Here is a 144,179-nt window from a genome sequence, read left to right on the forward strand (position 1 = left end):
GGGGGTATGTGACCCATAAAAAAATAAGAAAATGTAATCTCAAACGTCTTTCCAGTTATCGCATTAACGGCTAAAATCTGCGGACGCGGACGCGCGAGACTGATTCCATAATATCCGTGTGCGTTTCTCGCGGATATAATAAGTCAACAATAAACACCTGTTGGCCTCAAGAACAGCTTTTGAATTTGAAAAGGTAGTTAGCTCTACTTGCACGCAAGTACTCTTGTAATAATAAACATGTTCTGAAAATGTGTGCAGCCCACCTATTGAAAAAATAAAATAGGAAATTATATTTCATAAGAATTTATACAGAAAAGGAATGCTGTCAACTCCATAACTATCCAAATTATCACTATGAGTAGTGCAGAATTGATATGCTGTGGATGGGGGGGAAAAATTGTATTTCTTACCTTTAAATATTACTATAAGTGTTGGTGACAAAGTGTGATTGATCTGAAACAAACACAAAAATAAATTGTTTGCTCCATAAAATGACAGAAAACCTGATCAGTGTTTGTCAAACCTGGAAATGACGATGCTCTAAAATGTCTTGTTTTTTTCCACAAACCTAAACAATTCAGTTTTAATGATTTATTTGTTATGTGGAGCAAAGAAACAAAGCAAATCAACATTTAAGAAGCTAAAACAATCAGAAATCTTGTTTTAATAATGAAAAAAGCTTCAAACCGATTCATCGATTATCAAAATAGTTGATGATTAATTTAGCAATAGATTGTTACAGCTCTATATTAACTATTCAGATATCACCATGCCAAAAGCAATGCATTCAAGCAGCAGAATGTAATCCAATGTGAAGATAACAAGCTTGTTTGTGGGTGAAAGAAACCAATCCTCCCTCTCGCCCTATACATATGTATATACATATATATATATATATATATATATATATATATATCTATCAATTATGATAGATATATATATATGTGTGTGTGTGTGTGTGTATATATACACATATATAGTATATATATGTATGTAATATACACATAAATACATAATATACAGCCTGCCCAGCACTGCACTGAGCAATGTACGTTTGGTTGTAATAAACCAGCGCGTGTTCGACTCAAGATGGCGCCTGTGAGACCTTTCATTCATGAATGAAAGAGAGAGAGAGAGTGAATGAGCAAGAGAGAAAGCAGGACTACACGATTGATTTGCGTGCAGACAGAGAGAGAATGAGTGTTTTCAACCCAGCGTGTTCTATGAATGAAAAACGTGTAACGTAAGTTGATGGCAGTGTAAAACACACAGACTTGACGCAGGCGAAGCCAGGCCAGTTGGTGAGTCGTGACGTTTAACCATAGACATATAAAGAGTAGACGGCGCATTGGCTGCTGGGGCGCAAGAAATGCGGCCGCCATCTTAGACCGGTCATTCTACTATTAGTTGAGCAGCAGAAACAATACGATGCCAGAACATTGTGCAGCATATTCCTGCGTTAATAGACGGATGTTTGAAAACAGGGCTCGAGGGATTGCTTTTCACAAGTAGGATTGAACATTACCCAGAACAGGTGATTAATTGAACCTAAAACTGATTTTGTCATTGTTTATTATGTTCCATCCAGTGTCCCTGGTGTGGGCTGCAGTTAACGATTCAGCCTCCAGAGGCATCTGTTCTGCTTGTTAATAAATTGTGTTCTCTCTCTGTCTCCCTCTCTTTCTCTTTCTTCCTCTCTCTTTCTCTGTCTTTTTCAATATGCTTTATTGCCATGAATGTAACAAAGACTGTGTTGCCAAAGTGTTAAGAAATATTGAGATTCCATAAAATTTAAGGAAAAGGGAAAGATATCATTTGTAAAATCAAGAAAATAGTGGAAAAACGATAAATACTTGATCTGTGTTGATGTTGGTGGTGGGAGTGTGTGTGTTTGTGAAAGATTGTAGAAATTTGTGTTGAAGTGTGTGTGTGTGTGTGTGTGTGTGTGTGTGTGTGTGTGTGTGTGTGTGTGTGTGTGTGTGTGTGTGTGTGTGTGTGTGTGTGTGTGTGTGTGTGTGTGTGTTGATGTTGATGTTGATGTTGATACGATAAATAAATAAATATTAAAAACAAAGTCGTGTTTCTCCGGTTCCGATTTAGTTTCAGTGCTCCCACATTTAGGCATATCCCCAAGTAAATATGAGAGTTTCATTGTGTCTGTAGTGTGTTCAAATTCACCGTGTATTTTTATTATTTTGGGAAAGTGTTCATTTCTCATATATATATATATATATATACAACCATGTGTTCTGTATCATAGCTACATGTTAAAAAAAAAACCTGTGAAAATAAGTTTTGAATTCAGAGTTACAATTTATAAAGTGCGCATTGAGCTGTCAAACAGATAGACAGAGTGGAGCGGGTGACCGGTCCAACATGGCGGCCCCACGGCTCGTCAGCGCCAATAGGCAGTAGCGGTCGTGCGGCGTCTACTGTTATATGTCTATGGTTTAAACAGCCATTATCTCACCACGTGATCTGCCTGCTCCCTCACAGCGGGGGAAGATACCTGTGGAGCGCGGTGCTGCAGCAGCAGTCTGCAGCGGAGGCTCCGCATTCAACAGTAAAACCACAATAACGAACACCAAACGTAAACAAAGAAACATATGGTTATGAAGATAACACAAATGCGAGCGTGTGGGTGCGCAATCCAACACGTTCAACACAAAGAAAAGTTAACAAACACAGAAACATAACCTAACTCTGCCCAGAACACGTTGCCTCTTACTGTTTTATATGGCTGACCAGTCGTGGGCCATAAAGACGGCCAATGAGACTGAAAAGAGCCTTCCCCCCCACGGAGACTCTCCAGTCACAAAATGTGGGTTGCTAGGTTAAACTCGAATCAGGCTTTGAATCCTGCATAGTCCTTAGTCATAGAACAATGGATTACAGTCACACGCTTTAGGTCCCAACACTTTATTTCTATGTTTCTGTGCGCATTACAGTGAGTTAATCTGATTTTCAGATTTTCCCTTTTTTTCTCCTGTCAGATGATATAAACCTCAAAAATGAATGTAACATCTATTTAAACTTATTTGTTGACACTCAATGTAAGATTTTCCAATGATTTCATTCTTTGGATTTTCACTTTTCTTCTCCTGCCACATGATATAAATCTTAAAAAGTGAACATAACATCTATTTAAACTTATTTGTTGACACTCAATGTAAGATTTTCCAATGATTTCATTCTTTGGATTTGTTTACTGTATTTCTATGTTTATGTGCGAATTAGAGTGAGTTAAGCTCATTTTCAGATTTTCCATTTTTTTCTCCTGCCACATGATATAAACTTAAAAAAGTGAACATAACATCTTTACCCCATCCCATGAGATTATGCCGAGGTCTTACCTGTTTGAACAATGTTTTTATGTTTCATCTTAATCTGCGGCCAAGTGGCTTCTCCCCCGTGGGATTACACCTAAATTAAATACATTAATAGTCTACAACTCAAGCAGTTTCCCCCTGTAATATTATTGTGATTGTGCAAAGGACGACATTTAAACTTCCGCATCAGCAGCAATGTTCTCCGATGCTGTCTCCCTCTCTTTTGCTTCTGCAGTGGTGTTACACTTCCTTCTAAAAACTTTCTCAAACTCACCGTATGAGCGCATTAATATTTTCAACTCCAGTGGGTGAAGAACGTAGCCCTCCACTTCCCCGTTGCCATGGTGACTCGTCGAAACGGGGCTCCATTCATGCTGTCTTTTTATACTTGTGGTGCACGCACTTAACTCGAGGTGAAACTACTCTGAGTTGAACAAACTAACTCAAATCAGCTGTTGTGGAACCGAAAGCTCAGAATTTCCTATCTCAGAGTTGATCAACTCAGAGTTCAGGGTTAGACTCAGAGTTTGTTGAACCTGCTTTGTGAAACGGACCCGAGGTCATTTTCAGATTTTCACTTTTTTACTCCTGCCACATGATATAAACCTTAAAAAGTGAACATAACATCTTCACAATGTTACTTCTGGACACTCAGTGTAAAATTTTGCAATTATTTCATTGTTTGGACTTGTTTTCTGTTTTTCTATGTTTATGTGTACATTAGAGTGAGTTAAGCTCATTTGGAGATTTTCCATTTTTTTTCTTCTGCCACATGATATAAACCTCAAAAATGAACGTAATATCTATTTAAACTTACTTCTGGACACTCAGTGTTAGATTTTGCAATGATTTCATTGTTTGGATCTGTTTGCTGTATTTCTATGTTTATGTGTACATTTCAATGAGATAAGGTCATTTTCAGATTTTCACTTTTTTACTCCTGCCAAATGATATAAACCTTAAAAATGAACATAACATCTATACAATGTTACTTCTGGACACTCAGTGTAAAATATTGCAACTATTTCATTGTTTGGATCTTTTTTCTGTTTTTCTATGTTTATGTGTACATTAGAGTGAGTTAAGCTCATTTGGAGATTTTCCATTTTTTTCTCCTGCCACATGATATAAACCCTAAAAATGAACATAACATCTATTCAAACTTACTTCTGGACACCCAGTGTTAGATTTTGCAATGATTTCAATGTTTGGATCCGTTTCCTTTATTTCTATGTTTATGTGTACATTAGAGTGAGTTAAGCTCATTTTCAGATTTTAAATTTTTTTCTCCTGCCACATGATATAAACCTTAAAAATGAACATATTATCTATTTAAACTTACTTCTGGCCACTCAGTGTTAGATTTTCAAAGGATTTCATTGTTTGGATCTGTTTGCTGTATTTCTATGTTCATGTGTACATTTCAATGAGATAAGGTCATTTTCAGATTTTCACTTTTTTTTCTTCTGCCACATGATATAAACTTTAAAAAGTGAACATAAAATCTTTAAATTTGTTACTTCTGGACACTCAGTATAACATTTTGCAATTATTTCATTGTTTGGACTTGTTTTCTGTTTTTCTATGTTTATGTGTACACTGTAAGAAAAGATACACCATATCTACTCAATAAAAATGAGGCAACAGATTACAAGCAATATTATTAATTAAATTTCACAATGTTTGGTATTGAGTAAATTTTAATTAAATGAGACCCTTAATAGTTACCCATTTAATATGAGTAGATCTGAATAGAAAACGGTAGAGAATTAATTAAAACCTAAACAAACCTATTGAGTTTATTTGAAAAAGATGTGTAAATTGTACTAATAAAAAAATATTAAATTCTACATATCAATGATATATAATTGATTAATAATCAACTACATTTATCTGTGCATTAATTTGAATGTATTCAATGCAATTAATTAAATATAAAAAAAGATATTTCTTAGGAATAACTAGTCTATAGCCCAGAAAATACAGAACTAAACAAATACTCAAATAACATGTTTATTAACAATTAACAGCTGTCCTATTCTGTCCTATTCCAAACCAGAAATTTGAATAGGACAGAATACTGACTCCAAACTTTTTTGTAAAAACAAAAATAAATTCCATTTTACACAGTGATGATGTATTTCCATGCTTGCGCACCTCACAAAGCTCCTAAATTGGATTAATAATGATCTTAAAGAAAGATTCTCCAGAAGTGCATGTACCAAAACTATTTGTATGGAGTAAAACACATTTAGAACTAACCACAATAGAAACGGCATTGACATTAGTGGGATAAGTGTCCAAATCAGTGCTAAATTACAAACATAGCTGTCACGATTCCACCTGCACCTTCTCCTCAATTTTATTGTTAGTGTTGTTTTTTGTGGCTGCTGCTCTTTCCCCTCTCCTCTGACTCTGCAGGGGGCGTGGCTGACCCAGTTCCCAGACACCGGTGATCACTTGCACCTGCGCGGCTCCTCCTCACCTGCACCAGATGTGTAATCAGCGGGGCTTAAAGGCGGAGCCATTTCTCCTCACCGGTGTCAGATCGTTTTCGAACTTACATGGGTAAAGACATGCTGCTAGCTCTCTCGCTGTACTTACCTCACAAAGTTACTTACCCGTTCGTCTCCGCTCCAGGTCGTCACGTCTCCTGCTGTCTTCAACTCCTTGGCTGTTCCGGTCTCCCTATTCTCCTGGGATCTCCTGTGCCACGTTCGTGAGTTGTTTCCACTCTGGATTTCCGTCGACCTGCCGAGTCACCCCTGCAGTAGCTGCAAGGACAATTTTCCTCCTATTCCTCCATCTATCCCCTATCGCTTCCCACGTTTGGGAAGTCGTTTTTTGTTATACATTTTTGTAAATAAATTTATATTGTTTTGAAATAGCCACCTCCGTCTCCGTCTGCTTTCGGGTCCACGCCACTAATCATTACATAACGATCTGACCAACATGGACCCGGCGGACTTTGACGCGTTTAAGCAGGCTATTTCCGCCCAGGGCGTACTCATCGGGCGCCATAGTCAGATGCTGTCTAAGGTCTCTCTTTCACTCCGCGAACTCATGGCTAATGCTGCTAGGTCGGCTAACCCTCCCGTAGCCTCCGCCACTTCCGTTTCCGCTAGCGCGGAGCGGGTAGTTGCGGCTAGTAGCGCTAGCTTAGCCACTTCCACTAGTTCGCCGCGGGAACCTTTTGTCCCCATCCCCGAACGATTCTCCGGGGAGATTGGTAAATGCACAAGCTTCCTTTTTCAATGTTCGCTAGTTTTTAGCTTACAACCACGCACCTACCCCGATGACAACGCCAGAATTGCCTTCGTGGTAAACTTATTGTCGGGGCGAGCCGCTCAGTGGGCAACGGCCACGCTATCCAACGCAGCCCCCGCTTCAGTTAGCTACTCGTCGTTCACCAGCCAGTTGCGCAAAGTTTTCGATCACTCTCCTCAGGAGTCCGACATTTCCTCCAAATTAATCAACACCGAACAGGGTAATTCGTCGGTGGCTGATTTTTCCATTCAGTTCCGCATTCACGCTGCGGAGAGTACGTGGAACGACGCGGCGCTGCGCGCTATGTTCGTTAGGAATCTGAAAAGAGAAATACGCGATGAACTAGCGACACGGAACGACGCCCACGATTTAGATTCACTCATTGCCTTATGTATCATGCTTGATAATCGAATCCAGGAGAGAGATCGAGAACGAACGGCGAGTAGCCGGCGTGTTTCTAGCCACTCACGTCCTCTCAATCCGGCTCCCATTTCTCTGCCTCCTTTTCCTACCTTTCCTGGTTCACCTGAACCGATGCAGCTGGGGCGTACTCGACTCACCTCCGCGGAGCGGATGGTGAGGGTGAGAAGCGGGACCTGTCTCTACTGCGGCGAACTGGGCCATCAACGGGCAAACTGTCCAGTACGCCCAAAAGGACTAAGCCCTCCAACACACGCAGGAGTGTTGGCAGGCGGTGCCGTTTCCCGTGCCACAAAGAGACGTGTGATCCTCCCAGGTCAACTCCGGTGGGACCAGAAGTCGATCACGCTCCCCTGTCTGGTCGATTCTGGCGCAGACGACTGTTTCCTGGACTTGGACACTGCCCTCCAGGCCGGGATCCCCACGATCCCGCTCGAGACTCCGAAGGAGATCCACGACCTCGACGGCAAGATCCTGGCCACAGTCACTCATCGCACCAGACCCATCGCCCTGGTCCTGTCCGGCAACCACCACGAGCTGCTTCAATTGTTCCTGATTCCGTCGTCTTCCTCCCCGATCGTGCTGGGCCTGCCCTGGTTGGCGCTCCACAATCCCCGGTTCGACTGGTCGTCTGGGCAACTCTCCAGCTGGAGCGTCCATGCCACTCCCGCTGCCTCCGCTCAGCGCTGCCCGCTCCTTCGACCACTCCGGTTCCGGTTCCCAAGCCACCAGATCTTTCCACGATTCCGGCGGCGTACCACGACCTCGGGGAGGTGTTCTCCAAGGACTTGGCTCTCTCTCTTCCTCCCCATCGACTATACGACTGCGGCATTGACCTGCTTCCGGGGGCCACATTACCTTCCCGACGGCTGTATAATCTCTCCCAGACCGAACGCTCATGCATGGAAGAATACGTCAACCAGTCTCTGGCCGCTGGTCTCATTCGTCCCTCTTCATCCCCTGTCGGAGCCGGTTTCTTCTTTGTTCAGAAGAAGGATGGTACCCTGCGCCCTTGTATCGACTATCGTGGTCTCAATGAGATCACGGTCCACAACAAATACGCGCTGCCGCTTATGGACGCTGCCTTCAGCCCTCTGTGCAAGGCTAAAGTATTCTCCAAACTCGACCTTCGCAACGCGTACCATCTGGTTCGCATCAGAGAGGGCGATGAATGGAAGACCGCCTTCAACACGCCAATGGGACATTTTGAATACCTTGTCATGCCTTTTGGATTAACGAACGCTCCAGCAGTCTTTCAGCACCTAGTCAACGACATTCTGCGTGACATGCTGGACAAATTCCTGTTCGTGTATTTGGATGACATCCTCATCTTCTCGGAGTCCGAGCAGGAACACGTCCAGCATGTCCGCATGGTGCTGCAAAGACTGCTGGAGAACAAACTGTATGCCAAGGCAGAGAAGTGCGTCTTCCACGCTTCATCAGTTCCTTTCCTTGGCTTCATTATCGACCAGGGTAAGCTGTCTCCAGATCCGGCCAAGATCAGCGCGGTGAGGGACTGGCCGACCCCCTCCAACCGGAAGCAGCTGCAGCGATTCCTTGGTTTCGCGAACTTCTACCGGCGATTCATCCGGGACTACAGCAAGGTGGCTGGACCCCTCACTCGACTCACCTCTCCGCTGCAACCATTCTGCTGGTCCGATGACGCCGAGAACTCCTTCCAGAGACTCAAGGTACTGTTCACATCTGCACCTATCCTCTCCCACCCTGACTCTTCCCTACAGTTTGTTGTCGAGGTCGACGCCTCCGACACTGGAGTTGGAGCCGTTCTCTCACAACGCTCGCCTGCCGACCAAAAGCTGCACCCATGCGCTTTCTTCAGCCGACGCCTTTCCCCGGCCGAGGCGAACTATGACGTGGGGAACAGGGAGCTGTTGGCGGTCGTGCTGGCACTCCAAGAGTGGCGGCACTGGTTGGAAGGTGCGTCTTTTCCTTTTATCGTTTGGACAGACCATAAAAACTTATCTTATTTACGAGACGCTAAACGTCTCAACTCCAGGCAGGCACGTTGGGCCCTGTTCCTGGGGAGATTTGTGTTTACCCTTACCTTCCGACCTGGGTCAAGGAACGTTAAACCGGACGCACTATCTCGACTATTCTCACCTGATCCACCTTCTCTGTCTCCCGAGCCGATCATTCCCCCAGCTTGCATCGTGGGAGCCGCTGCCTGGCCGGTGGAGGAGAGGGTTCGTCTGGCCCAAGGAGCGGAACCAGACCCAGGAGACGGCCCTCCCAATCGGCTCTTCGTCCCGGGCGCGGCACGATCGGAGGTGTTACAGTGGGCACATGGCTCTAAGCTCACGTCATCCCGGCCTCAATCGCACTCTCCGGTTCCTCCGCCAGCGATTCTGGTGGTCCTCTATGCCTCAGGACACTGCCGAGTTCGTCCGAGCCTGTCCCGTCTGTGCCCGAGGGAAGACCTCGAACCGCCCTCCAGCTGGTCTCCTGCAGCCGCTCTCCATCCCACGTCGTCCCTGGTCCCACATTGCGGTGGACTTCGTTACCGGTCTACCACCGTCTCGCCTAAACACCACGGTCCTGACGGTGGTGGACCGGTTTTCGAAGTCCGTCCACTACATACCGCTCACCAAGCTCCCTACTGCCATCGAGACGGGGGACCTTCTAGTCGAACACGTCTTCCGACTCCACGGGTTCCCGCAGGACATCGTCTCAGACAGAGGGCCTCAGTTCACTTCCCAGGTCTGGAAGGCGTTCTGCTCAACGTTGGGGGCGTCCACCAGCCTCACGTCCGGGTATCACCCCCAGTCTAACGGCCAAACAGAGCGGGCCAACCAAAGCATGGAGAGTGCCCTCCGTTGTGTCGCCGCCCGCCACCCCGCCTCCTGGAGTTCCATGCTTCCATGGGTGGAATACGCGCACAATTCCCTGGTCTCCGCATCTACCGGCATCTCCCCATTCATGGCGACCCTGGGCTACCAACCACCCCTCTTCGACTTCCAGGAGGAGGAGGTCGCCGTCCCTTCTGTCCAGAGCTACCTTCGCCGGTGCCACGCGGTGTGGAGACAGGTCCGGTCATCCCTGCAACGATCTTCCATCCAGAGCCAGAGGCAGGCCAATCGCCACCGCATCCCGGCTCCAGACTATCGACCGGGACAGAAGGTATGGCTGTCGTCTAAAGACCTTCCCCTGCAGGTCGAGTCCCGGAAGTTGGCGCCTCGTTTCATTGGGCCGTTCGTCATCGAGCGGATGGTCAACAGGTCCGCCGCCCGCCTGAAGCTTCCTAGAGCTCTACGAGTCCACCCGACCTTCCACGTCTCACTCCTAAAACCAGTGGAGGAGTCGGACCTGGTCCCACCCTCCAACCCTCCTCCTCCACCCAGGTTTATCGACGGGGGGGAGGCCTACACAGCCAGGCGTATCCTGGACAGCCGACGCAGGGGCCGGGGTCACCAGTACCTCGTCGACTGGAAGGGGTACGGCCCGGAGGAGAGATCTTGGGTTCCACGCCATTTCATCCTGGACAAAGACTTGCTGAGGGACTTCCATCGGACCCACCCGGATAAGCCTGGCCTAGCGCCAGGAGGCGCTCTTTGAGGGGGAGGTACTGTCACGATTCCACCTGCACCTTCTCCTCAATTTTATTATTAGTGTTGTTTTTTGTGGCTGCTGCTCTTTCCCCTCTCCTCTGACTCTGCAGGGGGTGTGGCTGACCCAGTTCCCAGACACCGGTGATCACTTGCACCTGCGCGGCTCCTCCTCACCTGCACCAGATGTGTAATCAGCGGGGCTTAAAGGCGGAGCCATTTCTCCTCACCGGTGTCAGATCGTTTTCGAACTTACATGGGTAAAGACATGCTGCTAGCTCTCTCGCTGTACTTACCTCACAAAGTTACTTACCCGTTCGTCTCCGCTCCAGGTCGTCACGTCTCCTGCTGTCTTCAACTACTTGGCTGTTCCGGTCTCCCTATTCTCCTGGGATCTCCTGTGCCACGTTCGTGAGTTGTTTCCACTCTGGATTTCCGTCGACCTGCCGAGTCACCCCCGCAGTAGCTGCAAGGACAATTTTCCTCCTATTCCTCCATCTATCCCCTATCGCTTCCCACGTTTGGGAAGTCGTTTTTTGTTATACATTTTTGTAAATAAATTTATATTGTTTTGAAATAGCCACCTCCGTCTCCGTCTGCTTTCGGGTCCACGCCACTAATCATTACAATAGCAGCACTTTCAAATGTGCAAATCGCTAGCTCTGTAGAAGCTGAACATAGCACAACATGTAAACTGCAACTACAGTTTCATTTTCAAGCCAGAAGTTTGCGCACACATTTCAAACCAGATCTTTGAAAAGGATAAAAAATGCTATTGCAATTAAAAAGAAAAAAAGGTAACGCTTTCTTTTACAGTCCCCTAATTACCTGGTATTTAGCTGGTAAATTCATGGTAACACTAAAGTGTTGCTAGGTAATTACCAAGGGTAATAAGATAAGTAAATACAGTGAAACCGTTGCCAAAATACTGGGTAATGCACGGTAATGTACTCGGTAAGTAAAGTAAAACTGTACTGTAAAAGAAAGCCAAGCTTGTTTCCATGTAATTACACACATTTTTAGGGTTAGGTTTGTTAGATTACCCCTTGGGTAAATAGCTAGTAATTAGGGGACTGTAGGTACCTGCTTATTACCAGTTTATAACCCAATAATACACTTACATTTACCATAGTTTTGCCATAGTTTAGCTGTACATACCTTATTAACAGCAGTAATAACACGCTATAATTAACTATATAGTTACCAGGTAAATGCCCAGTATTTTGGCAACAGTTTCACTGTATTTACTTTCTTATTACCATTGGTAATTACCTAGTAACACTTTGGTGTTACCATGAATTTACCAGGTAAATACCTGGTAATTAGGGGACTGTAAAAGAAAGCGTTACCGAAAAAAAAAAGAAATGCCATATTACAGAATGGTCGATATGTCCATAAGCCATGGACAATCGTAATCGAGACAAGGTACCGAATTTCCAAAACGTCCTGTGCTGTAGTCTGTAATGCTGCAGAAGATCAACCCTTGTTGTCGCTCTGAATCCACAGACTTTACACTGCCATCTCATTTGGCTGCACCTAAGGAAAACACAGTTTTAGATATGAGAAGTGCTTTTCAGCTTCAAATTTCTGCAGATGATAATCAACCCCATGTGAAAACTGAAAGCATTTTAATGATATAATTGAAATTTCCCCAACACCAATATAAACACCAATGTCAACATAACATGATTTTAATCTATAATTTTTATATTTTTATTTGCCAGTCTAAAACGTTCATGGACTGATTTTACAGGTTATTGTCGGTCTGTCTGTCTGTATGACTGTAAAGCAATATATATAGCAATAATATGATCTGAGTTATCAAACCACAGAAAATGTGCACCCAGCAAACTTATTGAAATAAGCCTTCAGGATGAGCAACATGTTATATATATATATATATTAAAAAAGTAAAGGTAGGAGCCACTGTTTTATTCTGCAACTATTTTGTGGGTAAATGTAGACTTATTTCGGTAAAAACATTACTTAAATGACTACCTTTTTTTCCAGAAACTTTTTTAGTGTACTGTTAAGCTGTAAATTTAAAAAATCTGTGCCGTGTTAGGCTCCTCCCCCCTGCTAACGTTTAGTGCTGTGGACCGGACATTACCACACTAAAATTAACAGATTTAAGCATGAAAATAAATAAAATTGCGGCTCTAAAACGTAACACTGTTAATAAACTTACTTCACGTGTGTTTAGGTAAGTTGCCTTCACATTTGCAAGTTGCAACACAACAGCGAAACAACAGAGAGTACTTACGTTAGCTGCCCGGGAAAACGAGCCCCACACAGGAAGTAAAGCTAACGGAAGTGCTTCAAGTGCCGTCCGAAATATAAGATGCTCTTCTAGCGATAACTCCCAATATATCTCTTTATGTTAATGTGTCTAACCTTAACATTAAACTCAATGTACTTATTTACGTCATTCTATAAAAAACATACTGAGGATATATCAACACGCAAGTGACGTAGGAAGCACGATTGCATCCATGATAGCGGAATGCTAAGCCGCATCCTTCAAAATAAAGTTTGACTTCAATACATGAATTCTTCCTAAATGTATAATGCCGTGTTCATATTATAGCGCAACAAAATCACACTAGGCCTACTGATGTACATTAACATAAAGCCTTGGCAACAGAAGCCAAACAAGTCTCTTTTTCTGTGATAGCTAATATAGCCTTCATGCGTTCTTCTTACAAGCCAGGTGATAATAAAACAAGTTTTCTTACCTTTGAGCAATGTCGAAGAAGATGAACATTCACTGTCTATGCTCCGCAAATGTCTTGTGGCTAAATGATAGCCTGCTGCATAAAAGGCACACTTTGACAGGAAGTGCTTCTCAATTAAAATTTGCCTGATTACATTAATTTGAATTCACTCAATATCCGGTCTTTTTGGGATTAAGCAAACACAATGCTTATATTTTATTCAATTACAATGGGTGGATTTTATTCCAAATATTTTTATTTGAAATGTAATTAAATATTTGCCTCAAAACCAAAAACATAATTATATTGAATATATTTTACCTGATACATTGATTCAAATCTACATCACCACAGAATCCTTTCTTACAGTGTACATTAGAGTGATTTAAGCTCATTTGGAGATTTTTTTCTCCTGCCACATGATATAATCCTTAAACATGAACATAATATCTATTTAAACTTACTTCTGGCCACTCAGTGTAAGATTTTCAAATTATTTCATTGTTTGGATCTGTTTGCTGTTGTCACGATCCACACTCTCACTCACATCCATTTACATCCTTGCAAGTTTCCTGTATTTTCCCTGCTCCTCCGTGTCTTTGCTCTCTCTCTGCAGGAGGCGTGGTTGACCTACTTTCCGAATGACACTGGTGATCACTCCACCTGCGCGGCTCCACCCAGCTGCTCCGGATCTGCAATCAGGAGTGCTCTTAAGCCGGAGCCGCCCGCCTCACCAGCGTCAGATTGTAGATTCGCTACCGCCGGTAAACATCGTATTACTAGCTACTAGAAACCTTGACTTCTCCAGGATACTTACATCGTTTACTCTCTAGGTCACCACGTCTCCTGCTGGCCAAGAAGACACGGAGGTTCCAGACGATCTCAAACGCTCCTGAGATCACTTCCGCCTTCCGCCTCTTCTTCTCGTCGCCTCCTCGCCACACAGCAGCCGCTGTTCTCCATGGACCTTCCCGTCCTCCGAGATCTTCAGCCACTCGCCCTCGTCTCTACTGAGGCGCTGCCTCTCCTACGTATCCACTCTGGCCGCCGAAGACACGCTCCACTCGTCATCTCCTCCAGCGGAAGTGTCGCAACGTGTGCAAACTGGATTGCACACGCAGATTTGCGTTGATGCTGATCTACTAACGGGGCACAATGAGGCAAAATAGCACTTGCAACCCATTTAGCGTTCTTGCCTTAATGCATATGCAATATGGGGCGTTTACACGCTATTTTGCGTGTGATGGGAGGAGAAAATGTAAATATGTTATTTTAGCACGTGCAAAGTGATTTATCAAACCTGAAACTGATTGCGGTGTTTATTTTTGCGTCTATATTTAGCACGTTTGAAAGGCAGGTCTTAACTGGCACAGCGGTGCGCACACATGGCTGCGGTTACGCACATTATCCTCTGATAAATACATAAACAAAAATACTTTTTGTAAATCAGGAATATACACTTTTCTACAGCATGTTCAACTACGTGTAACAGCAGCAAAAGAGAGGGAGACGGCGTCTGAGAACACTGCTGCTGATGAGGAAGTTTAAATGTTGTCCTTTGCACAATCACAATAATATTACAGCGGGAAACTGCTTGAGTTGTAGTTTTACATTGTAAAGTAAATATGAAGTGGTTGTTTGATTGTACAGTTGTTTTATCCCCAACATAATGATGTTTTCACACATAAATGACTTCTCATTATTTATATCACGTTCAAGTGCTCTGCATCTATGACGTTGTATAAAAGAAAAATGTGTAAATTTGTAAGTAATTTAAAAAAAATAAAAAAATTTAAACCGCAGCGCAACACACAATATCTGCTGGGATGTGAGAGCGTGACTCTGGTTGTTAATGTTGAAATGTAAGGACTGATTAGGTTGTGTGTGTAAATGATGAACTGTGACGTGAAACAGTTCCGCTCAAAAAGAAAAGTGTGTGGAAATTTAAGGACATCTATGAGGTCTGATAATCATCTCCCCACGAATATTTAATTCTCTGCACAGTAATGCTGCACCTTCATCCACAGGATCACTGTCAAAAGGACATGGTAGTGAAAATAGTCTCCACCTAATATAACTTCTAATGTAGACGCAGAACAGACGCAGAACTATACTACGCCAAAACTCTGCTGACTGAATGAATGAGGAAATCAAATACCTTGTGTGTCTGAAAGAGGGCGGAGACAGAGAGAAACTCAACGTTTGCGGAGAAAAACCTGCTCCCGACCAGGTTAGTTTCAAAGAGCATGTTACCATGGTAACTGACCGAGAGCTTAAGTTACCTCTCTCTGTGAAACAGGCTAGAGTTACTCCTCTTTCTCTGGTTTGACTTACCTCCCTTTGTGAAACGGAAAACTCAGTTTCCCTCATTTCAGGGTTAACAGACTCAGAGTTTTCAATAAACCTGCTTTGTGAAACGGACCCCAGGGCGCCACTTGTGCACCACAAGTATAAAAAGACAGCATGAATGGAGCCCTGTTTGACGAGTCACCATGACAACGGGGAAGCGGAGGGCGACGTTCTTCACCCCAGTGGAGTTGGAAAATATTAATGCGTGAGTTTGAGCATGTTTTAGAAGGAAGTGTAACAGCAGCAAAAGAGAGGGAGACGGCGTCGGAGAGAACACTGCTGCTGATGAGGAAGTTTAAATGTCGTCCTTTGCACAATCACAATAATATTACAGAGTTGTAGATTATTAATTTATTTATTTAGGTGTAATCCCGCGGGGGAGAAGCGCACTTGGCAGCAGTTTAATATGAAACATAAAAACATTGTTCAAACAGGTAAGACCTCGGTATAATCTCATGGGATTAACCTCATTTTGATCATGTTTGACATAAAGTAAATATGAAGTGGCTGTTTGACTGTACAGTTGTTTTATCCCCAACATAATGATGTTTTCACACATAAATGACTTCTCATTCTTTATATCACGTTCAAGTGCTCTGCATCTATGACGTTGTATAAAAGAAAAATTGTAAATTTGTAAGTAAAAAAAATAATTAAAAAAAACCGCAGCGCAACACACACTTTCTGCTGTGATGTGAGAGCATGACTCCGGTTGTTAATGTTGAAATGTAAGGACAGATTAGGTTGTGAATGTAAATGATGAACTGTGACGTGAAACTGTTCCGCTCAAAAAGAAAAGTGTCTGGAAATGTAAGAACATCTATGAGTGTTGCAGGGATTTGATTATTAAGTGAGTCGACGAAAGATGGAGTTTCCTGGAGTCAGAGATGAGTTAAGTTGAAAAGCTTTATTGGAAGCAGCTCAGATCTGAGGAGAACTGAGACAATGCCGAACATAAAACAAGTATGTTAACAGTTGGGCATCCTCTGTCAGTCTGCCTGTGAGTCCCAGAGTTAGGATACTTAAAGGTGCTTCCTCTGCTGATACATGGAGCTGACCTTGGGGAGGACTGCGCAGTAGCGTCATTTGCCCGATTCCGGTCAGGCTCAGCGAAAACATGAAGAGACGAATTCTGTAGACAACAGTGCTATACCGAGGTCGATGTGACAACAACAGTTTCAGCAGGCGCCGTCCTGAATTGTTTAGGCTTGTGCTTAGGAATGGGAGCTGATAACTTTAGAGAAGGCCGAATAATATTTTTCCCTTACAATGCCCCCTTTTATTGATTTGTACAATCAATAAACTAGAAAGCACAGAGCCTCAATAACCCAATCAATTACATCTAACCATTAAATCACCATAAAATACATGTATCAAATACCCTTAACCCAGGGACTTCACCTGGCATCAGTTGAGAAAATGCCCTTCTAACAAAAAAAACACAATCAATCATTAACATAGTCATGACTGATACAAGAACTTAAACATTGTAATCAAGACATCAAGAAATCAGAACATCACCCCTCTTTAGCCATCTCTTCTCTACCATATGACTCATGAATTCCGCCTTCCAGGTCAACAAGGACACATTTTAGACAAAATTGTCTCCTCATGGAAAGAAGAACCCCTATGACACCAGAGCATCACAGGCGCTCACAGCGGAGGTCACAGATCACATGACACAGGAGCCAAAAACCTTCCTCAGAATGCAGAAGAAGGGTTAAAAAGACACCTGCGATGACTATTCTGATCTATAATGGTCAAACCTCGATGTTATTGAGGAAAAAGACCTACAGAAAACTTCTCTATCTGTCAGATGTTGTACACTGTGGTGGGTGATGTAGAAATACAATGATCGTCATACATTACATTTCAGATAACTGAAGAAATATAAACACCAATAATCATAAATCAGCATGAAAATGTGATGCAGGAAATGGAAAACACATACACAAAATCATACTAATCACACAAACACATTACTGTAAATGTATTTCACATAATCGTATTCACTTCAACTCATGCTGTCAGGGTTTGTTTACAGTTGGACCCGGAAGCAGACGGAGACGAAGGTATAATTCAAAACAAAAGAGTATTTATTTACAGAAACGATTAACATAAAGCGACTCCCAAAAACTAAGGGAGCGATAGGGGATAGAATTAGAGACAGGGGGAAAAAGGTCCTTGCAGCTACTGCGGGGTGGCTCGGCAGGATGGCGGTGTTCCAGCGAGGAACAAACTCACAGGTTTGAAGACGAGGATCCCAGGAGCATAGGGAAACAGGAACACAACCAGTGAGTTTGTGGAGCGGCAGGAGACGTGGCAACCTGGAGCGAAGACAGGCAGGTGAGTATCCAAAGCAGGTAAGTTCAACGAGCAAACGATTAGCATGACTATACCATGTACGTGAGAAAACGATCTGACACCGGTGACGAGGAAGGGCTCCGCTTTTAAGCCCAGTTGATTGCTCATCTGGAGCAGGTGAGGCGGAGCAGCGCAGGTGTAGACAATCACCGGCGTCATGGAGGAAGTAGGTTTACCACGCCCCCTGCAGAGTCAGAGTGGGGAGAAACAGCAGCAGCCACACAATAACACAAATAATAATAAAAATAGTGAGGAAGGTGCAGGTGAGATCGTGACAGTACCTCCCCCTCAATGAGCACCTCCTGGCGCTAGACCAGGCGGTTCTGGGTGGTCCCGATGGAAGTCACGAAGCAGGCTCTTGTCCAGGATGAAGTGGCGTGGAACCCATGACCTCTCCCCGGACCGTACCCTTCCCAGTCGACCAGGTACTGATGTTCTCGACCCCTGCGTCGACTGTCCAGGATCCTCCTGGCAGTGTAGGCCTCGCCCCCGTCGATGAACCTGGGTGGAGGAGGAGGGTTGGAGGGTGGGACCAGGTCCGATTCCACCACAGGTTTCAGCAACGAGACGTGGAAGGTGGGATGGATCTTAAGCGACCTTCCGGGATTCGACCTGCAGGGGGAGATCCTTCGAGGATAGCCAGACCTTCTGACCGGGTTGGTAATCTGGCGCTGGGGTGCGATGACGGTTGGCCTGCTTTTGGCTTTCTAAGGAAGATCGTTGTAGGGAGGACCGCACCTGTCTCCACACCGCATGGCACCGGCGTAGGTTGGCCTGAACCGAAGGGACGCCGATCTCCTCCTCCTGGAAGTCGAAAATGGGAGGTTGGTATCCCAGAGACGCCATGAATGGATAGATGCCAGTCGACGCGGAGATGAGGGAATTATGCGCGTATTCCACCCAGGAGAGCATGGAGCTCCAGGAAGCAGGGTGACGTGCTGCCACGCAGCGGAGAGCGCTCTCCATGCTCTGGTTGGCTCTCTCAGTCTGGCCGTTGGATTGGGGATGGTATCCTGAGGTAAGACTGACAGAAGCGCCCAGAGCCGAGCAGAACGCCCTCCAGACTTGGGAGGTGAATTGAGGCCCCCTGTCCGAGACGATGTCCTGGGGGAAACCATGGAGCCGGAAAACGTGGTCGACCAGAAGATCCCCAGTCTCGGTGGCAGTAGGTAGCTTAGGTAGCGGGATATAGTGGACCGACTTGGAAAACCGGTCAACCACCGTCAGGACCGTGGTGTTCAGGCGTGATGGTGGAAGACCACCGCTATGTGGGACCAAGGATGGTGAGGAATGGCGAGAGGCTTCAGGAGACCAGCTGGAGGGCGGTTGGAGGTCTTACCCCGAGCGCAGATGGGACAGGCCTGGATGAACGCTGACGTGTCCTCCGACATGGAAGGCCACCAGAACCGTTGGCGAAGGAACCAGAGGGTACGATTGTTGCCGGGATGACAGGTAAGTTTTGACCCGTGCGCCCACTGCAGAACCTCCGAACGTGCCGCACCGGGCACGAAGAGACGATTGGGTGGCCCGTTCCCAGGATCCGGTTCCTCCAGCTGGGCCCGACAAACAGTCGCCTCCACAGGCCAGGAAGCAGCCCCCACGATGCAGGATGGAGTCACGATCGGGTCAGGAGATGAGGAAGGTGGATCAGGTGAGAACTGTCTAGATAGGGCATCAGGTTTAACATTACGGGAGCCTGGTCTGAAGGTGAGGGTGAAGGCGGAGCGACCCAGGAAGAGGGCCCAATGTGCTTGCCTGGAATTGAGTCTCTTTGCGTCCCATAGGTAAGAGAGATTCTTACGATCAGTCCATACTATAAAAGGAAGTGACGCACCTTCAAGCCAGTGTCTCCACTCTTGCAACGCCAAGATGACAGCCAGCAGTTCCCTGTTCCCCACGTCATAGTTAGCCTCCGCTGGGGAAAGGCGGCCGCTAAAAAAGGCGCAGGGATGCAGCTTCTGGTCAGCAGACGATCGTTGGGACAGCACCGCACCCACTCCCGTGTCGGAGGCGTCGACCTCCACGATGAACTGTAGGGAGGGATCAGGGTGGGAGAGAATAGGTGCAGAGGTGAAAAGTACCTTAAGGTGTTTGAAGGCGGCGTCGGCGTCGTCGGACCAGGAGAAGGGCTGTTGTGGAGAAGTCAGTCGCGTCAGAGGTCCCGCCACCTTGCTATAGTCTCTGATGAACCGCCTATAGAAATTGGCGAACCCCAGGAACCGTTGCAACTGCTTTCGAGTGGAGGGGGTGGGCCAGTCCTCGACTGCGCTGATCTTTGCCGGATCTGGCGACAGCTTCCCCTGGTCCACGATGAACCCCAGAAACGGGACGGAAGAAGCGTGGAAGGTGCACTTTTCGGCCTTGGCATACAGTTTGTTCTCCAGCAGTTTTTGCAGCACCATACGGACATGCTGGACGTGTTCCTCCTCGGTCTCGGAGAAGATGAGAATGTCGTCCAGGTAAACGAACAGGAACTTGTCCAGCATGTCGCGTAGGACGTCGTTCACTAGGTGCTGAAAGACTGTTGGAGCGTTGGTCAGGCCGAAGGGCATGACTAGATACTCGAAGTGTCCAACCGGAGTATTAAATGCAGTTTTCCACTCGTCGCCCTCCCGAATGCGCACCAGATGGTAGGCGTTGCGCAGGTCTAGCTTGGAAAACAGCTTGGCCTTGCAGAGAGGGCTGAAAGCTGCATCCATAAGAGGGAGGGCGTACTTATTGTGGACGGTGATATCATTGAGGCCGCGGTTGTCGATGCTCAGTGTTCCGTCCTTCTTTTCAACGAGGAAGAACCCTGCACCGACTGGGGAAGACGAGGGACGAATGAGTCCAGCGACGAACAAACTCACGGGTTTGAAGACGAGGATCCCAGGAGCATAGGGAAACAGGAACACAACCAGTGAGTTTGTGGAGTGGCAGGAGACGTGGCAACCTGGAGCGAAGGCAGGCAGGTGAGTATCCAAAGCAGGTAAGTTCAACAAGCAAACGATTAGCATGACTATACCATGTACGTGAGAAAACGATCTGACACCGGTGACGAGGAAGGGCTCCGCTTTTAAGCCCAGTTGATTGCTCATCTGGAGCAGGTGAGGCGGAGCCGCGCAGGTGTAGACAATCACCGGCGTCATGGAGGAAGTAGGTTAACCACACCCCCTGCAGAGTCAGAGTGGGGAGAAACAGCAGCAGCCACACAATAACACAAATAATAATAAAAATAGTGAGGAAGGTGCAGGTGAGATCGTGACACATGTACTGTCCGTGCAGTAGAGAGTCACCAGCCATTGAGAGGTTACTAGCACATACGATGCATGGCGGCATGGAATCCAACAATGTCGTCATCTTCTTTATGAAACATTTTACAGAGTAGTGTTCAACCAATTTAAAATCATAAATCTTTTTTTTTACATTTTGTTGCTTTATAAAAACATGTATTTCCCCATTGCATAATGGGAGGAAGGTGGAAACATAAACTGAACTGTTAAAAAACCAATAAACTAAATTAACCTTGGCAATGGAAAATTATCAAAACCGTATTGTATTGATCTGATCATTACTCTGAAATGATTGAAAGCACAATATGAAAGCATAAGGTTAAAGAGCTAAAGATTAGTGACCTAATCAAAACACATTGTTAATTGTCTAGGAATGTAAATAACATTTCTTAATCATTAGCACAACAAGAAATATAACCTCAAAATTAGGGTATTGGTACATTTTCTGAACTTCATGGTAACCTACTGACCACTTCAATACAAAAAACATCTATCACTCTAATTGGCATTCATAGTGAACCACTATGAACTGGCAATTTATAGTTTTTTACAGAGGCAAGGAAATACATCGGAAATCCAAACCAAATCAATTAAAAGAAGTTATAGAAATTCAAACAATTCAAAACAAACAATTTAAAATCAAGCAGACAATTTCATCTGTCCTGTGTTTGCGCTCCGTTATTAGTCTGGGATGTGAAAATGAAATAAGTCACAGGGCTTACACTCCAACTCAGCTCAGTCTCCAAGACTCTGGAGCTGGTCCCATGGGTCTCCAAGACTCGACAAGTGCTTTTTTACCTGTTCTTCCCATCCATCTAATCAGTCCCCCTTTAACTCAGAGAAACACCAAACAGATGTAGCATCCGTCAACTTAAAATTAATATAACTTTGGAATGTAATTTAAAATCATTAACCCAGCAAATATGCAAGTTAAAGTTTAGTGAATTAATCCTATGAGAAAGAGGATCTGATTCAAAATATTCATTAACTTCAGTCTAAGTCAAAATTCAAAATACACATTTCAGTTAGTTTACATCTCTTTTAATATTCCTAAGATAAGATAAACATTATTTATCCCCAAAAGGGGAAACTCACTTGTCATAGCTGCTAAAAAGCAGTTAAGACAAATGTGTGCAGACAGCAAAAGTACAAAACACAATAACAAGCAAGTGGTTAAAGAAAGGTAAAACAGATGCATTTTTATACGAAAATAAATAAATAATATATATTTATATGGACACTGAATACAGTGAAATATGTATAGAGATATTGCATGTTGCCAGTAAATGCATAACTAAATGTTGACAGACTCAGTAAGACATACTTTTGGCTATTGCACGAGATAAAGCACTGATGTACACATAGGCACAGATGATGGAGGTAGTAGTGTTGGAGTAGTGCAAGTGGAGGTGGCCACAGGCGGTCAAGACCCCCACAGTCTCATGTATGGGGACCCTCCTCAATATCCCTATGTCAACCCTCTTTGGCAAACTGAACTGATTATAACAATGTTATAACACAAATAGTTTTCCCAACTAACCTAAGCAAATCTTATCAAATTAAAGAAACTTCATCTATGTACTTGTCAATAAACATGGTCACAGTTTAAATTTCAAAATGACAAACTACTAAAACCTTGAATAGTTATGTTACTTTAGATACTATTTTGGACGGTTAATTTACCCATGGAACCCTGAAACCTGAATAAAGGACAAGAGATCTCTGTTAACTCATTACATTACTCGTCACAGTTTCTACTCAAACACAGTAGAATTCGCAGGCCCACGACAAGTGGCCTCTATTAACAATCCTTCAGTTTACCATTGTCAACAAAGTGACTTCATCTTTCAATCGTTTCAGGAACAGGGAGCCTAGATTTAGTTACTACATGTCATGTCAGGTAAGGTATGGACAAATATGACTTATGGGAAAATAGATAAATGCAAAATGGAGTAAGGACAATGGGAGATAGATTTGTAGATTACGATCTGTTAACCATGACACAGAGTGCATTTAATAGTTCTAGACATATCTTTTGAACTATCTAGCAACTCCATCCCAAACAAATACTAACCATTGTATTACATTAGAAATCAGAATATTTCAATTCTTATATCTTCTAGAACACTAGCTCTTGTAAAAATAAAATAAACCTGAAATGTCCAATTATACATTATTCTTGTTATCATTAATAACGTATTTACTTATTTCTGTTCTTCTTTTCGTGGAAGGTCTGAGATTAAGTGCTTTCACCTTCTCAACATTCACAAGTATTGTGATAATTTTTTATATCTTCTTTCAGCACAAATATATTCAGAATTTGGAATATTTTAATTCTAAATATACTTTGCATATAGGTAGATAGGCTTCTGTTCACAACTCTAATAATATGTCTACATTCTCAGAGACACATTATTTTGAAACTTACAAGAGAGACATTATGAAAAACATGGTGACAAGTCTTATTGATGATTCTAGGGTTAGGGTTAGGGTTATCTATAAGGTAATCTGTATCTAGAATCAGAATACTTATTGATCCCACTGGGGAAATTCATGAAAGGATATACATACAATGTATAGGAATAATAATACAAACGAAATAGAATGAGATTGAAAGTAAAGATAAGTAAACGTATACATTCCTATGTAACATGTCAACATGTCAAATTTATACGAGAGATGTAAATACAGTAATGACTGAATAATCTAGAGATGGTTGTAATTTGAGTGATGGCACATAAATATGTTATTGTACCGATAATTTAAATAATATGCACAGATCCCAACATAGATGTCAAACATCAAGAGAGGGAGGAGTTGTTGAGTCCAATGACCAGTTAGGAATGCCTTCCTGTGATGCTCTGTGCTCGATTTGTGCTGTAGGTATTTCCCACAAACAATATGACATTTATGACAGTACATGTGAACAGTTCAGTACATGCAAACATTATCTTGTTTTAAACAGATCACATGTTTTGTACCAAATCACAATGCTTTTGGATATTTACCTACATGGAGGGATTTTAATGTTATTACACTTTTACATATTGTAACCTAAACTTTAAGTAGCTTCTTAACCAATGATTTATCACATGAGTAATGAATGATCAACTGTGTTAAATCATGTCTTCCATACAATAAATCAATATATATCTGTATTAATTAGACTTTTTTAGATGCTGTGATCTTGATTCAGAATTCATCCCCAAGAGAACGGCTAAAAGAAACTTGGGCAAGGAAAGGACTTATAACCTGTCTTTCTCTCATCCACACACAACAGTAAGATACAGAGTTTTCAGTCTTTGCAGGACAAACATGGCCTAGTACAAAGTGACTATTTCAGATAACTCCAGGTACGACATTATCTTAAAACTAAGTCCATTTCTAAATTGTATAATGCCTTATTTTCTGCTAAAAACTGAAAACACCTTATATATTAAAGACAAGTGGGAAACAAGAAGCAGGAATAAGGCTTTCTGATGAAACTTGGGGGGGAGGTTGCATCTTCCAGTGGTCCTCAACTAATTACATGAATTGGAGAGAACATTGCTTGAAAAATGTTTAAAGGTCACATAGAGTGGTCCTGTTGCACATAAATGTTAGTTATGTAGGTCTACTTACATATATTAACTTGTTTTTATGGTTAAAAACCTCCTAGTTGCTGTGAACTAGCCGATAGAAATCCTCTTTTCTGACAGTTTTCGGTTGTTCAGGAGAACCGCTGCTTACGTAACTATTACGGGACTTTCAGTGATCTCGTTGAGCCCCGAGATTACAATAAAACACAATGTTCTCAGCAATGGCTGAACTGTTTGTTTCGAACCGTCAAGGCTTCATAAACAAGGTAATGACGCAGATACACACCAAAAAACAGCGATAATACAAACTTCCGGTCTAGTTCCGCTTTAAGATATTTTAAGACTACAAGAATAGGAGTTGGACATGCTGGAGACAATGTGGTTCAATGGATGCAAATCATTTTCATTAACTCTTAAGAGGCTTTCATGTTACCATGTGAAAATATCCAAAAGGAAATATCTTTACATATAATAAGTAAACTACACAATCAATGACATTTACCCTTTTATCAGTGACATGTCAATAGAATTACCATTGGTATTTTGTATTTACTCTTAAACTTGTAACCAGATTATGACAATAAGATATTATTCTCACAATCTCCTCAAAGAAACATGAAATTCCTATTATTAAAAGCAACACAAAAAATGATCATCTTCATCACAAGGGACTTTGAGTTTTAACTTGGCAAAGAAAATGATTAAACCCACTTTTCTACTTACTGACTTCCTTATATGTTCAATAACTGAATTGTTGAATTGTGCATTTTTTACAAAGTGTAAAATAAATATTAAAATGTATAAAATATACATTTTACTATTTACTTATTTTTTTTAACTCTTTTTAGTCAAGAGATTTTGCACACTCAAAATGTTTTTTTTTATAATTTTGCAACAATCGAACAAAATCTCTTCTTTTGAAAACTTTTCAAAAGGAAATGAAAAACCAACCTAATCCTGTGCAGTCGATGGAGTACAATTTTGGAAACATAAAATCTTTTGTCTAAAAAATTTAACTGCACCGACTTATATCAAAATAATCAAACAAACCCAGTTACTTTAATGCCATGCTCATCATAGCATATAAATACCAAAACATGGGATGAATTTTAACTGATTATTTGGACCAGAACTAAATATTGTCATCTCCTTCCCCACTGAACATGAACTATTATCAGTTCTGCAGTGACTTATGTTAAGATTTATGACAATAATCACTTAGTAATTTAACAGTTCGAGTTGTAACAACCATAACATGAATCAGTGTAGATTTGTACACTGTTTAACTAGTTTAACCAGCTGCTAATCTAAAGGCTTCATAAAGAGCCACAAGCTCAGTGTCTAGAACTGAGTAGTGGACAGGAGCAGAACCTGAGGACAGAACAGCATGATTAAGAACAAACAGCATAGATACAACATAACCACAGACTGTGTTAGTAACAAAACAGAAACATCAACAAACAAAAATGCATCAGCATTTAACAGAGGTCCAGTCTGGGAGTGCACACCTGTTGGAGAAATCAAACCAGATTAATGATGTGTTCTCTGTCACGTGCAAGCTTGCATGTGTCTTTCAACAAAAAGACCTATGCATCATCACAATGTTTTTTTTTTTTGTTTATCTAGTGAGGCACTGATGACATCATAAAGTTCAAACTGTGCAGAAATAAGTGATATAGCCAATGCACACCCATGTCATCTATGTGCTGACCAGAACATGTGTGTATGTATCATTATTATTATTTTTAAACCAACTGTTGGCTTCATCAGGACAGACAGACACAAGTTCAGTGCAGTGCAACTCATCAATTGACATAAAATCAGTCTATTACAGAGAAACATCAGATTGTGCTTCTATCAAAATGTTAACAGAAACAGTGGAAACTGAAACTTCCATTCACTTGCATGTTACAACTGTGTGGCACTGACATGAACATGCGTGTGTGTGTTAAGCTTAGAATGCATGCATTTTCTGACAACGCCACCATCAGGTGTGGAAACAGAAAGACATTCCTAGTCTGACCATCAAGGTCGTTCCCTAACAAATCTACATGTGACAAAACAGAAAAGCATGTTTAAAAGTCTTCGCCTTTGAGTTACAGTTACTCATTCATTGATCTTTTTGACCAGAGGAACCTTTGTAGTGCACATAATGTCCACTCAGTTTGGGGTTTCAGTAAATTCTGCTTTAATTCTACTGTCTACAAGAAATGTATGTAGACAAAATGTACTCAGCATGTACGCTGATCATGTATGTGTGCATGGGGGTGTATTTTCTGAGTAATGCACATACTGGATTGTGCAATAAGATTGTGTGAATCTGTATTATTTTCTGCATTAGCAAGCATTTCTTCTTTGCAGTGGTGTGTGTGTGTGTGTGTGTGTGTGTGTTACCTCCCTCCTGTTGTATCACAGTCAGACACGTTCACTGAGTCACCTCTCCTTCCTCCTGCCCCCTTCTCGAGCTTGTTGACTGGTTTGTAGCTTGTCATGTCAAAGAATGTTCATCATTATTGGCACCATGTAAAGTTCTTTTACATCTTTTCATTTTAGTCTTTCTTCTTCCATTCAAGTTGACCTTGGGTGTGGTTAGCATGTCTGCATAGTTCTTGCAGAGTATCAGAGCAGAAAATCATCATTTGCTCACCAAACTTGAGGTCACACTCAAAAGTTTGACAGATGTTTAAGTAGCTGCAGTGATGTCAGCAGCAGTCAAGGCCTGAACACCAGTGTTGAGTGCTCAAGAATGGCCACTTTGACCATAGGCAAGGTGTGTTCTGCACCATGGTCACCTTAATTATCATCATCATCATCATCATCATCATCATCAACATCATCATCATCATCATCACCATCATCATCATCACCATCATATGACACAGTGGATTTGTTGTAGAGGCTTTGAAGTGTTATCACAGTCTCACCCTCTCCTCCTGTCTGGCCTTACACACCATTTCTTCTTCAGCATGTGTGTAGTCGTTGCCCGTCCCCTGCGACGCCCATTTCTCGTGATGATGTAGACGTTGGGCCTATGAGGGGTTAAAGGAGGAGTCAGGGGAGGAGGAATCTGACACTTCAATCTCCCTTCTGGGTGGAGCTGTCTGAACGGTGGGAGGGTCTTTGAGTCCTGGTGGTTGGTGTCTCGATGGCGGGCAGGAGTGGAGGTCAGGTCAGTTTCAGTGCAGTGATCTGTGAACAGAGAGAGGAACTGTGCGAGTATGGTGGTCGCAAATTATGAACTTTTTCTTTTTCTTCTGTAATATGTGTATGTCCTCGACAAATGTTTATGCAATCATTCTTCACTTTGCCTACTTTTCTATACTTTTGTTATTTAATTTTTTCTCCTTATCTACACCACTCAGGAAATGTTTGGATGTTAAGATGAACTGAGTTTGTTAAGATTCAGTGGTGACGATCTGAGACCTCACATCAGCCCTCCCATCTCTACACAAATGGAGGATGGAGGCTGGAGACATTTTGTCTCCAGGTTGGCCATTCGCTGTCCATGGAGCCTCAGACCACCACTCTACTCGATCCCCCTTCTGACAACAAATTGTCATGGCAAATTCTTAATAAGACCATCATGAGTGTACAGACATTAGTGAGTGGATAGATAAGGTAATAAAAACAGTAGCTGTTTTGTGAATTTTAGTATCTTTCTGCAAGAGGAGCAGACAGAACAGTGTATCAAGCTTGTCTGTGCATTCGTTCTCTGGAATAGAGTCACAGTTTAGATTGTTATTTTATTATCCTATTTATTCTTCACTCTAAACTGACCAATTCCTATATAGACACTTAAAAAACAATGCGTCAGCTTTTCAACAGCATCAGAAACTCCTCACTCCTTTAATTTTCTTTTGTTTCTGGGACCTGTGTGGGTTATGAGTGATTATTTCTACACCATGTGCACATGGAATTTGGGCGTACCCCGTTTCCCCCAGGACACAGGGCAGATTTTTGGTCTTGACACCAAACGAGGCGGCTTTTTTCATCCCCCCGAAAACTTATTCCTCCGATGATTTGGTTCTCACAAGGCCCCCTGTGCCAGACACAGCTTGATGCTGAACTGGAAACCAAAACGTCACTCATATAATGTGACAATAATCTTATACTACATACCCCCACACTCCTCCCCAAAGAAACACTTTTGTTCTACTTTTGAACAAAATAACTCTATTATTATTTGAATATTTACAAGAATTGTTCACACTTATTAATTGTAAATCAGTCGATAATCAATCCCCTTAATCTACACAGTTCTTTGGATTTCGTCAAACTCAGACATGGTAAGGCAAACTAAGAATGTTGCACTTACCAGTCTGTAGTTCTGTTGAAATCCTGTTCGTGACGCCAATTTGTTGCGGAGATTTGATTATTAAGTGAGTCGACCAAAGATGGAGTTTCCTGGAGTCAGTGATGAGTTAAGTTGAAAAGCTTTATTGGAAGCAGCTCAGATCTGAGGAGAACTGAGACAATGCCGAACATAAAACAAGTATGTTAACAGTTGGGCATCCTCTGTCAGTCTGCCTGTGAGTCCCAGAGTTAGGATACTTAAAGGTGCTTCCTCTGCTGATACATGGAGCTGACCTTGGAGAGGACTGCGCAGTAGCGTCAGTCCTCTGCCCCAATCCGGTCAGGCTCAGCGAAAACATGAAGAGACAAATTCTGTAGACAACAGTGCTATACCGAGGTCGATGTGACACAACAGTTTCGGCAGGCGCTGTCCTGAATTGTTTAGGCTTGTGCTTAGAGTGGGAACTGATAACTTTAGAGAAGGCCGAATAATATTTTTCCCTCACAATGAGGTCTGATAATCATCTCCCGACAAATATTTAATTCTCTGCGCAGTAATGCTGCACCTTCATCCACAGGATCACTGTCAAAAGTACATGGTTGTGAAAATAGTCTCCACCTAATATAACTTCTAATGTAGACGCAGAACAGACGCAGAACTATACTACGCCAAAACTCTGCTGACTGAATGAATGAGGAAATCAAATACCGTGTGTGTCTGAAAGAGGGCGGAGACAGAGAGAAACTCAAGGTTTGCGGAGAAAAACCTGGTCCAGACCAGGTTAGTTTCAAAGAGCATGTTACCATGGTAACTGACCGAGAGCTTAAGTTACCTCTCTCTGTGAAACAGGCTAGAGTTACTCCTCTTTCTCTGGTTTGACTTACCTCCCTTTGTGAAACGGAAAACTCAGAGTTTCCCTCATTTCAGGGTTAACAGACTCAGAGATTTCACTAAACCTGCTTTGTGAAACGGACCCTGGTCTACTCTCGAAGCACGGCGAAGCGCAGGCGGCAGAGTGCGCGAATGTCACCAAAACCTCACAGGCAGGTTTCCACAGTTCCAGGCACATTTAAATGCAATAAATAATCACAACAATCACTATTTAATGTATCTGAATCAGCTATAGATATATCATCTATATCGATTGTCCCGTCGCCTCTGACGAAAAGCTGCTGTCTGTCAACAAGTGGACAAAGAAAACTTGTTGACATCTGTCAACAAGTTTTCTAGAGTTTTATCCTGTTTATTTATTTATTTTTAATAAATGCTTTCATAAAAATATGACTAATGTGTGATTATTTTTAAATGTTATATACATTTATGGAGCTAAGTAAGAAATCAACCCTGCAAATAAACCCTTAGTTGTTCTGAATTGTTGTTCAGACAAAGTGAGTACAAATACAGAAATTCTGCTACCACCAAAGCCCAAAGTTGCAAAATTACGTTTCTCTAAAAATGTACACAAACATTTTTTTTCACAAAAACTCTTTGATTTCTGCATCAAAGGCCTCCTACAACAACATCTGAATGGTCAAATCATTTTTTTTTAGGTTTTTCTTAATTTGGGTCTTACAGGGTTAAAGCATAGACTCAGGCCTTCAAGCATTGACCTATTTTAACACATTGTTAAGACCAATTAATCACTTGTTGTGCAAATGTTGATAGTGATGTGAGAAAAGCACCAAAGCAACTGAGAAAAACTGTAATAATGACTGTAATAATGATGACATATTGAGATACTATCTCATTATTTTGAGTTACTAAGTCAATATATTGAGATACTATCTCATTATTTTGAGATACTATGCCAATATATTGAGATACTATCTCATTATTTTGAGATACTATGCCAATATATTGAGATACTATCTCATTATTTTGAGATACTATGATTTACACTTTTAATTTTGTTTATATTGAATGCATGTTTTATCCTGCTTTCATTGTTTCACTACATGTCCGTATACTATTCTCATAAATTTTTACACTTGCTTTGACGATGTAAACCTTTTTCCCATGACAAGAAAGCCCTTTTGATTAGGAATTGGTGGAGAAAGCCCTTTTGATTAGAGAGAGAGAGAGAGAGAGAGAGAGAGAGCAAGCTCCTCCTCCTGCTCCTCCAGCAGTCAACTGTCAGACCGAGAGAATAGTCTCTGCTGTTGTCGTGTTCTGCGGTCCATGCTCAGACCCTGCAACCATCATCGGTAAGTGTGCAGGCCATCACATATACACACGTACACGAACAGCGCAGCACTGACACTCTGATCACACACGCGCACACAGCGCAGCACTGACACTCTGATCACACACGCGCACACAGCGCAGCACTGACACTCTGATCACACACGCGCACGCACGCACAGCTATCGTTCTTGTGTTGTTATTGTTGTGATTTTTGTCAATAACAACACAAGAACGGCAGCTCTGTGTGTGTGTGTGTGTGTGTGTGTTCGTGTGTGTGTGTGTGTGTGTGTGTGTGTGTGTGTGTGAAGCAGCTTCATGCTGGAGCTCATAGGAACAGCCAGTCTGATCCAGTGGGAACCAGATTTTTCACCGCGTACACGGTCAACAACATCCGTTTATGCAGGTTTCTCAAAGCCTGTGGTCATTTACATGCAAACCGTGAATGTGTGTGTGTGTATGTGTGCGCGTGTGTGACTGTGCGTGTGAGAGAGCGCGAGCCGATCCCCCTCTGCTCTACAGCCACACACATATATGCAGTCAGTCAGTGAATCAGTCAGTTAAACACAGACATTATTTGTAACATACAGACATAATATTATACAAAGAGCATTGCACAAAAACATAACCCATAAATGCAGTGCCAAGTTTGACTTTGTTGTTTTGATAAGTAATGCAAAATATATTTTATATATATATTAGAGCTGTAACGATATGCGTATCGAAATCGAAATCACGATACTCAGAGCCACGAACCTGTCTCGTGGCGTGAGAAAACAGAATTGCGAAATGCCCTTTCTAATTCCTAGTTATTTTTCCCGTCAGCCACATGATATGAGCTGTTAGTTCTACCAAACTTATTTTTATTAGGGGTGTCAAATTATCACGTTAATTGTGATTAATTAATTACGGTCATCATTAACGCGTTATGTTAATCTCTTCTTTACCGATGTCCCTGCTACCGGGGGCAGCATCAGACGCAGCGACAAAAGCGTCATAAAACCGTGTCTAACTTTAACAAACACAGACATGCTGCATACCCACAGAAAGGTCAGAAACTCAGCTAAAAGCTCATATAAACCATTCTTATGTTCACCAAACACAGTTAAACACAGATGGATCGAACCCGCAGGAGCAGAAACAACCCGTTAGAGCGCACACATTGAAAAGCGGCACCGGAGCATCAGCGTGATTATGTAAACAGCGGAGAATTCACAGATTTTTATCACTCTACGAACAAGATTCACAGATCCAGCCCCAAAATAAGAGCAAAACAACAACTGACTTTCAAGAAATATAAGCAGAAATGTTGTCTTTCCTTTGCTGTTTATCAAAACAAATATTTTCCACTGGAACAAAACTGCTTTTAATGAAGAACTACACTTCCCAGCATGCTTTGGGGACAAATCCCAGTCTGATTGATCATTTACGTTGTATTTTGCAACAGTATTATTTTGTTACAGAAAAGGGAGAAATCTTTGGTTATCTATTTATGTTCAAATCTGTTCACAGTGTTCCAAAATATTGTTATTAAATGTTACATTAAGTTGCTATATAAGTAAATGTTGTTTAATTAAAAAAAAAAATTGTGGAATGTATCGAATCGTGAGACAAAAATCGTGATACAAATCGAATCGTGAGTTTGTGTATCGTTACAGCCCGTATGTTGTGATCCAGCCTTATTATTGGTGAGAAAATATTAAAACGAATGATTAATTATTTTTAAAAATTAATTTTGTTATTTATTTTCTTAAAACCCTTGCATGGGGCACCATTATGTTGTGGTTCAACAATAATGGAAATAATTTGATTGATAAAAATAAAGTAATAAACATTAATTAATTAGTTTTAATAATTAATTAACTTTAGATCGGGGCACCACCCTGAAATCAGGGAAAAGACAATCAATCTATGCCTTTCAAAATCAGTCTAAATAATCACTGTAACTGACTATATCAAAGATATCCCAATTGAACAGTAGTGAAGGTATGAATCCGAGCACTGACTCTCTCAACCACCGTTTGTCACAACATTCATGTACAAAAGACACAGAGCGTTCCTTTAAGTGAACAAAAGTAACAATTTATTAAATCAAATAACAAGAATCAATTAAACAATTTGATTCACCAACATTAAATATCCAAGGTTAATGGAATGATCTAAGTCAATGAACATTAAAGCATAAATGATAATTTGGTACTTTGAATCAATAAATACTTACTTGCTAAAGCTAAAATCACACAAACTATATACAACATAAACACCAGTGTGTGTGTGTGTGTGTTAGTGAACAGGAAGAGATAAGATAAGAGAAGGGATTGCCCCGGTTGATGGTCACCCTGCTGAAAAAACCAGCTTAGACCAGCTTAGGATGGTTGATGGTTTTAGCTGGTCTTAGCTGGTCTTAGCTGGTCTTAGCTGGTTTAGTTGGTTTACCAAGCTGGACAAGCTGGCCAGGCTGGTGTGTCAGTCGCTGGCCAGCTTGTATGGCTGGTCACCCAGTCAGGCTAAGCTGGTGTCAACCAGGGGTCTGTTTCACAAAGCAGGTTCAACAAACTCTGAGTCTAACCCTGAACTCTGAGTTGATCTACTCTGAGATAGGAAACTCTGAGTTTTCGGTTTCAAAACAGCTGATTTGAGTTAGTTTGTTCAACTCGGAGTAGTTTCACCTCGAGTTAAGCGCGTGCACCACAAGTATAAAAAGACAGCATGAATGGAGCCCCGTTTCAACGAGTCACCATGACAACGAGGAAGCGGAGGGTGATGTTATTCACCCACTGGAGTTGATAAACATTAATGCGTGAATTTGAGCAAGTTTTTAGAAGGAAGTGTAACAGCAGCAAAAGAGAGGGAGACGACGTCAGAGAGAGAGAGAGAACACTGCTGCTGATGAGGAAGTTTAAATGTCGTCCTTTGCACAATCACAATAATATTACAGGGGGAAACTGCTTGAGTTGTAGATTATTAATTTATTTATTTAGGTGTAATCCCGCGGGGAAGAAGCGCAGTTGGCAGCAGTTTAATATGAAACATAAAAACATTGTTCAAACAGGTAAGACCTCGGTATAATCTCATGAGATTAACCTCATTTTGATCATGTTTTACATAAAGTAAATATGAAGTGTCTGTTTGACTGTACAGTTGTTTTATCCCCAACATAATGATGTTTTCACACATAAATGACTTCTCATTCTTTATATCACGTTCAAGTGCTCTGCATCTATGACGTTCTATAAAAGAAAAATTTGTAAATTTGTAAATTTGTAAGTACATTTTTTTTTTTTTTTTAAACCGCAGCGCAACACACAATAACTGCTGTGATGTGAGAGCGTGACTCCGGTTGTTGATGTTGAAATGTAAGGACTGATTAGGTTGTGAATGTAAATGATGAACTGTGACGTGAAACTGTTCCGCTCAAAAAGAAAAAGTAGCGCAGTAATGCTGCACCTTCATCCACGGGATCACTGTCAAAAGCACATGGTTGTGAAAATAGTCTCCACCTAATATAACTTGTAATGTAGACACAGAACAGACTTCAACACTCCCCAGGACTCATTCACTCAAACACACACACACATGCAATCCTGGGTTTTTTTTTTTTTATATATATTTTTCTATGATTTGGACCCCCAGAAAGCATCTCCCCCAGAAAGCATCCCCTATTGGACCCACAGAAGTCATCTCGCGCCTCACAACATCATGACTTCTGGGGGGTCGCCAAATCATTGGAAAAAAATTAAAAAATTAAAAAATTATTATTATTATTATTTTTTTCTTCTATGATTTCTGGGGGTCGTCAAAAATTTTTGGAACAATATATTAAAAAAAAAAGTCCTTCTTTTTTTTATATATATATTTTTTCCAAAATGATTTGGCGACCCCCAGAAAGCATCTCGCGACCCAATTTGGGGACGGGACCCCAAGGAAACAGTTCCGCTCAAAAAGAAAAGTGTCTGGAAATGTAAGCACATATATGAGGTCTGATAATCATCTCCAGACGAATATTTAATTCTCTGCGCAGTAATGCTGCACCTTCATCCACGGACATGGTAGTGAAAATAGTCTCCACCTAATATAACTTCTAATGTAAACGCAGAACAGACGCAGAACTATACTACGCTAAAACTCTGCTGACTGAATGAATGAGGAAATCAAATACCGTGTGTGTCTGAAAGAGGGCGGAGACAGAGAGAAACTCAAGGTTTGCGGAGAAAAACCTGCTCCCGACCAGGTTAGTTTCAAAGAGCATGTTACCATGGTAACTGACCGAGAGCTTAAGTTACCTCTCTCTGTGAAACAGGCTAGAGTTACTCCTCTTTCTCTGGTTTGACTTACCTCCCTTTGTGAAACGGAAACTCAGAGTTTCCCTCATTTCAGGGTTAACAGACTCAGAGTTTTCACTAAACCTGCTTTTTGAAACGGACCCCTGCCTGACCAGCAAAACCCAGCTGGTAGGTTGGAGTCAGCTGGTCTGTCCAGCTGACAAGCTAGACAGAACAGCAAAACCCGGATGGTAAGCTGGGCAAGCTGGTTGCATGTAGGGCTGGGTGATTAATCGAATTTTAATTGTGATTTCGATTCTAGCTTCTCACGATCATAAAAACATTATAATCGAAGAAAATCGATTAATGCGTGTATGTAAATTCCTATGCTATAAAAACACCTTGAATGCACCAGTGTTAAGTGCAGCTGCAGCAAGCGTGTGAATTGTGTATATCAATAATATGAGGAGCGAGCGATTGAAAACATGGCAGAAAGGTAACAAAGGTAGGAAAATATGAGTTATCTGGAAACATTTTGGCTATGATGTGACGAACATTGAGCAGCAAAATTGTTTGCAAAGTTTCTCGCGCTGTCATGTCTGCTCATGACGGCAACACGACCAACTTCATTTCAATCCCTTAAAGTTCAGCCATGAAGTGGTCTATGACCACGCGATAAAGCTCGTCAGCCAGCGCCACCGCAACATACTCCTCTATTAAGGACACTCTTTATAATGTGTCCCATAATATCCCACCACATCCCACAGACATCAAGAGATAATGGAGGCTGTGACTTTAATTAAAAAAATATGGTAGCAAAGGACATGTAAGCATCAGTACCGTAAGCTAACCCAGGATTCAAGACGCATGTTAAGACATTGGACAAGCGTCACATGTTGCTGTCATGTAAACATTTCAGCAGTTGCTCTGCCAGCCTTGTATGATAAATGTTGTGCTGAAGAAGCAAAGGATGTGCTGAGGGACTATAGCATTGTTTTGTTTTTTGAAAAAGAAGAGCATTTTGTTTTGATTTGATCCTGTGTTATTAGTGATGTATTGTTTTTATTACTATCATTATTTTGATTTACTATTATTATTTTACTTGTTTACATGTCACTAAATTATTTCTGACTGTTCTTTTAAGTTATATTTAAATTTGTGTTTTGATGGTTCAATAAATACTCAAGTTTTGAAATCAATGAATAATCGTGTTTATTAATCGTGATTTCAATATCAATCAAAATAATCGTGATTATTATTTTTGCAATAATCGCATAATTTGCTGTAGCACTGCTGCGGCGCTGCTGTCTGCTTTGTGAGTGAGCGTGTGCTCTGCATGTAAACGTTTCATTAATGTCTATTTTTTTCAAACACTGAACGAAACCTGTCTGATTTGGGACAAGAGTCAGGACCTTAAATCACTTGCACAAAACTACTGATCAGCACTCAGCATTTGTTTGTTTGTCATTTAAACCTGTGTGCGCAGAGAGCGCAAGGCATTTTTGGCACGGCGCTGGAGAGAGAGGGAGAAATCGAGCGAGTGCGAGAGAGAGTGAGATCAGCGCTCTTGGTCATTACTTCATTTACTTATATGTTGTAAAATATGTTTAAACTTAAATAAACGACATCCACAGGTAGTTATGTGTTGTTGTATTAGTTTGTCCTGTTATTGACGTCATGCTGTCATCACCTGACAGTCTGGCTGATTGAAAGCTCTCAGATGCAGCGGATGCAACACACCCCAGATGCGTGATGCAAATACTATGAGAATATATTTTAATGTCTGTGTTTTTTTATAGGGAATATTCGAATATCATTTTTGAGCAATTTTGACAGCCCTAGTAAGCATGTCAATGTCTTGGAATATCAAGAATGCATGAAGTTAAGGTCAGCACCCTTCACAGCAGCAGATAACACAGGGAATGTTTATAAAAGATGTTGATTTACACAGTCAAAGTTCTGTAAATTGTCTTTGCATTCTGATTCCTCACTTCATTAGAATCATGAGTAGCTCTTCTTTGTAAACAGCATCATTTTCAGGGGCCATGCAAACCTGTACTAGTGTGGAGTTATTCTACATTATTTATGTCAGTAAAATAGACCATCTTAAGTTAATCTACTGCAGTAATTCTGTTCTCTACCAGTAGAAAATGCTGTGAACACCTGATTATGCATGAAAAAAAAAAATACCGTCAGATACCGTGAAACCATTCGAATTTTGAAAAATTCCGTGATATATATATTTGTCATACTGCCCAGCCCTAATATATATATATACAGGTCCATAAATATTTGGACATCGACACAGTTCTCTTTATTTTTGCTCTATACACCACTACAATGGATTTGAAATGAAACGAACAAGATGTGCTTTAACTGCAGACTTTTAGCTTTAATTTGAGGGCATTTACATCCAAATCAAGTGAACAGTGTAGGAATTACAACACTTTCTATATGTGCCTCCCACTTTTTAGGGGACCAAAAGTAATTGGACAAACTAAACAATCATAAATCAACCTTTCATTGTTTAAAACTTGGTTACAAATCCTATGCAGTCAATTCCAGCCTGAAGTCTGGAAGACATAGACATCACCAGACACTGGGTTTCATCCCTGGTGATGCTCTGTCAGGCCTCTACTGACACGGTCTTCAGTTCCTGCTTGTTCTTGGGCCATTTTCCCTTCAGTTTGGTCTCCAGCAAGTGAAATGCATGCTCAATCAGATTCAGGTCAGGTGATTGACTGATAACATTCCATATTTGCCTTAAAAAACTATTTGGTTGCTTTTGCAGTACTTCAGTACTTCAGTACATCTGCATTATGAAGCGCCGTCCAATGAGTTCTGAAGCATTTGGCTGAATATGAGCAGATAATATTGCTGGAAACACTTCAGAATTCATCCTGCTGCTTTTGTCAGCAGTTACATCATCAATAAACACAAGGGAACCAGTTCCATTAGCAGCCATACATGTCCACACCATGACACTACCACCACCATGCTTCACTGATGAAGTGGTATGTTGTGGATCATGAGCAGTTCCTTTCCTTCTCCACACTCTTCTCTTCCCATCACTGTGGTACAAGTTGATCTTGGTCTCATCTGTACAGAGGATGTTCTTCCAGAATTATAACAGCTTTTTTAGGTGTTGTTTGGCAAATTCTAATCTTGTCTTCCTGTTTTTGAGGCTCACTAATGGTTTGCATCTTGTGGTGAACCCTCTGTATTCACTCTGGTGAAGTCTTCTTTTGATTGTTGACTTTGAAACAAACACCTACCTCCTGGAGAGTGTTTTTGATCTGGCCAACTGTTGTGAAGGGCTTTTTCTAGGGCTGTAAATTCAAAGTCGACTGGTCACCAAAATTGTGATTGGTCGACTAAATTTTTTTTTAGTTTAGATATATTGTTTAGATATTGCGCAGATGAACGTAATGCAAAGCGCTGTCAGAGCCGTCAGACTCTGTTGAACTCCAGCCGTGGCTGCGGGTCTTTTCAAAATAAGAGCCGCAGGCGCACAGGTACTTTGCGGGTGTGGGTCTTTTCAAAATAAAAGAGCCGCAGCCGCAAAGTACCCCCCGTCGATTAGTCGATTTTTGGTCGAAATTTTAGGGCTTTAGTCGACCAAGAGTTTCTTTGGTTGATTACTTTTTCTTCACCGGGGAAAGAATTCTTCTGTCGTCCACCACAGTGGTTTTCTGTGGTCTTCCAGGTCCTTTGGTGTTGCTGAGCTCACCGTTGCATTCTTTCTTTTTTAAGAATGTTCCAAACAGTTGATTTGGCCACACCTAATGTTTTTGCTATTTCTCTGATGTGTTTGTTTAGATTTTTCAGCCTAATGATGGCTTCTTCACTGACAGTGACAGCTCCTTGGATCTCATATAGAAAGTTAACAGCAACAGATTCAAAATGCAAATGTCACTCCTGGAATCAACTCCAGAACTTATACCTGTGTCATTGAAGATGAAATAATGAGGGAATAGCCCACAATTGTCCATGAAATAGCTTTTCAGTCAATTGTCCAATTACTTTTGGTCCCCTAAAAAGTGGGAGGCACATATAGAAAGTGTTGTAATTCCTACACTGTTCACTTGATTTGGATGTAAATACCCTCAAATTAAAGCTGAAAGTGTGCAGTTAAAGCACATCTTGTTCGTTTCATTTCAAATCCATTGTAGTGGTGTATAGAGCCAAAATAAAGAGAACTGTGTCGATGTCCAAATATTTATGGACCTAACTGTATATGTATATGTATATATATATATATATATATATATATGTATATGTATATGTGTGCGTGTGTGTGTGTGTGTTTGTGTAATAGGGAAGCCACAAGGCAGTGCTGGTTAGTAGATTAAAAGTTATGGCTAAAACCTACAACAGGTCTATCGTGTTTGCTCTACAAAAATATATCAAAACAATAATAGTCCCTCTTTCCCATGAAGAGGCAAAGGCAGGTTGAGAAAATGAATTCATGAACTATTGTTTTTAGAGGATTTACATGGACTGTCCTAATACCTGTGATCCATTCAAACCATGAAGAGCAATGAAAAATATTTCCTCATATTTTGTTTCACAGTTTATATATTAATGACACACCAATACTCCAAAAAGTGATCGGTGTGGTCAAAGAGAAAAAAATATCATTATTTTGGCACATGTACTTTATGTGCCAAAAAACTTCAAAACTTGATTGGGTCGAAATCCATCAACGTTGTTTGTGCGTCGACAGAAGATGACGCGCACACACCTCGCCATGTTCTGAAAACCGCGTGGAAACCTGACCGGCGAAGGAAAATGGGAACAAAAGGTCTGTGCACACTACATACGGTATCTAATTCACACTTTGTGTTGCGTTTTCTATTAAAGTAGTATATTTATATTGTCGAAGCTGGTGGGTTGGTTTGGATAACATCGTAGCTATCCATTTAGCCGCTTTAGCCTTGATGTAGGGTGGTGTGTTTTGGCGTTGGTGGCAGACTTTTCAGGATATAAAATTAAAAAAATATATATTACAACCAAACATGTACTGTATTGCTAAGCGCAGTGTTGGGGAGGCTGTATATATATATATATATGTATGTATGTGTATATTACATACATTTTTTATATATATAAATATATATATATATATTTAGGGCAAGACGGAGGATTGGTTTCTTTCACCCACAAACAAGCTTGTTATCTTCACATTGGATTACATTGTGCTGCTTGAATGCATTGCTTTTGGCATGGTGATATCTGAATAGTTAATATAGAGCTGAAACAATCGATTTCTAAATTAATCGTCAACTATTTTGATAATCGATCGGAAGCCGCGGGGGAGGGCGGTGTGGAGCGCTATGGTGTTAGCGTCCTCCGTGGATCGGTTTGCCCTATAGGCAAACTGGTGTGGGTCCAGTGTGGGAGACAGACAGGTCCTGATGTGCTGGGAGACCAGTCTCTCAAAGCACTTCATGACTACAGGTGTAAGTGCAACAGGTCTGTAGTCGTTGAGGCTGTCCACTGCTGTCTTTTTGGGAACGGGAATTAAGGTGGAGGTTTTGAGGCAGGGTGGGATGATGGCCTGCGCCAGGGACAGGTTGAATATTCTTGTGAAGACTTCAGTCAGTTGGTCAGCGCAAGCTCTGAGTACCTTACCGGGTACTCCATCAGGACCAGCCGCCTTCCTGGGGTTCACTGTCCTCAGCACACGTCTCACTTCATGCTCCTGAAGTGTCATTGTGCCAGTGCTGGGGAGGTGTGGGAGTGCTGTGGCTGCTGAGGGCCTGTCTGTCTCAAAGCGGGTCAAAGAAGCTGTTTAGTTCCTCTGCCAGCGAGGCATCAGTCCTAGCAGTCACCTGGTTACTGCTTCTATAGTTGGTTATGTGATTTATTCCCTGCCACATTCTTCTGGGATCATTTACAGCAAAGTGGTGATCGATTTTCCTCTTATAGGCCGCCTTGGCCTCCCTGATTCCTCTTTTCAGGTCTGACCTGGCCATGCTGTACAGGGCCCTGTCCCCTGACTTGAAGGCGACGTTTCGGCTTTTTAAGAGGGACTGTACTTTGCTGTTCATCCAGGGTTTTTGATTAGGAAAAACCCTGACCCTTTTAAGATTAAGATTAAGATTAAGATTAAGAACCCTTTAAGTCCCGCAAGGGGAAATTCAATTCTGCAGTGAGTTAGTGAACACACACAGCACACAGTGAGGTGTAGAACATGTAACCCAACAGCACTTCAGCTGCGGACTGGTCGGGATTGAACCGGCTACCTTCCGGTCTCGAGCTCGAAGCCCTAACCAGTCTGTCTGTGTACTCCTGGAGGTTGTGGCTGGAGAATAAATCCCATAGAGTGGTGGAGAAGCAGTCTTGTAGCTGAGAGAGGGCTCCCTCAGGCCAAGTTTTTATTGTCTTTGTTTGAGGCTTTGTCTTCCTCAGCAGGGGGGTGTAGGTAAGGGTGAGGGACATGCAGAGGTGTTCAGATCCAGCCAGGTGGGGGAGTGGAGTAGTTTTGTATGCATGTTTTATGTTGGAGTAACATGGTCCAGCTTACTATCCCCTCTGGTGGCAAACTTCACAAACTGGACGAATTTGGGTAGCACAGTCATTAAACACGCTTTGTTGAAATCACCGGCAACAACAAAGACTCCATCAGGGTGGGCAAGCTGCTGTTTGTTGATGATAGCAAGCAGTAGGCTGAGGGCTGAGCTAACGTTAGCATCCGGTGGGATGTAAACAGCTACCACAATGACCACTGTGAACTCCCTTGGGAGATAAAAAGGTCTGCACGAGACTGCCAGAACCTCTATATCAGGAGAACAGTGTGTGTCAATGATCCTACTGCTACAACACTACTCGTTATGCACATAAACACAAAGCCCCCCTCCTCTGCTCTTACCCGAGTCTTCGCTCCTGTCCTGCCAATGTAACGTGCGGCCTGCTAGCTGGACTGCAGCATCGGGGATCAGCGGGTGAAGCCACGTCTCCGTGATGAAAATAACACTGCAGTTCCGTACAAAGCTCGTCATGGCTGTCTGTAGCTCCAACTCGTCCATTTTGTGGGTGATGGATCTGGCGTTTGAGAGGAAAAGGCTCGGTAATGCTGGCCTGTGCGGTTGGTTGCGTAGCTTAGCATCCAAGCCCGACCAGCATCCCCGCTTCTGTTTCCTCTCTCTCCGCCGCCTCCTCCGCTTGCTAGGCGGGCTGACCATCCACGGAGATCCCGGCAATCTCGCTATGTCCTCCGGGATATTTAGTGTCTGCTGATAGTCGCCGGTAACAGCCAAATTATACCGCAGGCCGAGATCAATTAGGTTCTGGCGACTAAATGTGATGTTTGCACAACAAAATTCCAAAAACACACATAAAAAAAGTAGTAAAAAGACGCACCAAGTCGGAGAGCTAAGAGCCGCTGCACCAGTGCGCGCCGCCATCTTATGTATGTATTGGTGTGCCATTAATATATAAACTGTGAAACAAAATATGAGGAAATATTTTTCATTGCTCTTCATGGTTTGAATGGATCACAGGAATTAGGACAGTAAATGTAAATCCTCTAAAAACAATAGTTCATGAATTAATTTTCTCAACCTGCCTTTGCCTCCTTATGGGAATGAGGGACTATTATTGTTTTGATATATTTTTGTAGAGCAAACAGGATAGACCTGTTGTAGGTTTTAGCCATAACTTTTCTATTAACCAGCACTGCCTTGTGGCTTCCCTATTACACACACATACACACATATATATATATATATTTATATTTATATATCAGGATGTATTATTTATACATATCATGACAATTATGAGCCATGCTTGCCAAGTCCAGCCTGGTCAGTCTAAGAGGCTGGCCATCCAACCAGCTTGCCCAGCTTACCATCCGGGTTTTGCTGGTCTGTCTAGCTTGTCAGCTGGACAGACCAGCTGACTCCAGCCTACCAGCCGGGTTTTGCTGGTCAGGCAGGTTGACACCAGCTTAGCCTGACTGGGTGACCAGTCATACCAGCTGGCCAGCGACTGACACACCAGCCTGGCCAGCTTGTTCAGCTTGTTAAACCAACTAAACCAGCCTAAGACCAGCTAAGACCAGCTAAAACCAGCTAAAACCATCAACCATCCTAAGCTGGTCTAAGATCCTTGTCATAAATATTATTATTGGATGTAAAGATAAAACTGCGTGTAGAGAAATAATCCAGTCTGTGCTGATACGGAAAGATCGCTTTGAGGAAAAGCGCACCAGCGACGCACAACGCAGCAGAGAAAGTTAGAGAAACCACAGTGCAGGTGCGGTGCGCAGAAAAAAACAAACCTGCCATAACAAAATTAGAAAAAAAAAAACAATGGTACAGAATTAGCACAATAACTCATTTCGGTTTTCCGGTTTCGGCCAACTGTTTCCTGATTTTCGGTGCATCCCTAGTTATATTGCTCTTGCCAATAAAGACATTTCATGTTCATGTGTTCCCCCGGCTGCTTCCCAAAGTAGATGTTTTCTGTAATACAGAGTTCTGTAATATTTTGAGTTACTTGGCCTTACTTCATGAGTCACCATAATGGTCCTTCAAAAAGCCTCAGAATGCCCCATTTTTACCTCAAATTTTCAAATGCTCCACACCAACCCTCCTCCGCTCGGTCGCTCCGCTCCCTCGCCTCTATCTTCTTATGGGGTGAGTTTTCATTAATGTTGTTAATCTACATAGCACTAGTGTTCAGTCACATACAGGGAGCAAAAGACATTTTGTCTTTTAATAATCCACTGCGCGTTTCAGAACGTTATGTGGCTGCATTGTTATTCACTAGCTTCAGGGCTGGCACAAACATGTGCTGATGTGCTTGAATCATGTGTGAATGATACAGCTTTGTGTATGAAGTATTGACTGTGATCCTAATGATTTAGTAACTAGCTGAGAATTCGCACATCATCAGCTCATTCAGTAACAGACTGATCCAACCACACTACATCACAGAGCCACTTCAATGTATTCCATTAGTGCCTGAAATATATTATAAATATGTCTAACCTCGATCTTTCTCTCTTAAGTATATACAGTATATTTGGTTTTTCAGTTTTATGAAACAACAAAAACAGATGATGGAAATATGACTAGAAATAGTGATATTAAGGACAAGAAATTATAACAGAATAAGCCACCCTTCTCCTCTTCCTATATATTTTTTAAGTCATCTTATTTCAAATCTTCAGAGGTTATTGTGTCCAGTTTTTTTTTTATGTATTGTAAATGTATTGTTTTGTGTAGCAGTGCAGCTACACAGAACAATAGTATGTAGTGTAACAATAGTATCTGTGCTCATACAGAGAGGTATGGTTTCACTGACAGTTTAGACCAGGAGGGGGTTGTGCTATGTAAATGTGATGATTCTGTCTCTTGGCTCTCAGAAGGTGTACATCTTTGAAGCTAAAATTCTCCATAATTCTCCCGAGGTGGAACCTTTATAAAAAGGTTTTCCTATGAGGACAAGCCGAAGAACCTTATATGGTTCTACATAGCACTTAGTGTAGAATTATCACATCGGTGATGATTTCTGGTCGTTACTGGATATTTTCTGCATGGGCAGCATGGGATTTATTTATCATTTTAATTTGACAGCATATTATATTGATTTGAGAGTGATATTGTCTTTCAAAATTCCAATCCAATCCAATTTCTCCTGCTTCGTTGTGGGTGCGTTCGCTGAACTTCAAGGAGCGTCACATATGAGTAGGCACTCGTACAACCGGGTTTATGCCACTCCTGCTAGGAGTGGGCTGTATTAAATGTAGTTCCCATTATTTTTTGTGTGATAGAAAATGCGCTACACATAGATGCACTGTATGAAATGTGAATGAATGGGTGTGAATGGCAAAGCTAGTAGTGTAAAGCAGCTTGAGTCTTAAAGGTCCCATATTATGCCCTATTAACCCAAGTTAAACTAGGTCCTGATGCCCTAATGAACATGTCTGTGTCATGCTTTAGTCAAAATATCATACGGATGAAGCACAATAGCAGTTCAATAACTCTGCCAAAACAGCCTTTTTCAAAACGCTTGGTTTTGTGCCGGGTCATTTACATGTGAATGAGACCCAGGTAAATACACATCCACTGCTTCCAGGGGAGTGTCGATCTAACTGTCGCCACTTATCACCTATTGTCATGCAGTGTCGTCACAACCCCCGCTCCATATACCCCATAGTAATGTCTATTTACCCGTTGTTACTGAGTTTCACCGTAATGCATAGAGTGACCACACTTTTGGCTTCTCGCGATCATAAAAAAATCGAAGAAAACGATTAATGCGGTGTGTATGTAAATTCCCATGCTAGAAAAAGACCCTGAACGCACCAGTGTAACTGCGGCTGCAACTGGTGTGTGGATCAATAATGAGGAGAGAACTGGAAACACGACAGAAAGGCAGCCTTTGGTTGAGAAGAAATGTAGGACAACATCTACATCTTTCTGCAGTGCTTTCAAACGCGTGCTCCTCATATCACCGATCCACACACTCCACTCGCTAACTGCAGGCACGTAACTGGTGCGTTCAAGGTGTCCCTCCAGCATAGGAATTTACATACGCGATCAACAACAAAGGGCTTGTGAAGCTTGTGAACATTTTTTTCATGAATAAAATATATCCACTGGACACAAAAATCTTCTGAGGCTGGAAGTTTGTGTAAAACACTGTGCTCCGCTCTTCCTACCTCGCCTGCAGTCTCAATTTCACAGGGACAAGGAGGAGCTATGGTGGCGCTGTGAAGTACTCTGTGAAGTACTCTGCCTGGCGGGGTGCCAACATTCACGGTCAAATGTACGCACTGTCGTCACTTGGTCGGGAGGTGTAAACATCGCATGTTTTATCGCCTATACTTACACAAAGTGGAACCACTAAAACATGACTGAGTCTTGTTTTTTCACATTTTGGGGACTGGTATGGCCCCCTGAGTCCCAAATATCAGTACAATCAAAAAAGTTCAAAAAGTTGATTTTTCACAATAGTGGACCTACCTAAGACTACAAAAGCATTAACCATTTAATGCAGTACTGTTATTTTTGGAAATAGATTTTTTGTGCATAGACTTTTGGTATTTTTCACATTTACTTCACGACTGCACTTTGGGATTGAGCACAATAAGAACCACAGTCTTGGGCTACGCCTTCCTTTTGTTGTTGGAGGTTGGAGAAGAACCCTGCCACATTCAGTTTGAATTATTTCTTGGAGCAAAAAGTGAAATATTCACATTTAACTAATTCGCTGCCATTGGCATTTATAGACGTCAATTCGCTCCCGAACGTTCACTGCCATTGATGTCAATTGCTTTTTCCGCCAGGCCAGGGCGCGAGACACTCTGGCAGAGCTTGTCCTTCAATATCAAACCTGTAAACTAAGCGTAATTACGAATTGATCCTGTAGATGGCAGCACTGCTCTTTTTGGATAAGCGATCAGTATAGATCATGAGAAGAAGACCAGAGATGAGGGGGATCATGGGGGACATGAAAGGAGGGAGTTTACAGAGTTGTGCGCTTCAAGAAGGAACCGGAGCGAAGTGGTGAGAAGCCGAATTTCTTGCGTTTTCTCAGTTTTCTGGTCACAAACTGTTTCTAGTGAAATCAGCCTCTTTTTTTAACGCTGATTACTAAAGAATGGAAAAAGGTAGAAACTTTTTTTCCAGATGTAAGAAGAAAGTATATTCTTTCTTTTGGTAGTTTCAGTGTTTACATAGTCATAGAACACAATATTCTGTGGGTCTCGAAAGATGGGTCAAAATGCCCGAAAATGGCTGGCAGTATGGGACTCTGCTCAGAAAATGGCTGGCAGTGAATGATTTAAGAAGCAGAAAATACTTCAAATTATAAAAAATATACCCCCTCTTACACTGGAAAAACATACATATTTTTCACATTCAAGGTTCAGAGTTAAATGTTGAAAGACTTGAACTCTCACTTTCACTTTCACTTTTTTATGAATGTAGGCACTCCTCAAACTGCTTTAGGGAGAATTTTAGCCTCAAAGATTTACACCTTCTGAGAGCCAAGAGACAGAATCATCACATTTACATAGAACAACCCCCTCTCGGTCTAAAGGCCACATTATACTTCTCCGACTGCGTAATGCGTTATCCGTCTGCGTCACCACGTAGACCACTCAAGCCTTTATACTTCTGCGTCGTGGTGACGGATAGGCGCTGCAATTTCCCACCCGATCAGTAGGGGTCGCTGCGCAAGGTTGTTGTGCTTTTGGCTACAGTGAGCAATGGCGTCCGAGGGAGAAAGACTGTTGTTGTTGAAACAGTGGCTGTTTCTCACTTTACTGTGTCCCGGAACGCAGTTTTAAGATAATTTGAGGCGAGAAATTGGCCATTTAGAGTCTAAACATGTGCTGTGTGTGTTAAGATATGACGTATTTATAGTTCGGCAGCGACGAAGTCGGCGGTGATCAGCTCCGCCTCTGTGGACGCTCGGTGCGACTGTGAGCCGGCACAGAGCAGCCTCGGACGGCCTGTCCTGAGGACCAATCGCAGCTCTTGCCGTCTCTGTTGTCCCTTGACAGAGTGACGGACACTTAAAAAATATTCCGTGCAGCCGGAGACGACGCAGAGACTCTACAACGGGTTCTGCGTCAACGCAGAGGACTCTGCGAAGCCTACGCAGTGCACTTTACGCAGGAGGATAAATTGGGCTTAAGCTGTCAGTGAAACCACGCCCTGCTCTGCTCTGCATGAGCACATATACTATTGTTGTGAGCTACACTGCTACACAGAACAATACATGAAAAAAAACTGGACATACTATCCTCTTAAGATTTGAAATGAAATAACCTAAAATAAAACACTTGTGTAGTTAAAAGTTTGGGCACCCCTGTAAATGTTCATGATTTTCCTTTATAAATCATTGGTTGAACAAGACACATCATATAGGAGACAATCACAGTGATAATTGAGAAGTGAAATAAAGTTTATATGATTTACAGAAAGTCTGCAAGAATTATTCAAACAAAATTTCACTTCTCGAATATCACTGTGTTTGTCTCTTATATGATATATTTAACTGACATTTCTTATCCAAATAACCAATGATTTATTAAGGAAAATCATGAAAATTTACAGGGGTGCCCAAACTTTTACATACCACTGTATTTCCAACATCTGTTTTTGTTGTTTCATGAAAACAAAATATACAAGATATACTTAAAAGAGAAGGATCAAAGATAGACACATATTTGTAATATCAAATCAAACACTAATGAAATACATTGAAGTGGCTCTGTGGTGTAGTGTAGGGTTGGGAAGATTCACCAATTTGCATCGGTATATCGATATGAACATATACGATGCGGTTGCATCGATAGCAAACGTCTGCATCGGTATAAACAGAATAATATCTATTATTATAAACATATATAAACCATAAAAACTGGTCTATTTCTGGTTTGAGTTCTCTCTGCAGCCCGAGGCGGCGAGTCAGGTCAGAGATGGTAGAGACATGGAGGAACAACCTGAAGTGATAAACTCGCTGGTTGGCGTCAAGTGTGTGGAAAAGTTTTGGCTTTTACAAGTGTGGTGGAGAGCTGGATAAATCAAATGCCATATGTAAATTGTGCCGTGTCGCTGTTAAATACACCGGCAGCACAACAAACAACTCCTCACCTGAAGCGGCGACATGACTTGAATGTTTCTCAAACCCTGTCGAGACAGAGTTGTTGTTATTTTGCTCCCATTTACGTCAATATGTAAACACTTTTACACACAGAGCTACGCAGACACATTCACTCACTTCTTCAGTACTTCTTTTATTGCAAACAAGAATGTATGCACCAGTTGATTAGTGCCATCTTCTGGTAGCAAACGGAATAACACATTTCAGCTCATACATAACAGTTATCTTTTCAGATTTTTGTTAAAGGTTATACTGAACAATCCATTGTCTCTGCTTCAAAGCAGTGTGTCTCAGCACATTCAAGCTCTCTCTGATCTCTGTTGTATTTCCTATGTTTCAATGTAATATAATGTTTCAATAATGGCAAAGCTGCGTCCAGTCTGTCAACTCCAAAAAAGAAGAATGCATTTACATCACAATTATTTATTACGATCTGTTTGTCGGTCAAGTTATCAGGTTGTCAGTTAGTTATAAGATGATACTCATACAAATACCACAACCATGGTATTAGGGCGATACAGCCCTTAAACTTGCCCCTCAACTTAATTTTTCTGAGAATCGGGACAGCACTTGCATTTTTGAGATTGAGGGTTAAGATTTGAATTTTGGAATTGGAATTGGAATTCACCCTTAACCACCATCAGTGTACCTCAACAGTCTAAGTTTAAATTATCATATTTAGTCAAATAATTCAGACACCTGGCCTGTGATTTTTTTCAATAGTTTTAACAGGGTAATAATGAATAGTTAAACAATCATTTATAATTAAAACTGTACTATGTAATTGTATAAGTATATAATTAAATATAGGCAAATCTATGTTACATTATAGTAGACCTTATTAATAACCAAATTATAAACAATGTATGAAGCCAGTGTAAGGTATATTTATTGTAGAATGATACTTGTTTTGACTTCAAAAGAGATGAAAATCATCCTATGTATGATTGTAAAACTATGCAATTTCCATTATGGCATTCTGTTACATTTACTCCACATCCAGTATTGTGTACAGTTTCCCATTGCATTGTGCTGTTTTGTGTTTGAATATTTCTCTGAATTCGTTCAGTTTCAGGTTGTGGTTTGGCCAGAAATAACGGTTGTAACTTTACATAATTATACTGTAAAATAGATGGTTGGTGTTGTGATTCCAGTTTATCCCAGTTCAGTGTTGCTGTGTCCCCTCACACTGCTCACCCCACCCCTCATGGGCATATGAGGATGCAGTCTTGTGTAACTCCAATACACTAAACCAGATTCATCCAGTTCATTCTGTGTTGCTTAGATATGCTGCGTGTGCTCATGTGGGGCACTTGCTGTGTGAAAGCAGATAGCTGGAATTGTCCTGATCCTGTCGTCTGTATTATATAAGACCTGAGAAGGTGGTGGTAGAGGAGACTCAACAAAAAACTGACATTTTTCAAACCCAGTTACACGGTACTGACATTTTAATTAATTCTTCTAACACTGTCACAGCCTAATGAATTAAGAATAAGAAGAATTAGAACTGTGTGCAGATAAGTGCTGCACTGACCCTCTTTTTGGGGTCCCTGCTCGAAAATGACATGCCCAAACTAAATAGAGCCCGAACACACCCGATTCAAATCTTCAGCTTATCAACAAGCTCTGCACAAGCCTGATAATTTGAACCAGGTGTGTGTTAGGGCAAGGAAACTTCTAAAACATGCAGGGCAGTGGGTCACCAGGACCAGGATTGAAGCACCCTGACACAGTACATCTCTGCAATTACAAGATCTATGTGAATTATCTAACTATGACAAGTATAATTGCCTCCATACGTTGCCTTAAACTGTTTGATTCATCTCATGAAGTTATGGTGTTGGAAAATGCATTGGAGAATGCACAAAGATTTTAGTTGTTTTTTTCCTTGATTGATGTGTTTTTTTTATATAGATATACATGATTGAATACCTATGTTAAAAGACTTGATTCCACCGATAAATTAAGGATGTTTTCCCTCGCCCTACGAAAAAAAAAATATAATTAAAGTAAATATCCGATATCATATGGCATTTTAAAGTAAAAATATGCAGTAGTGGATTAAAAACTCAAGGAAGGAGCATGTGAGCTGTGCAAAGTCTGGTGCTGCTGAAGTGAATCAGAGTAAAAGAGGTTACAGAGGTTTTAGTAAAGAGGTTTTAGTTCTCTAATTTGGCACAGTTTGGCACCTTCTGTGCCATTTGAGATTTCTAAGGTAGCAAATTATTAAACCCATTTAATTTTGTTTACATGTCACTATTGATCAAAAAATCAATCACTTTATTAGTATGTCAAAAGGACACAAATGTGTATTACGCAATTTGACAGACATTTGCCCTCGATTCAGAACGTTCTAACGTCATTTTGGAATAGAATCAGGCCGGGAATATTCCCCAAAGAATACATTGTGTACACTACATTATAACCACCTGTAGATGAGTTGGCACAATGCTGATTAGTCCTGACAGCTCCACATGACTCTCTCTGTGGTTCTCAATATAGCAGTGTTTGATTTTTGTGTCTGTGGTAGACAAAGAATGATGCATTTTACATCATGACAGAGAAGGAAACATAACAGCTTCACTAACAGAATTTCGACCACGTTCCGATGGAGGTGTGAGACATTGAGTCCGAATGGGCCATGTCTCGCGCCTCCATTGTCGTTGCGGCAACCCCCGAACCCGTTGGTGGACACCGACGGTAAGGGATGCCATCAAGTTGAAGAAGGAGTCCTACCGGGCCTTTTTGGCTTTTAGGACTCCAGAGGCAGTTTGGCCATGGAGAACGACTTCCGGACAGCTTCGAGGAGGTTCTGGTCGGCGATCCGGTGACTCAGGAGGGGGAAGCAGTGCAACATCAACACTGTGTACAGTGGGGATAGGGTGCTGCTGACCTCGACTCAGGACGTTGTGGGTCGGTGACGGAATTACTTCGAAGATCTCCTCAATCCCACTGACACGTCTTCCAATGAGGAAGCAGAGTCTGGGGACTCAGGGGTTTGCTGTCCTATCTCTGGGGTTGAGGTTGTCGAGGTGGTTAAAAAGCTCCTCGGTGGCAGGGCCCCGGGGGTGGATGAGATATGCCTGGAGTTCCTTAAGGCTCTGGATGTTGTAGGGGTGGTCGTCTTTTCGGGGTCCTGGAGAGGAGAGTCCGTCGGATAGTTGAACCTCGGATCCAGGAGGAACAGTGTGGTTTTCGTTCTGGTCGTGAAACAATGGATCAGCTCTATACTCTTGGCAGGGTCTTGGAGGGTGCATGGGAGTTCGCCCAACCAGTCTAAGTGCTCCGGGAGTATGGGGTTCTGAAAACCCTTGGTAAGGGCCATTTGGTCCCTGTTCGACCGGTGCCAGAGCTTGGTCTGCATTGCCGGGTGTAAGTCGGATCAATTTCCGGTGAGAGTTGGACTCCGCTAAGGTTGCCCTTTGTCACCGATTCTGTTCATAACCTTTATGGACAGAATTTCTAGACGCAGCCAGGGCATTGAGGGAGTCCGGTTTGGTGAGCTCAGGATTGGGTCTCTGCTTTTTCTCTGCTTTTTTGATGTAGTCCTATTTGCCTCATCAGGCCGTGATCTTCAGCTCTCACTGGAGCGGTTCGCAGCTGGGTGTGATGCGGCTGGGATGAGAATCAGCACCTCCAAAGCCGAGACCATGGTCCTCAACCGGAAAAGGGTGGGGTGCTCCCTTTGGGTCGGGGATAAGATCCTGCCCTATGTTGAGGAGTTTAAGTATCTCAGGTCTTGTTCACGAGTGATGGAAACATGGAGCGAGAGATCAACAGACGGATTGGTGCGCCATCTGCAGTCATGCAAACTCTGCATCGGTCTGTCTTGGTGAAGGAGGAGCTGAGCCAAAAGGCGAAGCTCTCAATTTACTGGTCGATCTACGCTCCTATCCTCACCTATGGTCACAAGCTGTGGGTAGTGACTGAAAGAACCAGATCGCGGATACAAGTGACAGAAACGGGAGAGGCTCAGAGTAGAACCACTGCTCCTCCTCGCATAGAGAGAAGCCAGAAGAGGTGGCTCAGGCACCTGGTAAGGATGCCTCCTGGACGCCTCCCTGGTGAGGTGTTCTGGGCACGTCCCACTGGGAGGAGACCCCGGGGAAGACCCAGGATTCGCTGGGGAGACTCTGTCTCTGTCGCGGAAGTTTTTTTGTATGTGAGATGAAGCACAAGGATTGAGTCGGAGAGGTTCAAGCAAGTAGGTTTAATCTAGGTTGCAACCAAGGGGTACACAGCTTACAGAGTCAAGGAGTTTGCAAAGTGAGTGCACAGAGCAGAGTAAAACAAGGCGTATGCTAGTTTGAGCAATGATTGTGTATGTGGTATGAGCAACAGGACACTTGTCCGGCAGAGCAGAAGTCAGCATTCGCAGATGAAATGAAACAAAAGGATATCTGTGTGTGGGATGAACCATCTGTGTATGGAATGAACAACGGGAAAGCCCATCCGAGGTATCAAGCAAAATGTCTGTCGCGATACGAGGAATTGGAAGCTGTTAGCTGATTCCCCCTGAAGAGCTGTACGAAGTGGCTGGGGAGAGGGATGTCTGGACTTCTCTGCTCAAGCTACTACCCCCGTGACCTGACCCCGGATAAGTATCTTTGTTATCCCCAGGGCAGATTATATCTTCGCCCCAAAGGTAGCAACTTAAAAGCTCTGCAGGCTCACCTGAGGTTAAAAAGGTCAATCGTCTGTATTACTGTAGCACTTTTCCACTCTTGATGACCACTCAAAGCTGCTTTACTCTTTCCATTTTTACCATTCACCCATTCACCATCCATCCATCATCTACCTCTTTATCCTCCACCAGAGGGTCGCGGGGGGTGCTGACTAACGGGTGAAGTGTAATGGATACAGTTAACACCTTTTCACAACAGGGTGGTGGGTTTGGTCAATTCAAAACCGCAGTGTAAATGTTTTATTTTTATTAGACATTTTCTTCACAAGCTCTATTTCTTTCTCTGTCCATAGGTGACTTGGTGAACTTGGACCCAAGGGTAGGTGTCGCCTCTCGTCTTGTACACCCTGTCAGTTGACACTTTTGTCATGGCCTCCTTTCTGATCAGCCGTCAGCTCATTCGCTCCCTGCAGAAAAACCTCTGGCTCAGTGCTGCAGGTATGTACAGGACATCATCAGTGACATGTTACAGACATTTACAAATAGACATTTCTGATATTCTTCTAGGGATGAACATGATAACCCATGTGCCTAAAAATATGCAACATTATAGTCTTTCATAACCTGAAACTATTGATTGATAAATAATGTCTGTTGCTCATTGATACATAACATGCATATTTTCAGGGTTTCCCCCAGAAAACCTGCTAAGCCCGGTGGTAGGACCTCTCGGGCAGCACACTGGCAGACCACGGCGTTTTTGTAAAAAAAAAAAATCAAAGTTCACAGGAAATTTTAAATTGTGACTATTATGTGTTATTGTAAGACATTTATTAACAATACTTAAACTTCAACGATAGTCTTACAAAAAGACACACTCTTGAAATTAAATAAATATATATTTTTTTTACTGAAAGCTCACATAGAGTGGTCCTGTTGCACATATATGTTAGTTATGGAGGTCTACTTACATACATTAACTTGTTTTTTTTTTCTTTTTACATTTTTTCTTTTTGTTTTGTGAGAGCATAATTATACAGAGCTTACTTTCACTTAGGAAAAAGTACAAAAGCATTTCCGCCGCTCACAATTGGATCATTTTTTTTTTCTTTTAAGAAACAAAATAAAAGTCAGATAAGATCACATTTGAGAACTTTGAACAAATCGGGAAAGATAAGAAGTACAAAAAAGAGTGAAAAATAGAATAAAAATGTGTACCAGGGAGTACCTTGAAATAAAATAAACAATACAAACTAGTCATTAATCCAAATAAAACATTCATAAATAAAGCATAAACACAACATTACAGGGTCAACCATTCAGTACTTCTGTCTGTTCAAGATATCTAACCCATTTGGCCGACAGTTTAATAAATATGTTTTTCTTAAGTCGAAGGGAGAAGGTAATCTGTTCCATGAGGTAAATGTCATTTACTATACCCACCCACTCCTTTATCGTGGGTGGATCAGGGAGAAGCCAATGCCTTGTCAGTGCTTTTTTGCCAGCGGTTATTAAAATACTAAATAAATATTCATCAGTTTGTCTGACCTGTGAATCCGAATTTCCTAAAAATAATGTAGAAAACTGCATTGGTAGATTAGTATTAAACATGCCTCCTAATACTTTATGAAGCTCTGTCCAGAAGGATTTAACCACTGAGCATTCCCAAAAGACATGCCAGTGATTGGCCTCACGGTGTCCGCATAGTCTCCAGCACGTAGCTTCGCCTCCCGAAAAATTTGCCTTTTGTTTTGGTGTAATGAAAAAGCGGACCAAACACTTCCATCCAAACTCCCGCCATACATGAGAGCTGGTCCATTTCCACTGGGATTGACAAACGGCAAGCCAAACCTCCTCAGATATGGTTAGATTACCATCTCGCTCCCATTTTTCCTTAACATATCCTGTACTGTGTGATTTTTTAGACAGTAGACCTTTATAAATTCGAGAAATGACACCCTTATTCGATTTACTTTGGTAAGCATCAATAAAAATTGCCGATATCGGGTCATTTAGGTCGGTTTCTTTTCTGACATGTTCAAAGCGATTACGTACCTCGAGGAATCTAAAAAATCAGTTCTTTCAAGGTCACAGTCTTCTTTCAACTTTTCAAAGTTTTTAAATTGTCCCTTTTCTGTAAGAGAGTAGTATGTTGTTATTCCTTTCAATATCCATTATTTAAATCCCTTATCTATTGGGTTAGGCCTAAACTCCGGATCATAGGCACACCATTGAATTATCTGCAATTTATTACTTAATTTAAACTCGTCTCTCATCATATTCCAGATTTTTAGCTGCACTTTGATCCATGGATTCTGTACCTTACTTACATATCTCCCTAGATGTTTGTGCGGTAGTACTGCTTGTATCGGGGGGTCAATCAGAGTGGAGAGTTCAATATCTTTCCATCTGGCTTGAAAGGATGGGTTATACAGATTAATCAGGGGTTTAATCTGAGCTGCATAAAAATAATCCTTTTACCCTGCCAAATAAATCTGGAAATAATCTTGTCCAGTTCAGAAAATTGTTTTGAGGAAATTTCTACAGGGAGTGCCTGGAATAAGAAGAGGTATCGTGGAAGAATATTCATTCTTACAGACTCAACTCTGTGACTGAGACTAAGGAAAGAAATCGAGTTCCACCTGTGTATGTCTTCTTTAATTTTCGTTAAGAGGGGGCTATAATTTATCTCTGCCAGTGTTCGAATTCTTTTCGGCAGACTTATTCCTAGATATTTTAATGAATTTTGATCCCATTTAATATGGAATTTCTCCCTAAGTTGCTTTGTGGGTTGGTAGTTGCATATTTAATTGATATCCTGAATAATTACCAAATGTTTCTAGAAGCACCATTCATTTGGGGAGTGAATTAGAAGGATTACTTAAAAAAACCAAGACATCGTCGGCATATAGTGCCACCTTGTGGTCGTCTCCATTAATGCAAATGCCTTTAATACTCTGAGTCTGTCTAATCCACTGAGCCAGGGGCTCTATATAGAGTGCAAATAGCAGGGGCGAAATCGGGCATCCCTGTCTTGAACCGCGTTCTAATATAATAGTATCTGAAAGGTAACCATTTATTTTTATCTGGGCCGATGGTTTGTTATATAATGTACGGATCCCTCTAATAAAAATGTTGTCCATGCCAAATCTTTCTAAAACTTTATAAAGGAAAGGCCAACTTACTGAATCAAAGGCCTTCTCGGCCTCTACGCTAACTAGACAAGCTTCAGTATTATTATTTTGGATATGATGTATTAAGTGTAATGATTGTCTGATATTGTCGTGAGTCTGTCTTTGTGAGATAAATCCAGTCTGATCACTGTGTATAAGCTGAGGCAGAACCTTGTCCAGTCTTCTGGCAAGGATGGTTGTATAAAGCTTGTAGTCAACATTCAGCACCGAGATAGGCCTGTATGAACTACTTTCCAATTTACTTGTTCCCTCCTTGAGAATGACGGAAATCACCGCCTCATTCCAAGATGGGGGCATTTTAGCATCTATTAATGTCGTATTACAAGCTTGGAGAAGGATTGGCACCAACTCAGTTTTAAAAGCTTTATACCACTCTGAGGAGAAGCCGTCCGGGCCAGGTGATTTGTTTGCTTTCAGGGTGGAGATGGCTTTAATTAGCTCCATCTCAGTTATAGGGGCCATCAACATTTCATTCTGCTTTTCTGATATAGCAGGTAATTTGAGAGATTTTAAGAAGACATCAATTTGCTGGTCACCTTCTAATTGCGGTTGTGTATACAGGCATTTATAGTATTTCCTGAATGTTCTTTGTATTTCTTCTTGTTTATACTGTATAGTTCCACAATCTATATCCCTTATTTTGTATATTGTGTTGTCTGCTCGTTGCTTTTGTAATTTCCTCGCCAAGATTTTTTGTGATTTTGTTCCTGACTCATAATAATTGAGTCTTGTGAATATCATTTTTTTTTTCAATTTCCTGTGTGTATATTTTATTTGGTAACGCTTTCTTTTACAGTCCCCTAATTACCTGGTATTTAGCTGGTAAATTCATGGTAACACTCAAGTGTTGCTAGGTAATTACCAAGGGTAATAAGATAAGTAAATACAGTGAAACCGTTGCCAAAATACTGGGTAATGCACGGTAATGTACTCGGTAAGTACAGTAAAACTGTACTGTAAAAGAAAGCCAAGCTTGTTTCCATGTAATTACACACATTTTTAGGGTTAGGTTTGTTAGATTACCCCTTGGGTAAATAGCTAGTAATTAGGGGACTGTAGGTACCTGCTTATTACCAGTTTATAACCCAATAATACACTTACATTTACCATAGTTTTGCCATAGTTTAGCTGTACATACCTTCTTATTAACAGCAGTAATAACACGCTATAATTAACTATATAGTTACCAGGTAAATGCCCAGTATTTTGGCAACAGTTTCACTGTATTTACTTTCTTATTACCATTGGTAATTACCTAGTAACACTTTGGTGTTACCATGAATTTACCAGGTAAATACCTGGTAATTAGGGGACTGTAAAAGAAAGCGTTACCTTTTATTTATTTCGTTTCTGGTTGCTTTTATTCTAGTTAGTGTTTCTGGTTTTTGTTCCTTTTTATGTTGTGTCTCAAGATCTTTCAGTTCTTTATTAAGGTCTATCAGTCTTCATTGTTTTTGTTTCTTTTCATAGGCACAGAATGATATTATTCTCCCTCTAACAACAGCTTTTAAAGTATCCCACACCGTAACTGAGTCAACCTCTCCGTTATCATTTTCTTCTTAAAACCTTTTTATTTCCTCTCTCATTTGGGTTTTGAATCTTGGATTATTCAGGATATTTGTGTTCAACCTCCACAAAGTTCTACCCGGATTATCGATAATGTCCACAGTGCAGGAAAGGGGGGCATGGTCAGATAGATCAACACATCCAATATCATAATCACGTATTCTATGACGATCTCTCTTTAGTACAAAAAAATAGTCTATCCTTGAGTAAGCATCGTGTGGGTGCGAATAAAAAGTATAATCCCGGCCTGATGGATAGAAATCCCTCCATAAATCTAATATACCAAGCTCTGTCATTAATGCATTCATTTTCCTATGTAATCGCGTAGTAACTGGGTTTTTGGATGAATCCTGTTTTGGATTGAGACGGATATTAAAGTCTCCACCACATATGACGACCCCTGTGCTCTCTATCATCAGATCAAATATGTTTCTATAGAATGCAAAATCACTTCCCGGGGGGGCATAAACGTTACAAATTGTTATAGTTACATCATTTATTTTCCCTGAAACTACTATGTATCGCCCTTCTTTGTCAGATGTTTCCGAGATCTGTTCAAATGGTATTTGTTGTGAGATCAAAGTCGCCACGCCTCTCCTGTGGCCTGATTTATAAGATGAAAAGTATACCTTTGAAATCCCCGTTCTTTTGAGTTTTTCATGTTCCAGTGTGGTAAGGTGTGTCTCTTGTAAAAGCACAATCTGTGCATTCTCCCTTTTCATTTTTGCCAATATCTGACTTCTCTTAGCTGGGTTTAAAATCCCATTCACATTAAAAGAAATCACTTTAAGGGTTTGCCTATTCATTGCCTACTACTGTGGGCTACAATGATTATCACCCATCCAAAAAACTCTCCTGGTGTCAATGCAAGTACAAATACTGAGCCTATCTTTCCCAAAAAAAAACAAAAAAAACGAACAGAAACAGTTTAAACACAGTCAGAAACAGAACGTCACCAGTGCAGTTCAGAACAGTTGCTTCCAATGCTGAGGCTCGTTTCAAAGGAGCCTTGTGGGACCTTGTAATGTCAAAGTCCTCGTTAGGGAACGTCCCACGCCGCAGTGGTGGGGCCCTAAGTTGCAGCTGCATTCCAGCCAAAGTCCAAGAGAAAAAATTGGACAAATAAAATAAAAGAAATCGAGGATGGCTCACCAAACGAGTCCCGTTCATCTGATTAAACAAATAATATAGAAGTGTGGACTATGATTAAACGTGAGTTTAGTCCAGACAGAGTAAAGTTGTATGACAGTCTGCATGCATATATAAAACAAAGCAAATTATAGCTACACATTTCACTATAAAATCAGAGGACTTATCTGTAAAGTGTGAGGAAATGGACCATCAGGGATCAGCAGTGGTCTGGTGGGACTGTCTTCTAAACTCCTTCAGTTTGCCTTTAAAATGAGAGCGTTGGTGTTTCGGAAGCGCGCCGCCACTCGCCACGACAGGCTCCTGGTGTCCGACGTGGTCTCCCCTACTCCCTGCCACCTGCCAGGTAGACAGGAGCTGAATCTCTTCTTGGTCCGGTGTGGCGGGGGTCTTCACCACAGCAACTGGAAGCCCTCGCGACGACATATCCCTGGTAGCCTCCGCCGCATTCTGGAACAACCGGGTGCCGTCATCATAAAAGATCTGCATCTTTGCAGGGTAGGGCGTCTGAAACTTTATTTGTTTTTCCTTCAACACCTTTTTGGCCAAGTCATGGTCGACATGGAAACGGACGTTGTCGTAAAGCACCTTCTTTTTCTGCCACGCTCTCTTTATCACCTCTTCTTTGGTCCGCCAGCTGCCGAACCTGACCACTATGGAGCACGGCTTTGCCCGCGGGTCGGAGGGTTTCGGTGTCAGAGCACGATGTGCCCGTTCAATCTTGAGGTCTACGTCATGTGGAAAGTCGAGTGAAGTTTTCAACATGTTATTAAGGAAACCCGCCATGTAGGTGCCCTCTGCACCCTCTGGTACACAGTAGATGCGCAGGTTGTCCCTCCACGCTCGAGCCTCCTGGTCGATCAGTCTCGCCTCCTAGCTAGCCTGACACTGCGTTAGCCGCTTAATTAACGTGGATGTTGCTTGAAGCACGGTCTCAGTTTCATCTATTCTCCCTTCTACTTCGTCCAGTCTGTCATTTGCTCTCTTCAACTCCTGTTTAATGTCGGAGAGTTGCTCCCTGTTATCTCTTCTGAACTCACGAATTTCATTGAGGATACTGTCAAGGCTAGCATCGGAGCTATCTTCCTCCTGCGGGTGTAAATCCGGAGAGCTGCTTCGGCTGCGCCTCGCGTCTGGGTCATCTTCTTTCGAACCCATGCTTAATCCACTTCTAGTAGTAACCCCTTTCTTCATTATTTTACGAAATACCCACCAGGGTTGTCAAAATCAAGTTTTTTGGGGGTTAATTGGTAAAACCTTCAGGGAGCGAAACGTTTAGGCTGCCATCCTCTCAACACCGGAAACGGAACCCCACATTTACTTGTTTTTATGGTCAAAAACCTCCTAGTTGCTGTAAACGAACCAAAATCTGTCCTTATTGAAGCACTTGTCAGCCGCACTGTATCAGACAGAAATATAGCCCCGAGAAGACAGCGTAGAGCCTTCCCAACTGTCTTGTGATTGGCCAGTACCTGGAAGTGACATAATCAGCACACCCACTGTCAGAAGCACAGCTCCCCCCTCTGGAACGGTGGATGCACTGCTACTTATTATTATCATTAGCGCTCCTGCTCTGCGTATCTAAGTAGTCTCTTTGTATCGAAAGCAAATAATAATGATCTTTATGACGAGGATCGAGTACAGTCGCGATAAAGTGCAGGTGATCAGAGTAGATCTGAGTAAAAGGTGGTGACAGATTCTGAAGAACAGAGCGCACTTTTCATTATTTTCACTCCGTGGTCTCAACCTTTGTGCAGAAGACGCTTTAGCGCTGTAATTAAGGGAATAACAGATGCATCAGATGAGCTGATCTCTTTGGTTAACTGCTGAAAGAGAGAGAATGTTCTGTGTGAAATGAATGTCGCAGAGAGTTCATAATCTGCGCCGTATGCAGCCAAGTTCCGTTTTTGCGCAAAGACACTTTCCAGCGTTTAATAGGCGCAATGTAACCGTAATAACGACGCACTTGATAGTGTGACTTGGGTTTCAATCGGTACCTGGACAAGCGTGCACTGCGCCGATTACATGGGGGCACTGCGTCCTTGTTTCAGTTGTGTATAAAAAAATCTATTTAAAATTTATAAACAAGCAAAGCTCAGCCTGGCGGGGGGGGGGCCGTCCATGGCCTGCCAAATTTAAATATGGGCAGGCCATGGACGAGTGTATATGGCAAGCCGTTTTAACATTTAATCGAACCACACTCCTATCTGTAATTATATCCGCGAGAAACGCGCGCGGATATTATGGAATCAGTCTCGCGCGTCCGCGTCATCGTCCGCGTACGCAGATTTTAGCCGTTAACACGATAACTGGAAAGGCGCTTGATATTAAATTTTCTTATTTTTTTTATGGGTCACATACCCCCTGTAGATGATCCCTATTGATTTTGAGCTGTCTACCATTATTATTAATTAATTAATTAATTAATGATATAAAAACCATATTTTTCGCCTGTATCTTCCAAAGTATTGCAGGTATTGGCTTCAAATTTTGCATGGACATCACATACCACCTCAGAATTATACCTATCTTTGTAGCTTTATTATTAATTAGCAAATTAATTAATTTATTACGCTAAAAACACATTTTCGGCTTTATCTTCCAGACTGATTGAGATATTGCCTTCAAATGTTGTACAATGATTCATGTAACAACAATCATTATTACTTTGGCTATGATTGGTAATAGTTACATAATAAGTTAACTGGTTAACTTATTAGTGAACACAGAAAAAATAGTTAAGGCATTTTTTCTTTATTATTTAGCTCATTTGGACACATTGAGGATATCATGGGTTTATTTAGCACTTATTCATAATATGTATTACATTATAATATAAATGTATTAATTATCATATAAAAAATAGTTAAGCCTCCATTTCTTTATTAATGCATTGAATGGAAAGTTTGAACATATTGTAGCTTTTTCATGAAATTTAATAAACATAGTGTATGCTTTTTCATGACATTTGGACACTTTGAAGATATGGCAGGTGTGGTTAGCATTTTAATATTCATAATATTTAACAAGGTATAATAGGTTAACTAGTTTTATTAAAAACTAGAGAGAAATGTATGAGTTCAGGTATTCTGTGTTCAATATCGAGTTTATATGGATACTTTGAACATGTATAAAGTGTAGTCAGCATTATATCATAATATTTAACATCTCGAATGAACATTCTGGATATCTGCAATAGAATTCTTACTAGGAGAAACTCCCATTTCAGATATCTTCAATCCAATTGTTACTAGTCATCAGTGAACTTATTTCGCAGTTGTCGAAATTTTAGCCAGTCTGTCACAGACACAGATTTTCTGGCCCCAGGTAGCATCTGTCTTTAAGAATATTTTCAATCTCTGAAGGACCAGGGATTGTTATGACCTTTCACCCTTAATTTTTGAAGGGGAACATGTTTATAACTTAAGAATTCATCATAGAAGTATTTTAAGTAAAGTTCTATATCACCAAAGAGAGAAACTCTGCTCCTTTTAATGGAAGGTGAATCCTGAAGGAAAGCTTGCTCATGAAAGCATTAAAAATCTTTTTTTAAAAGAAGTTGAGAAGTTTAGACTGAAAGAGTTTGGTGTATTAATTTGTTTATTCAAAAGACTTCCAGAATAATGAAACTCCTTTTTTTTCTCCACCAGGCTGCAGATATGTCAGCAAAGCAGCACCACAGACTCAGGTGGAGTGTGAATATGATGGGCCCTCCATGAAAACTTCAGTTCCTGGGCCACGATCACAGGTAACAACACAGATACACAGTCTCACAAGATTAAATAGTTATTTTAAGGAATATAAACAAGGAATTATAACAAACTTTTTATTTTGATATATAGGAGCTGACAAAACAGCTGGGAGAAATCCAGGTGAGATGAGACTCCACATGTGGGTGACTAATAACAACTGTTAGTAACACATTATTCATGATCATGAGTCACAAGTAGTCTAACTGTGTACTGTGTTCAGACCGAATGCAAATAAATCTGTCATGTGACTTAATACCATGCAACGTCAATGCAGATACACAAGACCTCATAGAGGCGTTGCCGAGTCAAATGTGTTGTTGTTGTACCCAACGCACCGTTTACAGACATCTCTGACCTTATGACTTATGCCTGATTCACAGTGGATGCATGGCGTGAGCATCACAGTTGTGCTACGTCCCACTTGTCATCCCAACCCACAAATATGATTATGATTCCCTTTCTCATTTATTGCTGACAGAAAAGCTCAGCTGCTAAAATAGTTTAAAAAATATAATGCTTATGTTTTTCATGTATTCAGATTCAGCCAAGAAACTAAGGACCTGATTTACTAAAGCTTTTCACGTGCAAAACGAGTGCAAATTGGATTGCACACGCACATTTGTATTGATGCTGATCTACTAGCGGCGCAACGAGGATTGCATCTCTCAGATGGGCAAAACAGCACTTGCAATCCATTTAACACATTAATTTCTTATTTGGTATATCTGAATGAATTATAGATAACCATAGGAGAAATGCGTGTTTGTACTGGTATGGTCTTACCTTGGTCTGCAGTAAGAATGTCAATATCATTATCAACATCAATTCATCTTTTTTGCTGGAAACCCCATGAGAAAAAGCAGGAAGCCAAAATCTTAAACGTCTCACCCTGGATTTCCACTGGACGCGGAACGGCAGCAGCGCGGTTCTGCTTCGTCCTCTGCCCAGCGTCAATCCCCACCGGGCGCATTACGGCAGCGGCGCGGAGCCTTGGGAGCCAGCGATAATCGCGAACGGACGCGAGTTCGCGAGATCCAGTGATAGACTGTGTGTATAAAGAAAACAACAACAACACAGCTTCTTTTCATTCTCCGACGTGGAAGAACTGTTGATCTGGTGTCATAAATGATTTTATGTTTCTCCACTTCAACAATCAGTCTCTCGTCGTACATTATGACTCTCTGAGACGCTCTGATTAATTGACTGTTTACCTGGTAGCACCGGTCACGACGTAATGTTGATGTGAAGTTGTGACAAGCTATATGACCTGCGTATTGTGTTTTATTTTGAAAGGAGGGCGGAAATGTTTTACTTTGAGTCTGTGTCACTTTTCCTGTCTAGTGCGATCTGCTCTGTTGGAATTTATGAGGTTCAGCAGCGGCAACGGCAAAAATAGAACTGCTACCTATCGATAGCACTGTGGCGCGGCGAGCCGCTTCTGGGAAGCTGCTGAGACGTTCCGCAGTGCGTCTGGTGGAAATTCTCTCATTGATTAGAATGGGAGCAATTTGCAACGGCGACCGCGCCATTCCACGTCCAGTGGAAATCCAGGGTCAGGCAGTGTGAACACTCATCGCAAAGCCAAAATAGTGTGGTTGTTGTCAGTACAGCTTAAAAATATCAAAATACAAGCTACACACATGAATAGTAGTCTTCTACATTGTTTTACCAATACAGCTGGAATGCAAGATGTGTCTTATATGTAGATATTGATATATATGTGATCCGCCATGTCTGGGCAAGTCGTCCCAGCGCAAAACGAGTAAAACATGAAAAAAAAATGTTTTTTTTTTTAAATGAGGGATTTTCGTTTTTTTTTCCGTTTTTTAAAAATTGTTCATGTTGAAGATTGGAAGAAGCCACTACATGCTTCAAATCACAGTATTGTGGGTCTTAAAACCAAAAAATGTGTATTTGGATTAAGGTTGTTTGATCGCTGTGAATCGATTCATTCATTCATCCATCTTCTATCGCTTTATCCTCCACACAAGGGTTGCAGGAGGCTCTGATGCCAAGCTTAGCTGACATAGGGCAAAAGGCAGATTACCCCCTGGACACGTCAGTCCATCACAGCACCACATAGAGACAACTCTGTTAATCATCTAACAACACATTGATGCTGTCTTGCTTTATTCACCTATTGAATGGGTTACCTTAATCATTATCAGAAATACACATTCACATGGTGATGGCTGTAAAGTGTCTTGTCCGGGGTTAGGGGTTATCAACATGTAGACAACCTGGCACTCGGAATTGAATCCTTGACTCACTTCACTGCCTGTTACTGGTGACATCTGGGGATATGATAGGCTGTTTCCGCACGCTGGATCCGCCCGTGTTAGCTGGTTGGCTGTTCGTGTGTTTCTGCTGGCAAGAAGGAACATACAATATGCACAAAAATATAGTTTTCACAGGGAATCAGTTCCTGTTTATTGTATTTTGTTCTCTATGGGTTATTATGTTGAGAAGAAGCATTATTGCCAAATAGATTTTTTTTTTTTAAAGATGGTGGATTTGTTATTCTGTTGATTATTTATATTAGTTAAATATAAATTAATTTGCAAAGGAAACTGAATGTTTATTTAATTTCAACCATATACATTCTAACTTCATTTATTTGTTTTTTTTATTGCTGAAATGCTTTTGTTCATGTACTCTTGTTGACCCAGTTATAAACTAAATCCATTCAGTCTAATTCTTACTTCACCAGTATTATGTTTATCATGCACCAAACTACATAATTAATTAATAAGTATTTATAACTTGTACGAATACATTGCAGTTCATAAAAATAATAATAATTAAAAAAAGGCTGCGGTATTGTGATACTACCCGGAACCGTGATACTTGTATTGTACCATGGTTACTCATTTTGGTAACGTAGTACTTAGTAACACATTTGTCGTCAATCCTGTTCGTCTGACTACACTAGCTTGAGTTTATGTGGACTAACTTCTTAAAGGGATAGTTCGGAATTTTGGACATAAGACCTATTTCATTCAGTTCTTCTAGTTGCCGGGTTTGCTGGTGCTATGGTTAGCACAAGTCAATGGTACCAGCTAGCATGGCATTAAAAACACTCATACCGACTCCACAGTGCACCCGAGGAAAATCAATTGTAACGGAAGACCAGCGATGTGCATATCTGTGTTGATAGAATGTTTGAAATAAAACCAACCCTGCAGTTTGAAGGATTTATGTCTCAGCAGCAGCAGCAGCGCGTCATACTTCCTGTTAGGCTATGGCTGCTGAGAAAAGTAGTCCCTCAAAAATTCATGCGATGCAAGGTTAGTTTTGTTTCAAATATTATTCTATATGTACATCGATAGTCTGCCGTTCCAATTGATTTGCCTCGGGTGCACTGTGGAGTCGGTATGAGTTTCTAATGCCATGCTAGCAGGTGCCATTGACTTGCGCTAGCCATAGCACCAGCGAACTCGGCAACTAGAAGAACTGAATGAAATTTCTTGAAAACGTCTCCATCACACCGGCTGAGTTGGAAAATAGGTCTTATGTCCAAAATTCCGAACTGGACATAATATCCTCTTAACATTTGAAATGAAATAACTTATAAAAAATATAGGAAGGGGGGTGGGGTTGGTTATTCTGTTATCATTTCTTGTCCTTACACTCGTGTAGTCCTTACACTCGGGCAGCTGTGGCCTAGTGGTTAGGGCTTCAAGCTTGAGAACGGAGGGTAGCAAGTTCGAACCCCGACCTGTCCGCAGCTGAAATGCCCTCGAGCAATGCACCTGATCCCCTCACTCCCCCGAGCGCCGCTGAATGCAGGCAGCTCACTGCTCTGGGTTAGCATGTACTTCACCTCACTGTGTGCTGTGTGTGTTCACTAACTCACGGATGGGTTAAAATGCAGAATTTGGAAAATTCCCCACTGCGGGACTAATAAGGGAATCTTAATCTTAATACAGAGGTATGCAAAAGTTTGGGTATCATGATTTTCCTTTATGAATCATTGGTTGTTTGAAAAATAAATTTCAGTTAAATATACCATATAGGAGACAAACAGTGATAATTGAGACGTGAAATAAAGTTTATATGGTTTACAGAAAGTGTGCAAGAATTATTTAAACAAATTTAGGCATGTGCATAAGATTAGGCACCACAAAAGAAAACATTTGTGCCTTCTTTTGCAGAAATAACAGCCTCTAAACGCTTCCTATAGCTTCCAATTAGTCTGGAATCTGGTGGAAGGTATTTTGGACCATTCTTCTTTACAAAACATCTCCAGTTCAGTTTGATGGTTTGCCCCAGCACAACTTCAACTTTGTCACTGATTCCTGGACATTGTTCTCCAGAATCTGCTGATATTGCAGACGTTCTGTAAATCATATACACTTTATTTCACTTCTCAAATATCACTGTGTTTGTCTCCTATATGATATATTTAACTGAAATTTATTATCCAAACAACCAAAGGAAAATCATGAACATTTACAGGGGTGCCCAAACTTTTACATACCGCTGTATTTCCATCATCTGTTTTGTTGCTAAATCATTAGCATCACAGTCAAAACTTCATGCACAAAGCTGTGTCATTCACACATGATTCAAGCACATCAGCACATGTTTGTGCTGGAGCTAGTGAATAACAATAACAAGAAAAAATTCCTGTATGTGACTGAACACTAGTGGCACAGGTTATGTAGATGAAAACTTACCCATAAGGAGATAGAGCGGTGCTGGCGTCACGTTATCATCTCATACAACTACTGTGTCTGTACTGCTCTCTTTCAGCCGCTGAATAATCCATCTGTTTGTTGTTTTTGTGACGATAAAGTCTGCTAACAAGTTAGCTTAAAGGTTGCTAGCTAAAAATGCTAACAGTCCACTCACATATAGCAGAAGTGCTGTCTCTGTCTTTGTTAAGAAGTTCAGCCACAGTTCAATTATTGTCCGATTTTCTTTGCCTTCCTTTGGTAAACAAAGCTTTGATGACGACTGCTTTGATGACAATCACGCTTTAATTTCGCACTGCACACGCACACACTGCACACATAATTGCTGGAAAGTTCAACACACTCTCTCTTCTCTCTCTCTCTCTGTGCATGCATATTAAGTAGCCATGTGTATTCTCCATGATCGTCAGCTGATTGGCTGAAAAAGCAACAAAAGCTCTGGAATGTGAGATCACCACACCCAAACTAGGAGTGATTCACAGCGATAAAACAACCTTAATTCAAACACAAAGTTTATGGTTTTAAGACCCACAATACTGTGATTTGAAGCATGTAGTGGCTTCTTCAAAACTTCAAGTTGAACAATTTAGAAAAAAAACGAAAATCCTACATTTTGAAAAAATATACTTTTTTCATGTTTTACTCGTTTTGCGATGAGCGACTTGCGCCCCCCTTTGTCTGTGGCGGGTCACATATGTATAAAAATGTAAAACACACAACGAGCACTATAAACATGATATTAACAACATATACATTAAATAAAATATAAATGTATTGGTGGAGAAGGTCCAGATGTACAACCAAGGCTTCTCTGCTCAGGCTGAAATCGGCCCATATTTTGTCTTGACTGAAGAATCTTTCCAGCACAGGAACAAACATGTTGATCCTACAATCACGAGTTCTTGACTGTGAAGAAAAACTACTAACTACTTTATTTTTAAAGCTTAAACACATTTCTTAGATTTTTAATTAAACTTTTCAACTCATCACTCATGAAACTATATATATGTGTGTATGTACATATGTATACACATATTTGTATGAACAAGATGTGCTTTAACTGCAGATTTTAAGCTTTAATTTGAGGGTATTTACATCCATATCAGGTGGACGGTGTAGGAATTACAATACTTTCTATATGTGCCTCCCCCTTTTTAGGGGACCAAAAGTAATGGTACAAACTCAACAATCAAAAATCTAAATTTCATTGTTTAATACTTGGTTGCAAATCCTTTGCAGGCAACTACAGCCTGAAGTCTGGAATGCATAGACACTGGGTTTCATCCCTGGTGATGCTCTATGAGGCCTCTACTGACACGGTCTTCAGTTCCTGCTTGTTCTTGGGGCATTTTCCCTTCAGTTTGGTCTCCAGCAAGTGAAATGCATGCTCAATCAGATTCAGGTCAGGTGATTGACTGATAACATTCCATATTTGCCATAAAAAACTCTTTGGTGGCTTTTGCTTTGGGTCATTGTCCATCTGCACTGTGAAGCTCCGTCCAATGAGTTCTGAAGCATTTGGCTGAATATGAGCAGATAATATTGCTGGAAACATTTCAGAATTCATCCTGCTGCTTTTGTCAGCAGTTACATCATCAATAAATACAAGGGAACCAGTTCCATTGGCAGCCATACATGCCCACGCCATGACACTATCACCATCATGCTTCATTGATGAGGTGGTATGTTGTGGATCATGAGCCTAGGAAAGAAAAGGAATTTCACACAGTCTGAGCAAGAGGTTCTTGTGAATGAAGTGGAGACACACAGGGAGACTTTGTTTGGTACCCTGTCATAGGGATAAATATGAGCAAAATGAGTGGGAGCGTGTGCATGAGTCTGTATAAATAAATGAATAAATGAATGCAGAAGTGCGCCGCAGCTGACATTTCCAACTTTACGCCCGCTTTTACTGACATGAATACTGAACACAGGGAGACAATCGGGGCTTAGAAAGCGCTGTAGCTCTAATTTCACCAGCAGAAAATAAACCAAAAACATGATATTTGAATGCGCACATGCCCAAATATGCATCGTGCTGGTTTACATACGGAACAATTTAAATAATAAACTATTTACTCACCCAGAAGCCACCCATTGCGCACTGTGCCAGCCTGCAGCCTGTTCCCAACCATGCTGTTAGTCATAATGAATGAGTCATGCGTTGAAACAGGCCACCTTGCCACGATGTTAGTTAGCTGCATTTGTGCATCACATATGATTTGAACATTGGTGGAATGAAAATGTTTCCTATTAACTTAAACAAATTCTGTGACGGCGCTTTAAAAGCAATGTGTGTGCAGTCAATAGCTCCGATTACATTAGGGAAACCGTCTAGCTGAAAATTGCGCTTTACTGTTGGCCTGTATAACATCATTGTATGAGAATTTTGCGTTTTTGTGCGTACGCAACCTCTGTACATGAGGCCCCAGGTCTTTTGGTGTTGCTGAGCTCACCGATGTGTCAGAGTTCGTTTAGGTTTGGACCCGGAAACAGACGGAGACAAGGTATTTCAAAACAAAAAGGGTATTTATTTACAAAAACGAGATAACAAAAAGCGACTTCCAAAAACTATAGGAAGCGATAGGGGACAGATATAGAGACAGGGGGAAAATTGTCCTTGCAGCTACTGCGGGGGTGGCTCGACAGACAGGCAGGGTTCCAGCGAGGGACGAACTCACAGTTGGAGACGAGGATCCCAGGAGCATAGGGAAACAGGAGCAAGACCAGTGAGCTCGTGGAGCAGCAGGAGACGTGGCAACCTGGAGCGAGGAAAGCAGGTGAGTATTCAAGGCAGGCAAGTACAGCGAGTAGACTTCTAGCATGACTTGTACCATGTAGCATGAAAAACGATCTGACGCCGGTGACGAGGAAAGGCTCCGCTTTTAAGCCCCGCTGATTGCTCATCTGGAGCAGGTGAGGCGGAGCCGCGCAGGTGTAGTCAATCACCGGCGTCTTGGAGGAAGTAGGTCAGCCACGCCCCCTGCTGAGTCAGAGTGAGGGAGGAAAGAAGCAGCAGCAGCAAAACAAAAACACTAACAATAAAAATGAGAGGAAGGTGCAGGTGAGATCGTGACAGTACCTCCCCCTCAAGGAGCGCCTCCTGGCGCTAGACCAGGCTTCTCGGGGTGGGCCCGGTGGAAGTCCCGCAGCAGGCTCTTGTCCAGGATGAAGTGGCGTGGGACCCATGACCTCTCCTCCGGACCGTACCCCTCCCAGTCGACCAGGTACTGGTGTCCCCGACCCCTGCGTCGACTGTCCAGGATCCTCCTGGCAGTGTAGGCCTCCCCCCGTCGATGAACCTGGGTGGAGGAGGAGGGTTGGAGGGCGGGACCAGGTCCGATTCCACCACAGGTTTCAGCAGAGACGTGGAAGGTGGGATGAATTTTCAGCGACTTGGGGAGCTTCAGGCGGACGGCAGACTGGTTGATTCTCCGATCGACGACGAAGGGACCGATGTACCGGGGAGCCAGTTTCCGAGATTCGACCTGCAGAGGGAGGTCTTTTGAAGATAACCATACCTTCTGGCCGGGTTGGTAGTCTGGAGCTGGAGTGCGATGACGGTTGGCCTGCTTCTGGCTCTGTACGGAAGATCGCTGTAGGGAAGAACGCACCTGTCTCCAAACCGCATGGCACCGGCGTAGGTTGGCCTGGACGGAGGGAACAGCGATCTCTTCCTCCTGGAAGTCGAAGATGGGAGGCTGGTAACCTAGAGCAGCCATGAATGGCGAGATACCAGTCGAGGCGGAGATGAGGGAATTATGTGCGTATTCCACCCAGGAGAGCATGGAGCTCCAAGAAGCCGGATGACGTGATGCCACGCAGCGGAGGGCACTCTCCATACTCTGATTTGCTCTTTCGGTCTGGCCGTTGGACTGCGGGTGGTATCCGGAGGTAAGGCTGACGGAAGCGCCCAGGGCCGAGCAGAATGCCCTCCAGACCTGCGACGTGAACTGAGGACCTCTGTCGGAAACGATGTCCAGGGGGAACCCATGGAGCCGGAACACGTGATCGACCAGCAGGTCCCCAGTCTCAGTAGCCGTCGGAAGCTTGGGTAGCGGGATGTAATGGACGGACTTGGAGAACCGGTCGACCACCGTCAGGACCGTGGTGTTAAGGCGCGACGGCGGAAGACCGGTGACGAAGTCCACCGCTATGTGTGACCAAGGGCGGCGAGGGATGGAGAGCGGGTTCAGGAGGCCGGCTGGAGGGCGGTTGGAGGTCTTCCCACGGGCGCAGATGGGACAGGCCTGGAGTAGGTCTGGAGTCTTTGGCGCAGAGACAGGAGCAGCAGCAGATGAAGGCATGGCTGAGCGGAGACACCGGGAATGACACGGTACACTCCAGCCAGAAAGTTGGCCCGAAGTCCAGTCGAATCGGGGGTTATGCAGCGCCAGCCAGGGAAGACCCAACACGATAGGAGATGACGACGACGGGATCAGGAAGAGCTGCAGTAGTTCATGGTGGTTCCCGGAGAGAACCAGGGTGATAGGTTGAGTACGGTGAGTGACAGTCGCCAGGATTCTGCCGTCGAGGTCGAGGATCTCCTTAGGTTCCTCGAGGGGAACCGTGGGGATCCCGGCTTGGTTGGCAGCCTGTAGGTCGAGGAAGCAATCGTCAGCCCCGGAATCGACCAGACAGGAGAGGGAGATGGATTGCTGCGCCCACCGAAGCTGACCAGGGAGAACCACCCGTTTGTGGGCCGAGCAGGAAACGGCACTGCCCGCCAACACTCCTGCGTGTGTTGGCGGGCTCAGTCTTTTGGGCGGACTGGACAGGTGTTTCGACGATGGTCCAGCCCCCCACAGTAAAGACATGCTCCACTCCGTAGCCTCACCGTCCGTTCAGCGGAGGTGAGCCGAGTCTGACCCAACTGCATCGGTTCAGGCGAACCAGAGGAAGGAGAAGGAAGAGGAAGATGAAGAGGAGCGTGTGCCGAGGTAAGTAACCTATTTGGGTCTGACGGTGACGGACTAGCTATGCGACGAACGTTCGTCGCTTTCTCCTTAAGTCTCTCCTGAATACGATTATCGAGCTGTATGGATAACGCGATAAGCGAGTCGAGATCAACAGAGTCGTTTCGTGTGGCTAGCTCGTCCCGAATCTCCCCCCTAAGGTTTTTTATAAACATGGCTCGAAGAGCCGAATCGTTCCAGCTGCTCTCCGCGGCGTGGATGCGAAAAGTAATAGAGAAGTCAGCGACGGAAGAGTTACCTTGTTCAGTGTTTATTAGCCGAGTCGAGATATCCGATTCCTGAGGCGAATGGTCGACTAAAGACTAGTGAACACTGAAAAAGGAAACTTGTGCATTTACCTAGGTCGCCGGAGAAACGCTCCGGAATGGGAACAAACGGCTCTCGTGGTGAGTTAGCAGAAGCGGCTAACCGACTGCTAACAGGGACAGCATCCCGCTCTGGATTAGCGGAAGCGGAAGCGGCCGCGCCTACGGGAGGGTTAGCCGGCCTAGCGGTGTTAGCAGAAAGCTCACAGAGCGAGTTCGTGATTTCACAGAGGATTTGACTGTGACGACCGAGGAGAGCGCCCTGCGCGGAAATAGCCTTTCTGAGGGCGTCAACGTCCGCCGGGTCCATGTTGGTCAGATCGTTATGTCAGAGTTCGTTTAGGTTTGGACCCGGAAGCAGACGGAGACAAGGTATTTCAAAACAAAAAGGGTATTTATTTACAAAAACGAGATAACAAAAAGCGACTTCCAAAAACTAGAGGAAGCGATAGGGGACAGATATAGAGGCAGGGGGAAAATTGTCCTTGCAGCTACTGCGGGGGTGGCTCGACAGACAGGCAGGGTTCCAGCGAGGGACGAACTCACAGTTGGAGACGAGGATCCCAGGAGCATAGGGAAACAGGAGCAAGACCAGTGAGCTCGTGGAGCAGCAGGAGACGTGGCAACCTGGAGCGAGGAAAGCAGGTGAGTATTCAAGGCAGGTAAGTACAGCGAGTAGACTTCTAGCATGACTTGTACCATGTAGCATGAAAAACGATCTGACGCCGGTGACGAGGAAAGGCTCCGCTTTTAAGCCCCGCTGATTGCTCATCTGGAGCAGGTGAGGCGGAGCCGCGCAGGTGTAGTCAATCACCGGCGTCTTGGAGGAAGTAGGTCAGCCACGCCCCCTGCTGAGTCAGAGTGAGGGAGGAAAGAAGCAGCAGCAGCAAAACACAAACACTAACAATAAAAATGAGAGGAAGGTGCAGGTGAGATCGTGACACGATGCGTTCTTTCTTTTTAAGTATGTTCCAAACAGTTGACACCTAATGTTTTTGCTATTTCTCTGATGGGTTTGTTTTGATTTTTCAGCCTAATGATGGCTTCTTCACTGACAGTGACAGCTCCTTGGATCTCATATAGAAAGTTAACAGCAACAGATTCCAAATGCAAATGTCACTCCTGGAATCAACTCCAGAACTTTTACCTGCTTAGTTAAAGATGATATAATGAGGGAATAGCCCACACTTGTCCATGAAATAGCTTTTAAGTCAATTATCCCATTACTTTTGGTCCCCTAAAAAGTGGGAGGCACATATAGAAAGTGTTCTAATTCCTACACCGTTGTTTTGGACAACTTGTTTTGGATGTAAATACCCTCAAATTAAAGCTGTATACATATGTATATATGTATGTATATAAGGGATCCAACGGTACAGTTTCTCCATGGTTCGGTATGTATCATGGTTTTTGGGCCACGGTATCGTTACAGTTTTGATATCTTAATATAAAACTGCTCAGACTAGCAAAGGCAATATTACATTGTAAAAATAACTAAAATAAATAAAGTTTAGTGCTATTCAATAAAAAATAAACTTCCTTCTTTCAGAGTCTCGTTCACTCGCACTGATTGACGCTGAAGGCAGCTGCGCTGATGTCTCTGCTCCTGAGTGGATCTAATCTCACAACATTGTGTATTTAAATACATTTTGACGAACTGAAACGTACCGAAAAACCGTTGTGTATTGAAACGAACAGGGTGTACCGAATGGTTCGGTAAAATACAGAATTCGGTTCAATACACAACGGCAAACAACGGGATTTTGGTATGTTTCGGCCAATCACAAAACGTTATTAAAAATTTTTATAGCCGTGGGACTAGATCCACTCAACAATGGCGAGTGAACAAGACTCGAGTTTGAAGAGGCACTGTCTTCGTTTAAGTCCATTTAAGTGTGGGATATATTTATATATATAACGCGTTGATGATTAATTTGTGGAATTAACGTGTTCATTTTTTTAACGCACTTTCTCACTTTCATCGCGCTACGAGTAGACGTGCAGTTTATGAACAGGCTAGACAGGCAACTGCTTGGGGCCCCGAGCCGATAGGGGGGCTCCCGACACTCGGACTTTAATGCATCAGTGAGCAGCCGCATCCCCGTCCCCCTTAAACAACAAGGGTTGGTTTTGCAATGACATTTGCAATGACATCTCGGTCGGAAACCTCCCTAAAGGGGCCCCACGTCACCTCACGTTAACCTGTGGGAAGCTGAAGGAAAATGAAGAGGAGTTATCAATCAGGAAGTTAGAAGAGGAAGAAAAAAAAGAGGATGAAGAAAAAAGAAAGAAAGACACACAGTTGTAAGTGGCGCTACTGGCGCAGATAATGATATAATCATAACATTAACAGTCACTGTCTAACTAACGGGGACACAGACAGCAGCTAACATTAGCGTCAGAATGCTAGCTGACGCTAACGCTAACTAGCAGAAGCAGTGCTTCTCCTGCTGTGGGTTTAGTTCCCCCAAGAAAACTATATAACTTCTATACTTTATATTTTGTTTATAATTAGTTATTTACAGTGCAATGTGTAGTTTTTTTTAAAAGTTTTTTCAAAGTTATTTACAGTATTTTATTTTTTCTATTTATTTATATTGTCTTATAATGTGGGTTCTTTACAATGTAATGTTTATTGTTGTTTAAGTTTGTATAGGTTTTTACAACTTATTTACAGAATTTTATTGTTCTTTACATTTATATTTTCACATACTTTATTTATCTCTCAGTTCCTACAACAATATAAAGAGAAAATTATAATTTTTCTGGCATATTTACGAATGGTAATTAATCGTGATTAATCGTGATTAATCCACAGCTACCCTGTGATTAATCTGATTAAAAATTGTAATCTTTTGACAGCCCTAATATATATATATATATATTTTTATATACTGTATATATATATATAAGATTATATACTTTCTGTGGTGAAGTAGGTAAACTACATTCCGCGTCCAGTGGAAATCCAGGGTAACCGTGTTTATTTTACCTGTTAGTCCTGTTTGTCTTTCAACCTGACACACGCCGGCATCTATGGTGACGGTTCTCCATATGTAATATTAATATTAATCTTTTTTTAATTATTATTATTATTATTATTGTTGTTATTATAATAATAATAATAAAACTAAACTCAATTGAAATGAATAAAACATTTACCTAAAACAGACTTAAAACTATACTACTACAACTGACTTAGAACACGGCTATTGTGTCCCCAGTCCCTTAGTCATGTGCCAGTGCGTCGTTTATGCTTCGAGAGAAAACCTTGTATTAGCCTCTGTCTTGCTATTTTTGCTAATTTAGCTCAAGTGATAACATTTGTTTTATTTTCTACCTTGAGGAAGTGGTTCTGAATTTTTGTTTGATTATTTCAAGAGGAGAAATAAAGACTCTTGAACTTTTCGTCTAGCCTCTGGCCTTGTGCATTTGGGTCCAAGCAGTGTTATTCAGCCTCCTAACAAGTTTTATAAATGCTACACTCCGCGCAAAATCCTTCCACTCCTTTATTGCACACTTATCTCTGCTCACATGCTCAGTCAGTATGAACTATGTGCCATAAATGTGGACTCATACTAGGGATGCAACAGTTAAATTTTCCCATGGTTCGGTATGCATCACAGTTTTTGGGCCACAGTAACGTCACGGTTTCGGTATCTTAATATAAAACTGCTAAGACTAGCAAAGGCAATATTACATTGTAAAAATAATTAAAAGCACAGATATAATCACACCACAAACTTTATTTAAACAATAGTGCATTATCAGATCAAATGAAACAGCAAACATACGTCTTCGTCTTCTGCTCCTGAGGATTTGTGTATTTTGATACATTTTGACAGGCTGAAACGTACCAAAATACCGTTGTTTGCTATTGTGTATTGAATCGAACAGGGTGTACCGAACGGTTTGGTAAAATACCGAATATTGTTGCATCCCTAACTCATACACATAGCAGGATCTTTTTGTTTGCAGATGATTTTGGAAACTGTAGTGAGAGTAGAGGACAGTTGGAACAGAGTCTGGAGAGATGGCGGTATACACTGGAGAGAGGAGCAATGTATGGTTAGTTGAAGACATGAAGACAGTTGTGTAACAGAAAAGGACATAAGTGATGAGGTGAGGTGGAGGAAGATGATTCACTGTGGCGAAAAGGGAGAAGCCAAAAGAAGAAAACTCACAGCATGATCATGTGCATCTGCTACATAGTCAATGCAGGGGGTTTGAGTTCTTCTCTTTGATGTTTAACATGAAAACTTGTCTCTTCTCAGAATGTTGGTGCCATCAACTTCTTCTGTAACTATGAGGAGAGCAGGGGAAACTACCTGGTGGATGTGGATGGTAACCGCATGCTGGATATCTACACTCAGATCTCCTCCATCCCAATCGGTTAGTAGCAAAGCCTCTATTCCCAGCTGCCTGGACTGAAAGCTTTTGCTGTTTTGATAACGCAATATTTAAATGTCCCATAGAGTGGTCCTATCACACATATATGTAATTTATGAAGGTCTACTTTCGAACATTAACTTGTTTCAATGGTCAAAAACCTCCTAGTTCTTCCATTTAATGCCTGATTACTCCTCTCGTCAGATGGAGCCAGCTGGTGGGACTTTAAAGTAAAACTGAAAGGTTTTGCCTTTATGAGGACAAATACAAATCTTGAATCAATGAAATGTGTAACAGAACTTTCTGTACATCACGTTCTTTCTGTCTCTTCTGATGTCACATAGCATTGCACACAGAGGTGAGAAACAGAATTACTAAAAAAGTATCTAACATTTTGCCCAATCGAAGTAATTTAAGTGTTGAGAAAAAAATGAATTCCCAAATTTCAACAGTTCGTTTGGAAACATTGATAAATTCATACAAAATATACAGTATCTTGAAGTCTGTACATGCTCATTTTAAATTAAATTAAATCAGTCTACTCAAATATAGCCCCATTATGGTGTACAATGGATTTGAAATGGATTTGAAATGAAACGAACAAGATGTGCTTTAACTGCAGACTTTCAGCTTTAATTTGAGGGCATTTACATCCAAATCAAGTGAACGGTGTAGGAATTAGAACACTTTCTATATGTGCCTCCCACTTTTTAGGGGACCAAAAGTAATTGGACAATTGACTGAAAAGCTATTTCATGGACAATTGTGGGCTATTCCCTCATTATTTCATCTTCAATGACACAGGTATAAGTTCTGGAGTTGATTCCAGGAGTGACATTTGCATTTGGAATCTGTTGCTGTTAACTTTCTATATGAGATCCAAGGAGCTGTCACTGTCAGTGAAGAAGCCATCATTAGGCTGAAAAATCAAAACAAACCCATCAGAGAAATAGTAAAAACATTAGGTGTGGCCAAATAAACTGTTTGGAACATTCTTAAAAAGAAAGAATGCACCGGTGAGCTCAGCAACACCAAAGGACCTGGAAGACCACAGAAAACCACTGTGGTGGACGACAGAAGAATTATTTCCCAGGTGAAGAAAACGCCCTTCACAACAGTTGGCCAGATCAAAAACACTCTCCAGGAGGTCGGTGTGTGTGTTTCAAAGTCAACAATCAAAAGAAGACTTCACCAGAGTGAATACAGAGGGTTCACCACAAGATGTAAACCATTAGTGAGCCTCAAAAACAGGAAGACAAGATTAGAATTTGCCAAACAACACCTAAAAAAGCTGTTATAATTCTGGAAGAATATCCTCTGTACAGATGAGACCAAGATCAACTTGTACCACAGTGATGGGAAGAGAAGAGTGTGGAGAAGGAAAGGAACTGCTCATGATCCACAACATACCACCTCATCAGTGAAGCATGGTGGTGGTAGTGTCATGGTGTGGACATGTATGTCTGCTATAGGAACTGGTTCCCTTGTGTTTATTGATGATGTAACTGCTGACAAAAGACTTTGTCAGTGTTTCCAACAATATTATCTGCTCATATTCAGCCAAATGCTTCAGAACTCATTGGACGGCGCTTCACAGTGCAGATGGACAATGACCCAAAGCTAACTGCAAAAGCAACCATAGAGTTAAGTTAAGGCAAATATGGAATGTTATCAGTCAATCACCTGACCTGAATCTGATTAAGCATGCATTTCACTTGTTGAAGACCAAACTGAAGGGAAAATGCCCCAAGAACAAGCAGGAACTGAAGACCGTGTCAGTAGAGGCCTCACAGAGCATCACCAGGGATGAAACCCAGTGTCTATGTCTTCCAGACTTCAGGCTGGAATTGACTGCAAAGGATTTGTAACCAAGTATTAAACAATGAAAGTTTGATTTATGATTCTTTAGTTTGTCCAATTACTTTTGGTCCCCTAAAAAGTGGGAGGCACATATAGAAAGTGTTGTAATTCCTACACCGTTCACTTGATTTGGATGTAAATGCCCTCAAAAACAAACCCCAACAAAAATTTGTCCATGCAAACTGAAGCAGAAAAGTGCCTTTGCAATACAATACAAAGCTGAATAGAAGTAACACCTTATGTTATTCGTTATTGAAAATGTAACAAAACAGTAATCCACTAGCATCCCCTTGAAGCACATACCTTTGGATGAATTACAGCATTTTTGACGCCGCCTCTTGGTACACCAGATTGAACTCATAGTAGCACATGAAAAACGCTGCCATCTAGCCCAAAACAATATACACACATTGCACTGCATGAAAAGTGGGATTTGGTGCAGTTATCGTCCCTGTGAATTGCTGTGAAACTCCCAGTCAACTGGAAGTTTCAGTCAGTTGCCGATAACTGCCAGGAATTGCTGTACACTTGCAGTCTAGGTGAGAAAGTCACCCCCCCCCCCAGCTCCCAGGAGCGGGTAAGGTTTTGACATGTAAATGACCATGCTGTGAGCTGTTCAAATGCAAATCAGGAGTGTGTGTCTCCAAGGAAAAGATAGATAAGTCTCAAGAGCCATTGAGTTTTGCTCAATAGATGTAAGTTTTTATTCTTAGTTTGTTTCCCTGTAGAAGGAATTTCAGTTAACATTTTGAAGAGGAATTATTTCTTGGAACATTTGGGAGTATTTAATTACATTATGTGGTTAAAAACTGGATTATACCACCACACCTTTAAACTTAGTAATGCCATGTATCAACATTGTGTGTAGATTTCCAGCTGTTCATGGTAACTGATAGAATGATTAACAATTATTGCTAACGACCATTTGGACCCTGTTCATTGTTTACTATGAATGATGAGAAAACATAAGAAAATAACTTTAAAAAAAAATCTATATCTATCTATCAACCTATGGTGCCTGACAGTGCAGTCCACTGCACAGTGGATGTGTTTACAGCACATCTTCCAGCAATATGTTCTACAGAGAGAAACTATTCTGGGTGTGATGTGTCTGTTCCCTGCAAACTCCAAACTTCTACTGGCTGTCATTAAAATGTCTGTGTGGATGGAGATGAAGCCAAGAAACTTTAGCAAGGACATGTTTGAATGCAGTGGATTTGGACATGACATTAACAACTAAAAACTGCTTTATAACAGCTGTTCTTGGTTCAGATAGAGGGTCAAATGTACCTAGGGGGCAGTAGTGCACCTATAGATGGATACCAGCCGCTGTAAAATAAAAAGAAGAAGAAGAAGCGCGTGGGTCTTTGGAACTGCTGATCAATTGAGAACATGGCTCATAAAAAATCTGTTTTTGCTCTGTATTAGGTTGTAATAACCAACACCAGACACTCCACATTCTTCCTGTCGATGAGGACAGAAAAACAGAGTGAATGTCTTTTATTTTTGATGGGAATGCCGCTGCTACATTCCCAAAAAACTCCAGGTGTGCCAACCACTTCACAGAGAAGTGTTATTCAAACTTTGGGCAATACCATGCTTGACTTAGCACAAGACTTCATCTAAACGAAGGAGCAGTGTCAACAATAACTGTTGGAGTACCAGCTCAAGTTGTAAGTAGTTCCAACAATGAAACTGTCTTTGTGTACATGTTCTGTCGTGTAGAATTAGCGATAGATGGCTTAGTGCTAAGCTACACGTGTTTGCCCGTGTTTCATTTGCGTGTGTGTGTTTCTCAAGCCGGTAAACATAACGTTCTTCAGGCTAAGAGCTGATTGCAGGCTGTGCAGGAAATGTGTGTTTATTATCCTGCATATGTTGAAACACTTGAGATATGCAGCTAAAGCTTAAGACTCGTATTATCTCAGAGTAGAGAACAACTTATTGTAAATATGACGAAGATTCAAGAAAGTTAATGTCAGTCTTTTTTGTATGATCTGTAATAATATTTGAATCTTCACTATTTTCCATTTGAGTCATTTTAACCACACAGACGCGAAAAGTGTGTCACTCAGCTGTCAGTTGGGACCTTGAAAGAACACAATAACTCGCAGGGAGTTATTCGTTCAGTCTCTGATCAAAAACAAAAGAAAGCAAAAAAGGGAAAAACCAAAAATGGGGTAGGAGTTATCAAAGAAAGAACCTTCACAGCTTGGCCAGCAAGAATGGGGTTCTTTGTAGTAGTGATGATCCTCTCCAACAGAACAGACGTCCACTCACGCTAAAAGTCAATCCGAAGAGAGTGTAAAGCTAGTTTGAAATCCGTTTTGTTACCTGCCACTTCGGAGGCAGGGCCTCCCGTGATGTCCACCAATGAGCTTCCAGTCTGTCCTTGGGTGATGTCATTTGCCGCATTGGTTTATGGGGGATGAGTGCGTCACAGCTGGACCCCCTGTGGGGGAAAATGGCTTCTTTCTTTGTTCTCCACCATGTGGCTCCTGAGGGTTTTCAGACCGCCATTTTAAGTCCAAGCTTCCAGGCTTCCCTAAGGGCAGTGAGGCCTCACAGCCCTGCTGAGCCCAACAGGAGCCAGGAGCTGTCAGAACTGTTCTGTTCAAGAGAGGCTGAAGAGGGAACCAGAGTACCGAGCAACCCACCACAGAAGGCTGCATAATGGGGCACTCTCTGCAAGACCTGTTCCAACTTATGACCATGAAGCAGCCAAGAGAGATTTTTCATAAAGCATGTTTGTTATTTTCTTTTGTAAATAAAGCTTCACTTTGTTTATGTACTTTACTGTCTCTTATTCTCTATTGTGACATGGAGTTATCACTAAATAATAATAGCAATAAGGATAATTAGTAGTAGTATCATCAATAATAATATTATTATTAATATTATTATAATCATTATTAAAAACGGGAGGGGCAAATGGCCATGTGTTCCAAAGGTGACCAATGAGTGAGGGGTTTGCTGTCCAATCACAGTGAACTGTCTGTGCTTTCATCCAAAGGTTGTTTGTCAGTCAGCGCTGGTCAGACGATCGCGACATTGAAATGCTAATTAGAGCCATTCGCACCTAGCGGGGGTTTGCGAGCAGGCGGCCCCCAGCTGCGCGCGGGTGAATGAAATTACTACTTGAATCACATTTTAATTCTCTAGGCTAATAATGTCTTACTTACACTTTATTGAGTGGATGGATGTCAGTTGCACTCCCCTGCGTCCGCCATCAAGTCCTCTTTTCAAATTCAAACTGCCTTCAGACATGGTGACACTGATGACGGTGTGGACTGCGGAGCTGTGACCGTTTGATGATGATGTCGAATGTGAAAGGGAAATTGCTCAGGTATAAATGTGGAGTGCACACTTTGCCCGGGGTCTTTCTCCAGAAAGGATCACTCCTGTGAAGATTGACCTTTTCCTTGCAACAAAAATAAAACCTTGTCGGCCAGCAGAAGTTCTCTATTTCATTTTTCACCAGCAGCAGAGAAATGCCTCAAATGACTGCTGTCTGCTGCTACGAACCATAAACTGCTAACATGTATGAAAATGTGATCTCCATGGGACGGGTAAAACTATGTGCACTTATGAGTTAGTGCAGTACCGGTTATACGAGCACAATCCTCCGTGTATTTTTAAAACAGTGAGCTTCACTTTGGGCGCTGGGAGCAGAGAGGCGAACAACTTATCGGGAGACGTGACTCCTTCTCTCTTTGCTCAGTTTAGGTATGACGCAAGTACGTTTGGGCTAGCCCCAAGATCCTCATTGAAAATGCATTGGAGAGTCATTTTTCCGAAAAAAAAAGTTTTAACATGAGAGTCAATGGGAGAATGCTGGGGCGATTCTCCACATCAATCAAATTGCCCCAAGAAAGGTGGGACCCTTTAAAACATGGGTGTCAAACTCTGGCCCGTGGGCCAAATTTGGCCCGCCGTGTAATTTCATTTGGCCCTTGAGGCAATATCAAATTAACATTAGAGCTGGCCCACCGGTATTATACAGGGGCACCGCCGCTGCCTCAGCTCCGCACCCAAGCTGCTCAATTGCTCTCCATGTTCGGCAGCACTTATCTATGTGAGCAACTTTTCTCCTCAATGAAGATGACGAAAACATCTCACAGGATACGTCTGACTGATGAACACCTTCGTTCGATAATGAAGGTTGCCTCAGCTCAAAGCCTGAACCCCGACATTAATGAACTAGCATCCAAGAAAAGATGCCAGGTATCTGTCTTGGGCACATCAGATTAGATCAGTGTGTCGCAAACTGAGCAGTAAAAAGGCCCGAATGGTTGATTTATTCATTGTTATTTTATTTTCAAATTTATTAGCTTGTGGAAAAAGTTAATGTTGATATTTACCTCAGAAGGCTGCAAATAGAAAAGAGGCATTCAATTTTTTATTTAATATGCCATTGATGTTTTTTGAAAGTTGATTTTGCACTATTAAGTTATATAAGCGTTGCTTGTTCCATATTCAGTGTTAAAGCAAATCAGTGTAGCAAACTGAGCAATAATTAACGTTTTATTCATGCACTTTCTCTTGCTACTTCAAGGCTTGAATGTTTGATTCATTCATTATTGTTATTTTATTTTCATATTTATTATTAGCCTGTGGAAAAAGTTTATTTTGATATTTACCTCAGAAGGCTGCAAATAGAAAAGAGGCATTCAATTTTTATCCATCCATTATCTACCGCTTATCCTGTATTTAGGGTGCATTCAATTTTTATTTAAATTTTATTTGATATGCCATTGATATTTTTTAATTATTATTATTATTATTTGAAACTCGATTTTGCATGTCACTATAAAGTTATATAAGCCTTGCTTGTTCAATTTTCAATGCAAAACTTGTTTGGGTCCCTATTAAAAGGTTAATTTGTTCAACCTTGGCCCGCGGCTTTGTTCAGTTTTAGATTTTGGCCCACTCTGTATTTGAGTTTGACACCCCTGCTTTAAAACATGACTTGAATCTGACGATTCCGATTGGACAATGACAGAAAATGTCTTGAACACTGATAATAGCTACTTTTGCTGGCAGTGACGGCTGAAAGGAATATGAGTGCCAAATTATGATCATTATCATGATCTTTGGAATTGGTTTTGAATCTTATTTAGACAAAGTCAGTTATTTTGTTGTGAAATTAAATTTTTTTGTATGAAAAACTTGCTTGCCAAGATTATTTTCCTTTTTAGGCAAAAAAAGAAGAACAATTTCGCAGACATGAGGCTTATTTTACTGTCTTGAATTAATTAATTAATTAATTAATTAATTAATTAATTAATTAATTAATTAATTAATTTCTGCAGTGCACAGCCTGTTGTATTATTTATTCATGTATTTATTAGTGGGTAGGAAACTGTGAACATGATGTGGCTCACGGTCTCTAAACTGCAGTATGTAATCCAATAATGAAAATATTCCACTAAAATCTTTTCCTCTCTCCTACTCTGTCCATCAGGTTACAACCACCCTGCTCTGCTCAAACTGATGACCAATCCCAACAATCTGGTAGGTTCTCTCCACAGACAAGATGTAGCTTTATTGTGAATAAAGCTACATAAAGCTGGTTAAAGTTATACTTACCATTCTTGCATATCTCTCAACACTTATATAACTAAAAAAATTTGAACATGAACAATTTCGCCTCCCTCAAAATTTAAGATTTCAAAATAAAGGTGTAAAAATGCAATAAAGATATAAGAATAAGTAAGTATAGCTTTAAGTGTGAAGTATCATCAATGTTTTTGTTTGTTTTGTGTTTCACTTTCAGAGTACACTAGTGAACCGTCCTGCTCTGGGAATCCTCCCACCTGAGAACTTTGCAGACAAAATCACAGAAAGTCTTATCTCAGTATGTTTCTCTCTCAAACACACGCACGCACACACACACACACACACACACACACACACACACACACACACACACACACACACACACACACACACGCACACACACACACACACACACACACACACACACACACACACACACACACACACACACACACACACACACACACATTGCTGCATTGGTGGGTGTTCATTTGAACACCCTAAACAAAGCCTAAGCCTACCCCGAACCATAACCAATGAATGCCTCGCTAAATAACCCAATTTCTGGAAAATTATTTATTTGTTAATTCACTTGACCTTGGTTTTCCATTTTCACTGACAAACTTAATTGTTTTTATTGGAAATTGATGCCTGAAACACTCAAAATGTTGGGACAGAGGAAAGTCACTTGCTCTATTCCTCTCTGCTCTAAATGTCTTGTAGTGATAGCTGTCAAATACAAGAAGTTCCTTGTGGGTGTGCTCACACTAAAAGTGACCAATCATCAGAGGGCTGGTGCCCTCCTTGGTTTCCACCCCCAAACTGTCAAAAGTCTGGTCAACTTGCATGAGCAGATTTCAACTTAGAGAGCAGACAGTTGCCTGAAGCAGAAGCAGTACAACGTGCAGACACAGCTTAGTTGTTTCTCACTCGCAGCTGTCTGAACTGTTTGTGGCCATTAAATATGCTCGCGAGGCCGTATCTTGTGAGGCATACATTAATTACTGCAATGTTTTGTGCAATGTTTGATGGTCAGGGAGCCAGGGGAGTGATGTTGAACGAATTGTTCCAGTTATGATTCTCATGGTTGTGTTGAGCTGGGTGTCCACATGATGTGAGTGTATGCTTCTTCTTTATGTTCCTTGAAGGATAGGGTCCTGTCAAGGGTCACTCCAAGGTAAGTTTAAGCCTGCTCAGATTGATGTTTAATTCTCTGTCAGCTTCCACATTGTGAAGTACTGATCCAGTTTAGTTAGGTCTTCAGTGAGCACCCGTTCCAGTTGATTAAAATCTGGTGCTTGGAATGCCAGACAGATGTCATCTGCGTAGATGAATTTACGGGATTCGGTGATGAGTTCGTGTAAAGGTTAAACAATGTCGGAGGTAGAACTAAGCCTTGTGGGAACCCATTTGTCTGCGTTCTGCATGCACTCGTGTTCTGTCCGAGGTGAACTCTGTTCCTCTGCATGAATGCCTTAGTAGATTTTGAGCAGTGTTTAGGGTCGTTGTCTTGTTGAAAGATCCAGCCCCAGCACAATTTCAACTTTGCCACTGATTCCTGGACATTGTTCTCCAGAATCTGCTGATATTGAGGAATCCATGCAACCCCATTTTTAACAAGATTCCCAGTCCCTGCACTGGCCACACAGCCCCACAGCATGATGGAACCGCCACCAAATTATACTGCTGCAAATTTTACCATCTGCAGCAAGATGATGTTGTAGGTCTTTGGAGCTGGTCTGTGGGTTGACTGTGACTGTTCTCACCATCCTTCACCTCTGCTTATCTGAGATTTTTCTTGGTCTGCCACTTCGGGTCTAAACTAGAACTGTGGTCTTCCAATTCTTCACAATGTTCCTCACAGTTGAAACTGATAGCTTAAATCTCTGAGATAGCTTTCTGTATCCTTCTCCTAGACCATGATGTTGAACAATCATTGTTTTCAGGTCATATGAGGGTTGTTTTTACTTGTTTTGTTTTGACTGCTCTTCTGGTGTGTTTGTCTTGAGTTGCATTTTTCAATAAACAGAAGTTGGGATGCAACTTGGTTGGGTGTGACAGATGATCGGCTTTGGGTAGGAGGTTTCTGTGCAGCTCCTAGAGGACAGATGAGGCTCCAATATTTCCTGCTGGAGTGGGTGAAACTCAAGTCAGCTACTGTCTCCTCCCACTTTTACGCCGGGCTGTAGTTAGTGATTCAATGAGGCGGTCTGCCGTCTCAGGGTGTTTGTAAAACAGTAAATTTATAAATTCATGGATAACAGTACTTTACAGGCTAAGCGTGGTGTGTGTGGTGTAGGATTATGAGACGTTAGTGTACGGAGTGTTGCGTGTGACGTCAGAGTGAAGCAGGAAGTAACGTGTCCTGTGTGTTTACATTAGAGTGCCGCAGCAAATATCTCTGTCACCCTGCATGTGTTTGAGTTATTTCCACTTTTGTGAGAGAGTCGCACAATAACAAGAGAGGCTGTGCATCACTGTGCAGTGCTGTGAAAAAAGTGTCGTTCTTCAACGCAGACGAAGTGCCGTGGTTTGAATGCGTTTTTGCCGTAACCAGATTCCAAACTAAAGGAACTAGCAGTCTTTGGAGGTCTACTTACTACTTACTACTCGGAGGGCTTAATTATGGTAACAATAATTATATTTTAGCAATAAAAATATAATTTTAGTCAAATATGTTCTACATACTGTTGTATTAACCATTACAGGGACCTTTTTATTATAATTACCAATGCTGTTTAGAGCAGCTGTGGCTTCGGTCGTGGTCTATTAAATTTGTGAAGCACTGTATATGTGCAAAATAGAATTAGGTTTGTCAGTGAAAAAAATGTGTCCTAACTTTTCTGGAAACAGCGTTTGTAGCTTATTTAAGAAATGCATACACACCATTTTTGCTGGATACCTGTTCAGTGAGTAATCCTGTCCTTCCTCTTGTATTCCCTCCTCTCAGGTGGCTCCCAGTGGAATGACCCGTGTTCAGACTATGGCCTGTGGCTCTTGCTCAAATGAGAATGCCTACAAAGCAATGTTTATCTGGTACAGGGTGAGTGAGAAGCACTAGTTTTCCCATCACAATTATGGGTCCACGGTAATGGTACGGTTTCTATATCTTAATATAAAACTACTCAGACGAGCAAAGGCAATATTGCATGGTAAAAATAATTAAAAGCACAGATATAATCAAACCACAAACTTTATATAAACAATAGTGCAGATAAAATTAAACAGCAAACATAAAACAACACAAATTAAAAATAAATATAAAGTTTTGTGCTATCCAATAAAACATTTTAACCCACTCACAGAAACTACACTATAAATACAATCAAATGTGAACATGACACCGTGCTGCTCCAAGAGAAAGAGACGGATGATGGCGACGTAAATGAGAGGCTTGCTTGGAGTCACGCTGTAGGTGAATGTGGAGCCAACTTCAGCGTCGTGATGCGAGGAGGACGTTTACCCGGAGCAAATGTCTGTCCAATATGTCTGTCATATATGCGGTGCATAACTGATACTTGCAACATAATGCTTGCACACTGTGGTTTGTTTGTTGACAGTCCTTTTCCCATTCTCATCGTAGTTTACGCTGAATTCAAAATAATCCCACACTTAAACGGACTTAAGCGAAGACGGTGCCTCTTCAAACTTCAAAAGTCTCGTTCACTCACCATTGTTTGTGCACTGCTCAGACAGCGATCATCATATGCATGTGGAGCGCTGATTGGCTCCTGGAAAACAGAGATATTCTGATTGGCTCTGAAAGCGGCTTCAGCAGACCATGGCACTGAGTGCAGCACTGCTTTCATGTCTCTGCTCCTGAGTGCATCTAATCGCATGGCTATACAAAGTTTTGATAAAGTTTTGTGATGGGCCGAAACATACCGAAAAATACCTTTGTTTGCCATTGTGTATTGAACCGAACAGGGCGTACCGAACGGGTTGGTACTTTACTTAACATCCTCTGTCCTTAGACCTTAGACCAGTTTAAGGAAAAACTACCAGGGAAAAAACCCTTATAACGTGGAAAAAAGGTAGAAACCTTAGCGAGAACCACAGGTGAGGGATTCACTCCCTGGATGGACAGACGTGCAGTAGATGTTACCCAAAACACACAATACACAATTACAAAGAATAAAAAGTAACCACTCGTAGACTCGCAGTCATGAAAGGGCCCTCGTAGGGCCCTATGAAATCCATTTTATTTTTTTCCAAATTCCGTTTTATTTTTTTCCAAATTCCGTTTTTTCCGTTTTAATTTTTAAGAATTCTGTTTTTTCCATTTTATTTTTTTTTTATTCAGTTTTTTTTTACCTTTTATACTTACTTTACCACCATAGAATGTGTGCTTTTTGTGTCAGTGAATAAAATGTCCACTGAAATGCAACTTTCTTCTTGAATCCACTGACTTCTCAATTGTTCAATTGTTTTGACTTAAGTTAAATCCTAATTAAGTAAATGCCAGTGAATCTTAAAACAAGCCATGCAATGCTGGTCACATTTAAAAGTAAAATAAGTAACATAAATAAAAAAGTGGTAGTGCCCCCTCCTCTGGTGCAGACAGATTTCTGCGCACCGCCCCTGCGCTGTACTGTTCTCCCTCTCCTGCGCCGTCCGCTTCTCCGTTTCCGACTGGATCGTTTCTCTACACGCAATATTACACCTACAACTCTGCAATTAAGGGAATAACAGATGCATCAGATGAGCCGATGTCTTTAGTTAACTGTTCAAAGAGAGAGAATGTTCTCCGGTGTGAAGTGAAAGTCGCGGGGAGTTCATAAGTCTCACTTTTGCGCAGAGACTTTCCAGCATTTAACAGGCGATGTTCCACAGTTTACTCGCCGTGTTTCAGCCGCCGAATTATCGGTGCATTCCTAAATATAACATATTTATTGACAATAACAATATAACCGTAATAATGGCGTATTTGATGGTGTGACTTGAGTTTCAATCGCCACCTGGACAAGGGGACGCTCGCCGATTACATGCGGGCGCAGCGCACTTGGTCCGCGGTTTAGAAAAAAAAGTGTATATAAAGTAAATAAACAAGCAACACGCACTGGGGGAAACCCTGGCCGGGTGAGTGTTTGTGAGGAGATGCACGGGTGGTGCCACGAATGAGCGTTCCTCGGAATAATTTCTACAGACAAACGTTCCTTCTCCTCACGATGACAGCATTTCAGTCACATTATGTCAATTTCCGCGATATTCCGCGTTTAACATTAGATTCCGTTTTTATTGGCCAATTCCGCGATTCCGTCCGCGATTCCGTTAACACGGAAATCATAGGGCCCTACCCTCGCCCCCGCGCAACTCGGGGAGCGCAGCAGTTCCCAGACCTCGCCGTCTCCCTCACTCAACGGTTGTCTCTCTTTATTTTAAATTCAGGGACACACTTTGTGCTAAATTCCATGAATTCATTTACATGTCAAGTTTTGTGTAAATATGACTTTTCAGTCCATCACATGGTCACAGAGAGACAAAAAAGAAATTGCATTCAATGCCAAGCTCGCTTTAGAGTGTCCAATATTTTTCAATATGAGATAAGATTCTCCAACATGCCTGGTCACCACATTGCACGTGATTGGACAGAGTACTAGTAAAGTTGCGCCCACCGGAATTCGAATTACTTTGTTTGAGCCTTCAGTTCTTGTACAGCAGGAAGTTATCCCTTAAGCTCTGGTGCCCGGCTCGGTCAAAATCGCTGCATTACTGAGCCACAATGACACTGTTCTGAATCAAACCAAAAAAAAGATAAGAAACCAACTAATTCAAAATAAACAATTAAATATCAATTGACTCATCATATTTGATGACTGTGAGAAATGTCATGTAGTTCTGTTCATGTGAAAGATTTAAAAAGAATTTAATATAAAGGTCAAATTTGTTGGACCACTGAGGCCACACCTTTTGAGGTAGAGAATATTCTTGAACAACTTTTAATCATTAACTTGTCTAGAACATGTTTACTAAGTTTGGCGGGGCCAGCTCCAATGTGCTAGGAGGAGTTCCTTCAAATGTAAAGACTAGTCATTTGCGTTTTTCCAAAATGGCCGACTTCTGGGTGAGTGGAGCTAATGGAAGTACATTAGAAAGTTGTTTGGAATCATGAGAGCAACTGTACCAAGTTTGGTCAAAATTAGAACAACTGACTGAGACAAAAGAAAAAATGAAAAATTTAACATTTTATGCAAATTTGACCACTTTATCTTGCGTCAAATATTCCCCAAAAAATCCTCAAGAAAATGTTGAATAAGCCTAACACACTCACCAAATTTCGTCCCGATCAGACTACTTCTGTCTGATCCTACGCCGACTTCTGGGGGCGCTGCACGGGTTAGGGCCCTATGCCACTATCACATTTTTTGTGAACCCGACCTCCAAGCCGAGTTTTTATCCACGTTAACCCCCTCAAAATAATAATAATAATAATTAGTGCTGTCAGTTAAGCGCGTAAACGTGAACCTACTTTAATGCCGTAAAAAAATGTTATCGGGAGATTAACGCTTTTTTTTTGGCAGAGCAAACTTTGTAGTTTTTTCACATGCTGTGGCATCAACTAGTAACATTAGAAGAACTACAACACCACACCAGATCTAGCTAGACCGGAAACAAAACAAAAGACATGCCGGCCAAAGAGGAGTTGGCTCGCGTAAGTAAAGCGTAAGCGTTCCATTTTGAGCGGATGGCGAGTGATCTGCGCTTCTCCGCTAGCTCCTTCAGCTCGGATTAGCTCGTTACGGCAACGACACATTAAACCACGGTACTTCGTATGCGTTGAAGAACGACTCTTAATTCACAGAACTGTGGGGTGATACACAGCCTCTGTTATTATTGTGTGGCTCTCACAGTGAGAGGAATAACTCAAAATATGCAGAGTGACGGAGATATTCACCGTTGCTAATGTCTGACGTGGCGCGCGAACGTCTCGTACCTCCAACAGCACACACACATATACAGCTCCTCACACGCACACACACACACAAGTTACACACACCAGGTTTAGCCTGTAACATAGATTAGTTTGTCTGCCAGCGTGGTTCAGTCTGTAGAATAAGATGTGTAATAATAATTCATCTAAAATTTGATTTTGGCTTGAACAAATATTATATTATAAAAATTGTGTCTTGAAATTGCTTTAAGATGTATTGCAATTTTGATAAATTTTGATTAATTGTTCAGCCCTACACTACAGTATATGCCAAAATATGCAAATAACATTTACACAAAGCAAGCCAGTCCACTATTCTATGTTGATAAGAGAATTAAAATGAGGAAAAATAATGGTACAAAAAGAAATCAAGGGACATTTAGAATAGATACAAATGTGCGATTAATTGTGATTAATCGCGAGTTAACTATGACATTAATGCTTATGATTAATTGCGATTAAATATTTAAATCGTTTGACAGCACTAATAATAATCAAAATAGGAACAATAGGTTCCTCGCACTTCGGGCCAAGAGCCGTTGGCCCTGGCACAGTCCTGCTCAGGCCCTAAAAATTCTTTAAATGCCAGGATCCATCTGGACCACTGGGTTTGTCCCAGCCTTGGGGATGACGGAGTCCTTGTTTGCGTCCTGGCCTCACCCCGTTCACTGGTGGCAGCAGAACTGTAAAAGATTAAAAAATCAATTAGATATGTGATACATGTAGTTTTATGGGCTCCATGTCATGGGGGGACATCGGGTAAGTGGTGAAGGTTGCGAAATTCTAAGTGAATTATGGTTAGACTATTCTAATCAGGACATACCTGATCTAGTTTTGACTATAGGCTATGCTAAAGAGGTGGGTTTCCAGTCTCACCTTAAAAGTGGAGACAGTCAGACTGTCTGACTGAAAGTGAGAGTGGCTTCCACAGGAGAGGAGCCTGGTAGCTAAATGTTCTACCACATATTCCACTTTTATTAATTTTAGGAATAACCAGTAGACCCGAGTTCAGGGAGTGGAGCGGTCTATTAGGTTATAAAGTTATTCAATCGCAAATATAAGAAGTAGAAGTACTTTGAAATCTATTCTACTTTTTACTGGGAGCCAGTGTAGAGAATCCAAGACATGAGTTATGTGATCACGTCTTCTGGTTCCAGTCAGTATCCGTGCTGCTGCATTCTGGACCAGTTGAAGGCTTCTCGAGGACTTACTAGGACATCCTGAGAGTAAGGAGTTACAGTGATCCAGCCTAGAGGTTATAAAGGTGTGGATTAGTTTATCCGAGTCTTGTCACGATATTATATTCCTAATTGTCTTAATGTTGCGAAGGTGGTAGAAGGCTGTTGTACATATTTGATAAATTTTCCTTACTCAATAATAGGTTCCTTACTAAAATGCAGGGGAGTGGGGTGTTACCCCCCTATAGCTTGGTTTGAAAATGGTGCTGTTATGTGCTTTGGCCCTAGGACTATGACCTCAGTTTTTTCTGTGTTAAGCATTAGAAAGTTCTGGGTCATCCATGTCCGTATGTCTATAAGACAATCTCGGAGTTTAATTGAGGGGTTTGGGTCTTCAGGCTGTACAGATACATATAGGTGGGTGTCATCTGCATAGCAATGGAAATTTTTGTTGTGTTTCCTGATAATGTTGCAGAGTGGCAGCATGTGCAGGATAAAAAGAATTGGGATGAGCACGGAACCCTGAGGAATACCGTAGTTAACTTTAGTGAGGAGGATTCCTCATTTACACTAACAAATTGAAAGCTGTCCAATAAATAGTTGATATACTTGATATACTTGAACCAGACAAGTGCAGAACCTTTAATCCCGACACCTTGTTCTTGTCTGTGTAGCAGGATCTCATGGTCTATAGCACGTGTCAAACCCAAGGCCCGCCATATCATTTTATGTGACCGGTGAGTGAATAATTGGTCTTAAAAATCGGTGTTAAAATAGGTCTATGCTGCTTTAAGGCTGCGTTGGCCATATACTACATTTCCCACAATGCATGGCTATTGCGTTACCTGCAAAGTGATGGCATCCTGCCACGAGATGGCAGTGTATCATTGTATATGCATCATGTGAAGAGTGAAATTCAGAATGAGACTGTGATCGCAGCAGAATGTGTTCACAAAAGCCACAACCAAAAACGATGTGGCAGTGAAAGCCAGCTTTATTGTGGCTGAAGAAATCATCTGTGGTTCAAAGTCTTTTTCTGAGGGTGTGTTGTTGAAGCAGTGCATGCTGAAGGCGTGTGAGCAGGTCTGCCCTGACTAGATACAGACTTTTAGAACTGTTCGTTTGTCAAGAAACACCATCGCAGACTGGGTTACATCTATAATGCATAATATTTGTAGCTTGATTAAGTAATAAATACAGAAAGTTATTTAGTAATCTGTTACGGAGTAGTTACCTTTATTTTACATTATATTTACAGTAGTAAATTATAGTTACATTTAATTACATGTATTCTGTATGGCAGTTACAGCTGGCCCTTTGAGGGTAACCATTATGCTGATGTGGCCCTCAGTGAAAATAAGTTTGACACCCCTGGTCTATAGTGTCAAATGCTGCACTGAGATCCAGCAGGACCAGTATAGAAGCTAGTCCTTTTTCAGTGGCCATAAGAATATCATCTTTTACTCTTAGTAGTGCAGTCTCTGTGCTATGGTGGGTTCTAAACTCAGACTGGAACTTTTCAAATAAATGATTACTATGCAGGTGATCACACAACTGGGCAGCTACAGGTTTTTTATAAAATCTTTGAAATGAAAGGGAGGTTTGAGATTGGTCTACAGTTAGTCAGAGTGCTAGCGTCTAGAGAAGGCTTTTTTGGTAATGGTTTAATTACTGCTATTTCAACCCATTAAAGCCTGAAACGCCTTGAAAAAAATGCCTCTAAAACCTGAAGTTCAATGCCTACTAAATGACTGATTTTGCAGCCTCTGTAGCATATAGGAACAGTCTGCTTCACATGCTATTTTTGAAAAATGCTGCCACACTGATGATGTCTTTGACATGGATGTGACAGGAGGACTGAGACTGTAGCATCAAATGAAAAGCTCAAAATTCACATCTAATTAATGGCAACGCTAATCTGTGTCTGTCGCTCCGCTGAGCCACGGAGTGACAACAACCCACTGGGCTGGACTAAACCAAAATAGTGGAAAACAAGGGGGGTGTTCTCTAAAGACAGACTGTTACCTGTAAAGCACGGGTGCTGTAAAACACCCCTATTAGCATGTGGTACTTTCCTCCTAATGAAATTCACCATAAAAATAAAAAAATTAAAAAAATAAAAATTTAGTCGACCAATCACAATTTTGGTTGAGCCAGAGCGTGTTGACCAATTAGTCGACCAGTCGACTTTGACTTTACAGCCCTAGACTCATTAAAGACATTTATTTCATCTAATAAGATAAGATATTACCAACTTGTGGTAGAGCCTCTTTAAGGAGTCTAGCTGGTATAGGATCCAGCTGACATGTAGTTAGTTTAGAGGAGGAGACCAGTGAGGTCAGCTCCGGGAAGTTTAAGGGGTGAAATTATTTACTACATGTACAGGTCTTACCCTGGATTTCCACTGGACGTGTTACAGCCGCGGCACGTCAGCGGCACGGTTCTGCTTCGTCCTCTGCCCGGCGGCAATCCCCACCGGGCGCGTTACAGCAGCGGCGCGGAGCCAGCGGTATTCACGGAAGATCGCGCGATAATCTTGAACGGACGTAAGTTTGCGAGATCCCGCGATAGACTGTGTGTATAAAGGAAACGACAACAACAACAACACATCACTCTTTTCATTCTCCGACGTGGAAGAACTGTTGATCTGGTGTCATAAATGATTTTATGTTTCTCCACTTCAACAATCAGTCTCTCGTCGTACATTATGACTCTCTTAGACGCTCTGATTATTGATTGTTGACCTGGCAGCACCGGTCACGACGTAATGTTGATGTGAAGTTGTGACAGGTTATATGACCAGCGTATTGTGTTTTATTTTGAAGGGGGGGCAGAAATGTTTTACTTTGAGTCTGTGTCGCACTTCCTGTCTGGTGCAATCTGCTCTGTTGAAATTTACGAGGTTCAGCAGCGGCAACGGCAAAAAGTAGAACTGCTACCTGTCGATAACGCTGCAGCACGGCTAGTGGAAATCCAGGGTAAGTTAGCTGTACTAAACTGTGTTTTGGTGATGTTGGAGGTGGTTGGTGGTTAATTCTATCTCTGATTGTTTCTATTTTATCATTAAAAATTTTTATTAAACTCATTACTCATTACTCAGAGATAGAGGGATTGATGGGTTTGTTACATTGTCTCCGTCAGCCTGGCTACAGTGCTGAAGAGGAACCTGGGGTTGCTCTTATTGTTCTCTATTAACTCTGAGTAATAAGAGGTTCTTGCATGTCTCAGAGCTTTTTTGTATATAACGCGCAAGTTTAGGCACTGTACCATGGGGCAGACTTATCTTGGAGGGGCAACAGTATTTGAAACTGTTTGTAGTGTTAAATGTGTGTTGTCCACTATTTTATTGAGTTTTGTGGGAGAGATGTTTCTATAGTCTTCCTCTGTATAACTGAAACAACAACAAACAAACAACAAACACGTGCCAGGTATTCTGTAGTTGGCCAAAATTGATTATTTTTCTCCACACCCAGAGAAACATTGGCGATTCGGAATTATTTTTCTCTCCACTACCTTATCTTCACCTTCTTATACCTGTCCAGAAAAATAATTATGTGGTAGCCAGCTACACAAGCAAGGCCAATATTTATCTGACGGAGGGCGGAAGATAAAAAAAATTACACATTCTCACCAGAGGACGTCCATCCAGGGACTGCACAAACTGATGTAATGATTAGATATAGATAGATATACATATGTTTCGATAGAGATTGTAATCGCAAAAGGCTATGGGGGTGAGTTGGCTCAGACTCAAAGAGACAGATTGAGCAGGAATAGAACGGTTTTGTTAACCGTCACTCAGGGGCGGGGTGACACGTTGAAGTGGATGATTAATAATTGGTATGATTTCCCACATCATAACCCGGAGAGATAACTCCGCCCAATTGAAACCCACATTTCAACAGTTAAAAAGACAAATATTTAGAATTTGGATGTAAACTGGTTTCTAATATTTTTACATGTTGAATATTATGTACATGAGACCCTAAATTACATAGTTAGAAGACTTTTGTGGATTTGGGTTTACAGAGGCTTTAACAACTTCATAGTTTATAAAGTATAAAATGACTGTATTGGACTGAGTTTTTGAATTTTTTTTGAAAAATCGTAAAATTGTATTGTGCCTTGTTAGTGCCTCGTACAACCACAACCAGGACTATCCTTTTACAGTTTACATTTTATCTCAACCACCACATGTGATTTAGCTTTGTCTCTGTGTGATGTTGTGTGTGATTATTTTCTAGAACAAGGAAAGAGGCCACAACACACCGTCTGAAGAAGACCTCAGCACCTGTATGATAAACCAGGTGGGAGGAGGAAACTTTTTGCATATCGTCATGTTTTTGTGATTTCCACTTACATTGTTGTATCTTATTTAACAGTGATAATGTGTTTTTCTCTCTTGTTTTATCTTTCTGTCTCAGTCTCCAGGTTGTCCTGACCTTAGCATTTTATCTTTTATGGGAGGATTCCATGGAAGAACCATGGGTATGTTACATAGTCGCATAAACACAAATCACAGGACATGAAAATCTCATTAAACAGAGTGAAGATGTTTTCCAGCAGAGTTGAGCTGCCGTATGTCCATGCACACACACTCAATGTGGTGTTTGTCTGCACAAATGGAGAAAATAAAATAATGATAATGATGCCCTTTAATTGTGATTCAAAGGTAGTGTGGGCAGTGGCAGTACCTCAGCCATGAAAGGGCATGATTAATCAAAGAATACAAACAAAAGGGACACTTTCTAAAAATGCAATAAAAATTAAAAATCTTTTAGTGAACTAAAATCATTTGTTAAATCACAAACCTCTATTAAATATACAGACCAACATGACAAAGATTGATAAGGGAATGTTACCGCTGTCAGCATTTCTCTTAATAATTGTTTTAATTGTCATTGTCAGAAGTTAAGATATTACATCATCTGCAACAGAGAGCATAGAAAGAGAAAGAGAAATGAACACACCTGAAATACTGCATGTTGAATCAGCATTGCTGTCTGTAGTCCCTTCATGGCTTCATGGTTCTCTCTTGTTTAGGCACATTGGCAACAACACACTCAAAAGCAATCCACAAGTTGGACGTGCCGTCATTTGATTGGCCCATTGCCCCGTTTCCCACACTGAAGTACCCACTGGAGGAGTTCACCAGAGAGAATGAACGAGAAGAGGCTCGCTGTCTGGAGGAGGTGAGTTCTGCATATGTGTGTGTGAGAGATGAGAGAGAGAGAGAGAGAGAGAGAGTCACTGCATGAAAACCCAGATTATCGGCGCCGCGAACGCCCGTGATTATCGGCAGTAATCAGTCGTTCTCCGCGACGTTCGCCTGTTCTAACGGCTCTAATTAGCATATCAATGTAGCGATCGTCAGACCTGCTCTGACTGACACAAACAACCATTGGATGAAAGCACACACAGTTCCACAGTAAAATCCTCTGTGATTGGACAGCAATCCCCTCACTCATTGGTCACCTTTGGAACACATGATCATTTGCCCCTCCCATTTGTAATAATGATTATAATAATACAGATATTAATAATAACATTATTATTAATGATAATACTACTAATTATTCTTATTGCTATTATTATTTAGTGATAACTCCACATCACAATAGACAATAAGAGACATAAGAAAGTACATATAGAAAGTGAAGCTTTATTTAAAAAAAACCAAAAAAAAACCACAAATAACATGCTTTATGAAAAATCTGTCTTGGCTGCTTCAGGGTCAGAAGTTGGAGCAGGTCTTGCAGAGAGTGGCCCATTATGCAGCCTTCTGTGGTGGGTTGTTCAGTATTCTGGGTCCCTCTCCAGCCTCTCTTGTTGAAGGATGGAGGCTGATTATCCACCCAGCTTCTCCATCAGCTGAGCCATCAAATCAAATCACATTTTATTTATAAAGCCCACAATTACAAAACACAGTTTGTCCTCCATCCTCCTCATCAGACATCAGGTCAATTGTGATGCTCCTGCAGAAGTCCATCTCATCCTTGGTTAAAACAGCCCTCCTCGCTTCCAGCAGCTGGAAACACAAGTAGTACAATTAGTGCTGTGTATATACACACACACGTATGTATGTATGCGTTTGTCTAATTAACCAGTTAGTTTAGTAAAATGTCACACTTAGTACTTAGTATTAAGGTCAAGAAAAAACATTTTTAAATCATGCACTGATTTCAATTGTACCCTCTTTCTTCTCTGTCTGCTCCAGATAGTATGTGTGTTTGTAATTAATTAAAGTAAATTGCTTTATAAATAAAGAATTAAAAAAAGAATAAAATTATATTATTAGGGCCCGAGCCACGGATGGCAGGGACCAAAACAGTTCCTGGCACACATTGTGCAAGGAACCTATTATTATCCTTCTTGTTCCATTGCTGTGGTCATTTTTGAAGGGGTTAACATTAGGGCTGCAACAATTTAACATTTATGTAATTTGAGTAACTCGATTACAAAAATTCCTTGAGGCAAAAACTCATGGATTCATGTAATTCATATCTTGCGCATTATGTGGCACAGGGATCATTGTTCCACACAAACCGTTTTAGCAGACACACACAGCACATCTGGATTTCAGCCGGCACGATGGTGGAGGGAGTGAAACAGCCCATAAAAGGCAGAAAATGTCCAAAGTGTGAGACAATTTAACGCTTAAACAAGAATTCAACCTCTGTGCTTGGTCAACTCAACCTTACTTTTAAGTAACATGGATACGGTAGAAATATATATTGAGTGAAGTTATATGAAATAAAAATATATTAATTGATATAAGATATATTTATACAGTAGTATGCAAAAGTTTGGGCACCCCTGTAAATTTTCCTGATTTTCCTTTATAAATCATTGGTTGTTTGAATGAGAAATTTCACTTAAATATATCATATAGGAAACAAACACAGTGATATTTGAGAAGTGAAATAAAGTTTAAATTAAATTTACAGAAAGTGTGCAAGAATTATTGAAACAAAATTAGGCATGTGCATAATTTTAGGCACCCTTGTCATAGAGTTATTTGGGCAAAACAAGGGGCGTTATGCATGGTGGAAAAAGAACACAGGATTCCAAGAAAAACACTTGCTACCTACAGTAAAATGTGGTGGTGGTTCCATCATCATGCTGTGGGGCTGTGTGTCCAGTGCAGGGACTGGGAAACTTGTTAAAGTTGAAGGTCGCATGGATTCCACTCAATATCAGCAGATTCTGGAGAACAATGTCCAGGAATCAGTGACAAAGGTGAAGTTGTGCCGGGGCTGGATCTTTCAACAAGACAACGACCCTAAACACTGCTCATAATCTACTAAGGCATTCATGCAGAGGAACAAATACAACGTTCTGGAATGACCATCTCAGTCCCCAGACCTGAATATTATTGAAAATGTGTGGTGTGATTTAAAGTGGGCTGTCCATATATGTAGCAACAAAATAATAAATACAAACATATGAAAAAGTAAACTGTGTTCTTGTGTGCGTGCATCCAGGTGGAGGATCTGATAGTGAAGTGGAGGCAGAAGGGAAGGCCCGTGGCAGGAATTGTGATTGAACCAATCCAGGCTGAAGGTGGAGATAACCACGCCTCTGCAAACTTCTTCAAAGGCCTTCGAAACATTGCAAGCAAGGTAAAGGTTATCACTCAGAGTAATAAAGTCTAATAATTCACATGGCAGAGGAACAACTTCAAAGAAGTAACAAATGGATAATCAGTGGTTTTGTCTGTATTATGTTATACTACAACCATGATATCCGATTGTGGGTGCATTCAGGACACAGACAGATTGTTGGGAAGTTGGGCAACACTTTACATTATAGTACAGTAACAACATTGTGTTGTCACGCTGCATTGCATCATGGATGCTATGTTCTGGTGCTATCGGAGTTAATGTTTATGGTGAAACGTTACGGGGTCCAGTCTGTAATTGAAAATTGGTATAGACCCCTCTCTTTTTTTTTAAGCATGCTAATCATTCTAAGTGACTTCACAGCGACACAGCTTTTGTTTACGTTCACCTCTGACACCACCAGAGGCAAACATGGATGACTTGGTTCATAAGTAACATCCACATAATGACAAGTATAGTAATAGTAATAGTAACAAGTATAGTTTTTCAAGATATTATTCAAAGAAAAACTGTTTTGGCATATACCTACAGTATATGCCATTGCCAATGTGCAATATACTGTAGGTATTTCACATTTCAACACTCTTATGTATATGGTTAAATTATTTTATTTGATTACCTTTTCTAATACTATATATATTATGGATGCAATGCTATTCGGTATTTTACCATAACTGCAGAGGGATACATGCTTTCACGTGAGAGTCTCCAAACACCAAAAAAGTCGGCAGATTTAGCGACAAAGTCGCCACGCTGTAAACACTGTCAGAGATACATGCGACTCGCAAGCTGTGACAGCAAATCGGCGAGGCGCGCGACAGAAGACAGACAGCTAGCACGGCCAATTATTGTATTTGTTTCGAATATTTTAATTGGTCATACTTTTATCATAACGTATGATAATTAAATATTGATGAGTTTTAAAACCTGGTAGGTTTATCTTACGTTTTAGAGTGCCATACACTTATTAGGAGCAGTTTAGGATTCCAAAATAAAAGTGTTAAAATGCAAGAACGATAAGCATAGCTTTAAATAAAGTTTGTGGTTTCATTATTGTGTATATATATGTATATCAGAGGAAGCGCTAGACAGAGTCATAAAAATCCTGTCATAAGCTATTTTTACCGGTCACTTTAATTTTTTAAATGATAATAAATATTCAATTGCATTTAATTTTAATTCCTTTTTAATTAATATTCAGTCCAAAAAAGCTGAACAAATAATCCACACCGTGGATAAACACATCAAGCAGAATATGAAGAATGTGTAACTTTTTCTACGCAGTAACAAAAGCATCTGACTGTGTGGCCCCAGTAGCTACATATGAACAATGAATAGTGAAAGCTTCGTGTCCACAGCTCTTTAACGCACTGTCAGCACCGTCCTCAGCCAGGAGAACTCCCGCTCCCACTGAACTCTGTACTCCCGCCTCACCTCCTTGCTGTCGCTTCCTCGCTCCGCCGAGGCCAAGGGCTTAGTTTGTCCTTCATCTTCATCTATCCCTCTTTTTTCACCTCTTTTAACAACATTGTTATTGGGCTTTTTATAGAAACTTTTGACACTCCTGACATTTTTCTTCTTTTCTACTTTTCTTCTTCTAGAGCCAATTACTGTAATATGCACTTCGCCACCAAGTGGTCAGGGGTGTGAATTGCAAACTGTCAAAATGACGGATGGCCATCAGATTTTTCCGTCGCTGTCTTAAAAAAACGGTCAATAACGGAAAATATTCGGTTAACGCGACCCCTGATGTGTATATATATATATGTATTTATATATAAAGCTATACTTACCTTTCTTGCATTTTTACATATATATGTTTATATTAGTGCTGTCAAACGATTAAAATATTTAATTGTGATTAATCGCAATTAATCGCACATATTTATCTATTCTAAATGTCCTTTGATTTTTTTTGTACCATTATTTATTATCAACATAGAAAAGTGGACTGGCTTGCTTTGTGTAAATGTTATTTGCATATTTTGGCATATACTGTAGTGTAGGGCTGAACAATTAATCGAAATTTATCTAAATTGCAATACAGCTTACTGCAATTTCAAGACACAATATTTATAATATAATATTTGTTCAAGACAAAATCTCTTTAGATTAATTATTATTACACCTCTTATTCTACAGACTGAACCACGCTGGCAGACAAACTAATCTATGTTACAGGCTAAACCTGGTGTGTGTAACGTGTGTGTGTGTGAGGAGTATTGTATGTGTGTGTGCTGTAGGAGGTACGAGGGGTGCGTAGGTGAAGCAGGAAGTAATGTGTTCTGTGTGTTTACATTAGCGAGCCGCAGGTGCATTTCTCTGTCACTCTGCATATTTTGAGTTATTCCTCTTGTGAGAGCCGCACAATCATAACAGAGTTTGTGTATCACTCCGCATTGTGGTGAATAAAGAGCCGTTCTTCAACGCAGAAGAAATCCTATAGTTTAATGTGTCGTTGCCGTAACGAGCTAATCCGAGCTGAAAGAGCTAGCAAAGAAGCGCACAGCGCTCGCAATCCGCTCAAAACGGAATGTTTACTCTTTACTTATGCGAGCCGACTACTCTATGACCGGCTCACGTAGCGTGTCTGTTGTTTTGTTTCCGGTCTAGCTCGATCCGTTGTAGTGATGTAGTTGTTCTAACGTTACTAGTTGATGCCACAGCTTGTGAAAAAGACTACAAAGTTTGCGTTAATCGCGCGATAAAAAAATTGACGGCGTTAAAATGGGTTCGCGTTAACGTGTTAATTAATTGTTTAACTGACAGCACTAATATATATATATATATATACATATAGCTGTAACAAAACAATTTCCTCCTGGGATTTATAAAATATTTCTGATTCTGATAATCATATTATTACTGTACTGTAGTGTGAGGTGTTCACGAGTCAGAGTCAGCAGTTCTCCCTTTAAAGACTAGTCTGCTATGTCAACCATCTGCCTTCACTCTGTAACTGTTTATCTACCCCCAGCATGGATGTGCTTTCCATGTGGATGAAGTCCAAACTGGTGGGGGCACCACAGGAAAGTTTTGGGCCCACGAGCATTGGGGTATGGACGATCCTGCTGACATTGTCTCATTCAGCAAGAAGCTTCTGACCGGCGGCTACTACCACAAGTATGAACTACAGGCTGATAAGGTTTGTCACCTTTTGAAATGTTTAAGTTTTACATGTTTTGATTTCGATTCGAATATTGTAAACCTTAAGCCCTCTCAGCACCCTAAAAGTCCTCTTCAATGGTCAGCACCTGATCGAAATTTGTTCACGTTCACAAAGGCAAATAACTGCACTATGAATGGTAATTAAAAGTCTTGTGATCTGAAATACTGCTCAGCTATTGGTCAGACATGTAGGCTAGTAAAAGACATCCCTCGCAGTGGTAGAGAAAATCATTGAACTTTTAATCAGTAACTTGTCTAGAACACATCTACTAAGTTTGACAGGGCTAGCTCAAACGTGCTCGGACGAGTCCATTAAAATGCATAGATTGGCCATTTTTTTGCAGGGAGAGAGCAGTTTAGCTATTAAGGTCACTGAGTACAAAGTCTGTAACTCTGTACAATGTTCATCATCTGGGGAGCATGCATGTACACTACAAGGTAGTAGCAACCGCCATTTTAAATTGAACCAAAGAAAGCAGAGGATAACCCAAAAAACACTCTCTAATTGTCAGAGAAAATCGGTGTCAATATTTAAGGTAGAAAGACCAATAGTTATGAAACTCAAGAATCTGTCTGATCAATACTTGAAATCTGGTAACAGCTGGTTATGGTGTGTCATGATACTCATGTACATGTGCCCTGCCGTCAAATATGCACTTTCATCATTATAATCAATCTATTTGTAGAAAAGATGTTTATAAAACTTTACAAGGCTTTTTATCTAATGTGTTTGTTTCAGCCATATCGCATCTTTAACACATGGATGGGTGACCCGTCAAAGAACACATTACTGGTTGAGGTTATTAATGTGATTCGAAGAGAGCGGCTTCTGGAGGAGGTCAATCGCTCTGGGAAAGCCCTGCTAAATGGTCTTTATGATCTACAGGTAATATACTTGTATGTGGATGTGTGTATATGTAAAGTAAAAGTGAGAATCTCTTGGTATCTAAACATCATACACAATCATTGTAACAGGATGTTTAGATACCATGCATGTATGATGTCAAGTATGGAGGACGAAACCTGACATATCAATAAATAAATAAATAAATAAATACAGGAATAAAAAAATGCATAAAATAAATAGATACATAAATAAATGCATAAATAAATAAATAAATAATTAAATACACCAATAAATGCATAAATAAATCAATAATTAAATACACCAATAAATGCATAAATAAATCAATAAATACACAAATAAAACTAATAAATAAATATAGAAATGCATAAATAAATAAATGCTTTATATTTATTTCTACATTTCTGTTCACCTACATTTATGTAGTTATTTATTTATTTCTGTTCACCTACATTTATTTATTTCTACATTTCTGTTCACCTACATTTATTTATTTATTTCTGTGTCCATATGTTAATGAGGTAGGAGGTCCTAACCTCAGTCAGACAGCATGATTGGTTACAGGAGGATTCGGGTCTACTACTTCTGCCTTTTGGCGCTGATTCCTGTACAGGAATGTTGTTAGCGAGCAGCTCGCCCACTCAACTGCTCAATCTCTGGTTTAGTGATGGCATTTTTCGTACCATAGGTTCTAATGAACTACGATCATTAGCGAATGATTTAGAGAACCAGGCAACAACCAATGATTATGTTCAGTTTCGTCTGGGTCTAATAATGAATGACTTGGCTCAGCTCACCGCCGATCTGCCAGTAGCCTCCCCAGGGACGGGGCTACACCGAGGCTAGGTGTAGCATACGCTATGGAGCTGTGTGGCCAGTGCAGGGACTTGGAATCTTGTTAAAGTTGAGGGTCGCATGGATTCCACTCAATATCAGCAGATTCTGGAGAGCAATGTCCAGGAATCAGTGACAAAGTTGAAGTTGTGCCGGGGCTGGATCTTTCAACAAGACAACGACCCTAAACACTGCTCAAAATCTACTATGGCATTCATGCAGAGGAACAAATACAACGTTCTGGAATTATAATTATTATTATAATTACAATTATTGAATTATAATTACATCGTGAACCATCAAACCTGACTGAACTGGAAAAGAAGAATGGTGCAAAATACCTTTTGCCAGATTTTACCACCATGCATGCATTTATCTTAACCCGAGTCTTCCTCCTGTAGAAGCACTCCAATGTCTCTATGATTCATGAAACCTTTAAACGGTCTCCATATGTGTTCAGCCATGGCAAGACCGGTCACAAGTCTACCGAGGGACATTTTGAGTTATTTACAGAATCTGAAAGTGTGATTTCTAAGCTTTCCAACAATGTCCAACACAGATATGGGCATTTGAATGTTGCTTTAAGGAGAATTTTAGCCTCAAAGATTTACACCTTCTGAGAGCCAAGAGACAGAATCATCACATTTACATAGCACAACCCCCTCCTGGTCTAAGCTGTCTAAGCACATGTTTGTGCTGAGCTAGTAAACAACAATAACAAGAAAAAACCTCCCTGTATGTGACTGAACACTAGTGGCACACGTTACGTAGATGAAAACTCACCATAAGGAGATAGAGCGGTGCTGGCGTCACGTCATCATCTCAGACAACTACTGTGTGTGTCCTGCTCTCTTTCAGCCACGGAATAATCCATCTGTTTGTTGTTTTTGTGACGATGAAGTCTGCTAACACGTAAGCATAAAGATCGCTAGCTTAAAATGCTAACAGTCCACTCACCCTGTGTCTGTCTTTGTTAAGAAGTTCAGCCACAGTTCAATTATTGTCCGGTTTTCTTTGCCTTCCTTTGGTAAACAAAGCTTTGATGACGACTGCTTTGATGACAATCACGCTTTAATTTCACACTGCACACTCACACACACACACACACACACACACACACACACTGCACACGCTTCAATTATGGAAGCACATTTGTGCCATTATCCAAATTAAAATGCATTAACAGAAATGCTGCATTTTGTGACTCATAAATAAAATTGATAATCAATATTCCAAACTGCATTTTAATTTTCAACTTCTAGACTGCTTATTATGTGCCTTAATTAAAAGAAAAAGCAAACAAAGAAATGCTTTTTGTTCGCCGCAAAAAGTGTTTCATAATTCAAATGAGTTCGCAATACGGAGCGGTGCAGGATATTGACGTCACTGTCACTATCCTGCATGTCTTACGGCGGATGCCGATGCAAACTAGGAGTGATTCACAGCGATAAAAAAACCTTAATTCAAATACAAAGTTTATGGTTTTAAGACCCACAATACTGTGATTTGAAGCATGTAGTGGCTTCTTCAAAACTTCAACATGTGTAATTTTGAAAAAAAAATAACTTTTTCCTATTTTTTCTCGTTTTGCGCTGGGCCGACTTGTTCCCCCTTGGTCCGTGGTGGGTCACATATTCTCTCACACACATCCAACTTATTTTTCACAATGTATGTTATCCTCTCCATTGACATACATTGTGCCATAATATTATTCCAAGCACCTATTGTAAGAGCTGAAGTTTTCTTTCAATTGAGAGCTATTGACCCATTAAGGCCTGAAACGCCTTAATGGGCATCAAACCTATGGGTGATTTCAGAAAGGACCTCTAATACCTGAGGTTCAATGCCTACTAAATTATTGATTTCTCAGCCTGTGTAGCAGACAGGAACACAAAAATTATTTGAGAGCTTACACCTGTGGCTTTCCTGGGAAATTATTTAGATACACCTTCGCCAAAAAATGTAAAAGTAAAGTGAACAGCACTATTTTCAATTTAAAAACAGTAAGAAAATAAAGTAATATCAACTTGTGTCAGTGCCTTGATTTGGTCCTGATGGAGTGTGAAGACCAAGAACAGCATGTAATGACTGTAACAGTCTGCTTCACATGTGACGGTGATAGTGCTTACAGCGATGTGGCATCTGCAGGTAAATCCACTTTCACCCCTGATGTGCGGTTGAAAGCACTCCATCAATATCGCCAACCTTGTCGTCTTCAAACATAATTATGTCGTAACCATAAATCCCGGTCAATTGGTCCAGCGCGTTCAAAGTTATCAGCAATGATGTAATCGAAGCCGAGAAACTCCTCAAAATCACTGCCCTCCGAAATCTCTTCACTATCAAACTATCAAGCTTTCCTGGCGTCATTGGTAGAATTACGCAGTAGCGCTCCCGGCTATAGTGGTAGAAATGCGGCAATGCTTTCCCTGTGTCAATGGATTCATCGTTTTGCCTGTAGTATAGAAAAGTCAATACATTTATTGACTGATTCTTAATCTCATATTTGCCAGGTATAGATGTAACAGTATCATTTTTGAGTCTACTGGGATATTTATCGACAATATGGTCATTATTTTATTAGCCACTTCCTTACAGAATGCATTTATTGTATTGCATTCCCATATACAGTGTATGAATGTTCCTTGATCTCCTTCACATTTAAAACACATGTCCGGTATGTTACTGTTATACATATGCAATTTCACTGGGGTGGTGTAGGTCCTCATCAGCCATTTATACTGAAGAAGCTTTAAATTTGTGCTGGCTGTTTTTGTTTGAGCCTCCTTACAGACTTTGTTCCACTCATCGTTTAAAATGTCAACTCAAGAGTCAGTGTTTAGCTCAGATGGTAGAGCACCTGACCTGCCCCATATGCTGAGGCTATAGTCCTCGCTGCAGGTGACCCTGGTTCGAATCCTGCGTGGCATTCCCCCCTCTCTGCCTCTTGTTTCCTGTCTCTCTCCACTATACTGTCCATTAAAGACAAAAAAGGCCCAAAAAATATATTAAAAAAAAATGTTCTAACGACAATAAAGTTGGGATTGTTATTGACCAATTCTGTAAAGAAGAAATAAAGCTCCTTAGTTTTAGATATTTAAAGAAATGCTTCCTCGGAATATTAAACATTAAAGGTGCATTATGTAATAAATCCAAACAAACTGAACTCACCAACAACAACATTACAGCCAAAATATTTGCATTAAAACAATATTTTGCAGACTGCAAATCATGTTTGTGTTTTGAAATCAGGTTTTGGCATGTGGCGCCACCTACTGACGTCTACCAATCATTGCAGTCAATAGAGTCTCAGCTGCCGAGTAACCACGGGTTGCCAGTTACGTCAGAAAACGAAACCTAAAAGACCTTGGTATTTTGAATGTAGTAACTGTTTTTGGCCACATTCTTACATATGGCACCTTCAAGGATAAGTACTCAAATGACACTAGTACTCAAATTTTACACAGTCCTTTATTTGCCCAAATCTGGAATCCAGTGTGCCTGTTTTAAACATATTATTGCCCCATAGTGGGCTCAATTGTGAGAAAGAATTAGCTATGATCATATATTTTCTTACTTCATACCATATGTTAACCATATTAAGTTCTATTTGGTGAGTGGTGTGAGTTCGTAGATGTTGTAAACTGGCTGAGAAAAGATACAGGTTTAATGGTAACTGGAGGGAGTATGCCTCTATATCCACCCATGACGGAGCGTTTTCTTTGCAAATATAAAATTATGGTCCTCAGCTGTACTGCCAAATAATACCAGTAAAGGTTAGGACATTTAAACCCCCCAGTATCAAATGGAAGATATAACAGGCGAATTCTAGGACATTTCTTGTTCCATATAAAATATATATATATAATTTTTTTATTTTTTTATTTTTGTTATTAGTGACGTCATTCTTGCATATGTTCCTCCAGGTGGTGCCAAAGGAACATTCTGAAATAAGTACAAAAACTTGGGTAAGATTTAATTTATCCTCCCAATGAGGGAGATAGGAAGAGTCAACCATCTTTCTATATATTTAAATGTTGAATCCATTATAGTTTCATAGATTACTGCTACTATATTTTCCAGTATAGGAGCTATTTTGTTACCCAAGTATGTAGACGTGTTGGCAATCCTAAAGGCAGAGATACATCGATCGGGATCTTCCCTCTTCTTTTCATTAAGCAACATAAGTGAAGACTTGGATGCATTTATTTTATATCCAGATGCTTTGCCAAATGTTTTGATCAGGTCTTAGAGTGTCTAATTCTCTTACTCAAATTTCTTGTTAATTGAAAACACAGTCCGCAACGTTAACCTCAGTTATAAGCCTACAAATATTTACGTGTAGGCCCTCTATATGTAAAATGAAAAGATGAAAATACAAAAATAAAAAAGTACCAATAATATTTAAACTATTCTTAGGCAATTATGCCATTTAAAACTCATTTTCCTGACTTTTGTACATCATGGTATGATGAAAAAATGCTGGAAAAATAACAAACAAACAAATAATAGCAGTAATTATCAGGGTTTTTGGTGTCAGTCGTTTCAGTTCGTTCTTTAAATGAAAAGTAAACTTGTCAATATAATTTGCCATGAATGTAACGTAACACATAGTAGATAGTTGTGAGGATGTTTTCTCGACCTGTTGGAATCTACTCATCTCCGGGTGGCGATCCATTCATCTCCTCGATTTATTTTTCCACATCTGCAGGTGTGACAAAGACATTCTCCCCTATAGTCAGCAGAAGTCTGGCAGGGAAGATGGTCCGCAGCTCTTAGGATATTTTCAGTGTTTTTGTAGTTTAAGCATTTCAAGTCAACTTTATTTTTCTACCATTTCGGCTCAACTGGTGGATGTGACGTGATGTGAATTTACGTAACGTGTTAACATGTTGTAAAGTTACAGTTAAAGTAATTACAAAAAACACATACAATTACCTAAAATTCTCTTCCAACTTGTGAGGGCCATGCTCCCATTCATAAAATTAAATACTACACTAATTGTTCAGATTTATAGCTAGACTGGAGAAGACTATTAAAAGGCTCAATAAAAAATAAACACTAGTTTCAATGACGTTTTAATGCAGAAATGTTACATATTATATCTTTAAATAATCTGCTGTATAATTATCTTTTATTAATAATGATAATAATAATAATGATGCATTATATTTGGAGGCGCCTTTCATGTCACAAGGTTAACAGTACAACTTATTTCTGATGATTTCCCACCTTAATTGAGCTTTTTCCTATTTTAGTTTTATGCATCTACAGAAAAGGCTGAGAAACTGAATTCCCCATCTGATTTTAGAATGAAATCATTCATGGTTTTAGCAATATTTACTGTGAGTCCTTAGTTATTTTCAAAGTCCTCTAATTACTCACACTAGTCCATGACATCTGAGCAAGTGAGTGGAGGTATATATACAAACAGGTGGGATGTTTGTTGATCTTTTTCTTTTGATAATAGATTTTTACTGAATTGAAAAAGCTTGTATGATTTTCACTCTTGAATGATTATAAAATCAGTACCACACAGTTGGTGTAGTGGTAAGCACTCTTGCCTTTGCAGCAAGAAGACCCAGGTTCGAGACATGGTTGGAACATCAACCAACATTCAAATGTTTTCCCCTTGTGTGCATGGGCTCTCTCTGGGTACTCTGGCTTCCTCCCACAGTCCAAAAACATGCAGACTTGGGGATTAAGAAATTTGGACAGTCTAAATTGACCGTAGGTGTGGATGTGAGAGTGAACAGTCTGTGTCCTGTGATGGACTCGGGATCTGTCCAGGGTGTACCCCGCCTATCGCCCCATGTCAGCTCAGATTGGCACGGCAACCCAAATCCCACCGTCCCGCGACCCACATGTAGAGGATAAAGCGGTAGAAATGGATGAGATGGACAATACACCATCCCGACTTCAGGATGGGTACTCTGCACTACCACATCGCAACTGTTTCCCTGTTGCGATGTTGTCGCAACTGCTTCTCTGTTGAAATGTTTATGCCTGCCTCTTCACACTACTACCTGATTTTTTTTTTTTTTTTATGTTTTCAATCATGAACAGCCTTTCTGTAGTTGACTCTGATCATGTGTGTGATACGCAGGCTCGATACCCTGGTGTACTGAGTCGTGCTCGAGGACAGGGAACCTTCTGTGCCATTGATGTCTGCAATGATGAAACACGCAACAGCATCTTGCTCAAGTCCAGAGACAAAGGTATGAAGCACTAGTGATGTGTCGGTCAGGAACAAGCCAGTTCAAAGGGTCGGCTCTTTTAAAGGGACACTGTGTAGTATTTATGGGTACATATGACCCAAAATCCCCTTTTTTATACATATTATGTGCTCCTGCATTGTCTAGTTGCTGTATAATTTTTTGTTTAATTTTTGTAGTGTTTCAAAAAGTCATGTAAAATAACATGGTCACGGGCCACTGTTGCATAATCACTGTTAGCAGCGAGACGCCAGGTTTCTACTGGAGCCTGTATAGACAAACCCGAGAGAACAAATCAAGTGTCGCTTTACTTGTAGCGGAAGTCCCGCCTCCACTGACAAAGCAGGAAGTCTGAGGTATGAACAGTGTAGCTCGCCCTCTCCGGCTTCTGACAGCTCTACCGCAGCCACGAAGAGCTGTCCTTCGTCCTCGCCCTCTCCCCCTCCCTCTCGCTGTCTGTTCGCCCTCAGCAGCACCAGACATATCTTCGCTCTGCAAATGTAACTACGTTCCCTGCTAACCTCATCTCGAAACGGCTATGTGAAATAACTATCATTACCAGTTATTGCGGTTACAGTTTGTGTGAACATGCACCTAGCTCGCTATTAGCAATTAGAACGCTAACACAGTATGAAAAAAAATATATCAATTAATTTCGCTATCTTACATGTCTAAGACCAGTGCTAATACGATATACAAAAGACACACTTATACATCTGAATAAATACTAGAATCCTCATCTGCTGACACGGAGAAAGACGACGAGGACGACATTTGACCTGCTGAGGATACCGTAGCGCTCAGGGAAGGGAGGGGGTGAGCAGAGGAGCAGTTTGTTGTTGTAAATTTCAGCCTCTCCTCTAGATGTCACAATAAACTACTTACTTCACCTTTAAGTGAAAGATGGGAGCTGGCTCCCATCCACCAGAAGTCTTTTTTGTTGTTGTTTTTTTGTAAAGTAATAAAAGGCAGAATAATACAATAATCTTTGCGCTACCATGCATGCAGTGTCTGTGTGTGCTGTGCAACCGGTCACGTGAGGATAGACCAGGATTATACCACCAAGCAGGTAGGGGCGGGGGTGTTCAGTGTGCTCATAGACAGATTCGCTGAACAGGAGGGAGAGGAGCAGAAAAAGGAGAGAGTGGAGTTCTTTCCACAAATACCAAATGAGTGACAGTAGTACAAGAAGCAGTGTTAGGATTATTAATAACTGTGATAACACAAAGGCTGAATGCAGACTTTGCAAAATTAAGCAGTCATATCGAGCAGGGTGCACAAACAACCTCCAGACAGTTGGAAGAAAAAAGGCAGACTAGGGAGCATGCTTCTGCCAGTGCATCTACGCCACATATTTATTAGAAAATTATTTTTTTATTTTTGAATACTTCAGTAGGATGTATTGATAATTTAAGTGGTATATGTGTACACATACAAATCATAGTCAAAACAGTGCTTAATGTGGCTGAATTATGAAAGGTATAATTGGTACGATGAAGAGCAAAAAAACGTAATTCCCATCACTATGAAGACCATCACTGCTGTCACACTGTTCAGTCTTTTGTCTTATTTGTTGATTTTCCATGACTTCACTGTTGCCCCCTCTCTTCTTTAGTGATACCACAGCAGGGCTTGGACGTGTGCGAGTAGTTAATTGTATTTTGTTGCACAATGAGTAACAAAAATGACCAGTGAGGCAGATACTACCTCAACTATCTCTGTGGGTTTTGGTGCAACTTAGAGTTCATTTGCTGTCAATGACACTGTAAACCACTACCATGTGAAGGTGGATGACAGACATGCATGGTTGTGTAACTGTGCCTTCTTTGACAGGTATTCTCTTGGGAGGGTGCGGAAACCGATCAATCCGTTTCCGTCCAGCGCTGGTCTTCAAGGAATACCATGTTCACATGTTCCTCAACATCTTTAATGATGTGTTGGCCCAGATCAAATAAATCCTGACCCGATAGAAACCAGAATGATAGTACAAGAGTCGATCCAGAGGAGAGGGGCGGGGAAAACTGCGGACAACCTGTCATGATAAGCACAACCCACCCAATAACTCACACAGATATAACCTCTGGTCCAAGACCCAGTGCCATGGTCAGTCTACGTCTACTTCTCTTTAGCCAGGAGTGAAATTGGTGATGTCTTTTTACTTGTGCTGCCATAAAAATGTATCAGAATACCTATTAGAGCAGGTGTCTACTGGTACAATGGCAATTTTTTCACGTCATTCATGTTTCTGTTAAACAAATCCACAATCTTTCTCACCTGAATTCATGTTCTTCATGTTCAAAAAAGCAGAGCAATGAACATTTGATGATTTTCACATACATGACTTAATATGTAGATTTTGATTAGTACCTTTTTTCCCCCACAATATTTTATTTTTTTATTTTTAATACAGATGAACAATCACATACTACACAGACTAAACAGATCTGAACATACACACAGCACACATCCCATATCCCAACAAGTTTACATGTATACAAACATACATGTGAAATTAAGTAGTAAAATAATAAACAAAATAAATTAAAATAAAGTAAATAATAACAATTGACTGTTGTTTGTTGAGCACCATGTCATGTTCAATCAATGCTAATTAATTCTGTTTCCACTACTTTACGTCTCCTCTAAGTGGGCTACAGAGGGCTACATTAAAAATCACCACTGGGTGTTTCCACCACATGGGATCAAGTCAGTCCTTTCAAGAAAACGAATGAACGGGCCCCAGATGTTTTCAAATATAGAGTGTTTGCCCTTAATAGCATATGTTATCTTTTCTAACGGAAGAGAAGTAGATAGTTCTGAAATCCATTTACCTATCTTTGGCCTATACACTTCCTTCCATGCTAAGACAATGACTCTTTTGGCCAACAGTAGGCCTATATCAAAAATGTTCTATGATTTATTCTAATGTTGAAGGTAGTTGTGCATATACTCTGCCCAAATATACTATACTAATAAAACAAACATAGGATATAGAGGTATATGTATGGTTAATATATTCTCAATATCCTGTCTTACTTCTTCCCAGAACTTATTTATTTGAGGACATTGCCAGAAACAGTGAAAAAGTGTACCTTTTTTCTTTTCACATTTTATACAAACATCTGGTATGTAGCTGATTTTGTTGTGTTCTAATGAAGTTTCACAGTTGTAAGTATTTGAAGAACTGGCTATGTACAACATTGTATTTGACAATGATTTCTTCAAAGGACATCAGATGATTACTGCCCGGGTTGTAAATATCTGCTATTTTTTGCAGTCCCTGGTTCAGCCCAGATTTTGAATCCTCCATCTACTCTTCCTGGGGGGAAAGATTAATTTCCCCATGTTGAACTAAAAAGGGAAACACAGTCTTTTTCTTTAAGGTATCTTCTAACCTGGTGCCACACATTAATCGTGTTTCTAACCATCAGGTTTTTGTATTCTTTTTAAGTTTCTTAATATTAGCTGAGTACATGTAAATAGGTAAAGGCAAATTCAGTGTATTTTCTTCCATCCCCCTCCACAGGAGAGCATCCATTTTTGTATAATAGAACATCAGCGTTCTCAACTGGGCAGCCCAATAATACCAGAGCAGATTTGGATTTTTAAGCCCCCCTCTATCATAGGGCAAGTACAATAGTGACAGACGGAGCCTGATGCGTCTATGATTCCATAAACACCTGGAGAAAAGTGTTTTCATATAGGAAAATAGGTTGCTTGGTGGTGGAAATGGTATATTCTGAAATAAATACAACAGCTTCAGAAGCATGTTCATCTTGAGAGTATTTATCCTCCCTATTAATGATATTGGTAAAGACGTCCATCTATCCAAAGATTTCGAGATTTCTTGCATAACTGGCCTATAATTAACTTCTACAATATTACTGAGGGTTGGAACAATTTGAATGTCTAAATAAGTGAAGCAGTCAGCAACTTTAAATTGTGCAGCGACTGTAGGTGGGGTTTCCCCTATCCTTCCTGCCATAACCTTACAGAGTATTTTTTTTTATATATATATATATTTTGGGCCTTTTTGCCTTTAATGGATAGGACAGTGGAGAGAGACAGGAAACAGGAGGCAGAGAGATGGGGAATGACCGCTTGGTGTCTTCTAAATCTGCATTCAGTAAGCTAATTGGCCTCAGGTTTTCACATTTATTATTTGGCTTTCCTGCTTTTGGAATCAGGGTTATTAAGTCACCCCTTACAGTGGATAGTAGCATTCCATTTTGGAAGGACCCTGTAAACATATCCAAAAGTGGAGTCAGTAATTTAGATTTAGATTTCTTGTACATTTCAATTGGTAGCCCATCAGGCCCTGGAGATTTCCCCGTTTCCATACTATCAATTGCTGCAGATATCTCTGCTACAGTTATATCGTTCTCTAAACTAGCCCTCAGCTTCTGGTACATTGGGTATATTTATTATATCTAGGACGACTTTTAATCCCGAATTGTCCTGAGGTATTTCTGAACTATAGAGTCCTGCGTAAAATTTTCTAAAATTCTCATTTAATTTTTCTTGGGTCTACAATGGTTTCTCCTTGATCATTCTGCAACAAGGAGATAGATCTCTCAGTCTGTAACTGTTTGATGCACCAGGCTAGCTCTTTTCCAGGTATTTCCCCCTGCTCATAGAATGTTTGTTTGAGTCACAGAAGACTGGCCATCGCTCTAGATGCGGATAAGTCACTATAGTGTGCTCTAAGCAGTAGAACTTTCTGATGAGCTTGAGTCTTGAGTAAGACTTATGAACCGGATTAACACAAAAACTTTAAAACAGTAGAATTTATTTCCCTCCAGATGTCTATAAGATGCATTTCTTTCATTAGTATACAGTATTGTCGACTATGAGGCGCCAATTGTAAAGTTGCGCATGCTAAAATAAACAGCAACTTTTTGCCACATTTAGCAAAAAACACGTTAGTTAGTTTTGACCAGATTTACAGCAATATTTGTGAATTTTGTGATATTTACTTCTCTCGTGAAAATATAATTTCAATGTTTAATCTGAATAAAAAATCTAAATCTAAATGTTAAATATTAAATATAAATGCTAAATTTAAATATAAATGTTAAATATAAATCTAAATGTTCTAAGTTCTAATCTAAGTGTTAAATCTAAATGTTTCGTTTGAAACTAAATGTTTAGCTAATATGCAAATTCACACTGCCAGTAACTGGATGTAACATATGTATGATGTAAAATAAAACCTCGAGGAGGTCAGGCTGTGTTTATACAATCAAATAACGAATTAAAACCACCCTGCGGGGGAAATAAACTTGAACATTCTATTGTGATATTAACTACCTAAAATAACAAAAAAACATGTTGACAGAAGTGTTTTCGCTCTGCCCGTTCTACCAAGTATGCATCAGGTGGTCACTTGAGCGTACTTGGGAAAGCCATGTATCCCAGAATGCATTTCGTCGGAAAACAAATAAATAAATATTTTTCTGTGTCCCGGAACGCAGTTTTAAAATCATTTGACGCGAGAAATGAGTAATTTAGAATCCAAAAGTGTGTTTTGTGTATTAAGAGACGTATTTATAGTTTGGCAGCGACGTTGTCAGAGGTGATCAGTTCCGCCTCTGTGGACGCTCGGTGCGCACAGGTGTCCAGCACAGAGCAGCGTTACCTCGGCCTGTCTTATTGAAATGATCCGCTGGTTCAGCCGTCTCTGTCATCAGATATGTGGTGTGAACGATAGATTTGTTGTTAACGCGTTATTTTGTTTTTAATGTAAACGTTTTGACCTGACAGTTTGAAAAACGTTTACATAGTTTAGGTAGTTATTATCACGAAAGTGTATGTTCAAGTTTATTTCCCCCGCTAGGGTGGTTTTAATTCGTTATTTGATTGTATCAACACAGCCTGACCTCTAGCTTTTATTTTGGTACATCCGGTTACCGGCAGTGTGAATTTGCATATTAGCTAAATATTTAGTTTCAAACGAAAGATTTAGATTTAACATTTAGATTTAGCTTCAACATTTAGATTTATATTTAGCATTTAGATTTAACATTTATATTTACATTTATATTTACATTTATATTTAGCATTTAGGTTTAACATTTAGGTTTATATTTAACATTAAATATTTATATTAAATATTTAACAATTAGATTTAGATTTTTATTCAGATTAAACATTGAAATTATATTTTCACAAGACACGTAATGTCACAAAATTCACAAATATTGCTGTAAATCTGGTCAAAACTAACATTAAAAAAATTCACTTTTTTTTTGCTTAATGTGGCAAAAAGTTGCTGTTTATTTTAGCACGCGCAACTTTACAATCGGCCCCTCACAGTCGACCTACTGTGAGGATGAGATTGGTCGGCTCCAGTGCTCCGGTCCAATAACGGATCCAACGCACAGTTAAAATCGCCTGCCACTAAACACTTACCAGGAAGAGTGGACAAAGGAAGAAACAGATTTTGAAATAAGTTGGGATGGTCAATATTTGGTGCGTAAATATTTGCCAAAAGTGATATCGTCCAAACTAGTATTTAATAACCATATTAACCTGTAATGGTATAGATTCATGAACCAAAGTAATAAACCCTCTTGCTTGGGACGTAAATGGTGATGAGAAGATATTACCTCGCCACCTCCTCCTAACTTTCAGATCATCTTTGTGCATGAGGTGAGTTTCTTACAGAAATGCTATATTGCACTCCAATGATTTAATCCTATTCATGTGACCTTCTTAAGTTTTTGTAGCCCTCGCTGATGTAATTTTAATATTGATCTCAGTGGACATTTTATGTAGCCGACATTACACTTCCCCAACAACTCAAAGGATTTGTAAAAAAAAAAAGATAAACCAAACAAAAACAAACAGACAAAGCAAACATGACCAACCTTTTTAAATCACCACAACTAAGACAAAGACAGAAAAACCTTAACCCTTTCAGGTCCCTTGACCTGAATTTCTTCCTCCAGGTCATTATTTTTATTTTCTAGGACAGCGAGGTGATGCTGTCTTCAGCCGCCGAGATCCTCGTTTCTGCCTCTGTAACGCACTCTGCACAGTCCGGTATGTCTTGTCCCACAGTTTCATTAGCAGCCATAATACCATCAAACCTGGTGGAAAACTTGGTTTTCTAGTTGTTAATAGCTTCTGAGAGCTGGTGTGCTGAATAGTACTGGCCAATCACAAGACTCTGTCTTCTGGGGGTTAGAGTTCACTCTGAAACATTGCGGCTGACGAACAGTGTCAGAAAAGAGTTTACAGCAACTAGGAGGTTTTTGACCATAAAAACAAGTTAATATATGTAAGTAGACCTCCATAACTACATTTATGTGCAACAGGACCACTCTATGTGACCTTTAAATGTACCATGAACATGTCATAGATGATTTAGTGCCTACGTGTTATTGAAATGTGCTTTTCCTTTTTTGCCTCCATCTCATATGACGGCAGCTACTGTCCACCTTTACTCAACTAAACCTTTGAAACCATTTACTTTATTCTTGAACAAGAGCTGCAATGTTTGTCTTTTTCTTATTTATAAGTTACTTTTGCAATAATGTATGCATAATCCAGTCTAAAATGTATAATGATTTAATATTTACCATGTTTCACTTTTAACTAGTTGTCTTTGGGACTGTCTCACCCACCAAACTGACATAATGTATGGTTTCAAACTTAAATTAATCAATTTACAACGGGGTGAATGCCACCTCTGGCAAATGTAATCATATTTGTATAAAATTAAATTTTATTTGTTTAGCACCAAACCAGAGAGACAGAGCGAGGACAGGAAGGAAGGACTTGGGAGTGAAAGAACAAACTTAATGACATGTAATCGTCATAAAAGTCATATTCATACACAGAATTCCCCCGAGAAGTCTCTGACTATAAGCTTTATCAAAAAGGAAGGTTTTAAATCTAACTATAGATACAGAAGAGAGCGTGTCCGCCTCCCGAACCAACACTGGGAGCTGGTTCCACAGGAGAGGAGCCTGGTAACTGAAGGTTTTGCTTCCCATTCTGCGCTCTGAAGTCATGCTTTTTTGTACATTAGAAGTTGGCTTGTCTACAAAGGCACATGTTATAGTGACATATGTGACCCGCCACGGACCAAAAGGCAACAAGTCGGCCGAGCGCAAAACAAGAAAAACAGGAAAACGTTTTTTTTTTCCAAAATTAGGGATTTTCGTTTTTTTCAAAATTACACAAGTTGAAGTTTTGAAGAAGCCACTACATGCTTCAAATCACAGTATTGTGGGTCTTAAAACCATAAACTTTGTGTTTGAATTAAGGTTGTTTTATCGCTGTGAATCGCTCCTAGTTTGGGTGTGGCGATCTCACATTCCAGAGCCTTTGTTGTTTTTTCAGCCAATCAGCTGACGATCACGGAGAATACACATGGCTAATTATACGAAGAGAGAGAGAGGAGGGAGGGGGAGAGAGAGTGTGTCGAATGTCCAGCGTATGTGTGCAGTGTGTGTGTGCAGTGCGAAATTAAAGCGTGATTATCATCAAAGCAGTCATCATCAAAGCTTTGTTTGACAAAGGAAGGCAAAGAGAAAAGGACAATAAGTCAGCTGTGGCTGAGCAGCTTCTTCACGGACAGGGACAGCGAAAGCACAGAGACTGCTGTGTGTGGACTGTTAGCATTTTAAGCTAGCGATCTTTTTGCTAACGTGTTAGCAGACTTCATCGTCACAAAAACAACAAACAGATGATTATTCCGTGGCTGAAAGAGAGCAGGACACACACGGTAGTTGTCTGAGATGATGACATGACGCCAGCACCGCTCTATCTCCTATCTAATTGGACTTTTGGAGGCGAACAGACGTAAAACTGCAACGAAAAGGAAGCACGCCCGGACCTCTTATCTGATCGGAGGCACTGAAGTTCTTATGGGGTGAGTTTTCATTAACGTTGTTAATCGACGTTACGTTAGTGTTCATTCAAAGTCACATACAGACGCACATAGGGACGCTGTCTTTTAATAATCCACTGTGCGTTTCATAACGCCGTTTGGCTACATTGTTATTAGCTCGCTAGCTCGGTACTGTATTATTACAATGAGAATGATGCGCTCATCGAAACTTTTGTTCGGTCAGATGATCGTATTATAAGCCGTAAGAGGAGCATGTCACGGCCCTCTTTGAGATTTTGTACACCCGCAGGTTCAGTTTGATAATTCAAATGCTTTGAGACGAAACTCCCGTGTTCGAAACCTAACATTGCATTGAATGATGTGTGAATGCCACACCTTTGCATGCATGAATCACACATGATTAACACAATGTGTGATGAACGTGTTAATTACACGTGCAATTCATGCACATAAAGGTGTGGCATTCACACATAATTCAAGCAATATTACTGATCAATCTATACTGATTCAGTGATAAAGTGCCTGTTAACATGAACCATGATCTGAAACAAGTATTTTTTTATTTTTTTTTCAGAATCCTGGGCATAAGGATTGGCATGTGAAGTTGCTGCCAACCCATGTGTCCAAGGCCTCAGTGTGGCGTCAATACATGAGGTCGGCTAAGGCTCTTGGTATGTGTATAAATTGATTTCTATACAATAGCCAAATGCTTATATAGACTGCTATATGTAATGTGTAAAATTTGATTTTTTTGGAAAAGTTAAATAATTATTTTCATTGTGGTTCTTGCTGTCAACAGGTAGTGGAACACAGCTCTGCTGAAAGTCGCCTCAATATTCCGCAGCTTGTTGGAACGGCAGAGTGATAGTAAAGACCATCGACTGGCAGACACATCTGAGTCCCTACTTTCGGAAGCTCCCACAGATCAAGAGTTATCAGCACTTTAGGTATTTATATTCAAAATTCTGCATTTTATAAATAAAAAATCACGAATGGACATGATAGTGTTCCATGTGAACAGTGAGCCATGTTTTAAATATCCTGTTGTGTGCTTCTATTCTGTCACAGCTTTGATGCCAACAGACCAGGTGTGGTGCTTGCTCAAACTCACAGTGATGATCGAGTTTCGGCTACTGCGCAACCCAGGAGTTCTGCCCCCTGTTGACAGTCTCCCCGTCCTGGCCCCACCTGGACTGACCATGGACAGGCAGACGTATCTTTTTGAAAAAATCAGGCCTTTCTGTTCTGATGAGGCAAAAGACTTCACATGCCCAGCACCAAAGGTTACAGCACAGAAGAGTAAGCAGAAGAGGGTGCGCTTGTGATGTCATCATTTAGTCCGCATATCAACTGTGATGGACAGAGTGGGTACAGCCACATTGTTGGGGAGGAACTGGTATTGAAGATGATAATATAGTCCATGGTCTTGAAAATATTCCTTCACACACTTAGATATATTTTATTTCTTTATTTTAGTTCTATGCACCATATATCTGGAACAAACTCCCAGAAAACTGTAGGTCTGCTGAAACTCTCACCTCTTTTAAATCAAGAGTGAAGACTTTTCTGTTTGCCGCTGCATTTCAGTCATTTCCAATACTGCACTGTAACCTCTTTTCCTTATATATACTCTTGATTTTATTTTTTATCTTTTTATTTTATTTGTATCTATTTTATTTTTTAATCTTAATCTTTAAATTTTTAAGTTTTAATGTTATATCTGATTTAATAAATGTCTCTTTTCTATGCTTTTTAATGCTTTATGTAAAGCACTTTGAATTACCTTGTTGTTGAAATGTGCTATACAAATAAACTTGCCTTGCCTTGCCTTACATTGACATGAACTACATTCATTCCTTTTTTTTTTCCAAACTGCTACACTGTTACTGTCCTGTGGGCTAACAGACATCAGATGTCACTGACAGCTAGACTGGGTGGGGGGTTGTGACCATGTTAATGTGATGCAAATGAGCAGCTATTGGCCTGGCTCCTCAAGAGGGTCGAAATCTTTCAGGCTGAATTTCTCCCTAAAGCAGTTTGAGGAGTGCCTACATTCAAATGACCACATCTTCCTCAAAAATGATCAGATGGACATGGGTTTGACATTGTTGGAAAGCTTAGATATCACACTTTCGGAATCTGTAAATAACTCCAAATGTCCCGAAGTAGACATGTGAACCCTTTTGCCATGGCTGGACACATATATTTTACAACAGTTGTAATAAACAATACCATTAACCAACTGTAGGGGGACCCCAAGAGCAATTCCTACATTGTGTTACATTAACACATTTACACCACTCGTGTGGAATGTCTATGTCGAGCTCATTACTAGTGCTCACTGGTCAACACTAGCCCTCCACATGTTTGATTGTGATTCGGACAGGCAACCCTCTGGTTACAAGCCCAATTCCCTTTCACTGGGACATGGATTGCCACATATGAAAACAATAGTCGTCCCTACTTAATTACTGCTACTGTGGTGAGAACGACAGTTGTGGTAGCTGGTTTTCCTCACAACATCACAACAGCTAACAAAAGACAGCACTTGGCAAATCCTTCACTTAAAAAACATAGTGACACAAGAATGATTTTCACTTCCACATGATTTGTTAGAGCTGTTGCTGGCAGGATTGTTTGGGGAAAAAAATGCCGGTTGTTGAGTTTTATCCACAGTTTAGAAAAAATACTCATATCCTGAGCTCCTGTTACAATAATATGATGAAGAGCACGTTTTATACACAACACATGACCTGAGACAATCTCTCATCTCAGAAACTGCTGATTTTGACACGATTTACATTTATTGTCCAACTCTCTTTTTGTCTTTTTTTTGGTGTAGGTAATATCCATGTTTAGGAATGGCTTGTGTGAAAGAAATTTCATTGGAGTCATCGGTGTTGGTTAAATCGTGTCTTTACTTCATGCATGAAGGAGAGAATCTGTCACCAAAGTTGGTCTAAATGTTCTCTGACTTTGCTTCAGAGAGCTCAAACATATATACAGTCACATCAAAGCAAGTTACAACAAGACAACCCACTTTCTTTATGACCCACACATGTCATCCTGTGCTCCTCATGCCGACCCCTGCTTTACGATCCCATCATTTGTTCACAGCTTGACTTTTGGTTAATTGTTATCTTTAACAACATACAGAAAACCTTACACTAAAAACTCCCTCACGGGAACAGGAAAACAATTTATTTCCCACATTCCTCTCTTTTGACACAAAGGGTCAACATAATTTATTTGGGAAATCACATAACGTTTTATCAACTAATTCTTTACTGCAAACATATTGGTATAAGTTAACTTTTTTCCAAGTCTCAGAATACAGTATACAACAAAAGAAAAAGAAAACAACAACATAAAAACAAAAAAAAATTCCAATCAGCTTGTTCAAAAAGTTGTGTCTTTTTCTGACAAATTTCTCTGTGAATTGTTTATCCATGCCTTCAGGGATCTCCTGATCCTGCATGAGTGACACACCCATACCACTTCTGTGTCTTTGTTCTCCCTCAATGTTAACAGTTTGTCTTCGTTCCTCGGTGGAGGAATAGGTGTCAAAGTATCAGTTGAGCAGTCTGAAGTTTTTGTGTTTGTTTAGAGTCCAAATCTATCTCATTTCGTTCAGCGTGCAGAACGTGTCCAGACATTCGCTATGGTCCCAGTATCCCATCCTCGTCGCCAAAATGTGAAAGAAATTTCATTGGAGTCATCGGTGTTGGTTAAATCGTGTCTTTACTTCATGCATGAAGGAGAGAATCTGTCACCAAAGTTGGTCTAAATGTTCTCTGACTTTGCTTCAGAGAGCTCAAACATATATACAGTCACATCAAAGCAAGTTACAAGACAACACACTTTCTTTATGACCCACACATGTCATCCTGTGCACCTCATGCCGACCCCTGCTTTACGATCCCATCATTTGTTCACAGCTTGACTTTTGGTTAATTGTTATCTTTAACAACATACAGAAAACCTTACACTAAAAACTCCCTCACGGGAACAGGAAAACAATTTATTTCCCACACTTGATACCACATTTCTTTGATCAATACCATTACAAATATTAAAGCTTTGAGTATCTACAGGAAACCACTATCAATCTTACAGTCTTTTTAAAGAATTATTATCATTTTTATTAATTATTATTATTAATATTATTATTTTATAATAACATATCTCCAAACAGCTCACATGATCACATGATTAAATTGCCAGTGCAATTTATGGGATGTTGGGGGTTTTTAGACTTCATGTTTTTCTTTTTCTGATTATCTAATACAGTGATTTTGCCATGTCGGACCAATAGCAATATTGAATATCACACTGGCTCATCCTTCCACTTGTTTTACATTTTACTGAAAGGTCAATATGGAATTATTGATCAATTAAGGCCAAAAATGTCTGTAATGACCTTAAATTGTTTTCTTTCGACATACTTTTTAAAACTTATGATCAGAGATAGATGATTACTGAAGTGATTATTTCAGATGGCTCAAAGTGCTGTTGTCAATAAAGCATTGTACCATGTCAAATAAACAAGAGTTTTATTTGTGAGGTGTGAAAGTTAATTTTTGTTGCAAGAACAGGGGTTTGACGAAAAATAAAATAAAAAGTTACATCTGCATATGGATAAGAAAACAGAACCAGTCTAAAAGACGTGCAGCCATCTGCCTCGGCCGGTTGGGGTGAATGAAAAAATGGGGGACAGAGGAGAGGTGGTGGACAGAAAGGGGGAGAGAAAGGACAAGAGGTAGATGAGGTAGAGACAGAAGAAGGAGACCAGGAGCAGATATACAACAACTGTTTCAAGTTATACGTTTATAAAGGACAGGTAGAGTCAGTGATGACATGTTTATAGAACTACAGTCATTTATATAAGCAGCAGGAGAGATTGTTGATAAAACATTTACTCATATCGACTTTTAATTAGATAGATAGATAGATAGATAGATAGATAGATAGATAGATAGATAGATAGATAGATAGATAGATAGATAGATAGATAGATGAAATTACAGTGTCACAGCAGCTTCAAGACAGACATAACACCACACATTTCCTCACAGCATCCATACTTAATAAGTTAAAAAAAAGTTAAAATACAATAAATAATACAAAGAGAGTGCAAAGTTATTTTTGTGCATTGTAAAATCTTATAGCAGCTGGTATAAAAGACTTCCTACATTTCTCAGTTTTGCACAGTGGTGCAATCAGTCTCTGACTGAAGGTGCTGCTCTTGATCACCTTCAGGGCGTGGAGTGGATGTGTAGGATTGGTCAATATTGAACACAGTTTGTTAAGAGTTCTGACCTCTACCACGTGCTTGGAACGTTTGTTGCTCAGTCCCCATCACTGAGCCAGCCTTCCTAATCAACTTGTCCAGTTTGTTTTTATCTACAGTGCTGGCACCTTCTCCCCAACAGGCCACAGCAAAAAACAGAGCAATGGCCACCACTGAGTGGTAGACACTGCACAGCAAGGGTTGGCAGATGTTAAAAGACCTTAGCCTCCTTAAGAAATACAGTCAGCTTTGTCCCTTTTTGTACACCGCCTCCATATGGCTCTTCCAGTCCAGCCCACTGTCAAGCTGCACTCCAAGGTACCTGTGGTTGGCGACCATCTCTACCTCAGTGCCTCCAATGGTGATTGGTGTTGTTTGGGTCCTCCTCCTCCCCCTCCAGAAATCCACAACTATCTCTTTTGTTTTTGTAATGTTGAGATAGAGGTGATTGTGTGCACTCCACTCCACAAAGTTGTTTACAGTGTCTCTATACTCCTCCTCATCATACCCTTTGATGAGGCCAACAACAGCGGAGTCAATTATAGCATAATAATAATGGTGATGACATTTATGATAATAATAATAATAGTAGACTTCGAACTGGATCTGGATCCTGCAACCTGCTAGTTGAGGACACACACACGCACAGAGAGAGGAAAGGAAGGAAAGACTCCAGAAATGTCATTGGGAGCTGGTTCCCCAGGGGTGAGCCTGGTAACTGAAGGCGCTGCCTCCCATTCTGCTCTAACAGAACCACAAGTAAGCCGGAATTTTGGGAACTAAGTGATCCGTTAGGGGGATGAGGTAAAACTAAGGAAAACAACTAGGATTGCGGCTCTCAGACAGGCAAAATAGCACTCACAACCCATTTAGAGGTCTTGCCTTAATGCATATGCAATGTGGGGCGTTTACACTCAGTTTTGCGTGTGCTGGGAAGAGAAAATGTAAATATGTTATTTTGGCACTCGCAAAGTGTTTTATCAAACCTGAAACTGATTGCGGTGCTTATTTGTGCATCTATAAATAGCACGTTTGAAAGGCAGGTCTTAACTTTCACAGCCGTGTGCACACATGGCTGCAGTCATTGTTGCAAGGAGGCGGCGCAGACAAAACGAAAGGCAACGGAGAGAACGCATCTTTTCGGTTCGTGTCAGCATTTTTAGGATGACAGAAGAAAAAATAATTGAGACAACAATGCAATTTTGGGGCTTCTCTGTGACCTAAGAGCTGATTTGGAACCAATCACAAGGAGGAGTCATGCGGTACCTTCTATGGCAAAACTCCTTGCGACTTTGCATTTCCTTGCGTCTGGTTCATTCCAACGCACTGTCGCTATCACTTCTGGCACATCCAGACCTGTTTTTCCAGTGTGCTGTCTCAGGTGTTAAATGCCATGTCACAAAGGATGGGCAGATATATTCAATTCCCACGCACACGGGACAACTTAAATGAGACAAAACATGGTTTTTATGAGGTTGCAGGCTTCCCCAAAATTATTGGAGCTATAGACTGCACTCATATGCAACTTGTTCCCCCTTCACACAATGAACACGTTTACAGAAACAGGAAACACACATCCTCTCTGAATGTGCAGGTTTTGTGCAACTCAAAAGGGACTATTACAAACGTTGTGGCAAAATATTCCGGGTCAGTGCACGACTCATTCATTCTGAGAAACAGTGTCCTTTTTCATAGGTTGAGAGATGGTGAATATGGAGATGCGTGGCTTTTGAGTAAGTTGATCTCATAATTTTTCATTCACAAAATCAGAACATGAAACATCATGGAGCGCACATTCGGCGGGTTCCGCTGTTTGGATCAGACTGGAGGAGGTACTTAAGTACATTTTTCACGTATCTGTAAGAATAAATAGTGCATACTTTTTACTTTTACTTCGTTACATTTTGCAGCAATTATCTATACTTCTACTCCGCCACATTTTCACAATATGTTTTATTACATTTTCTGATAAGTTCTGGACCCAGGACTCGTTCTTTTTCCACCCTCGCACAGTGCCCCGCCATCGTGTCCGTCAGCCCTGGGAGTGTACAACGGGGATGCTGAGCTGCGGACGGGCGGAGAGGAGCCCGGGGAAGCACTAAGCCTCCATGTGCGGACGTAGTGGCCCAGATGAAAGTCAGGTGAGAGAGTGCAGACAGAGCGATGGGAAGCGGGAGTGAGGAGGAGACCCGCAAGGAGCCTCCTCTTCCACCCACCTCTGCATTTGTATGACTCTTCTGTCCGAGACAGTCACAAAGCTTTATATTCACGGACCACATTACAGAAAGACGATGATTTTTACCATAGGACATGAAAAAAAAGAAAAGATTCTGGTGGATTATGGGATGTTTGTCCCAATACGTGAAACACTGGACAGAGACGAACAGTCATTTTGAGACCAATGTAACACTGCATGAAAACCCAGATTATCGGCCCCTCGAACGCCTGATAACTGGGGGTCGCGGGGGAAGCCACGGGTGAGGGGGGTGCGGGGGCCACCCGCTCGCGAACCCCTGCTAGGTGCGAACGGCTGAAATTAGTATTTCAATGTCGCGATCGTCAGACCTGAGCTGACTGACACTAACAACCATTGGATGAAACCACACACAGTTCCACCGTAAAATCCTCTGTGATTGGACAGCAAATCTCTCACTCATTGGTCACCTTTGGAACATATGGCCATTTGCCCCTCCCATTTTTAATAATGATTAAAATAAATCCGAATAATAATAACATTATTAATGATACTACTACTAATAGTTATTTTTGCTATTATTATTTAGTGATACCTCCATGTCACAATAGAGAATAAGAGACAGTAAAGTAAAGTACAAGCTTTATTTACAAAAGAAACCACAAATAACAAACATGCTTTATGAAAAATCTCTCTTGGCTGCTTCAGGGTCAGAAGTTGGAGCAGGTCTTGCAGAGAGTGGTCCATTATGCAGCCTTCTGTGGTGGGTTGTTCAGTATTCTGGGTCCCTCTCCAGCCTCTCTTGTGGAAGGATGGAGGCTGAACTATCCATGCAGCTTCTCCATCAGCTGAGCCATCAAATCAAATCACATTTTATTTATATAGCCCACAATTACAAAACAAAGTTTGTCCTCCATCCTCCTCAACAGACATCAGGGTCCTCATGTATAAACCGTGCGTATGCACAAAAAGACGGCGTACGCTTGCTTTCACGCACACGATGGCATTTATAAAAATGTACTTGGCTTGCGGACTGCAGCTCAAACTCTCGAGCTGCCGTGAGAGTTTGCGGAGCGCTCCGCAAACTCTTGTAAGGTGGAGACGCTGCAATATTAAGCTCTGAAACTTAGTGTTTCAAAATAATATTATTAATGTGTCTACAGTGACTAACATGAATTATTCTGTGACAAACCACAATAATACACCACATACGTTTGAACATGCGTGGATAAGATCAGAGGACACTGAAGACAAAACTGATCCCGCGCGCAAACACACACTTCAAACGTGTGTGCGCGTGCGTGTGTGTGGTGTGTGAGTGAGTCACACTTTTATTTAAGTCTTACTTACTAGTAGGTAGGTTAAGGCCAAAAAATAGGCCTTTGACTTCAAGTCATGATGCAAAGGTCCCCTTTGGTATGGAAGTACATTAGGGTCATACAAATAAATTTATCCTAAGACACAAGTGAGATCACACTTTGTATCGGAAATAAACATGTTTTTTCAAAAATGGCCGCCAATACCCTGAAAATACTCTTGAGCCCATATCTTTGCTTCTGTTATAGCTACAATGACAAATTTGGTGTCAAAGTGTACATTTTGGGGGTCAAGGAATCTAATAAAATATGTTTCAAGTTTAAGAAACCAACATTTATCCCCTTATTATGAAAATTGGGGGTAAAAATGCACATTTCACATTGTGTCATCGACTGTGTCATCAAAGTGCCTTTATTTATCTTTTCCTTCAAAAACATTAATGTTGTATTTAAGCAGTGCAGCTACTTCTGTACATTGCATTTGTCCTAAGTAGCATGAGATTTGGACCAGTCAGGAGTAGCTTATGCATCAGTTCCTGCGACAACGCATCCCATCTGCACCAAATATGACAGCTGTTCAAGGTCTGAGGTGAAAGGTTAACACTTTGAGGGACACATGATTTACCCATTGAATAGAAAAATGTGTTTAATGTTATATAACTAATAACTAGCTAACTAGTTAGCTTGGGTAAGGGTTACCCTACAGTTGGAAAAAACATTAGATCCCTCTTCATCATTCAAGCTGCGAAACATTCCTGAAAGATTGCAATCGTGTAACAAAGAAGCTGTCGACAACATCCAGGAGCTGAAGATGTGAGGGGATCTGCCTGAGTTTATAGTGGACATTATAGTAGGGAGGTTAAGTGACTTTTGACTTCAAGTCATGATGCAAATGTTACCTTTGGCATGGAAGTACCTTAGGGCCATAGAAATAAATTAGAAATAAAAACAAGTGAGATCACGTTTTATATCTAAAATACGCAAATCTTTTTCAAAATGGTCGCTGACCATACTTGAGAGGCCCATATCTTAGCTTCTATTACAGTTAAAAAAACACATTTGGTGTGAAAGTGTAAATTTTTGGGGTCAATGAATCCAATAAAATAGGTTCCAAGACTAAAAATATATTCTATATTCTATATAATATATAATAATACTATTCTCCTTACCATGACAATTGGAGGTAAAATATAACATTTTTTATTTAAAAAACACATTCCATTTACACTAAGATGATTTCCTATATGTCTGTACCACTGTGGGAACATGAGCCATGACATCCACAGAGAGACATGCAAGGCTGCCTCTGCATGCAACATTTGCATAGCTCCATGTACTGATTATAATCTTCATGAGCACATAGAGAGTAGCTCCAGACACCTGATGCACGTATCGGGTTCTGCAAATGTGGTTAACACTAGGGATGCACCGATTGATCGGCCGGTGACCAGAATTGGCCAATTTTCACGTGATCGGCCATGAACGGCGACCGGGCCGGTCAGACAGAGATATGGCGGTCAAATGCACGTGCACACCACATGATCAACAGCACGCCTCAACCCAACACACGTTAAGACATGAGCTGGTGCAGGTGGAGAGGAGGAGATAGCAAGTTAACTCAGAGTGTCGACAGAAAGAGAAGTTAAAATCGGTATCGGCAGGTCAAACTCCCTGAATAACCGGAAATTGCAATTGGCCCAAAAACTGACAATAGGTGCATCCCTCGTTAACACAAATCGAGATGCCACTTTAAGTAAGAGCTGTGGTTCACCCGCTGCCATCCAGTCAGTCACCAGACACACTCCACAGCATCTTCTCTGTATGCACTGGCCCCAATGTTACCAGAAAGGAATCCTCGCCAAGCTCTGTCTGGGGAAACTTCCACTGAAGTTACTTGGCCAGTGTGAGGAGTGGTTGATCAGCTACCATTACAGGTGTCTGACCTGGATTAAGGTAGCTGATTGTTTGTCTGAGGACTTTTATTGCATGCCAAGCAAGGGGGTGAAGTAGCCTATGTGATGCTGGCATAATATGCAGCCCATGAGATCCATTCTCCGGCTTGAAGGTTCTCTTTCACGAGAAGGTTTCTGACTCTCTCTAACCTTCTTCAATCACACTGATGAGAGGACGGAAGGCTGGATGAGGATGACAGTTGGTATTCAGGGCAGGAACATACAAAACCTCATCAGGTGGCAGTGACACATCCAGATCCATTGTTGTCTAGTGAGGTGGCAAGGATTTCACATGCTTCTTCCCCATTTCAGCTGGATCGAGGATGTCAGTCAGATTCTCAGTCTGTTGACTGTCTAAAGAGAAGTGCTGTTGAATGATGCTGATGCATGTACCATGGAGGGCTAATGTTGCTATTTTTGATGATGGGCTGTGGTCAATGTTATCAAAACCACTATTGATAACCTTGACTGCCTGTGGTGGGACCACAACACCAATCTGCTCCCAGTGACTGATCACCAAATTCGCTAACTATGCTGAATGTTTTCAAGCGGTCATATGACACACATCCTCTTTTATGCATGGTCTCCACCAGATATCTACTACCACTTTGCTGGTGTAGTTTCATTGCCAGATATAGCGAAGCTGGTTTCTGAGCTGCATCTACCAGAGTTGAATATTATTTGCTGCCCAATGGAAGTTGCATCCTGGGACTTCTCAGGTCCAGGAGATGGCTGATCAATACCCGATCCATCAAGAAGCATGTGTAAGAATAATCTCAGCATGGGAGGGATAGAATCAGCTTCACATGAAGTTGAGAAGGAACCTGTAAAAGCATGATTCATGGGGAGATACTCTTGCCGAAAGATTTTGGGTGCTTGGAAGATGATGGAGACATCAGTAGATGTGTTATTTTTCATGTCAACAACAGCTCTGCTCAGGTCATCATCAAATACAAGGGACCAGACACAATTAATTTGGACTGATCTGATGTCAGGAATCAGGCGTTCAATATCCTCCCGTAGGCATGTGGTGTTGCATTTAATGTTTATAAATCCGAGATTAGCAGTGTGCTCGTCATAGAAGGCTGTCAAGTCACACATCACCAGTGATTCCCCTGAGCAACGATAGTCCTCGACATATTCAAGCAACTCATTGAGGATAAACAATCAGCTTGAATCATCAGCTAAACTGCATCCTGACTACCACCACTAATGTCCACTATAAACAGGCAGATCCCCTAATACCTTCAGCTCCTGGATGTTGTCGACAGCTTCTTTGTTACACGATTGCAATCTTTCAGGATTGTTTCGCAGCTTGAATGATGAAGAGGGATCTAATGTTTTTTCCAACTGTAGGGTAACCCTTACCCAGGCTAACTAGTTAGCTAGTTATTAGTTATATAACATTAAACACATTTTTCTATTCAATGGGTAAATCATGTGTCCCTCAAAGTGTTAACCTTTCACCTCCGACCTTGAACAGCTGTGTGTTGTCGCAGGAACTGATGCATAAGCTACTCCTGACTGGTCAAAATCTCATGCTACTTAGGACAAATGTAATGTACAGAAGTAGCTGCACTGCTTAAATACAACATTGATGTTTTTGAAGGAAAAGATAAATAAAGTCACTTTGATGACACAGTTCGATGACACAATGTGAAATGTGCGTTTTTACCCCCAATTGTCATAATAAGGGGAAAAATGTTGGTTTCTTAAACTTGAAACCTATTTTATTTGATTCCTTGACCCCCAAAATGTACACTTTGACACCAAATGTGTCATTGTAGCTATAACAGAAGCAAAGATATGGGCTCAAGAGTATTTTCGACACATTGGCGGCCATTTTTGAAAAAACATGTTTATTTCCGATACAAAGTGTGATCTCACTTGTGTCTTAGGATAAATTTATTTGTATGGTCCTAAGGTACTTCCATATCAAAGGGGACATTTGCATCATGACTTGAAGTCAAAAGTCACTTAACCTCCTACTATACTGAAATTGATTTAACACAAATTAATCTTTTCTTTATAGACACACAGCTGCTGACGTGAAGACATTCACACAGGTCAGTCTACAATGTTTTAAACGCTCCAAAATAAAGTTACAAACTAATCTGTTGTAAGAAAAAGGGACTTGAATGTTGAGTAGAACATGTCCTTATCCCATTTTAATCTAAACAATAACAAAATAACTGCAAAAAAGTTACTACACCACCACTGCGCCTTTCATCAGAAGAGACAGCTGATGCAGGTGTGCGCTCGTCAGCCGCTGGAGACACCGGCACACCTGAGTTTACTGGCGTGAGAGACACACACAAATGAAACACGGGCAAACACGTGTAGCTTAGCACTTAGCCCCCTATCGCTAATGCTACACGACAGAACATGTACACAAAGACAGTTTCATTGTTGGAAATACTTACAACTTGAGCTGCAGGTAATCCACTACGGAGTGTCGACACTGTTCCTTCGTTTCGATGAAGTTGTGTGCTAAGTCCTAAGTTTGAATAACACAAAAATAAAATATATCCACTCCGCTTTTCCATCCTCATCGACAGGAAGAATGTGGAGTGTCTGGTGTTGGTTATTACAACCTAATACAGAGCAAACACTTGCTGGTTTATTATGAAACATGTTCTCAATCGATAACCTGAGTGAACACGCTCTTCTCTTCTTCGTTTTAGTTTAGGTGGTATAGGTGCACTACCGCCCCCTAGGTGCGCTACCGCCCCTATGACAGACCATTTGACCCTCTATCTGAACCAAGAACAGCTGTTATAAAGCAGTTTTTAGTTGTTAATGTCATGTCCAAAACCACTGCATTCAAACATGTCCTTGCTAAAGTTTCTTGGCTTCATCTCCATCCACACAGACATTTTAATGACAGCCAGTAGAAGTTTGGAGTTTGCAGGGAACAGACACATCACACCCAGAATGGTTTCTCCCTGTAGAACATATTGCTGGAAGATGTGTTAAACACATCCACTATGCAGTTAAGCTGGAACTCTCTGGAAACCGCTGAAGTGTAAACATTCAATTTTTTTCATATGTAGAACCTTCTCTTCTTTTTTGAGGGCAGTTTATATAGACATTGTTATACAATAAGAAACATGTTTACTGTGTTAAACTGTCAGGCACAATTATAGATCTTTTTAAAGTTGGGGCGGGACTAGATAAGCTTTGCTTCTCCCGCTTTTCCCTTTCGGTCATGTGTATGAAGTTAAATGTGGATGTGTGCAGATGTTGTTGATTAACTGTCATGCCCGAAATAAACAAATCATTCATTCATTCAAAGTTATTTTATTATGTTTTCTCATCATTCATAGTAAAGTTACCATAAACAGCTGGGAATCTACACACAATGTTGATACATGGCATGACTAAGTTTAAAGGTGTGGTGGTATAATCCAGTTTTTAACCACATAATACAATTAAATAATACTCCAATTGTTCAAACAAATAATTCCTCTTCAAAATGTAAACTGTAATTCCTTCTACAGGGAAACAAACTAAGAACAAAACTTACATCTATTGAGCAAAACTCAATGGCTCCTGAGACTGTATCTTTTCCGTGGAGACATGGATTTGCATTTGAACAGATCACAGCATGGTCATTTACATACGAAAACCTTACCCGCTCCTAGGATCTGGGGGGGGTGACTTTCTCACCTAGACTGCAAGTTTACGGCAATTCCTGGCAGTTATCGGCAACTGACTGAAACACCCAGTTGACTGGGAGTTTCACAGCAATTCTCAGGAACGATAACTGCAGCAAATCCCACTTTTCATGCAGTGTAAGCGATATGCGGAAAGTTGTTTACTACTGTTGCTAGGCAGCAGACGTTTATCCGGCAGCACAAGTTGAATTTTTTTGTTGTACGCCCCCTGCCGAGCTTATGACTGCCCGTTCCTGTCAGATTAAAACTCATGCACTGAATCAAACATGTTTACAGCCTTTAACATATGGTAATTAACAGTGCTGTTGTTACACTGTTAAAATGGTCAATGTACAGCAATTGACATTAAATATGTGTGTTGCAGTTAAATAAATCTTTTAAAGATGTATAACCAGACTTCTTTGTTGGTTTTGCTATTGTTGATATTCAACACAGGCACACATAAGCACATTACATTAATCTAAAACTAAATTAAAATGCCACAGTCTGTTTTTTTTTTAGAATATAGACATTAAAGGGGAAATAAGTAGTTTATAGTGCCATCTAGAGGAGAGGCTGAAATTTACAACAAAGACCTGCTGCCCTGCTCACCCCCTCCCTTCCCTGAGCGCTACGGTATCCGAAGCCGGTCAAATGTCGTCCTCGTCGTCTTTCTCCGTGTCAGCAGATGAGGTTCGTGAGGCGAGGGAGAGGGCGGAGCTACCGTGGCCGTAGCAGACGAAGCGGAGAGAGAGGAGGCGGGACTTCTGCTACAAGTAAAGAGACGCTTGTTTTGTTCTCTCACGTTTGTCCTTACAGGCTCCGGTAGAAACATGGCGTCTCGCTGGTGATGGGTCGGTCACGAATGAAACGGCTCTTAGAGCCGGCTCTTTGAAGTGAACGACGGGAGCCGGCTCTTTCTTGGGAGCCGTGTTTTTTTTTTTGTCACTCACTCACTCTCACTCACTCTCTCTCTCTCTCTCTCTCTCTCTCACTTTTTTTTCTCTTCGCACCGCACGTGATTGGTCAATATGCGTGAGTGCCTTGTGTTTGCGCTGAGCAGCGGGGGGAGGGGCGGTAGTTACACTCGCAGCAGTAACACACGAACAGAGCAGGAGGGAGAAAGAAAGAAGAGACAACATCGACACATTAGTAAAGGTATAGTAGATACCTTTACCATAGTAAGAAAATGAGTGACACCAGGAAAAGAAGCAAAATCTGGAACCATTTCAATTTTGTTGACAACACAGTGGCAGAGTGTAGAGTCTGCAAGAAAAGAATATCCTACAGAGCCGGCTCCACAAACAACCTGCACAGCTGAGGCACTTGGTATTTCTTAATGCCAACCTCGACCTTAATTAAAGATCTGGGTGTTCATTTTTTTTTTTTTTGTTTTGCATATTTTAATCTATATTTTATTATGTTGTGGTTTGCAGTGTTTTGTGTTTCACTTTAAATTTGTTTAAAAGGAAAAAGTTGAAAATTGAAATAGTTAAAAGTTGAATTGTAAATAGTTGTTTTTGTATTTTATAATTTATTTTTTACATTTTATGTGGAGTGTATAAATAAAAGCATATTTATATAATAAACATATATAAATAAAAATACACGTTTTTTTACTTTAGTAATTAATTTTGTGCATAATTTTATATAGTTGTTGATAAATTAATGAAAGCAATAAAACAACCTTAAGAGCCGCTTGGGAGCCGAAAGAGCCGGTTCTTTTTAGTGAGCCGAGCCGAAAGAGCCGGTTCTCTAAAAAGAGCCGGAATTTCCATCACTACGTCTCGCTGCTAACAGTGGCTATGCAACCGCGGTCCGCGGTCATGTTATTTAACATGACTTTTTGAAACACTACGAAAATGAAACAAAAACTATTATACAGCGACTAGACAATGCAGGAGCACATAATATGTATAAAAAAGTGGATTTTGGTTTATATAAACCCATAAATACTACATATTGTACCTTTAAGAGAATTAATCATTATGAAAGTACTTTTACTTTTAATACTTAAAGTACGTTTAAAATTAGGTAATTTTTACTTTTACTTAAGTAGTTTTGTCATTTTGGTACTTCTACTTTTACTACAGTAAATATTTCTTTGGTTATTTGTACTTTTACTTAAGTACTGAGATTCAGTACTTCTTCCACCACTGCCCAGATCACAGTTGTCTGCTGCATGTTGCATAACATTGCAAAACACCACAGGATGGAGCATGATGCCATGGATGTGGCGGAGGAGTGTTACCATCGGCCACATGCGGGACAACCTAATGCTGCAGACTGCAGGCACAGGCCAATCTGATTCAAACAATCTTCTCATGAGTCATCCGAGAGGTATGAATTTGTTTTATTTTTAATACAGTAATTAAACCAAAAGAAAAACACCATGATCAAAGAAATATAGCGTATTTGTAAAATAAGTAAAATAATAAATAACCACCAACTTAATTAATATCCACCGAATTTGAACGAAAATATTGAAATATTGAAAACAAATATTGAAAATGTCAATGTCTCATTTTCTTTTCTTTTTTGACAAAAGGATTTCTTTTTTAGGGGGGTTTCCTTTTTCACAGGTTATGTTGCTGTACCCCAGTACGCTCTTGTCTTCCGGTGCTGTCGCCTCCCTCTTCATTTCCCAGCTGAGAGAGACCACTGGGGTTGGATAGCCTCTCGAGTGTCTGAACTCCTCCTTCAACCCCCCTTGCCAGAGCATTGATGGCCATACTCACGCCTGAAACTGCACTGACCAGCTGCCTGGTGTGCGCAGCAATGGCACGGGATGGTGCCAGTGCCACAGACGGTGGCAAAGCCAAGGGCAGAGGCCCAGCCACCCCACACCCAGGCAGATCGAAGAGGTCCAGGCCTCCCGCACCCAGAGCCCACTAACGCCCCGGGGCAGGGCCGGCAGAGCCCCCCCAGACCGACCACCGGGAAAGCGGAGCAGAGCCCGCCACAACCACCCCCACCACCCACCAGAGACCAACCGCACGCCCCCCATCCCCAGGAGGGGCAGGTAGAGGCCCACACAGGACCCCGAGCCAGGGGGTCTCCGAAGACAGAAGACGGGAAGGCCCCCAAGCCAGTCCAGGGCAGAGCCCCCAAGCATAGGCGGGGAATATGAGGTATGTTGTAAACTAGTGTGAAATTAAAATGGAGGGGGAAGGCATGGCACGGTTGACGTCCACTGCTGGTGGACAGTGGACGTCAACGTGCTCCCTCACCCACCAGACCCTGCTGTCTATGATGCGATACAATTAGGGGGAGAGCAGCAGATCGTCAGGGGCCGTGGGGAGTGGTCCCACCATGTGGTGGTTCCATACCTCCCCCCAGTGCCCTAAATGTATATGGGGAGGTGTATGCATCCTGGGGGGATATTGAGGTGGGCAAGAGCAACCCTCCCGCAGGGTGCCAGCTTCCTGACTGGCAGAGCCATGTGCCCCGACCCCGCCCAGGTCTCCGCCCAAGAAGGGGGGTCCGTCCAGGCCAGGGACATACCACAGCGCCCCACGAGCATCACCAGAGTGGAGGGGCAGATCCACCCCCACCCGACCAGGGGGTAGGCCACCGATAGGCACAGCCCCCGCAGATGAGGCGGGGCCCCCCCACCCAGACCACCAAAACGTCACCCACGACAGCACTCCCCAGCCCCCCGACCCCACCCACAGCCCAGGGGCAGCCCAGTCCAGGCCCACGCCCCATGCCGTCCTCGCCCCCGAGGACGCCCAAAGCAACTCGGTCATCCGTACGCCCCACCACCACGCCCCTCCCAGGGACAGAGGATGCACAAGCCTGCCCCAGGTGCAGCAGGGGTACCGCAGCGCACACCGCTCCACCCCCCCGGTGCCCCGACCCCAAGGGGAAACCACCCCCCCCCCCACCAGGGGCCAACCCCATTCCATGGGACCCCGCGGGCCACAGCGTGCAGTGACCCAGCGCCCCTTTCCCCCACCCGCAGCGCGAAGATAGCCCGGCCCAAGCCCACAGCCCACCACCCCCCAGCCCCCAAGCGCCACCCCACTCTTTTTGTGATCCCCAAAGCATTGACTTTGACACAGATTGCCTCCCATATTGCGTTTCTCCTGGTAACGGTGGTATTTCTTTTCTGCAGCTACAAAATATAATTGTCTGCCTCTTGCACCAACACTTCCAATTCATTGGCTTCAAACTTCATTTTGCGCTTCCTCGGAGTCTGCTCTTTCTCTTTCTCCATGTTGACAACCCTTGGCTCGTGAAAAATCCTCATTTAAATAGGACAGTCTTACCACCTCTGCACCTGTAGTCAATTGCGAGACTTCTCTGTGACCCTTGCTGTTAAAGTCCAACAGTCCATGGATGAGTTCAAGTTAGCCTAGCCTTGTTTATACTCACACGCGACGCCATGGCGTGGGGCTCCGCAGACGGCGTGCGACCATACATGCAGTGCCCACCGTTGCTTCAAATCAGACAAAGAGAAGCGCTCTGGGGCCCTGAACTTCAGGCCCCAGTACAGGGCTGTGGTCGCATGGTGAACAACCTGCAACTCAACACTACTAAAACCAAAGAGCTGGTGGTGGATCCGAGGAGGAACATGACATCAGTTCCCCATTTTCCATGGTGCGGCATAATATGGCCATCGTTGAACACTATAAATATCTGTGGGTGTTCATAGACAATAAACTGGACTGGACTAAGAGGTCCTTTACAAGAAGGGAAAGAACCGCATCTATTTCCTGAGGAGGCTCTGCTCCTTTAATATCTGCCGGACCATGCTGAGGATGTTTTACGAGTCTGTGGTGGCCAGTGCTATTCTGTTTGCTGTTGTGTGCTGGGGCCACAGACTGAGAGTTGAATCGTTTGTGACCGACACAACACTAGAGTCAACACAAAACAGTTCAAAGGCAAGTTCAAAATGGCTCTGAGGATCATGAGAAAGTTTTGCACAATTATTGTGTTGTGGTTCGAAGAGGTGTGTGTACAGCTGGTGACCTTGGTTCCCAGGATCCGGCAGGACAAAGACACCAGTTTTGTGTGGGTATAATTTGTGGGTATAACTCGTATTTCTAGGTGGGTCTTGGGTTTAGAGGTGTAAATGTCTGATGAGAAAACCTATGTGCACCAGGGTCATAGGTGATGTGTGGGGAGTGAGAGGAACTAAAAGCCTTAAGGTCACAAGGTGAAATGGTATGAAGTTACAGGAATGAGTATGTTGAGCATACAATGAGAGGAGATTTTCCACCACAAACTCCTCCATTTTTTAAAGTATATTTTTTGGGCGTTGTATTGCCTTTAATTGATAGTCAAGTGGAGAGAGACAGGAAATGGGGAGGCAGAGAGGGGGAACGACATGCAGGAAGGGGCTGCCCGATGCTGGATTCGAACCAGGGCCGCCATGATCAAAATTTTAATCATATTCAAATCATACTAAACGTCAGTATCATTACCATTAATCGATTAATCAGTAAACATCATTAAAAAATCATTAATGCATTATCCAATACAGTCTCAAGCATCCTAATGTGACGTGCGGAGAGGTTCATGACTGGGGAGGCACTTGTCGGATGCACAAATATATGAACCCAAAATTGAAGCTTATGTTTCAATTTTGACTTTAATTGAAACATTTAGTTGCTTTAAAAGCTTTTAATTGCAAATTAAAATCTTTTGCAATTAAAAAGCTTTTTTTTCTTTAAAAGCGTCAGACCCAGGGCTGTCGGTCTGTCGGGGGGAGCCCCGGGGGACCTGGCCGTGGCTTGCCATGACTCCTGGGAAGGGTGAGTGTGGGCAGTGAGCTCGTCGCTCGGCGGGGGCTGACTTTGGGCGTCTTGCCCTGTGTGGACGGTGGGTCCCTGTGCCGGGTGGGCGCGGGGTCCGCCGTGACGGATCTTTCGGCCTCTGACCCATGCCTGTGCGGGGGGCATCCTGCTGTCTCCTGTTCCTTGGGGACCCCTGGCTGGGATCCCTACGTGAGCCTCTGCCTGCCCCCCTCTGGGGGAGAAGTCGTGTGGTTGGCTCCGGGGTAGGTTTTGGGGATAGCTGTGGGGGGCTCCGGCCTGCCTCCTGGGGGGGCGGTCTGGGGGAGGCTCTGCTGTCCCTAGTGGTGGGCTGGGCTGCCCTGGGGGCCTGGGTGGGTCCCGGATGTGGGGACCTGGGGCCTCAGGACCTGCCTCGGCGTATGGTGGGCTAGTCTGTGCCCGTGGTGCTGTCGCCTCCTGCCCCCTTTAGGATGAGCCATCCTTAAAATTTTTCAAAGCTAGACCTATGCAACGCCTATCACTTGGTCCGCATCCGGGAGGACGATGAGTGGAAGACTGATTTCAACACCCCCATTGGCCACTTCTAATATCAGGTCATGCCCTTCGGCCTGACCAACGTCCCCGCTGTATTCCAGAACCTGGTCAACGACATCCTGCGCGACATGCTGGACAAGTTCCTCTTTGTTTACTTGGACGACATCCTCATCTTTTCCGAGACAAAAGAGGAACATGTCCAGCATGACTGCCCGGTCCTCCAACGACTTCTGGAAAATAAACTGTTTGTTAAGGCTGAGAAGTGTGCCTTCCACGCCCCCTCCGTTGCCTTCCTGCGGTTCATCATGGAGCGAGGCCAGCCAAAATCAGCGCAGTTGTGGACTGGCTTACCCCCTTTACCCGTAAGGAGATTCATCCGCGACTGTAGCAAGGTGGTGGAGCGAGTCCATACTGTATATATTCTTGAAATTGTTTATTATGTACGTTACACATTCTATTGTATTTAACTCTATTTAACTTTTTTTGAATATAGTCTCAGTGTTAATATCTTTCTATGTTGTACTTTTCTTGCTAATGCATGGTTAGTTATTATCCTTATCTTTACTGTCTTGCTGCTGTAACGCTGTAAATTTCCCCACTGTGGGACAAATAAAGGACTCTCTTATCTTATCTTGTGTTATCCGTGTGTAATTTTAAACCCTTGTGCTTCAACGACAGACATATTCCCCTTCTGTCTTTTGTCTCTGAATAGAACTATTTTGGAAATAATGGCTCTGCATGAAAATGTTACTCCCTTGCAGGCCAAAAGAATTGGAAAACAACAAAGAAATATTATTAACTACGTCTACAGTATGTATATATTAGTTTGATAAGTCTGTCACACACTTTTACATTATATTTGGTTTATCATGGGCATTAATAATATACTTTTCTAATATTCTTTTATTGTTTAATGATGAATCCTCTGTTTCAGGATTGCAAGTGTTGGGAACGGGAAGCCCACTGCTGCAACTTTGTCCTGGTATGACCTCATGGATGAGGTGCAGGGACATAAGCACTCCATTGCTTCACCTGTCCTTATCGCCTCTGTCCCTGAGGACAAACCAGGGCCAAGTTCAGCAGTGGGTGAAGACGAAGACAGTGGGGAGCAAGAGGAGGATGAGGATGAGGAGGACCCAAACAGAACAGAACCTCAGAGGAGGCAACAAAATAGGAAGTGGGACAGGGAGGGTGAACTGATTGACCTGAGGCGAAAGAGGGAGGCGGAGGAGAGAAATGAAAGGAGGATGGAAAGACTCCCCTCATCCTTGAAAAATGTCCCTGAAAAATATTAATATAGTTATTAGTATTATCATTATCATTATAGTGGTATAGTGGTATAACACAATTTGACGGGCATTCACCCTTCTCTATTTAGAACAATCAAATGTCCCTCTGGAATGACCAGTCAGGTCGGGAAAGACCCCAAAGCATGCTGGGAAGTGTTGTTCTTCATTCAAAGCGGTTTTGTTCCCGTGGGAATAACTTGTTTTGATAAACAGCAAAGGTAAGACAACAGGTTGTATTTCTTAAAAGTAAGTTGTTGTTTTCCCACGGTTGGTGTAGTGGTTAGTGCTCTCGCCTTGGCAGCAAGAACATCTTCGAGCCTCGGTTGGAACAAGGGCCTTTCTGCAAGGAGTTTGCATGTTCTCCCCGTGTGTGTGGGTTTTCTCCGGGTTCTCTGGCTTCCTCCCACAGTCCCAACAAATGCAATATGGGGATTAGATGAAATGGTCACTCTAAATTGACTGTAGGTGTGAGAGTGGGACTAAATGATTGTTTGTCTCTATATGTGACACTGCAATGGACTGGGAAACTGTCCAGGGTGTACCTCGCCTATCGCCCTATGTCAGCTGAGATTGGCACAGCATCCCCCGTGAGGATAAAACGGCTGGATCCATGAAACTTGGTCGTAGAGTGATAAAAAATGGTACCGTTGGAATCTGTGGAGTCCAACAGAGACTTGTCTACGCTATTTTCGGCTCCTGCTGGTACCGTGGGCAGGAAAGAAGAGGTTAGCACCATTCCCATTGACAGTGGGGTTTTTATACACCCATTTCTTTTTTACTTCAGAGTCTCTTTAAATCAATTGCTTAGATGACCCGATTGATTAAAAGCGTGTACTGCAGACACAGGAGGCAGGGAGGTGAGTGAAAAACAACTGGCTTTACTGATTTTGCTGAAAGTCCTAGAGCCTGAGGCAAAAGTGTATTAAGGTGGATAAAGGTGGATGATGATTTCTTAAAAAGGGGTGAAAGCTCTGAAAAAAAGGAAAACGGATATCAGTTCAGGCTGACAAAAAGTTTTCAAAAATGAATTCTGGAACATGCTGGAGGTTGACTTTGAACAAGGACTGAGCCATCCTTTTCTGCAGTGGTCATGGCTTGATTGCAAGCAGCAGGTGTGTTGATTCCCAATGAGGAACCAGTTAGCAGGGCGAAGGGGAGAGGGAAGGAGAGAATGTATAGAGGGACAAACCACAAATGTGCATAAAAAAACTCACACATAATGCTGTGCCAGGGGTTGTGACATA

At 41.4% G+C, this 144,179-nt stretch overlaps 1 protein-coding gene across 3 annotated transcripts; it reads left to right on the forward strand.

Annotated features, from left to right (window-relative positions):
* Positions 1-31,282: 31,282 nt before the first annotated feature.
* On the forward strand, positions 31,283-114,861 carry LOC310933313 (4-aminobutyrate aminotransferase, mitochondrial-like). 3 transcript variants are annotated; one of them, XM_083896775.1, is made up of 17 exons: positions 31,314-31,354; positions 54,197-54,222; positions 54,292-54,341; positions 63,403-63,500; positions 63,595-63,624; positions 77,757-77,874; positions 85,196-85,245; positions 85,508-85,588; positions 88,241-88,333; positions 97,644-97,706; positions 97,824-97,887; positions 98,443-98,591; positions 100,884-101,021; positions 103,999-104,166; positions 104,929-105,075; positions 111,995-112,106; positions 113,937-114,860. In XM_083896775.1, the coding sequence occupies exons 4-17, from the start codon at positions 63,468-63,470 to the stop codon at positions 114,056-114,058; spliced, it is 1,368 nt and encodes a 455-aa protein (XP_083752901.1). In that variant the 5' UTR covers positions 31,314-31,354; positions 54,197-54,222; positions 54,292-54,341; positions 63,403-63,467; the 3' UTR covers positions 114,059-114,860. The 3 variants fall into 3 exon arrangements, with proteins under 3 accessions (XP_083752899.1, XP_083752900.1, XP_083752901.1); XM_083896773.1 differs by having other exon boundaries at positions 31,283-31,354; positions 54,197-54,341; XM_083896774.1 differs by lacking the exon at positions 88,241-88,333 and having other exon boundaries at positions 31,283-31,354; positions 54,197-54,341; positions 113,937-114,861.
* The last annotated feature ends 29,318 nt before the right edge of the window (positions 114,862-144,179 follow it).

The sequence above is a fragment of the Microchirus variegatus genome (genome assembly GCF_963457635.1).
Source record: "Microchirus variegatus genome assembly, chromosome: 10".
In the NCBI taxonomy this organism is placed as follows: domain Eukaryota; kingdom Metazoa; phylum Chordata; class Actinopteri; order Pleuronectiformes; family Soleidae; genus Microchirus; species Microchirus variegatus.

Bases quoted from the DNA above. Each gene is read 5' to 3' on its own strand.
- LOC310933313 (XM_083896773.1), top strand. From the start codon at position 54,272: ATGGCCTCCTTTCTGATCAGCCGTCAGCTCATTCGCTCCCTGCAGAAA. The intron at 98,592-100,883 runs GTGAGTTCTGCA...GCGTGCATCCAG, and splicing joins AGGCTCGCTGTCTGGAGGAG to GTGGAGGATCTGATAGTGAA. The intron at 112,107-113,936 runs GTATGAAGCACT...CTTCTTTGACAG, and splicing joins GCTCAAGTCCAGAGACAAAG to GTATTCTCTTGGGAGGGTGC.